Below are 144,179 nucleotides of genomic sequence, written 5' to 3' on the forward strand. Positions count from 1 at the left end.
GGCTAAATCAAAAAAGGTGAACCTATGACTAAGGGATAACTCCCGAAACGCGTCAGGTCTTTCCAGCAGGAACTCCAATAAACCCCAATTTCAGAAGTGCCGTCTGCCTTTCGATTCTTTGTTAAATCAAAAAAGGCCCACACTGTGGCAGAGCAATTAATACTTCCTGCCTGCAAAGCCATTGTAAATGAGATGCTCGGACCCGAAGCGGCTAAAGAAATAGCCAAAATCCCTCTCTCAGATAACACGATTTCCAGACGTATTGATGAGATGTCTGCAGACATCGAAAGTTTGGTTTTGGACAAGATCCGTATCAGTAATAAATTTGCGTTGCAACTTGATGAGTCTACTGATATAAGTGGACATGCTCAACTCTTGGCCAATGTGCGTTTTGTGGATGGAGACGCAATCAGAGAAAACTTTCTATTTTGCAAGGTTTTGCCAGAAAAAACAACAGGAGAGGAAATTTTTCGGGTCACATCAGAATATCTGGAAAAAGGAGGACTTAAGTGGGAAAACTGCACGAGTGTCTGCACTGATGGAGCTGCAGCCATGGTCGGGCGCACCAAAGGCTTTGTAAGCAGAGTGAAGGAAAAAAATCCAGATGTGATCATTACGCACTGTTTTTTACACCGCGAAGCCCTCGTAGCCAAGACTTTACCAGCAGACCTCGTTCCTGTGTTGGATAATGCTGTGCGCATGGTAAACTTTGTGAAGTCACGACCTCTGAAAAGTCGCATATTTGCGGCTTTGTGTGAGGAAATGGGAGCGGAGCATAAAGCCTTGCTGTTTCATACGGAGGTCCGATGGTTGTCGCGCGGCAAGGTGCTGGCCCGTGTGTATGAGCTGCGAGAGGAACTTAAAGTGTTTCTGACAAATGAGGGGCCCGATTACGCAAAGCTGCTTGCAAGTGATGAGTGGTGTGCAAGGCTGGCATACCTGGCAGATATTTTTCATCATCTGAATGAGCTGAACACACGAATACAAGGCCGAAATGAAAACCTGCTTACAAGTACAGATAAAATAAATGGATTCCGTTCAAAGGTGCAACTCTGGCAGCAACATGTGGAAAGTGGCAATCTTGAAATGTTCCCACTCACCGATAAATGGAAAGATGTTAATACTGCTGTACTGTGTGAGCTAATAGCTAAACATTTGAAAACTCTTCAGGAGAAGATGTCATTTTATTTCTCTTCAGCCTCCACGGAGTGCCTTGACTGGGTTAGGGACCCATTCAGCTCAGCATCAGCTGTTGGAAAGGACATGACTTTACAGGAGCAGGAGGAACTAACTGAACTGAGACAAGATCGTGGTCTCAAGCTAAACTTTGCTGATCTACCTTTGGACAGTTTTTGGTTGGCAGCTGTCAAGGAGTTCCCCATGCTGGCCAACAAAGCTATTTTGACATTGCTCCCATTTTCCACAACATATCTGTGTGAGGTGAGCTTTTCAAGCCTGACTGCTGTAAAATCTAAAAACAGAGAAAGACTGAGAGCTGTGGAGGAAGATCTTCGTGTGTGTCTTTCATCGATTCCTGCCAGGATATCAGCTCTGTGTTCATCCAAACAGGCCCAGGGTTCACACTGAGTGAGTATAAATATCAAAGATTATAAAATACTTTTTTCTTTGTGTTTATTTGATTCCTATTAAGGATGTTATAAATATAACCGTCATTCTTCAATGTTTAAAAAAAAGCTTATATTAACAATAGCACTTATATTGTTAATATAAGCTTTTTTTTCACATTTTCAGCTGGTGGTGTGCCGCGGGATTTTTTCAATGAAAGAAATGTGCCTTGGCTCAAAAAAGGTTGAAAAACACTGCTTTAGGGGTGTGTTAACTTAAACTAGTAATGCCAGCTTTTTGGCATAAATTGTTCTGATAGATCAGTCTGAAATAAAATGGCACACGTATTCGAAACAAGTGGTATGTTGGAAACAACAATTTAATACTAAAGTGTAAAAATGCTGTATTCACAAAAGGTATTAAGGTTTTTATGAATTTGCCATTATTTTACCTTAAATAATATTTCTTACTCAAATTTCAGTATGCCCTTCTTTTGTGACCCCCAGTCATATCATGAAAGAAAAGGAGTAAGGGGCCTTGCCACAAATGCTTTTAAGAATAATCTCCCTCTTCCACCTTCATTTTCAAGGCAAAAGAAAACAAAGCACAGTATGTAAAATAAAACCAAAACATTCACAATACACCCTTACAAATGTGCCAGAGCTGATGCAATGCATAATTCAGTACCACCGAAATTCAGTATACATAAGTTAAGGTGTGTCATATACATGCAATCAAGGGAAATAAGAGAGTGGGTGTGAATTGGTTTAAATATTTTTAAACATGTACCTGTCTCAAGAATGATGCCATTAAGTCAGCCATTATCTGCTGAAATTAGTGTTAAGTCTTACATAATATTGAGTCAGCAACTTATTTGCCCATATGTGGCAGAGATGTCCAGGGCCCACAGGGTCTGCCACCTCTGGGGCCCCCACACCCCCTCAGGGGCCCCAGGAGGGCCTGTGCATTCTTCTACAGGCTTTCCCCCCTCACCATGCACGTACATTGTACTGGTGCATAAACAAGAAGTTGGCATGGTACAAAGCTTGCCTTAATAACAGTGTTCACTGCTGGCTGTGATTGTGTAATTGCAAGACTGCAGGGAACGAGATTTAAATAATTTATATAGTGTAAGTATATATATTTTTGCTTCCCTAACCTAATAGAAAATAATTTGGAATTATTTCTTAGTATGACAGGTCCCCTTTAAATACTATCAGTGATAAAAGAAGCAAATAATACAAGGTACAAATAGCATTTTTTTGGACATTATCATTAGCCTAATTCCCCTCTATCTAAATTCTTAATCTGTCGTTATATTACCCTGACGGTGTCTATGTAGCCAGTAAAGCTATCCACACACGTGCCAACTTTTTCAATACTCAGCCAAACGGCCTGCAAGCTGAGTGTCACATAGAAGTGAGAGTGAGTACAAAATATGGTCATCAGCTGCACTGTTTTTGCTTTTAAGGTTATCAAAAGCAAAGTATGGGCCAAACTAAGAATAATCACACAGTTAGGTCAGGGAATTACATTTTTGGAAAAATTGTCTTGTATGTGGACATCTTGGTTCAGCAATTTTAAATGAAGATCACACATACAGCCTATCATTACCCTTTACCTAATCTTTCAATTCATGCAGAATTGGACAGTGCAGTTTTCAATTTGTGTTAGGTCAACAGAGTTTCAACTCCTTCTCAGTACCTGGAACTTCTCCAGATTCAGCCAGGACATACTGTATAAATCCCTAAGAAAAATAATATGACTATTGCATAACACCTGGAAAGGCAACATAAATTATTGTATAACTAGCTGTGCAAATGAGACAAAATGTTCTATGTCCAGTTTCACTTCTTAAATAAACCACTGCAGCAGGTAAGATAAGTGAAGGGGAATGTAACTTGGGGTGGTGTTTTCCTAGTTAATTATAAACAAGGGTGTCTGGGAAATGTTGTTCTGCTCTGAATGCACAAAAAGTGTACAGAAATGCTAATGCACTTATAATGTGTGGGGCATGCATTTAGTCGGATTGGGGTACCCGGAGTCCATCAGGTACCCAACTCAAGGGCCCACAACCCAGCCACAGCAGCTCTCACTCCACTACTTGCATTCCTGTTAAAAATTCCACAGTGGAATGCACAGCTATGGAGTGGGAAGTGGTGAAGGCTTTGGGTGGCTGGCATGCAAGTAAGTGGCAGGGCCCAACAGGATTTTTATGGGTTTCCCAGTGGGCCAGTTCTACCTTGCATTTACTGTTTTGTTTTGCTGTGTGTCCAAACCTGAAAGGTAAATATATTTATAAAATACTAATTGTTGATTACAAACACATTTTATTGCAGGTCAAATACTTGTACTTGTGTTCTTATCTTTTATGAAGATTATTACAGCAACACTGCTGTCTCTCACCCACAGGTTGAAGGCACACACTGTATGTATGTATTTATGTATATTTTTATTTTTATAGCTATACTTATGTACGCAGCAATGTAAAGCAGAACAAAAATAAATAGAACAAATTGGTCACTCCAATAGTAAATACAAATAAATACAATGTACAATAATAAATGCAAATAACAGAATAAAGATTAACCCTTTAAGTGCCAGCAGAATTTCACATTTTGGTTACGCGAAATGCCAGCCGTTTTTAAACATTTTGTGCTCTCTCACTTTAGGGGCATTTTCTGAGGGGAAACCTATAGTTTACCAAGGAAAACTATACATTGTTTTTTTCGGTAGAAACTGAGCTTTCTAAATCTGCCTGAGTTTTTATGTATTTCCACCTGTGCAAAAAAAATTTATAGTGCTAAATACCAAAAAAAAATGAAAAATTACCATTTTTCATAGTATATCAATTTATACCAGAAAAATATTTCATTTTACGGATGAAAATCCAACTGATTTGGAAAGCCTTATGTCTCTCGAATGTGCCAATACCAGATATTTATAGTTTTAGGGAGATTTAGGACTTCTGTACAGCAAAAACTCCCTGCAGTATATTACCAAATTTTGAAAGCACTAAGGCAGAAAACGGCATGCTTTAGATTCCAAGGCAAAAAATCCTGAAACCGTAGGTTTACCCCAGAAAACCATACATTTTTGAAAAGTACACATTCTGCTGATTCCAAAATGGGTAACTATGTCTCTCTACTCCCAACTACCAAACATAAAAGCTTGTCTGAACATAGCGTTTTTTCTAGAAAAATCTCAAAATTCTGAAAAATCACTTCAAAGGTTTTATTTTGCTGCTACGCATATCCCAAACTATATTAGGTACCAAGAAAAAGCACCTGAAATATGATTGCCAGGGGACCACTGAACAGTTTGATGCCCATTATGCATAGGTTTACCATAGTATTTGGCATTTAGAGACACCAATATGAAGTTAGCGCATCCAAATTGTTCAGGACTTTACTTCAGCTACTGAAAAATCAACACATTGACTGCAATTTTTGTGGGGTAAAAACACGGAAATATATGTTTACCCCCCAAACCCATATATTTTTGGAAAGTACACATTCTACAGAATCTAAAATGGGTACCCATGCCTTTCTACTCCAAACTACTGAGTCACAAGGCTTTCCCAAAATTGTCGGTTTTGGTGAAATATCTGAAAATTGCCTCAAAGCTTCAACTTCCCAGCACCATGTCACCCATGTATCATTACGCACCAAGAAAAAGCACCCTAAATATGATTGCCAGGGTTCCTCCAAACAGTTTGGTGGCCATTGTTCATAGGTTTACCAAAGTATCTGGCATTTAGAGGCCCCAAAATGAAGTTAGCGCATACAAATAGTCCTGTGGGTAACTTCAGCTAATGAAAAATCAACATACTGGGTAATGGGTACCCATGCCTTTCTGCTCCAAACTACTAAGTCGCGAGGCTTTGCCAAATTTGGCGGTTTTGATGAAATATCTGAAAATTGCTTCAAAGCTTCAACTTTCCAGCATCGTGTTGTCCATGTATCATTACCAGCATAAAACATCCTAAATATGAACGTCAGGGGTCTACTGAACACTTTGATGCCCAATATGCATAGATATACCAAACTATGTGGCGCACAGAGACCCCCAAATGACAATAGTGTATATACATTTTCACGGCTGACGCGTTGGCTGCTGCAATATAAGCACCTGGTGTGTGTATTATTTGACATTAGACCCTCCTAACAGTACAGAGACCCCAGAAAACCATATATTTTCAGAAAGTACACATTCTGACGAATCCAATATGGGTAAATATGTGTTTCTACTGCAAACTGCCAAACTGCAAAGCAATGCTGAACGTAACTGTTTTTATCAAATGTTTGAAAATCGTCACAAAGCTTGAATTTTACCCCATTATATGCCCCACATTTCGTAACTTATTAGCATAAAACATCCTAAATATGAATGCCAGGGGTCTACTTAACACTTTGATGCCCAATATGCATAGATATACCAAACTATGTGGTGCACAGAGACCCCCAAATGACAATAGTGTATATACATTTTTCACAGCTGACGCGCTGGCCGCTGCAATATAAGCACCTGGTGTGTGTATTACGCAATATTAGACCCCCCTAACAGTACAGAGACCCCAGAAAACCATATATTTTCAGAAAATACACATTCTGACGAATTCAATATGGGTAAATATGTGTTTCTACTGCAAACTGCCAAACTGCAAAGCAATGCTGAACCTAACGGTTTTTATCAAATTTCTGAAAATCGTCACAAAGCTTGAATTTTACCCCATTATATGCCCCACATTTCGTAACGTATCAACATAAAACATCCTAAATATGAATGCCAGGGGTCTACTGAACACTTTGATGCCCAATATGCATAGATATACCAAACTATGTGGCGCACAGAGACCCCCAAATGACAATAGTGTATATACATTTTCACGGCTGATGCGCTGGCTGCTGCAATATAAGCACCTGGTGTGTGTATTATGCGACATTAGACCCCCTAACAGTACAGAGACCCCAAAAAACCATATATTTTCAGAAAGCACACATTCTGACGAATCCAATATGGGTAAATATGTGTTTCTACTGCAAACTGCCAAACTGCAAAGTACTGCTGAACGTAACGGTTTTTATCAAATTTCTGAAAATCGTCACAAAGCTTGACTTTTACCACATTATATGCCCCACATTTCGTAGTGTATCAGCATAAAACATCCGAAATATGAACCCCAGGGGTCTACTGAACACTTTGATGCCCAATATGTATAGATATACCAAACTATGTGGCGCACAGAGACCCCCAAATGACAATAGTGTATATACATTTTCACGGCTGACGCGCTGGCTGCTGCAATATAAGCGCCTGGTGTGTGTATTATGCGACATTAGACCCCCCTAACAGTACAGAGACCCCAAAAAAACATATATTTTCAGAAAGCACACATTCTGACGAATCCTATATGGGTAAATATGTGTTTCTACTGCAAACTGCCAAACTGCAAAGCAATGCTAAACATAACGGTTTTTAGCAAATTTGTGAAAATCGTCTCAAAGCTTGAAATCTACCCCATTATATGCCCCACATTTTGTAAAGTATCCACATAAACCATCCTAAATATGAACGACAGGGGTCTACTGAACACTTTGATGCCCAATATTCACAGATTTACCAAACTATGTGGCGCACAGAGACGCCCAATTGGATATATAGTAGATAAAATTTACAAGACATAACAAAATAATACAGAAAGTGTGAAATTCAAATAAATTACTAAAATCCAATAAAACCACAAAAATCTATGCTTTTTTTTTTCAGACTAGTGTAATCAGACATCAGAATTACAGTTTGAATATTTTAGCTTGGCAAAATAGGTTTTACGGACAGAATAAAGCAAGCAACAGTTATGCAGAGCTGAAAATGCAATAAAATGGCTAACAATGCACCAAAATCCCCAAAATTTCAAAATAATCACCGAAATAACATTCAAAAGGTATTGCACAGTACGGTTAGCGAATACGCTATTCGCAAAGGCAATAAAACATTTTTTTCAGCCAAAAACACATGATGCAATATGGAAAAAAAAAAGCTACACAACAGCGTATGTGCATGTGTACAATTGGTAAATTGCATGTTATGTGCGTGTGTTTGTGTGTGCAAGTGTATGTACCCCCCCAAGTTTGTGTGACCCCCCCTGATCCCCCAAAAAATTTATGTGAGTGTGTGTAAGTGTAAATCTAAGCATGTATTAGTGTATAAAGTGTGTGTAAGTGTATTTTGTGTGTGTGTTACACTAACCTGGGGTGTGTAGCTGCAGATCTGTGTCCATGATGGCAGGAGGAGTGGAGGAGCAGGAGGGAGTCGCCAGATCCGTTGATCCGATGCGTGGGCGTCGCTGGAGGAACACGGAAGTGAGTGCAGCAACAGCAGCGCGCAGACACGTGCGTCTGTTGCGTCTATGGGGCCCCTGGACGATCGCGCCCCAGGAGCCCCTTTCCCACCCGCTCCGCTTGTTGCCTAGGGGGTTCTGAGCGAGCGGGGAAGGAGCGAGCAGCATTTAAAGCCGCTCCTGAGCTCCCCCGCACGCATGTGCTGCAGAACGTAGAATCTACGTTCTGTGGCATTTCAAGATACTTTTCCACAGAACGTAGATTCTACGTTCCGTGGCACTTAAAGGGTTAAAAGCTTATTGTCAAAGAGACAAGTGGATGGAGGTCTCTGCTCCATAGAGCTTACAATCTAAGTGGGGCTTCTAGAGTGGTGATGGTGCTTCTAGCAAGAGGATCAATGCTTTTTTGTAATCTGAGGGTCTGAGAACAAGAGGTTTTATTGTAGAAGCCTTACAGTAAAAATAATGCATGTCTATATTACAAAATAGCTTGATTTGTTCTATACTACTAATACACACTTTTTTCACACCGTGGGGCACATTTACTTAGTTCGAGTGAAGGAATAGAATAAAAAAAAACTTTGAATTTCGAATTATTTTTTTGGCTACTTCGACCATTGAATTGGCTACTTCGACCTTCGACTACAACTTTGAATCGAACGATTCGAAATAAAAATCATTCGACTATTCGACCATTCGATAGTCGAAGTACTGTCTCTTTAAAAAAAACTTTCGACCCCCTACTTCGCCACCTAAAACCTACCGAACCTCAATGTTAGCCTATGGGGAAGGTCCCCATAGGCTTTCCTAGCTTTTTTTTGATCAAAGGAAAATCGTTTGATCGGTCGATCAAACTAATTGCGGTAAATCCTTTGACTTCGATATTCGAAGTCGAAGGATTTAGCTTTGGCAGTCAAATATCGAGGGTTAATTAACCCTCGATATTCGACCCTATGTAAATCTGCCCCCATGTGTTGTATATAGAATTACTGAGGTGATGTTTCAGTTACTCTGCTAATTAATCCTATAATAATAAGGCCATGATTTCTGGGGGGGTTTGCACATGTGAGTTTAAGTAGCTCATAGGAGGTTCCAGATCACCCCCCCCATTTACTGCTATGCCAATCACCTAAAAGAGCTTGTGCAAGCATTTGTCCACTTTTACCAACTGACAGTCACCTGAAAAAAATAACTTGTGTGCTTTCAGTCAGCTGCCATAGCAGTGAGCCAAATGGTTTTTAGATAGCACCTGCTGTAATAATTGCTACAATCTCACCAAAAAGGCCAATGAAAGATCTTCTGTTTGGAGTTTCATCCAATCATCTGCCAAAAGTCATGGCTCATAATACTTGCACAAGTGACCTAATGTTCTAGCTAACAGTTTGTTCCAGTCTCTCTTACCTTATGTTTAACTCTGATCCTGTTCAATACAACCCCTGTGGAATCATGCATATAACTCCCACCCCTTAACAAGCACTACTGTATATGACAGAGCTTCTGTAACTCATTGAAAAGAACTAACTATTGCTTTGCCAGGGTCCAAGAGTCCAACCACTTCACAGAAGAAAAATAAAGTAGCTGAAGAGTTTATCATATTGAGTAGAGTAGAGACAATAGAAACAGAAGGACAATAGAAATAGAAGGCAAATCCTCGACTTATTTCATGTCCCTACTCTGCCATTATATGCCAGAAATAGCTTTAGCCTACTTGCAGGCCAGTGCCAAGCACTTTCATTGACCTCAATAAGGATAGCAGTAGCGTGGCATACATATTGTAGATGGGTTTATCATTAGGTAAGAATGCGTAGGGCAGGTAAGAAATGTGTAATCCCAGAAAACAGCACAATTTAAAAAGAAAACTATATTTAAAAAGCCTATATTTCATTATAGGCTTGGTTTCACCAAAAGCATTACAAACAGGTGTTGGACCCTATTATTAGAATTGTCTAGAACAGGACTGTCCAACTGACCCCCCCTTATGTGACCCCCACCTACCTGCTGTGTTTGCTTACCATGTGTAAAATTTAAATGATATCACTATAGAGATTAACTGGCCCCTGAATTGGTTCAACCTCAAATTTATACTAATCCCCTGTATTGTTCACATATGTAATCCCCCCTGCATTGTTCACACTTGTGACACCTCTATTGTTCACACCCTAAAGCGCTGTTATGTTCACATCTGAGACCCAGACTGAAACTGCCCATATTGTTCACTTGTTCACACTTTATAGTACATGTATGTAATACATATTAGAGTGGTCCTGATAGGTTTCCCTGTCTCTTGCTCTATTCTCCCTTCCATATGCTCCATGTGTGTGCCATACTCTGTCTGTGTGTGCCATGCTCTGCCTGCCCTATGCTCCCTGTGAGTGCCCTGCTCTGCCTGTGTGTGCCCTGCTCTGCCTGCATGTGCCCTGCTCTGCCTGTGGAACATAAGCCTGGTACTTGTTCTGGGGGTTTGTTAGCATTTGAAAATAAATTATTGTTTTTTCACATATGAGTGATAAGTGATATCCCTGCAGTGAGCACCAACCATTAGGTTTTTTGGTGTGCTACCACCATTAATGTTGACATTGTCTTGTGGTAACATGGGTGTTGTTTAAAGTTGGTGTAGTTTAAAAAAGGGAGTGGTCAACACTTGCTTCCATTATCGGCCCTCCACTATGTAGGCCGGAAAAATTTGGGCCCTCTTTACCACAGAATTTGGACAACACTGGTCTAGAATATTATTAGAATTAGACTAGAATTGTGAGATCTTTCCAATAGTCAGCAATTAGACAAACAGGGCCCTGTCACTTTTAGCATGTGATCTTCCACATAAGTCATGGTCGAGATTGACTGATGGTTTTAAAGAGTGACCAGCTTGCTCCAAAATGTTGAAGTAAGGCTACACAAACACATAATGATTGCCATCCATCCAGCTCTGTGAATGTCCAATGTTGGCCCCAATCAACATTCTAATGCAAAACATTAATTAAAATGTGTTGCTGATTGCATTATGATACAGTTCTCTCTCTTTTGCTTTACTTAATTACAGGAGTAGGTTTCAGAAGCATAACTTTTACCAATTTTTTTACTGCTATCTCAGCAGGGGTCTGTTCAGATAGATCAATTAATGACAAACCAGTCTTATATATAAATAGTCTTATAGCTTGCACTATTGTGGCTAATCTGTTGGCAATACATTTCTTCAATAGCTTTCCTTCTCCTTTAAGCAGGTAAATATTTATTGCTTTTTTGTTTTTTTTCTGTGTGTTGATTGTAAATTTTTTTTTCTCACAACAGTCCTTTTACCATTTCTGTGTGCACTCTTGTTAAACCCTGTTTGAATAAACTATTGTGTATCATGCCTGATTAGTAAACCACGAGGCAGGCAGTAAGAGAGAAATATTTGTGCACCTGCTAAGTATCAAGTATACAAGTTTAAATTCACATATTCAGTTCTTTGTTCTCATATAATAGAGAGGGAGAAGATGTAGAAAAATCATCTACATCTTATTGAGAATCTAACCAGGATTATAAAGGCTGTTCAAGGTGAGCCTTCATGCTTTAAAGGAGAACTGTACCACTGAACACTGTCAGGTTCTCTAAAATATATCACATAAACAATTCATATATATATATATATATATATATATATATATATATATATATATATATATATATATATATATATATATATATTGACTGTTTTATAGACATCAAGTTTCATAAATAATCAGTGAGTGACACTCAACATCACAAAAGTAAAAGATGTAAAAGGGAAATAATTACTGATATGCCAGTTTGATAACTTTATAAGATATACATTATCTGTTGGGTACATTTTCATTCACAATGCATAGCTCTCTGTGTAGGATTAACAGGTACAAAGTAACCAATAAGCTATAAGTATTTGTCGGTCTACTGGGTTTAAAATAATGTCATTAAAGATACGATTGCTAGAAGTAGAAGACCTGCAACAAACATGTTACTACATCCCCTCTATAACTTTGATTAAATAAAGAGAGACGGATCTTCCACTTCTCATTATATACAAGATGATCACATGTTATTCAGGGGAGGCAAGGTCTATTAATGACACTCTAGAAATAACTGATTGAATAACACATCTCTAAGTAGATCAATGCTAGGTAAGGAATTGCCTAATTTTCTGTTATTGTGCTAGATTTTGAGATTTTCATTTAGATTGCAATTACTTCCTCAGTTAAATTAAACCCTGACGAGTAGCAGGTTAAATGCAACCTGTTGCCTAGAGTGGTAACTTTTTAATATGATGTGGTATTCAATTTACAACTGGCCCTTATTTTTTCATTTTGTCTTTTTTCCCCTCAGCAGTTCTGCAACTTCGACATTGGGTCACCTGGTTTTTAAGGTTTCATTCACCCTAGCAACCAAGCCACCACTGTTAGAATTAGAAAATTGGAAGAATTGCAGAACTGAATAAGTATTAATATAGGAACAATAAAAATCAAGCCTTTTTGGTTGCTAGGTTCAGAGACATTTAAAATTTCAAGCTTGGGTAGAAGTACATTGATTTCATTATACTTTGTAGCCTCCTATTAGTGTCTATTTCATAGTTACCTGTAGAACAGCACAGTGAAGAGCTAAGGTAAGTAACTTAGCTGATACCATAAATAAAGTACACAATACAGCTGGCAGGAAGGTTTTTCAGGAAGATTAGTCACCCGAAGAAGAGGAGATTTGTCGGCGGGCGTCTAAATCTCCCCGAATCTCCACGTGTGTCTCTGCCCTTAAGGCACAATGCTAGCGATCCCTTCCCACAGACTTCAGTGAGAAGAACTTTGGATCATCCCAGATTCATAGTTATTACCCAACAATTCAGCAGTGTGTGTTGCTTGACATACTTGCCTGTAGGCTTATGTTATGCAATCTATTTTATACCACTGTTGTCATAATTTGCTATATTTTAAAAGTTTTTCCCAAGCTACACTGCCACAGAGGAGATTATATCATGTGAAGAGGCTAGTTCTTTGACTCCTGGCCTGTGTTGATTAAAGTTAGTCATACAGGAGCCAATAAAACCTGCAGAATCAGCCCCTCCAGCTGTATATATGGGCAAATAGACTGGCCTGTCCAACCATTATCTGTCTAAAAATTAACCAACCATGCATCAATCAGAAAGGTTTGAAACTTAAAACTAGGAAGACATCTGTGCATTAATTGTCCTTGTCCAATAAGCCAATTTAGACCCAAGACCCCAGTGTATGATTCAATTCAATGTGTGGGTGAATAAACGGGGCCCAGATCTGTTTGGTCACCTTGCCAAAATAGTAGATCTGGCAGTGTTTGGCCAGGTTTATTCTCATTAATATCTGCCCTGGCATTTGCCTGAACATTTTTTACCACATTAAAGGACTTTGCTGGTGCTGAATTTTACACTCTACCTACTTCCTGCTACCCAGTTCCTTCATAACCACCAAGTCCAGGGGTGTGTCCAGGTGTGTATCCACACTCTGACTTGATCAAATGTAGTTAAATAACGATTAAGAAGATAAGCACTCCAATATTTCTTATTAGTGATGATTTATTCCAACGTTTCGGTTCACATTTGGACCTTTATCAAGGATTCTGTGCAATTGATACATGTGAGTTTAAATACCCAACATTGAAAAACTGTGCTGTTGTGACATCATTATTTGCATACATCAATTAGCCAATAACATTATAGTTTCAATCAACATCTTCCTCATTATATCACTTAATGTGCATTACATATGCATATTGTAGACTTCTATTTTCAACCAATGTGTCAAAATGGCCAGTGCTAAAATATAATGATTTTGAGCAAATCCCATACATACTTTTCACATGAGTTAAGGCATCCTTTTTTTCCTATCCTACTGGGCTAGGGTTATGCAGAGCTCTTACCTTGACTGCCCCATTTGCAGTACAGCAGACAAGTAGTCAGCACAACGATTTTCACTTGATTATAGGGGTAGTGCACGTTCTTCAATGGCCACTTTCCATTGGCATCACAAGTCAACAAATATTTTTGAACAGCACCACCAAACTCTTCATCTTTCAAAAGCCTTTATTTGTGCTTTTAAGGGCATCACAGCAACATTTCAGGCTTGATAAAAGGCCGCATGGCCTGAAACGTTGCTGTGATGCCCCTTAAAAGCAAAATAAAAAGATGAAGAGTTTGGTGGTGCTGTTGAAAAATATTTGCAGTGCAGTGCAATGTTGGTGGAAGCATTAGCAGGTGCTGCTTTAACAGCAAGGAACTACAGTAGGTAAATTGGTTGGTGCAAAGCTGGTAACCTGCTCTGCAGTTTCAGTGCAATGTATGCATTTATGCTGTGCTGACATCCGAAAGTCTTGTCTGTCAGTGCTATACAGACGGGAAAAGAAAGTGGTTATGTTTTCTCTGCTGGTGTAGACACCACACTGCGTGCCCCTGATCAAAGGTAAGAGTGGGTAACTGAAGACAAGCCAGTCTGCTAGTGCCTCCACTCATGTCCTTGAGTCAAGGACTAATTCACATCAATAGCCTGTATTTTTATGTATTACAACATGTTTCAAGGTCTACTTCTATTTAAAGCCATCTGCACAATCGCTGACCTTCCTACTTCCACGAGGAGTGACATAAGCTGTAGAGTGAGATTATTTACAATATTTATTATCCTTATATAATACTGTCATATTACACAGCGCTTTACAGAGTTTATACATTGTTCACAAGTCTTTGTCCCAGTAAGCATACAATATTCAAGCACACTATGGTCAATTTTATCTAAATCCTATTATGTGTTCTTAATAAACAGATTAGAATGACCAATTCTAAGCAACTTTTCAATTGGCCTCCATTATTTATCTTTTAGCAACTTTTCAATTGGCCTCCATTATTTATTTTTTTTTCTAGGTTTTTAATTATTTGACTACTTCTCCAGACTCTTTTCAGATTTCAAAATGGGGGTCACTGACCCCATCCAATAACTATTTCTCTATAAAGCTACACATTTATTGTCATTGCTACTGTTTATTATTCATCTTTCTATTCAGACCTTGTCATATTCATATTCCAGTCTCTTATTCAAATCAGATTGCTGAAATTACAAATTTGAGAGATTTGGGGAAAAAAAAGCTAAATATCTCAAATAACTCAACCACAACCACTCAACCACAAATAATAAAAAAGTGAAAAGCAATTGCAAATTGTCTCAGGATATCACTCACTACATCAAACTAAAAGTTAACTCAAAGGCCCACCAGGTTTTATTCCCGTGTCCCAGTACAACCCTGGGATAACACAAAAACATAGAAGATTTACAGACCTCTTGTCGGGTAACAGACTTCTATACGTTTGGTTCGTAAACTTTGGGCTTTCCCTCACATTCTCCCATTATTTTTCTGACTCATAGGGAGGAATTCACAAAAGTAGTGATATTGAGACAAAATAAAAGTGGAGATAAGAATGTCGGATTTCCCACCAAATTCACAAACCTCTATCTCTACTTTTGTTTTGTCTTTTAAACAGACACGTTTCAGATTTTGTCTTTTGCACGACATTGTAACAAAATTTTTTCTGAATTTGTCTTTAACTCTTACTAGCAATCAAATTGGAATTGGTAATATGGATCCCCTTTCCAGATTAAGTGATGCAAACAATTGCCATCATTACATGCCATTAAGACACAGAAAGACTTTGAACGTGACTGAATTGGTATAGGAAAGTGAAGATAGAAACTGTCATACAAAGAACCTCTCTAACTTGACAAAATAATGGAGTGTGATTTATAAGATGATGGGTTGGGATGATGTATTGATACATCAACACTGCACTCATAGGAACACTCACTGCACATGAACAATAAGAATTCAGTGATGTTTTGCCACGCATTGCATGCATGGTGACATCACTGGGGCTTACACCCACAATCTCCCGGCACTGCAGCAGTCAAAGTTGACTGAAAGTATGACCCAAATAGTAAGGGGGTTATTTTTCAAAGTCTCAATTTATCTCAATATTTTCTGAAAAAAACACCGACCATATCCACATGATTTTGTAGGATTTTTCACCCGAAAACTCAGAATTTTGCCCGAAAAAAATCGGGATATTGCCAAAAACCCAGTGCACATCAAAAAATCATTGTACTTCTCCCATTGACTTATATGTAACCTTGAATAGTCTGAGATGCCAGATTTTCAGATTCTCACTTTGCCATCCTCGGGGTTTAAAAAATTCGTGATTTTTTTTAAAGTCCGATTTTATAAAAAGAATCACCAAACCTATAATGTTAGGGTTTGTGCCAATGCCAAAAAAAATATATAAATAGGTACTACTCCAATAATTAATAATTCAAAAACAAATATTAAGTAAATCTTGGAGGATATACTCACAATTCACCCCAGTCCCAGGGTGCAAGTCCAAGACAACATTTCAAAAGAGAGATGTGAGTACCTCCAACAATGAGTCAATCAGTTAAAAAACTGAAAAATGTATTAGGACATAAGAGACAAGACCTAACGAGTAGCCTATGAGTAAGTGCCCCAGCAGGCACGAAACATGTTAGGTCTTGTTTCTTATGTCCTAATACATTTTTCAGTTTTTTAACTGATTGACTGATTATTGTTGGAGGTACTCACATCTCTCTTTTGAAATTTTGTAAATAACCCCCTAAGTTCAAAAGTAAATACAATACATTGGTCAAAGATGCCCTAGATACTAGTCTCCTCACCAATACAGAATACAAAGCACCCAAGAATACAGTCTCCACCACACCTAATCATGATGGCTAAATTCTGGAGCTGCAGGCTGGATAGAAAAATAAAATAGGAAACAGGAAAAAAGGTGAGGAGAGGGCACACAAAGAAAGAGAAGGGAAATGGGGTGGGGTAGAATAGAAAGGAGAAGAAGAAGATAAGGGAAGAAGAAGACAATGGATAATAAGTAGGAGATACAATAAGACTGAAGTTTAGAAGGAACGAGAGAAGGTGAATCATAGGATGGATTAGTCACTCATATGTCTTAAGCTGGCCATAGACACAAAGATCAGATCGTATGAATCGAGGATTCGTACGATTTTCGGACTGTGTGTGGAGAGTCCCGACATTTTTCGTCCGGCGGAGATCGGACAGGTTAAAAGATTTCTGTTGGCTGCGGGTAACATCTCTGCATGTATTGCCGATCGTACGATTTTCAGAGGGAGACTGTCACTAGCTTTTGTCACACATAACTTTCGTACGATTGCTGTCACGGGCAGAACATCGGCTGATCTGTTATTTTTCTACTTTATTTGATCTGAATGGTTAGTGGCAGGTCGGGAGATGGGGAAGCCTGATCGTACGATAAGTCGTAAGAACGGATCTTTTCGCCTATGGCCAGCTTTAGACTACCTGGGGAGTCACCACCTACCCTGTCTGACACTGATTGTAAACTCCTTAAATATTAGCACTGTACTGAATCCTAGATTCATCCTTTTCTGCAGGTTAGAGGGCTTGACCAAACACAATCTGAAACCTAATATTTATTATGGTATGAAAATTATGCGTCTATCGTGTTCAACCCTGACTTAATTGAAGATGAATTTCTTTTTCATTTGCTTGCATTTTGGAATCATTTGCATATGTAAATTAGGCTTTGGATTCAGTTCAAGATTCCACCAAATATTTTGTGGGGATCAGTATTCGACCTAGTGCTAAAAATGTGGATTAGATGTACCTCTGATAATATATACATCACTGAATATTTCACTTGATGTGGTACATTTTAAAAATACTAAATCGCCCCCTAGTGTTACTAGCTATTGATGTACTCCTAACTAACAGTTGTGTATGTAAGATATTCATAAAGATTGTCTCATCTATTGGATACACTATGTCTGCTCCTGTACACAACAAAAACAACCAATAGCTCTAAGTATGAATAAAACAGTTATCAGTTTGTTGGGACATTGTCAATAGGACAGCAATTATTCCAAATGCATGTTCACACTAACAGCAGACTACATTATTCTATGAATGTGTGTGATTCCAATGAATCGCCAGACTCCTCGGATACAGAGATGTTTATGTTGCTTTAAAAGAAGAGTTTATTGATTGCACCTATGTGGAGAAATGATCACGGCTAGGCTCCTGTATCCAAACCTGGGAAGATGGAGTTGAGTTTTTATACCCTTTATGACATTGAAAATGGGGCACCTACCCTGCACCTTGAGTAAAATGAGAGGCAGTTTTTATTCTTGCCTGGGCAGGATTTATAGCTCCCCTTTGTATTAACCAGGGATTAACTATCTCTTATATGGTCAGTTTCAGAATTTATGACAGAATTTATACTTTGTGTTTTAGTTACTAAAGGCATAGTGCATTTGTACATTAAATAGACTATACATGCAATATAGGATTATACAAACAAAATTATTCTGGAAAATCCTTATCAATATCAATTGCCACTAACTTTCTGTATTTACTGACAGCAGTCTCATACCTCATGTTCAACATGATAGGAAGCTTATAGAAGCCAATAAATAAATATTTGTTTCATCATTGATCTTATGGAGTAATATGCACAAATGTATTGTGCTACTTTCTAAGAAAAGTTTACCCAAGATTTGCTCCACATCCCAACCAAGGGCCAACAGCAAACCCAGGATTTCAGTATCCAGTGGTACAGTATCCACCATATTGCACTAAACACTCTTGTCAGCTGTATCTCAACTCACTTGCTTTTGGAACATCACTCAAGGCTTGGAAACTAATATCATCTAGGGTGTGTAACAAAATGTGATACAAATATATAAAATAAGGTGAAATCAGATGTACCCTTTTCACATTGGTTCTGGTTATATTGCAGACTATTTTCAGAGGTATTAGCAACTTTCTTGGTTTGAATGTCCTTGATTTTTGAATATTCAGTGCATCTTCAGAAATGTCCTTTAAGGCCTTAGTACCTAACTTTAGGTTTTAGATTCCTTTAAAACTTTCACTTTTTTGGCTTCCATGACAAACCTGTTGTGGCAATTTACTGGCCACTGTTCAGTTTGGAGATATGTCATTTCTGTTCTGGAATTTCATTTCAACAATGAGGATACAAAAAATAATATATGAAGGTATCAGATTTTTTTTTTTTTTTGGGGGGGGGATAGTATTTAACTTGAAATGGAAAACCACAGTTATAAGAACCGATGAATAACTAGCAACTACTTCTTAATATTCTAAATGGGTACCTGTATTTGTTATAGGCAGCTCAAGTACATGTGCCACAGTGTGGTTCCCTGAGAAATCCAAGTCTGTATCAAAAAGGTTTCACCATAACTCACCCACAAGAACCTCTAAACTCATCAAACTCCAGTCAGTATATTAATAGACTCCATCCCTTAACATGACAAAATACACAAAATGCGAAAAGGTTTATTTCAGGTCTAGGTTTATGACAAGAATTAGACTTGTAGCCTAACTTTGAAAAAGATGACAGGTGGAGGATACACTGCTTGTGTGTTCTCCAGCCATCACCATAGAAACGGTGATTAGGATTTCCAGTTCTGGGCAATACAGTATAGCTGCATTCTGTAGATCATGGTTTCTGGCAGTGTATAAGTAGGATGTGCTCTCACTCAGGGGCACTCGACTTGTTGCTTCATTTCTACTTCTGTTACTAATTTTGCTTTTGGAATTTTTGGTGGACGACTCGGAGTGTTGTGAAAAAATTCCCCAAGAAGTGGACAAGGAAGGGGAGGCCGCACATTATCACCTGAAAAGAATAACAGTTAGATATAATAATATATTCTTCAACAGGAAAGTGTGCTATTAGCATCAATTACTGGTTTTCTTGGCTTGACTTGTTTAGTATTTTCAATGCTTTTTTTATCCAAGCATCCACTTTGAAGACTACAATTTTTGACCCCCCCATCACTAATAACAGATAAAACATATGGAAATACTTTTTTATGAACCACTCAACCATAGTTCCAAGAATATCTATGACAGCAAAAACACATTCACCCCAAATCTTACGCTCAGTGACATTCAGGCTGGGCTTTTATTCTATCGTAACATAAATAAGAAATCAAAGTTTATAGCTATTTCTTTTCTTTATATATTGTGATCACATTCACCTTCAAGCTCCTTGTCTACAAGAGACGAGAATGACAAGAAGCCTGCCTAAAACTAAACGAAGCAATAAACTACAATAATTGTAACCCTTAAATGTCAGCCACAGTGGCAACTAGAAAACCACTTAAAGGAGAAACAAACTCTTTTAAAAAAAAAAAAAACCCTACCCCCCAGCCCCGTAGACCCCCTCCCTACTTCCCTCCTCCCCATAGCCTAGCTGCCACCCGGGTAAATGCCCCTAACTTTTTACTTTCCCCTCGGTGCAGAGTCACAGCATCAGAGTTCACTGCAACCATCTTCTGGGTCTTCGTGTCTTCTTCTGGCCCTTCGGCGTATGCTCCAAAATTGCTCCAACTGCGCAGCTTCACCCATCTCCGTCTCAGCTTACCGAAGACTTGGAAGATGGCTGCGGTGAAGTCTTGGCCATTATTGTTTATTATTGTTATTCACAAGCAATTTACCTGCCATTCCTTGCACTCTGGGTGTCTAGCCAGTTTGAAGAGGGTGATAGCATTATAAAGTTGCCAAAACTAAAAGAAAACAGAAGCAGTGAGTTAAACCTCCTCTGTAATAGCTTGTCTTGGGTCTAAATGTGGGTTTCACATTGCATTACTAGTCAGGTTACCAGTAACCACATAGATCTAAATGTGACTGAGAACTGCAGAATCTAAGGCAGGTGGAACCTAAAAAGTTGGGGTTTAGAGGGGGTTCCAGGAATGCAATATTGATACAATTTTAAGATACAGTACACAAGCTGTCCATCAGTTCTAATGTATCAAAACCTGTCCAATATATGTTATAATGTGTATTTCAGAAACAGTAGTTTAATTCAGCTTCTTAATGTTACTATGCACTTTTTTTTTTTTATTGACCAGTGGGGGGGGGGGGGTAGACAAACTGTACATCCAAGTCAGTTAAAATCTGTACAGCAGGGGATATCCACCTTTTTGTAGATCTTTGTAAAAAAAAAAAAAAAAAAAAAAAAAAACAGTTTCCCCAATACAAAAGTATTTTTAAAAAAAATAATGTGTGTGTTGTGTAAAATGTAAAAAAAATGTGTGTGTTATGTAAATTACAATTATGCACATACCTGATTCTTTAGTTATTAGTACATAGCTTACACAAAGATTGGCAGCAGTGAGAGAAGGAGCAAGAATACAGTGATCAGCATGGGGGTTACTGCATATGCACCCACTCCTCATTCATTTGCATAGTGTTAATATGACTGGCTGTCACTGGGCAAATGCAATGTTTTGGAGGCTTACTGATGAAACATAATTTCTCTCGGCTGCTGAATTTATGCATCTGCTCAGATGAGAAGAGGGTTGGTGACACCCTTTTCCAGAGGTGCAGCTCAATTCCTCTGTATGGGTAGGCACATATTTACTTATTAAGGAATATAAGTTACCCTGGTGGTCCAGTGGTTCTCCCTGGTGGTCTAGTGTCTGGCGGGGGTGCCCGCCGCATATCTTGTGCTGGGTTTCCTATGGCGCGCACTTCTGGGTTATATGCGCACATTGACGCCGGCATGATGATTTCACTGCGCATGGCGCAAAAGGCAAATAGTGTTTAAAGGGATTTCAGCATACAGCACATTGCCCGTTCTTAGGTTCAATTCAGCTTGTTCCTTGTGCCTAGTCCTGTGAATCCTGCCTGCAATTACTGGTTTTGACACTTGCCTGCCTGTGACTACTCTGATCTCTCCTACCCTGACCCTTGCCTGCCGGATTACTCCAACCTCTTCTAATCTGACCTTTTGCCTGCTGACTATTCTACGCTCTCCAATCCTGACACCGGCCTGACTATTCTCTACTCTGCTTGTGCTGGCCCACCTGTTCCACGCTGAGTTGTCTAGTCTGCCTTCAAAGTGGTGTTATTCCATCCAGTATCCTTGGTGAGATGATTGTGCCCCTTTGCACGTAGAGAACCTGTAGCTTTGCTCCTCTCTTAATAAGACCTGGCAGCATCCAATTAGCCGAGGGCTCCTTCCGAGGTGAAAGGCGGCTGTTAAAGGCAGAAACAAGAGCCGAGACCAGGGAGCTTGGCACTGGTTCTGGATTTAGGGTGCCGTTCGTGACAGATACATTGAGAAAAGTGTTTGCCTTACAACTTTGGTAGGGCTTTTCAAAAAGGATGGACATTTCTTATTTTATTGATACTGTTCCTTTAGGACAATGAGAGACTGGGTGCTTTGTTGCCTGCAGATTGACTATCGCTTTTAATTGTAAAGAATTGAGGAAAATTTGCAAGAAGGCATCTCCCTTGATCGGAGCATGTAAAATATTTTCATGAAAGGAGAAACAGGTGAGAATATGTACTGCAAGCACACAGTACTCTAATATTGTAGAATAGACATGCTTAATAATTAGTATGTGTACAATTTTACCATATATGGTTTAGTTAGTGATTTTCGTTGTTCAAGTATGCCATAAACATGTAGCAATTCTTGCCAGCACAGATTTTTATTATAGGCTTAATATCGGATTATTGGAATTTATCGTATTGGGGTCTTGGGTTCAATTCTAGCCTGGAAAAGAAGGAGTATGTGAGAGAAAGTGTGTGAAAGTGAAAAAAAGTGAGTGAGAGTGTATAATAAAGGATAATCATCATCAGATGACAAAATTAAAACCGAGAAAGAAAAGCCTGTTTTTTAACTGGATATACATTCAGATAATACACAATAAAAGTGACACATAGGGACATCTGGCCAGTGAGTATCTCATTAGAGAAAAGCAAGTCCTACTACTGTTACTATAACAGGTCCAGAGTAGGTTTAATAGCAAATCCCAAATTTACCTGACCAAAGAAGAGAAACGGCAGGAGGAAGGTCAGACCTCTCCACATCCAGGACTGAAAACCCTCTGCAAAGACACAGAAACACAATATAAAGAAGAGTGGCCACTAAAGCCTGTGTGTAGCTTATTCTGTCTCTAGGCTGATATAAAGGTCACCTTTTTTAAGTAATTCATTTTGTTTAGTTGTCTAATTTGGAATAACAGTTATCCAATTGTGAGTATATCCCTCACAATAGTAACCACTATTATTATGACTACATTGTTTTACGAAGCACCAACATATTCCACAGAGCTGTACATAATGAATACATAACCAAAATACAAACTGATACAGTAGTGATTGGGTCCCTACTAAGGGCTTAAGATCTAACTGTATGAAGATATTGGGCACAATATTAGCTAACCACTTAAAATCAGCTAATATTTTCAAGGGATTTTTAAATCCCCTACCCAGTTGGGCGAATAAAGGACATTCTACAGTGGTGGAAAGGCTTTGTTTGAATTTCCCATATACCATGAGCAACCAAAGCTTTAGAATATATATATATATATATATATATATATATATATATATATATATATATATATATATATATATATATATATATATATATATATATATAAAAAATTTCATTCAGAACCTCTAGTCACTTATATGGCACAATGAAGAAAGTAAACTGAATGTTACATAACACAGAAAGAATGGAAACAAATATGGTAAAGCATAGCAAAAAATACTAGAAATGTATTGACACAAGAATCAGTTGTTGAGAGAGGCACAATGTTACATGCTTGGTGGCAATGCAAAGAAACAATATTTTGATCAAGAGTCTATACATTAAAGTCACTGGTATTCACCTAAGCAAAGACACACAACAAGTTCTTCTTAACAAAAATATTCCTGGTATAAATAAAATTATATTTATTGCATCAAAGTAAACAATTGCAGATTCAATATATCAATGATATCTATTCTGAAAGTTATAGCAGATGAACTAGATAATGAAAATGAGAAACTTACCAGCTTTTCCAATGATATGTTTCTAGATATGGAACCACTGGTTTATATATGTCAGATTAAATAGCTTCCTCAACTAGTGCTTCCATCTCCATATAATTACAACTATGTATGTTACAGGTATAAGATCTATTACCAAGATTGATTGGGACACCTTAAAGGAACAAACATTTCATCACCCTGAATAGGTTTTATGCACCTTTTTAATACATGTCCAGTAGAAATGAGTTGTATACTGTTATTTGAAAAACGTATCTGTCTTTCTCTACTCACCAACTGTCAGGTCCATGTTATGCCTCTCCCCTAGAGCTCGAAGTCTATAGAGACAGCCACTTTGATAGTAATATTGCAGAAACTGAACAAAACCTACAGCAGATGAAATACACGTTTATTAACAATACATGTACAGGGACACTATGGCCTTCTCTGTTTCATATATTATTTCTATTGGGCCAAGGTCCCGGGTATGAGATATTTTCCAAAAACATTAGTAAATCCTTAAGATCAGGGGTTCTGTTATTTTGGGTACAAACAGATCTTTGTCACTAAAATGGACAGGCAACATGGCCAGTAGTGGTTCAGATCCAGTCAGATAAAAAGACCAAAAAACTTTACTACTCAACTGCTGCAGTCTATATAGGCCTGTCAAAAAGGGCCAAGTGCTGGAATATAGCCCCCAACTCCAAAGGGCACTCAATTCAAAAAATCAAAGATATATTTCCAGTCAATTCTCAAAGTTAAAAAGTCACTTTTTATTCATCATAAATATTAAAAAAGTAGGCATACAGACCAACCGATACTCCGCCCTACGCGTTTCGCACCCACAGGCACTTATTCATAGGCATGAATTTTAGATAAAAAGACCAGTTCAATATCAGCCTTTATGTAGCCTATATAGTACAGCAAATGTGCCATTTACATAGTTTCTTCTGTACATAGAGTAATGCCTCATATACACTGTGTTTCAGCTAGGGGTCTAGGTGAGAACTCTTACAGGGGTGGCAAACAGCTGCCAATAGAAGGAAGCAATTAAAGGGAGAAATGTGTCTCATACTACTGTCTGAAAGCAAAACACGCTTTCTTCAGTAACAAACAATGGCCTCCTGCCTAACCCCAGTCTGTCCACAAACATGGGGTGACCACTTGAGGTGGCAGAATGGCCTGGACCACCCCTGCATTTATCCAGCCCTTGACTGATGGATATTTGTATGCTAGCAATTTCTTATACATGCATAATTATCAGAAGGCACAGGAGTGATTTGTATGTCTCAAGCCTCAGCTCTAATGGTGCAGTGCAGCCTTCATAGGAAGAGACAAGTGAATATCAATGTGTCTGTTGTATTTAGCTTAGGTGCCACTTTACTACTCCCACAATAGAAACACATTGTGCAGCTCAATATTTAAGCTCCTTCACTTTCACCAATAGCCATTCAGTTTTCTGCAAAATAGGCTCAATATAAGAAAATCTCACGGGACTCTCATGCATACAGTTCCTTGGGTGGCAGCTTTATTCTGCCAAGTGCTGTATAATTAACCACTTGTGTGTCTAGTACTGACTTCCTTTCTGAAAAAGGTTATTTTATATTAATTATAATGCAGGATAAGATAAAAAAACAAAAAAAAAACACTTACTTTGGTACATGGAAAAAGACAAAAATTGATTCCTGAACATCTGGTACATTAAACCATCAGGCCTGAAACATAGTATTTATTGCAATTACATTCAGTAGTAAATTAAAGGTCTAGTTCAACTTTGAATTAACTTTAGTAAGCTGTGGACAGTGATATTCTGGGACAGTTTGCAACTGGTTTTCATTTTTTTTTTTGTTATATGAAATATTCAGCTTTTTATTCAGCAGCTCTCCAGTTTTACCCAATTTACCAACAATGAAGTCGTTTGAACGATAGACTCAGGGTCTGAATAGAATAAGTAATACATAGTTACTATAACCAAGGTTGTATTTTCATCCATTGCCACCCTAGGCATGGACTTAATTTGCGTGATGTCACATCTGCCAGTGCATGATGTCGCCTTCATCAAACCAGGGCCAGGTAACCCCAGTCTGCCACCGGATTTACACAGGAATTTACGGCTGCGGCCGGGGAAATTATATATTTTTCTTTCTAGAAAAAAAATGTAATTGAACATTTTGGCACCCGAAATTTTAGGGATGCACCGAATCTAGGATTTACTTCAGTATTTGACTTTTTTCAGCAGGATTCGGATTCAGCTGAATCCTGGTGCCTGGCCGAACCAAATCCTTGAAATCATGTGATTTTTCATCATAAAACAAGGAAGTAAAAAAATTATTCAGGCAAATCTTTCACAAAGGATTCGGGGGTTTGGTCGAATCCAAATACACCCCTGACTAAAACAATAAAACTGGAGCTTCCCAGGGCAATAGTTGTTTGGCTGCCAGGCACAGTAACACCTACCTGAAAGCAAGAAAAAAGCAGAAGAAGGAGGCAACTAATCACAAAACTATAAAAAAAAAATGAAGAACAATAGAAACACATTGTGCAGCTCAATATTTAAGCTCCTTCACTTTCACCAATAGCCAAAAATTGCTATGAACAGAATTAACATACTAAAAGTTAACTTAAAGGGATACTGTCATGGGAAAAAAATTTTTTTCAAAATGAATCAGTTAATAGTGCTTATCCAGCAGAATTCAGCACTGAAATCCATTTCTCAAAAAAGCAAACAGATTTTTCTATATTCAATTTTGAAATGTGACATGGGGCTAGACATTTTGTCAATTTCCCAGCTGCCCCTGGTCATGTGACTTGTGCCTGCACTTTAGGAGAGAAATGCTTTCTGGCAGGCTGCTGTTTTTCCTTCTCAATGTAACTGAATGTGTCTCAGTGGGACATGGGTTTTAACTATTGAGTGTTGTTCTTATATCTACCAGGCTGCTGTTATCTTGTGTTAGGGAGCTGCTATCTGGTTACCTTCCCATTGTTCTTTTGTTTGGCTGCTGGGGGGGAAAAGGGAGGGGGGTGATATCACTCTGACTTGCAGTACAGCAGTAAAGAGTGATTGAAGTTTATCAGAGCACAAGTCACATGACTTGGGGCAGCTGGGAAATTGACAAAATGTCTAGCCCCATGTCAGATTTCAAAATTGAATATAAAAAAAATCTGCTCTTTTGAGAAATGGGTTTCAGTGCAGAATTCTGCTGGAGCAGCACTGTTAACTGATTCATTTTGAATTTTTTTTTTCCCCATGACAGTATCCCTTTAAAGGAAAACAAACTCTTTAAGATATAACAAGATAAGTTACAGCAAATACCTAACCATTTAACATGCATGGGAGTGGGGGACATTTATGAATGGCTATCGCCCTCATGTGTCAATCAAAACTTGTACACACTGCTCATATTGAAATCCTATATTAGTCCAATACACTGGGGTTGGATTCTCTAAAAAGAATACTGCATCTCAGGCCTTAAAGGGCACCTGTTTGCGGAAAATATTTTCCCCCACCAACACTCCCGTTGAGAGTAACAGTAGTTTATTTTTTTTTAAAAAAAATTGCCCCCCGCCAGCGCTAGCAACTTGCTCAGTATGCACTTACGCGCAATGTTAGAAGCACGTTATGCACATGTGCTCTGCACGACATGACTGCTTGCACTGGGAGAGAGGCAAGAGTGCACTGGCCATGGAGTTAAAGGAATCTGCTCAGGAAGGCTGGCAGTTACAGGGCTCCTTGTTAGTTTTTTTTGCTAAAAATAGCACTACATCAAGTCTTATAAGGGGTAGCTTTTACCATCAAGCAAACTGCAAACCATTGATATAAATCTAATTATCCTCTAACAAGCATTTTAACTTTTGGTTTATTTCAAATATAACCAAGCTCAGTGAAAAAGATCCCTTGTCACAGCAGCCCATGCTAAACTACATGAAGAGTTGTTGGAGGATGCTGGGCGTTATAGTCTGGCAACAGATGGAGCAACAAGGTATTGTTTATCATTCTGCCAAGAGGAGAAGAGCATTATTTCATAAACTTGCAGTTTATATATACCAACAATGCATTGTGAGAACTGCACAAGGATAAAGGTACAAATGATATGTTACACAAGGAAGAATCTGTGGCAGAGCTGATAATGAATGCAATGACATATATACATTTCATGTTTCTCTTCTTGCTGGTATAGGACAGTGACTGTAAGCTCACCATGTCAGCATGACTCCAGACAGAAATGTGGAAATATAATGGTTTAGAACCCACCAGCCTTTAATTCTGTAGGGACATAGAACAACAGAACAATATGCGTTACTCATGCGTCAATGCCACAATACGATCACATTAAAAAATGTCACAAAAAAAGGAAGAATAATTCAAGGGAAAGTAAATTCAAATATACTAGGAACCCCCTGGAGATTCAAGTTGCATTTTTTCTTACCACAAGCATGGTTTCAGTTTAGCAAGCAGTGGAGTACAGTGGAATAGTGGAGAAAGCACTACTGCACTCTGTTCCAAGACATGGCAAAAATACAGGTTGGGACTAATGGGTCCCTATCTAACTACACCAGGTGCAATGTAAGTCTGACAATGCCAAAGTGGGGTTCCACAACAGCACTCAAGCAGCTTTGGGAAACACCCCTAGAAGGCTCTTACAAACAAGACATGTGACTTGCTAAATTTTCCATCGGTTTGCATGCTATGTAAGTTATTTTGTGATAACTATTTTGTAATGCTTTATGAAATGGAGGTCTGTTAATGGTGAATGTAGATATGCCTGTTTGCTCCTGTTCCATACTTATGTTTTACATACTAGAATGCTACATGAAATAATTCCTAATAGCTTTGCTACATTTTGTTTCAAGGAATGAGTAAAACACAAACACCTTTTACCTTTGATAAACCCTGTAACTACAATTGAAGAATACAATTTAAAAAAAAAACTGGTAACTTTACTAACCTGGATCCGTTGTTGATTAAAATACTTTCACGGATAGTCAGCGTGCAGTAATACCACACTAGTAGGAAGTTAAACACTGCATCTGTAACCCTTAAATAGAAATACACGTTTAGACACCATGTTTATTCATATTGGCTTACATTGTGGCAGTATAACCCCTCGTTCAACATGTTGTGCTGAACATCCTGTTTGTCTACTGTTTTAATCACGAAAAAAATCAGTGGGTTTTATATATTTTGAGCTATACAATACAAACAAGCAAATTCAAGCTACTCCATGTTTGATCCTTGCGCGGATCAAATTATCAGAGGACATATAACCCCCTTTGTATAAAGGACTCCTGCTATCAAAACGATAATGGGGGGAGAGGAGGTATACAGGTAATGTAACCTGCTGAAATGGGGAAATACTCCCCCTTTAAGTCTGGCTGAAGTTCTACTATCACAGGAGAACATTCTCCAAGGCCTAAAGTAGTGAGTTAAAAAACATTCTGTAATCTTATAAACAAGTTCTTGTAGTTAAGATAAACCCACCTGGAGTTTAAGAGAAAGCGACATATGAAGGAGAGTACCATAAGGATTATGGTAAGGTACAGCTTGAACTTCTCATACTCATCTTTGTATGCAAACCTGCCAAACAAATATACATCTACATGAGCTCTGTGTCTGTGGTTACATTCACTATGTCAATTAATCACAGAACCTTACAGAAACAAAATGAATTAAGATTACATATGAGTGTCCTATTAAATAATATACAGTAAGTGTTACTGTGTAGTTTCCTAGTAAAGCTGAAGGAATGACGAACTGTTTCAGAAAGTATTGCTTGGGCCTACTTTTGGCTGCCATATTGATCAGTTTGTTTATGGCCACATTGTGGCTGCAATTAAGATCAGCAGTGGAATTCAGTGCAAATCAAAGGACAGATGCCTACTTGGATGAGCACTACCTTGGTTTTGCATGCCTCTGACATTATCACTAATCTCAACTGAAGTAGCCCCTACATTCCACTCATAAATGGTCCACTTTTTTTTTATTTAGCTTTATTTACCAAAAAGAAAACAATAGTAGTGTTTGGAAGTGTAAAATAAGAAGAATCTTTACTTTGCCTGTTTGCTTAGGAGAGTCACATTCACGTTTCCCAGTACTAGACTGAGGTACAATCTAAAACAAACCCAGAAGAAAGGAAAAAATGTCAGTACATAATTGGTAACTGCAAAAAACATACAGGTGATGTACAAAGCTGGGTTTAACAGGGTAATCCTCTTGGGAACGTTCACTAAAAAGAATATATAATATATACATTATCATACAGATATTAAAAAACTTCGAAATATAATAAATATTAACCATTTCCATTTTGTTCTCTCTTAAAAGTCAGGTGTCTGATTTTGATTGACAGTTAGTTCTACTATATCTTTTGGGGGGCGTTAGAGCTCAAAATACTCAAATTATCAAAAATCAGACTTCAGACTCCTGCATGAAGAGAGAATGAAGAGATACTAATGCTGAAATGACCATGTATTGGCATTTCTTCTTTTAACTGATGTAACCAATAAAGGATGAATTTTTAATCAACAATCTATTTGAGCGATCCTTTTTGACCTTGGAGTGCGCTGCACCGACTTGGATGTGAATATTTGGAAACGTCTCCCTTAGCGACAGACTTGGGGCGGCTGCACCCGGGTCACCCCATGGAGAGGGTAAGCTGATCCTTTTATATATTTACTCGTGAATACAAACAACTGTTGGAAAGAACGTGGGAAGGATTGTGTAATAAACGCAGGGCTCGGGGCAGGTGCACCCGGGCCAAGTATTACCAACGGTGAGCGGATTCTTAACTGCTGTGATATAAAGGATCAAGCAGATAAAAATTATTTGTATCAAATTCGAATCTCAGAATTGGTATTGGGATATATGTTTTGGACTGTTAATGCTGAAATGGGGACTGTAAAGCGTAATGGTTATTTCAGAAACGGTCAAAACATTTAATGACTATAGTTAGAAAGTTTCTTATTTCAGCACAAAGAAGCTTACATTAAATTTTTAGTAGTTCCACGTTAAAAATAAACTTGTATCATAAAGCACGGGAAGGCAGAACTACCCCATCAATGTTTTCTTGTTTAGCTGCCCATCTCCATTTCTAGGAATTGGCCAAATTTATTAATATGACCGACCACAATAATTTTACTGCTGACTATGAAAATGATCCTAGCTGTGGCATCTGATTGGTAGTGGAATTTGACATACATGAGCTATGTTTGTGTCAGTAATACAAGCCCCATATTCATATATATAATATCAAATTATTGTGATTATCATGTGCTGGGTCAGTTATGTGCAAAACAGTTAAAGGTTAACTGTAAAATAATATTACTCTCCCAGTTAAAAATATGTTGTCTATGTGCAGTCTGGACCCTCTGCCAACCCTAACTGCAATACAGGTGAGATTTATGTGTAATTAAAATGTGCCTGACCCATGGGTCAATTTGTGGTCCAGCTACTAACAACAGAGTCTAGTCTAGTAACTCAGGGAAACTTACCCGTTTTTCTTTGGCAGAAAAGACTCCATCTCAAAGAATGTTTTTTCCCGTGCTCTGATTTGATTATTCAAGTCTCTAATTTGTTCTTCTTCTTCTTCCACATTTTTTGCCTTGGATTTACATCTGTAAAAAGGATCATCATTGTTTATTTAGTAGAAATGCCCAGTGTTCCCTAGTAATATCTTTTTGTGCATATGTGCACAAAACCTGTGTTTTGTGTGCACTTTTCGGTTGTTGGATCTGAATAAATAGTAATATTATATTTTCACACAAATTTGTCTGTGCCCTGTACAGTTTGTTGTGTGTGCTTGGCTGCAAAATCCATATGTCATATGTATATTTTGCTACTTTTATGGTGCAAGTGATTTATGGTCCCATTGGCTGATTTTTGAACTAGTATAAATGAATGGATTGCATGAATGCATGAATAAATTGATTTTTATGCAGACAGGATCCATGAAATCAACAGTATGAGTACATAAGCACACTCACACTTACTTCTTTAATTCCACAGATAATTCTCGAAGCTTCTTTTTCTGACGAGAAATGGTACCTGAGCAGCGCGTCTGTAGCTTTGATAGTTCCTCTAGCTTCTGCTTGTATAATCGATGTGTTTCCTGCCAATTTAATCATAACAAAACAAAAATTGGTTTTGTTGCTTTTCAATTTTAAAATACTAAAGCCCTATGCGGACACTCTTGGGGGTTATTTACTAAAACTTGGTTGGGCTTTTTGCTGTAAAAACTAAAATTTTTCTTAATTTGTTATACCCGGATGCTGAAAAAAGCCAGAATCCAAAAATCTGCCATCTCAAACCTGTCAAAGTCATGTATACGTCAATGGCAGATGTCCCTATTCTAATTTGAAGATATTAAGGTTTGCAGTGGGTTTAGCCCAATAATCCAAAACATTTTTGGTTTTTCGGCAATAACTCCGAAAAAGTTCAGTGATTCGGGAGAAAAATCTGGAAAAAAAATTTCACTCACTTTATCAAGTTTTTTCCCCGATCTGATTTATCATTTTAATGATAAATAAGGCAAAATTGTGCATGGGAGTTTGGTCAAACTTTGTTTAATAAAAAAAGTAGATAAATTCAGATTTTAGTAAATGCTCTGAAAAGTATTCCTTAAAATAGGAGTAAAATACATCATATCCTTAAAAGTAGATGTCAGTTGTTATGGAGAGCAACCTAAGAAAATAAGTGACTTAACACACTGCAGCATTTTAATATATGAGGAAGACAGAATATTGAATACTTTAAACAAATGGTTTTCTTAGACTTCAGAAGTGAGTTGGGCATGAAAATGTGCCCAAACCCTGGCAAACCGGGTCTTGAGGATCACTTGGTTGAGTTTTTTCCTTTTAATACATGTCAGCATCCCATGAAAATAAGGCCCTTTCCAACACAAGTTAGCCTATATTCACTCCTCTTTACAAAATGTTGCAGACTGTATTCTTGGGTATGTGGTTACTATGGGCCCTTTTTTCTGTGTGATCCCACATTACAATAGCATATAAAAATAATGACATGACACACAGGGTGGTTAATTGCACCCTCTCAGACAGGAACACAGGGATTAAAATACCCTTTTAATTTAACAGACACCTTCTATCCAGTTGAGTGGGCTGTTACCATGTATGAATTCCAGGTTTGCCAGTGTGCCAATGCCAAAAGAACACCTACACTCACAAGAGGCGAGACAGCTAAGGATTCTAAGGGAGGTAGCACAATTATTAATACGCCAGCAATTAAGGTGAGAACAGCACATGATAATTTACTTATATTATTGGGCAGCACAAGGTAATCATTTTATTGTGGCAAACACCTTTCAACTGCCCTTCATTTGTGGCTTCTGGACGGATTTATCTAATTATGAACAGAGAACTTGTTCCAACTATGTTACGGGAAGAATGCCAGAAAAGGATGTTGCAATATACATGTCACAAGACAAATTTAATCCAAGCAGGAACAAGAATAGATGTGCACAAAATGTATAACATGCACAATAGAGTAACAAAAACAAGAGCACCTTCTTACATTCTGTTGATATTCCTAATGAAATGACTCATGGGCAGAAATACAAGTCTGCCAAGTTTTTACTATTAGCACTCACCCAGCTAATGTTTGCAGGTGGGTGGGTCAGGGGGTAAAAGTGTACCAGACTACAAAATCATTTATTTTAAAAAATAGTTTGCATGTGTTGTTAAAGGGACACTATAACATCCTTTTCAACGCTGGTTTAATGAACACGGCCTGTGCCCACAAAAAGATTTGGACAAATACTGAACTTAATCTAAACCCTAGTTTTAGAAACCCGTTAGTTGAGAAAATTTTAAAAAATCATCTTTGAACTAAAAATTTCAACACTCAGAAATATTCAGATATGGCATTTTTATGTTACTGATCCTTTAGTGCATCACTATTATGTTATCCAAATGAAATACGACTGGCATGTTTCCAGGCACTGACTCAAGTTGCCTTTGGCAGGGAGGGTACATGGACTAATTACATAATTTAGGTTAAAGTGCACTTGTATCAAAGGTATCAGTGAGTATGTCCTGGACTTTGAAACATGACAGATCTGAGGGGTTTAAGCACCAGCAAGGCTTGGAATAGTATTTTAATGTTCTTAACAGTGTGGTTAAAACTTCAGTTACAATGTTACCTCTGGCTGAGGAACAATGGCCAATTTATTTTGTAGTAATTCCATATTAAATGAATAGTGGAATCATTCTCTATTATAAGTTACATTTATTGGCTGTTGTCCCAAAGGAAGATGCTGCGGGTCTGGTCGAGATTTTGTAAGGAGGTGCCAGGAAATGTGCACTGTTCCATAGGGTTTCGCAGTTGATCTATTCCATGCCCTCTTGCTCCAGGTATGATGTCTGGTGCAGTTATATTAACCAGTGCAGCAGGTCTACACAGGACACTCACAGGTTGGGCACAGCTCCATAAATATTAAACCTGTGCATCACTACGGCTACATCTCCTTCCCTTTACAATCATAAGCAGCTACATAATTTTCCCTACAGTCACACAAGGCAGAGTTTGCCACAATAATGCATATACTTTAAACACGTTTAAGCTTACAATTGATATTACAGCAGTGAGCTGAATGCAACAGCTTAGTCATGCTTTAGCAAATATTTGTTTATTCTCTTGTGTTCTAGCCAGAATGTTATCCCTTTACAATGGCTTGCTTAGTATGTGACTTACTGTATTAGGAACTTGAAATTTTCAGCTGAAAACTCAACCCCCCAATTAAGAAAGTCCCTACCTAGAAAGTCCACCTTCCTGCTCCCTCCTGCATACTTCAATAGCCCTGAAAATGTCCCTAAAATATTTCTCATCTATCAGTGCAGAGTAAGCGCAGTGGAGCTCATGGGTGTCATCTTCCGGATCTTCTGATTTCTTCGAGTCCTCTTCTGCAATTTCCAGCACTTTTGCTGCATGCGCATTTAGTACGATCCAAATGACTACGCCAACGGGGCATGTGCCAATACGGGGCTTTTCTTAACTGGGGGGTTGCGTTCTCCTTTAAGGGCCTTTTCTATTGCATACTCCCACATTTTCATTACTCACATTCAAGGCCCTTAACAACAAACCCCTTCTCTATATCTCAGCTCTGATCTGAAAATGCACCCCTCATACAGCCTAAGCTCTGCTTCTGACCTTCACCTCTTGTCTTCTCTCATCACTTCATCCCATTCCCAACTGCAATGCACATATTCAGTGTATCTTGATCAGACATCAACTTATCATAAATTATCAATAGCGATGCGTATCTTGTCGGCGCTATATAAATAAATGATGATGATGATCAATTGTTTCATATTCCTTATCTTTGAAATGTACCCTAACCCTTTACAATGTAAGCCTTTGCAAGTAGGACCCTCTGATCCAATTTTTTTTGTTTTGTTGTGACTTATGATTTATTGGGTTTTATCAGTTTTTGTCATATAGTTACATAGTTAGTTACATAGTTAAATTGGGTTGAAAAAAGACAAAGTCCATCAAGTTCAACCCCTCCAAATGAAAACCCAGCATCCATACATACACCCCTCCCTACTTTTAATTAAATTCTATATACCCATACCTATACTAACTATAGAGCTTAGTATCACAATAGCCTTTGATATTATGTCTGTCCAAAAAATCATCCATATAATGCATCTTTTTGCAGTTACAGAGTAATATGATGTTAAGGCATAAAGTTACAAAGATACGGACAATTTAAATGGAAGAAAGTGGAAGAAAAAAAAACATCAGGATGTTGTACGAGTTAACAAAATATTAGAATGCGGTCTTATAATATCTTTTATATATATATGCATAATTGTACATTGTGTATATTTATATCAGCTCTATGAGCTGTGTGGGCTAGGCTTTTCCGCTTTATTATCAAATAAAATATAGTGGCTTCCGTGGTTAATAAATGAGGAGACAGTGTCAAGTCCCACTTATGCAGTATCCTCCCCTGACCCTATTTTTCACTCTGTAACCCTTGTTTGTTAAATTATTGTAAGAGCCCTGTCAGTTTTAATTTCTTTGTAAAGCACTGCATGACTTGATAGCACTATATAAATAAATGATGATGATGAGAAAGGGGGTGCCCAAGACTTGTATTGTCATCCATTAGTAGTTCTTAAACTGGAAAATTGCAGTACAGCATGGTATCATCTTTCTGGTCACGTTACACCTTATCCAAGATTTTAAATAAAATGGCTTTGAAAAATCAGTTTCTATGCCAGCGCAACATGAGGTGGTAACCCAGACCCACACCATTAAAGCCTAGCGTCCCTGATTTAGTATCTTTACATCATATATGATCCTAACAAGTGTAATATTTTTTGCCATAAATCTGGCAAAGTATAACACTAGAACAGTGCTGTTGTATGTGGTCACCTGTGGTTAAAACAAGGCTGGCAAGATTATATTCTTCAATATTTGAAGGTGTCTAAGGCAAATTGTGACTATATGGGGGTCATGTAATAAATACTAGTCTCAAGTAACTTCAATTTGTAGGATGAGTGAATCAAGAAAAAGGTGAAAAGCAGAATACCTGCTATTTAGGGGCACATTTACTAAGGGTCGAATATCGAGGGTTAATTAACCCTCGATATTCGACCAGGAACTAAAATCGTTCGACTTCGAATATCGAAGTCGAACGATTTAGCGCTAATCGTATGATCGAAGGATTATTTGTTCGATCGAACGATTAAATCCTTCGAATCGAACGATTCGAAGGATTTTAATCCAACGATCGAAGGAATATCCTTCAATCAAAAAAACACAGGCAAGCCTATGGGGACCTTCCCCATAGGCTAACATTGAGTTCGGTAGCTTTTAGCTGCCGAACTAGGGGGTCGAAGTTTTTCTTAAAGAGACAGTACTTCGATTATCGAATGGTCGAATAGTCGAACAATTTTTAGTTCGAATCGTTCGATTCGAAGTCGAAGTAGTAGTCGAAGGTCGAAGTAGCCCATTCGATGGTCGAAGTAGCCAAAAAAACACTTCGAAATTCGAAGTTTTTTTAATTCGAATCCTTCACTCGAGCTTTGTAAATGTGCCCCTTAGTGTTTATTGTGCATCCACACAACATGTTTCAAGCAGCAAGGCCCCTTTTTTCAGTGTAAAACACCTTGTGCCCACACAGGGGATATTTCATCTGTAAGCCACAGGTAATAATCATCTGCCCTACGGTTTCCATAGAGACAAGCCCCACATTAGGCCAGCAAAACATTAGGACGTCACAGCTCCGCCAATAAGCGTGTCCCTGGGTGGAGCTGGAATCACAGGCGACCTGAAACTGACCTGTATGTCCTGGTAGTTCTCTTGAATCTCCCCCCACTCCCGCACACAGTCCTGCAGCACCGGAGAATTCATGGCGGTGCTGGAACAAAAACCTCTATTGTTCAGTTCTGCAGCAGCCAGACTTCCCGATTGATTTCGGGCAGCCAATGATAATTTGGAGGCTCGTCCCCTTATCCCTGTCCAATCAGATGCTCAGAGGGTGTGTCCATATTGGCCATATGACACGATGGGACTCTTTACGATTAGACAGGCGACAGCTTTGTGACGGTCAGAGACGGGCTGAGTGTAAGAAAACCCTATGGTACAGGTGGAACTAAGGGAAGTCATAATAATTCCAGTATGTACAAAATGGAATGGCAAAAGTAAACGCACGTATTCTTATATTTCATTAAACGCACAGGAAACCTTTTTCTGAGTTCTCTTATGTATCCCACCCCTCACAAGCGCCGAGCCACAGCCCCTGCGCATCCTTACACTGGGTGGGTAACTGGATTTACCAGCAGTAAAGATGGCAGCCAGGAGTTCAAGCGCATTTGAATGACGTCACAGTCGTGGTTACCGTTCCAGCGTGTCTAGCAACCACTTCCAGCACGGATTAAGCAAGAGTAAAGTAGCTGCGCGGCTTCTTAGGAGCCAATCCCCGGTCTCAGCGTATCCTCGGGAACAGCTGGGTTGTATACGCCATTCTGCCTTATTGCACGCAGTGTATTCTTGCTGCGACTGCTCATCGGTAAGCAGCATTTTGTGTTTGTGCCCAGCTCTTTGTACACTGCAATTTACACCAATTATGTTTTTATACAGGTCATGGAACTCCGAGGTAACTTCTCATATCCTCATATTTTTCAACTGGGGGTACTTTATTTATTATAATACACAAGTTTTAGGGAGTCATGTGACATCAGAACTCACCGTTTATAACTGATGACATCAGAACTCACCGTTTATAAGGATATAATTTACAAGATATTCATGGCTTTTGTGTATTATATAATGTATCATGTGTTTGTTGTACAGTAATTATTTGTAGGCTGTTTACCTTCTGAATATACTGTTTACCACACAGAACAGTCAGTGAAGTGCGTAATATCTGGGAATGGTTGCTAGAAGGGAAGATGTACTGTATTAATAATGAACATTCCCTCTAATTTATCTTTGGCTGCTTTCACAAAAATGATCATTTGAGCACATAACTGAAACAAGTACAAACAGTGGGGTAACTAGAAGTTACTATGCCCCAGTCCTGGATTCAGATCCAAACTGATGATCTGTGGGTTCTGGCAAATGCTAGAGGGCTGCTTTAAGTTGCCAGTAGACAGTCACTATTTATTGGGCTGGTGGGGGGCTGTTTTGTCCTCTGTGTACCGAAATGCGAGGAATCAGTGCCAGAACTAGGGGTAGGCAGAAGAGGCATCTGCCTAGGGCGCAATTATGTGGGGGCGCTGGCAGGGACCTGTTCAAGATTCTTCTGCCTACCCCTAGTTCGGATTCACTCCCGTCTGCAGCTCTCACCTACCCCTGTTGCTCGCCCTTCTGTCCCGCCCCACTCCTCCATCCCCCCCTGCCCTTACGTTTCCCCTTTCATTGCCCTCCCTGATGTTATGGCGCGTACGCACGTGTGTGTGGGAGTGGGGCTTGCCTAGGACGCCCGGTCGGCTTGGTCCTGCCAGGAATGTCAACAAAATTAGTGTTCCACTGGGCCACTGGGTCTGCTACTTGTATATTTACAGCCCTGAATAAAAGTATATAATCCATTATCCTGAATCCCTTCAAATTACAGAAAAAGCCATCTAACATAGATTCCATTTTATCTAAATAATCCACATTTTTCCTTTTTTCTTTGCAATAATAAAACAGTGCCTTGTACTTGATCAAAACTAAGATATAATTAATCCTTACGTTTCCCTTTTCATTGCCCTCCCTGATGTTATGGCGCGTACGCACGTGTGTGTGTGGGGGGGTGGGGCTTGCCTAGGATGCCGGTCGGCTTGGTCCTGCCAGGAATGTCAACAAAATTAGTGTTCCACTGGGTCTGCTACTTATATATTTACAGCCCTGAATAAAAGTATGTAATCCATTATCCTGAATCCCTTCAAATTACGGAAAGGCCATCTACCATAGATTCCATTTTATCTAAATAATCCAAATTTTTCATTTTTTCTCTGCAATAATAAAACAGTGCCTTGTACTTGATCAAAACTAAGATATAATTAATCCTTATTGGAGGAAAAAAAACAGCCGATTGGGTTTGTTTAATGTTTCACATGATTTTTTAAAAGACTTACGGTATGGAGATCCAAATTATGGAAAGATCCGTTATCTGGAAAAACATACCCGTACTCAATTATTTGTTTTCACTGTGCACAATATAATTTGTTGCGTGAAATGACCTCAAAACTTTGTGCACGCACAGTTGCATGACTTCCCAAACGTAGTTACTGCACCCTTAGGCAGACCTACTGGGAGGCCAATTAAGGAGACTAACCTGATCACCAATTAGGGTGAAATTTGCCAAGAATGCTCTCTATAGATATTCCTCAAAGCCAAGCTTAAAGGGGATGTTCACCTTTGAGATAACTTTTAGTAAGACAGAGAGAGTGATATTCGGAGACAATTTGCAATTGGTTTTCATTTTTTATTATTTACGGTTTTTGAGTTATTTAGCTTTTTATTCAGCAGCTCTTCAATCTGCATTTTAAGCATTCTGGTAACTAGGGTCCAAATTACCCTAGCAACCATGCATCGATTTGAATAAGAGACTGGAATATGAATAGGAGAGGGCCTGAATTGAAAGAGGAGTAATAAAAAGTAGCAATAACAATATATTTGTAGCCTTACAGAGCATTTGTTTTTGTAGAAGGGGACAGCAACGCCCATTTGAAAGCTGCAAAGAATCAGAAGAAAAAGATAAATAATTATAAAACTATAAAAAATAAATAATGAAAACCAATTGAAAAGTTGCTTAGAATTGGTCATTCTATAACATACTAAAAGTTACTTTAAAGATGAACCACCCCTTTAAGTTATAGTTAAATTACAATTGAATTATTAGGGATGCATTGAATCCACTATTTTGGATTCGATCGAACCCCCGAATCCTTTGTGAAAGATTCGGCCGAATACCAAACCAAATCCTAATTTGCATATGCAAATTAGGGTGGGGAAGGGGAAAACATTGTTTACTTCCTTGTTTTGTGACAAAAAGTAATGAGATTTCCCTCCCCTAATTTGCATATGAAAATTAGGATTCACATTCGGTTCGGCTGAATCTGAATACTGCTGAAAAAGGCTGAATCCTGCCTGAATCCTGAACCGAATCCTGGATTCGATGCATCCCTATGAATTATAGATATATAAGCTGATACAGCAATATTTTATGTCTCAAATCTTATCACATAAATGTGGGCCCTGCCTAGATGTCTACCTGAAAATTCCAAAGAAGCAGTATTGTACCCAATGTGGGTTGTCTACTTGTCAAGGGGTAACATTTAGTTAAGAATGGCCTTGACTACACATAGTAGTAGCTGTTTAGCAGCTTGAGTGTCAAATGTCTTTCCTTTAATACTTCAATTGAAATACTTTCTCTTTTTTTTAAGGATACTGATATGGCTCACTTAGTTTTATGCAAGCCAACAGAGCTCTACAACATTTTAAACCAGTCGACAGTGTTCTCCAGGCTGGCAGAGCCCAATTATTTGTGTCTTTTAGGTAACTATTTTCATTACAATAATTTATTGGAAAGCAAATGAAAACAGCTATGTCATAATAAGAGTTATTGTTCCCTCCATGCTGTTTTACATATAAAAATAACATTTAAAATATATATTAAACAACTTATCTTTTTTTGCTGTTGCCATTGTCCTGGGGAAATCTGCAGTGATCAAAACTCCCTGCCCACTGGTATCCTCTTCTAATTAATTTGAATGGGAAATGTGCTTTATATGGCAGATGCTAAGTATTATAAGGCAGTTATAATTTGAGAATGCTCATTCCATATTATGGAACAAAGCAGGACTTTTTGCAAGAAAATGGATGCCTAAATTTCAGGAGAAAGGTACAGGGGATAAGAAGCCCCTTTCAGGAGTCTGGGTGATGCTGTTGTGGAGTATGCCCTGTGCAGGGACCCTAAAGGAGGAACATTCCTACTTAGATAACATCACACAATTCTTCACCATCTCCACTAAAAAAGTTTATTAAATTTTCTTGCTAAATAATTTTTATAGATTGCTTACATAGTAGCGTAGCATGGCAAATAATTTGCCTAAAGGAAGAGATTACCAGGATTCTGGTGAAGCAAGGTTCAAAGTGATACAAAGTGGTTTGCCCTTTGTCACATGTTCTGGTCTGCACCCAGCCTAGAGTTTAATTTGAAGCAATTAATGATTTTGCTTCAGCAAGAGAACTGCATACTTTCATAGTCCCCACAAATTCAGTGTAGCATAAGACGAAGCATCTTTACAAAAATATTTAATTCATATTGATATCTTTATCTTCACACCATTTGGCTTATGTTCTTCCAGATGCTCGTTCCAAGAGAGAGTACAACGAAAGTCACATTGTAACTGCCAGAAGGGCAAAGCAGGTAAAACAGAGCTGTTTGATTGTCTTCATGGCAAATAGGAAATATAATGTGGTACTTTTTTTTTTTCAGTTACTGTAACCACCCATGAGTTCCTGAACTTGGCTTGTTGCCGAGCAGGGTATTTTTTCCAAGCGGGCTTTTGAAACAAATTAAAAGTTCGGCAGGTTTTAAGTGCCAAATTTTTTATTTTTTTCAAACGGCCACTTGGTGGAAAAAAAACACTGCCACTGCAGAAACCATTAATGAGTTCAAGAACGTGTGGTTTCAGTAACTGATTGCTAAAGCACAAAAGCTCCTAAAGGTGCCATACACAGGATGATAAAGCTGCAGACAGACCGCGTCAGCAGCTCATCGGCCCGTGCTTGGGGCCCTCCGACGGGCTTCCCTGATTGATATCTGGCTGAAAGTCGGCCAGATGTTGATTGTGCAGGGTTAAAAATCCCGTTGGATCGCGGCCACATCTGTTCGTTTATGCGTTCCCGCGATCTGACCGCCCATTTTACTTACATTATGATCCAATTGTTGGGCCCTAGAGCCCACGATCGGATCGGCCCGATATCGCCCACCTCAATGTGGGCTTATCGGAGAGAGATCCGCTCGTTTGGCGAAATCGCCAAAGGCTTTTTTTTTTGTGCATACAAAAACAGTTTATAGCAGACATATCTGAAAATGTTTATTTGAATGACTATTTATTTAATGATTAGGGGCTGTCCACACTTCAGTTTATTATCCCCGAACCCTGGAAATAGCTTTAATCCTGAAAATACACCATCTATAACCTGTCAAGGTCATGTAGGAGTCAATGACGGAGGTCCCTTGTATTTGAGTTTTTTTCAGAAGATTTTGCACGAAAATTCGATCAATCGAGTTTTTTTTCATGGAAACTTGATTAATTAAAATTTTCAGGTTGTTAATCCCAAACTCACTAAATCAAGTTTTTTCTTAAAGGACAAGGAAAGTCTAAAATAGAATAAGGCTAGAAATGCTGTATTTTGTATACTACACAAAAGCATGAACTTATTGCACCACAAAGCCTAATCAAACAAATGATTTATACTTTCAAAGTTGGCCAGAGGGGGCTGTCATCTTGTAACTTTGTTAAACATTGTTGCCTGATGCTGACCCTGCACATGCTCCGTGTGGTCTGGGCTGCTAAGGGATCATCATAAACAAAGCTGCTCGAATTCTGCATGGCTGGGAAGTAAGGCAGGGGCTCCCCCTGCTGTTCATAAGTATGATTGTTTCCCTGCTCAGCAGTTAGGGACCGTCTGACAATTTCTATCCACAGCTGTAAATGAAGGGAGAATTTCACTGCATACAGTCAGGTTTCTTATAAAAACTGTACACATTTTTTAATTAAAGTATATTGGAGATAGGTTTCTTTTTCTTTAAAGAAAGTAAAAATGGGATTTTATTTTTTTGCCTTTCCTTGTCCTTTAAATAAGAAACCATTCGAGTTCTGAGTTCATTCAAGGTATAAAAAACTCTTAAAATATGACCTTTGATAAATAACTCACTTAATGTTCCTGACCATTCAGTGTAGCCACTGTACAATGTATCAATTCAGACATATGGGGACATTTGGATAATTAATAAACAGAGTTATAGCTCTTCCAGTGAGCAGCAAGAATAGCCAGCAAGGCAATGCCTTGTATTAAAAAGATATATATTCATGGGAACAGCAGGTAATACTTATCCTTCCCAAAGCACTGGTAAGGCCCAATGCAGAATATGTATGAAAATGTTGTCCTCATAACGGACATTGTTGAAATATAGAGTAGAGTTTTGTAGAGAAGTAGCGCCTGGGAATAGTTAGCATGTATGCACTTGTGGGAGAGACAAATTGCAACCAGTGTTGTAAGGTTTTATTTTCCTTTATACAGATTTAATTTGCAGGCACAAAGAAATAATAATCTTCATTTCAGTTTTAGCTTGCTTTAACTAATTTCTGGTGGATTCTAAAACTGACTATTTTTTTCTCTAGGATAAAGATGAAAACTTTTTGTTACCTGAATCTGTAGAACTGGAATGTGTTCGGTACTGTGTGGTGTATGATGGAAATACTTCATCTTTGAATGAAACTGGTAAGGAAAGAGTACTATGACATATTCCCTTAGTACAGCTTCCAGCATTCCATAATGTAGAAATCAAGACATTTTGCCCATGTTTTAGATGTGTTAGGATCAGCTCAAATCACACAGGGCTCCTCACAGAATCTGCCGCAAATCCTACCCATTTTGCATTTCGTTTAAGATTAGGTTGGTGGTATGCATTAAGCCGATATGTTTAAAAATTCAAAAATCAATATATATTTTACATTTTCTTGTTGCATTGAGCTACATACAGTTAGGTCCATAAATATTTGGACAGACAACAATCTGCTCAAATCCAGCTAAATGCAGTCAAATTTATTAGGAGGCGTTTCATAATACAGATGGATAATGACCCAAAACTTACAGCCAAAGCAACCCAGGAGTTTATTAAAGCAAAGAAGTGGACTATTCTTGAATGGCCACGTCAGTCACTGATCTGAACCCAATTGAGCATGCATTTCACTAGATGAAGACTAAACTTCGGACAGAAAGGCCCATAAACAAACAGCAACTGAAAGCCAATGCAGTAAAGGACTGGCAGAGCATTACAAAGGAGGAAACCCAGAATCTGGTGATGCCCATGAGTTCAAGACTTTAGGCTGCCATTGCCAGCAAAAGGTTTTCAACCAAGTATTAGAAATGAACATTTTATTTTCAGTTTTATAATTTGTCCAATTACTTTTGAGCCCCTGAAATAAAGTGATTGTTTAAAAAAAGACTTTAGTTCCTCACATTTTTATGCAATCTTTTTGTTTAACCCACTGAATTAAAGCTGAAAGTCTACGGTTCAACTGCATCTGAGTTGTTTCATTTAAAATTCATTGTGGTAATGTACAGAACCAAAATTAGAAAAAAAAATTGTCTGTCCAAATATTTATGGACCTAACTGTATATAGGAGTGACAAAGCTACTAGATCATAATCCCATGGAAGCTAAGCCATTGCTTCTGTTTTTATGGTAGGACATTATAAAGTGATTAATGCCATCCACCCACAGTAGTGACTGGTTGCAGGATGTTTTGGTGCCACTGCTTTTTATCCATATGCTCTATTCTGTTCTAGGTAATATTAAAATGTATGTACTTGTAGAAACAATAAAATGATTGGTACAACATGGGCCAGAATATGTGCATTGTTATTTCCGTGCTCTTGGGAGCAAACAAAATTTGTATGTAGTCTTTATGTTTAGTTTATACATCTGTTGAACAGCGCTGCAGTATATGTTGCCACTTAAATAAAAATAATGATAGTAGTAGTTTGCTATACAATATTGTGAAAGACCTTATATAAAGGCAAATTACACACAATTATATTAAAAAGTATATACATTCTAAATTAACAGGGGAATTATTAGTGTTAAAGATTGCAAAAAAAAAAATTCCCAAGATAACTTGCGGAAGGAGAAACTGAGTGAATTCAGGAAATCACTTGTTTTTTGTACAGTCAGATGCCTGTAATACGGCTAGGTAAATGTAATAATCATTCATTATATCATCTTTTCCTAGGTCCAGCTATTAAATGTGCCAGGGTTATGGCACAGGTGTGTCGTTACACTGTCTTAGTGCTGGAAGGAGGCTATGAGAGATTCTCCGCCTACTACCACTTCTTTAGGTCTCAGAAGGTGTTTTGGATGCCCCAGGTAATTTTATATTTTTAAATGATTCTGCAATATTCATAATTAAAATATAAAATGTGTGTGGGGAGAGAAGGAAGCAACCGATTGTACCCTGAAACCCTGTGCTGCAGTGCCCGGCAGCTTCCTTGCAAAGGCCTACACCACAGCCGAAAAGTTATACAACAATGTCTGCAAAAGAAGAAACGCGCACATAGGGCATGACTGAGAATAAAATTTGATAGAGAGTAATAAAATGGGACCATTCTCAGCTCAAGTTGAGGTGAATAATAAAGTTAGGACAGTAGTAGAGAAGTAGAGGTACCTGTTAAGGGCGTATAGCCACATGCATTAATACATTAATATGCTCATCAATAATACAGGTATTGTAGCAGGTCCTGAATGCTTCAAAGTGTAATCCGATATTAAAAACAGAAAAAGTGAAAGGAGAATAGTATAACTCCATTATAATACATAAAACTGCTGAAGGTTGTGTACTCATAAGAATCTCCCAATAATAAGTACTGCAATTACCATGTGACGAAGGTCTGGACTCTTCCAGGGCAGTTGGCGTTAGGTGAGCCCTTCATACTGCTAGCGAGCAGCATGTACCACAACTGTCCTTTGCATTTCATGGGCTCTCCGATCCATTTCCATAAAGCATACCGCATAATGTGTACGTTTTCTCCTGCTACAGACATTTTATAAAATATATAGTTTGCCTTTGTAACATCATACTAAAAGTAAGATAATCAATGCAAAATACAAGTTAGACAAGTTAGCTCATTTTATATAGCAGGCTGGTAACTTAAAAAAGAATTGCAATTAAACATCTTTTTGAATGCATTCAGCAATGTTCATGTTCATGTGTGCTTTGCAATGCAAAAAAGGTTTTGATCAAAGATAGTTACTGGATGTTGTTTTTTATCACAAGGAAATAGAGGAATTTCTGTCTTATCCTATTGAAATATTACCTGGTTTGCTGTACTTGGGTGATCAAAGACAAGCTAATGACCGTCATATTCAAAAGGATTTGAAAATTAAGGCTCAAATCAATGTGTCTCTAGATCCAGATAAAAGGTTAGTAAAGAGCATAAATGCAATTTATTTCTCTTTGTTCAGTTTGATATACATTTTAACATACTACAAAACAAATTGCTGATAAGCAGTGGATACTGTTTGGGGTGGGGGGGGGCAGCCTGAATGTCATTCATGATAGGATTTAGGGTAAATGGCTACATTATGGTATTGTAGATACAATTTGAAAAGTAGAGCAGGGTAAAAGTCATTCATATTTTGTATATTTGTAACATTGTTATGAGCTAAGAGTCTGAAAATCCTGTCATGGATAAAGGGATGTCAATTATAATTATAATGACTTGTAATCCACAATGCACTTATGTTTATACAAGGAATGATTTTTCCTGGTGGCAGTATTAAAGCGCATTGTGATATGTTAGAAAATGGGTTCCAATTTAGACTAAAATCTAGTCCATAATAGTTAATACCCACGGGGGCATATTTAATAATATGTGAAAATTGTAATTAAACAAACACACATAACGACCCAACAAAACATCAATTATAGTTATTATATGGTATAAATAGAGCTAAAAACACCACTATAAGTTGGGCTGTGTAAATTCCATCATAACAGCGTCCTTTTTCTTGCATCCGTATTTGTAATTGACCAGAAATCTCTTTTTTTAGAGGGGACACATAATCTGCTGTAGCACTGTGCAAGGGGGAGGCAGGGAGGGGGGCCAGTGGAGACTTTTGCCTAAAGGGGGGTTTAGTTCTCCTTTAAGTCTGGGTTTTCGTGAAAGGTGCATTTTATGACATCATTCATTTTATTTTAGAACTAATAGCCTGTGATGTCAATGCAGCCTGAATATTATGAATATTCTAAAAATATTATTTAGTATAAAGGTTTAACTACACTATAAAATATCTAGATTCTTTGAAATCCATATACAGTATTGTAAATGGCATCAGGGAACTAAGGGAGAGATATTTCTATGTTTGTAGAAAATACACCATTATTGAATAAAACTCATGGAGAACTCATCGTATAGTGTAAGGCACATTGGTCTTTATATACTTCTAAAGTGATAGCCACCAAACCACATTACTCACAGTCATGAGTCCATTGCCCAAATAGCTGATATTTTTCAGTTAAATATTTGTCTGTTGTGCTGTTCTCTTTTTCAGTCTTTCATCTGCAGTGCACAATGAACTGCATATTCCAGTCATGGATTCCTGTGAGTCAGATCTTTTTCAGTTTTTCTCTAGAGCTTGTGAATTTATAGGTAAGTGGATATCGCTGCCAGCCCTAGAGAATAATTAAACTGATGCCACCTACCTATCTAGGTTTATTCATATCTGAATTTAATCTTTCAAGCAACATGATAACGTTTACCCTTCCACAGTCCTATCTTAAGCAATTAAATGCCATGGGTAAACATATTCCTACCTATATTTTAACCATAAACCCCTATTAAAATCCTGCACAAACGAGAAAAAAAAACATGTACGTGTTGAAAGACACATACCTATTTATCTATTCTGCTGAGGATGTTTTAATCCTTAGTTTGCATGCAGGAACCGCATGTATCTGTGTCTAGCCTACATGCATGCTTCTTCTGTGATTCTTTTGTCTCTTTGGAGTAAACAAATCCAGAGATAATGTAGGTGCTTCCAGATTAGAGTATTTTTTTTCTTTTCTCTAGATATGTACATGGGACCAAATTCTGCAGTTCTTGTCTTTTCCAAGCTTGGGATCAGCCGCAGTAGCACGGTAGTGATAGCCTATCTGATATACTGCAAACAGTACTCCTTAAAGGTAATCGTCACGTTGTTTTTTTTTTTTATATGTACACTCAAGCCCTTACACTCAAATACACATGTGTTTTAGTTCCAACATTTAACTTTTCTCCTGCAGGTGAAGCAGTTGAGCAGCATATCAAATGATATGTAGAAATACAATATGTAAAGGGGTGTTGAAACTACAACGTTTGACATTTATTAAAAATATTTATTATTTAAGGTAATATTTTACAGCCGTGTGGTGCCTGGTGCCATCTCTTTCTTTTTCTGCAATTGGACTACCCAATGTCAGGCTTAGTGATGTGACAAACTCAGGGACTCTCCCACAGAAACTCTGCTCCCTAGCTGACCCTCTGTTCCTAGATAACAAGGAGGCTGTTTTAAATGAATCCTCTTCCCCATAGCTCCATCTGCATCTGCAGTTCTACTTTATCTATAGGATTTACAGAATTGTATATATTGGTCTCTTGTGTGGTTCAGAATTATAATAAGACCGGAATTATGCAAAGCCATACTGGTTAGTGTTCTATAAGTAAAGATCATGGTGCAGAGGATCTAGTTTTTATGTAATAAACAAATTGAATGTAATAAACAAGTGTTTCATTTGTTCAAATTAAATGTGTGTTTTAAAGAGGAATTATCATGGAATTTTTACACATTTTGTTAAATCTGTGTGGCAAAGTTTTCTTATTCTAAATGGTTTAGGGGTGTTGTGTCAACTCCTAGTAGTATTATTCTAAATGACAGAAGGTGCTAAGGGTTATAGTTGAATGACAGATGGAATCTTACAGGGTTAACTTCTATAGCACTGTAAAGGAACACCAATTAACACAAAACTGGGCCTTTAAGCTCCAGGCATTGCGGTGACTGGTAATTAACTAACCTATTCACATTATACATTCAAAATGAACTATTCATTGGTAAAATAAACCCTTTTGACACTGTGCAGAACTACTGACACAAAATTTGGATAGACTGATTAAAATGAGAGCCCAGAAGGACATAGGGCTGCTGAGGATATGGTTGTACCTAAAATAATGAACAGTGTACAGTAGCCGTGTGCACACAAGGGAGCACACACATTTTAATTTATGGTTTTAGATGTCCTGTATGGCTAGTTTAATTCTATGCAACATGTTTTTGAAAATGTTATTGGAGTTTATTATTCTGTGCAGGAACATTCCTAAAATATCCTTTTCATTGCCATATTTTCTAGGAGGCATGGACCCACATTCTTAAATGCAAACCCAACATGAGGCCTAACAGAGGGTTTGTCAAGCAGCTGTCTGAGTGGGAGAACAGAATTCTGGGAGAGCAGAGAACAGACATAGCTGATCCTCATTACTGATTTATGGATATTTTTTATCATTAATCACTGACGATTTAGTCCTAGGATTAAAAAATAGTCATGAACCAATTCTATTTTCATACAACTGTCTTTATTTCAATATTTTGTTTTCCACCTGTCAAAATGCAAACAGTTCTTCATGCCTTGAATGTATCAGAGGTAACAGAACAGCAATAAAATGCAAGTAAAATATGCCTTTGTGGCCATTTGTGCAAGTGATTATTTCCCAATGCAGCTTGTTTCTCTTAGTGTGAGAGGTCAATCCTTTTATAAAACATTAAGCCACTAGCACATAAAGAGATTAGTTGCCCGAGTTAAATCTCCTATTTTGTGGGTGACTAATCTCCTCCAAATATTTCCATAAATATTCCCTAAATATTTCCCAATGATTTAAATCGCACCTTGCAACTTCAGGTGGAAGAATGAAGAGCTGCATATGTTTTCACATCTGTAATTTACATTATTGCATATACCCAGTTATTGACTGGAAAGGAAACAGACCCTGATCTGCAACAGTGTGTTAGATAGCCTTGATGTAGGGTTGCCACCTGGTCAGTAATAATTATGTTACATGCCAATGTTATTAATATGAACAAAGATAAAAATATAGGAAGGCTGTAGTAATGTGCAGGTTCAACTGAAACCCGAGGTGATCCATAGGTTTACAACCGATTGAGTGGGTTTAGGTTAAAATTTGGCCAACTACTGTGGGTTAGGGTTGGGTGTGGTTCAGACTTTTAACCAGCGGTGCGCACAGAAGTAGCATACAGAGCGAGAAAACGTGGGTATGGGTTGGTACAATTGTAACATTTTGTGGGTTAGGGTCACACCCATGGATAGGAGTCAGCCTCTTCTCTAACCTGGCCCTAAAACTAACTGCAGTTTTTAATTGACTGTTCTTGTACAGTGAAGGTCATATGTAGGTCAGCCATCAGAGATTATGAAGCATAATACTACTTGTACTACTGCCACTTCTCCAATCCACTCAAATCATGGCTGTTTATGCACAGAACACACCAATGATCAACCAAAACAAAGTCCAATCATCCTGCGTGACCCCTCCCCTCAAAGCAGTCCTGGTCACAGGTCTCCTGTTTCCTTTTCTTTGCTTGCCCCATACATCAGTTTAAAACTTAGAATTCCCTGAGGCAATATTTCAAATATTCATTTGGAACTTTACTAGGTCAAACATTAAACCACTATTGTTAAGTTAACTCCATTGTTCATCTTAAATTTGATGTAAACTCATTTTTCAAAAGTGTATGTATAGAATCTTAGCTCTAAATAAAACAACTTTGTAATATATGTCTGTTAAAACTTTTGTACTTACAGACGATAGTTTCTGCAGCCTCCTCTCCCTTGATCATGATCCCCCTTAAAATTCTGCTGCGAGTTTATGGGCTTCCCCTCTGTTGCTCCAATGCCAATAATTACTGAAAGGGGTCATGGTTGGCCTAACCTTCACATATACACATACTTGTTGAGGAACTGCTGACCCTAAGAGCACCAGGGAGTAGGATGGTCAGGCGGCGGCCGCTGAACTTCAAGAGGGACAGTGATCAAGGAAATGAAGAAAAAGTAGTAATAACAATAAACTTGTAGTCTTATAAAGCATTTGTTTTTAGACCCCCGTTTGAAAGCTGGAAAGAGTCTGAAGAAGAAGGCAAATACATGTAATTCAAAAACTATAAAAAAAGAAAAAATAATTGAAAATACTAAAATTAACTTAAAGGTGGACCACCCCTTTAACCTACACCTGACCTTAACCCACAAAATGTAGGACCTGATCTTTTGTTCTGTATAATACGTCTGTACGGGCCTCCGGTTAAATGACCGGGAATTTTTAAGGAGCAGATGTGTGCTTCCCTAGTCTGACACACAACGTAGCCTGCAATAGTTGGCCACATTTCAACCCAAACCCACCTTACTGGCGGTAAACCCGCAGGTCACCACGGGTTTTGGGTCACCGGCACATTAGTAATGTACATTACAACTGGAAAATGGTATCCTGTGCAATGGAGTGTTGCTGTAGTGATGAATTGCATAATACTGAGCTATTTTGTTCCCCCGAAAATGGTTTGATAAAGTTAAGAAATGTAGATATTGATATAATATCAAAAAATGCGGAATCAGCATCTCTACTACCCACTTACTGTGCTGCCCATTGCATACCGGCAGACTACAACACCTGCATTTTTATTGAATAATATTACAAGGTATAGTAACCCTCTACAAGTAACTTCTTTTAAGGCTTGGTCAGCAACATTCTCGGATACTTCTCATAGTCCTCACTAAAGCTTTGAATTTTGGCTCTATGACAAAAGTTATATTGACAGTGCTCTTTCATCATACATGAGCTGCTGTTTTTGATTCAGAGAAACTGGCAATAAACTATTTGGATAGAAATTTGGCTGTGCACTGTCCATTTACAGGATCTGAGCAATGATGTTGCCTATACTTTTGCAGGCTTCCCTAAAATCTGTCATTCTTGAAAAAAAGGGGGGGAGGGAGAACTCCTGCTTTACTAGAGACCCTCCAGTCCTCATGGCCTGATTCAACAGTTGCTTGTGAATTTCTGGACATTTTCTTAATTATCATCTCATCAGCATGTTTTATAAAATTCAGGACAAGGGCATGTTTTCCACTGGGTTGCATCACCTCTTATTTAACAATAAAGAGTTTTTGTGAGGTTAAGGGAAAGAGACAGCACATTATTTTGCCTAGAGACAGCACATTATTTTCCTAGACTGGCCCATGCAAAAAAACAATGTTCCTGCACTACTGTGCTGTATGTATATATCTTAGATCTGTATCTTGGAATACCTTCCTTGGAAAGGGTGCCAAATCTCTGTGGTTGTTTCCATTGTTGCATGTAGGATATGTGGAGAAACAGTGCACAAAGTCAATGGAAGGTAAGTATGGACTGTGAAACTATAGAGATTTTACTTTTCTTAATGGCTGCTGGAAAAGGGGAGTTAGACCCTAGTAGGTGGATGTATTGATTTGATTCTACAATTTCTGACCCCTTCCTTAACACTAAAACCTCCATCATACCTGTATGTGGCCATTGGTGAACCTGGTAATCGAACTAGGTTATTGCTGAGGGTTTCAAATGGGGAACCTCAACAGCTAAAAAAAATAGTGTTTTGTAAGAAAAGAACTTTTATTGCTACTTTTTATTGCTAATCTCTCTATTAACACCCTTCTATAGACATATTCCTGTCTCATTTTTAAACCACTAGCTAGGTTTAACTGGACCCTAGCAACCAGATAGCTGTCACTATTCCAAAATGGAGAGCAGCAGAACAAAAAAGTGAAAATTATTAAAAAAAACAAATAAAAAAGAAAGCAATCACAAACTGACTTAGAATAGCACTCAAGTACATCATACTAAAAGTCAAGTTAAAGGTGTACCTTTAAGATAGATACCTTTAAGATCTCTTTTTATAGAGACCTACATTGTTGGGGGAGGTATAATTTTCTATTCCCCCCTAACAATGTAGGTCTCTATAAAAAGGTATTGCATAAAACAGCTCATATGTAAAACCCTGCTTCATGTAAATAAACCATTTTCATAATAATGTACTTTTTTGTAGTATGTGCCATTGGGTAATCATAAATAGAAAATTGCCATTTTAAAAAATAAGGGCCACCCCCTGGGATCCTACAATTCACGGTGCACACAAACAAACCATACATGTTAGGTCACATGAGCCAATTAGCAGACAGAGTTCTGTCCTGTGCTTCCACCCTTCTTCTTGTTACAGTTAGAGCTGCAGTATTTCTGGTCAGATGATCTCTGAGGCAGCACACAGACCATCACAAAATGGTGGTTCAAGGCAAGAGATGTAAAAGGGCAATATTTACTTAAGTTTGGTAAGATTCTTTAATATGTCACTTAATTTTAAATAAACTATCTGTTGCTTAAGTATTAATTTTTGGAGTATAGTTTTCCTTTAAGACTGGCTAGATTTACAGTTCCATAGTGCTTGCCAAATCATATCTCCTGCAGGTAAGGTTGGCAACATCAGTCATTAAAAGGGGAATTGCTGGTGGTTATTTGTAACCCAACTTGCCATTTTCCTTTATGGACATTTGAGCTGTTTGCCTTAATGTCCCTCTACATCCACTGACTGAGGGGAGGCAAGTCCAAAACCTTTTAGTCGGTGAATGTACAGAGGGAAGGTCACTATGGCAAGGATAATGTTAGGAGATGCTTTGTTTACATGAGACATCACTGGCTTTTACTAGCAAGCATCCTCTACTTCCTTCTGAAGCAGCACAGAAACCCCCAACTCTGCATATTCTGTGAATACCCACAAAGCGGCATGTGAACAAGTTAGTGGATGGGCAATGGTGAATAATCTACCTGTATGCCATTAAAGGAATTGTTCAGTGTAAAAATAAAAACTGGGTAAATAGATAAGCTATGCAAAATAAAAAATCTCTTTCTAAAATGTAATCTATAAAGGCTGGAGTGACTGGATGTGTAACATAACAGCCAGAACACTACTTCCTCTTGCAGTAGGGTTTCTCCCACAGTGAATCCATTAACTCTTTCCTTCTCTTGAGTTATACAGGGAACTCTGAGTATCACTCATGTAATATAAGGCATAATGTACCTCCTACTGTAAATGATAAGGATATTAGGAGTCACTGAGGGGTTGTTCTGAGACTGTATAAAGGCACAAGGCACATAATGGTTAATTATAACTGTAATAGTTTTCATTAATTACAGTTAAGCGAGAAAGGCAGCTCTTTATGCACATCATTTTTGCCGTTTTACCCCAATATATGTGTGGATGAGTTCAAAACCATTGTGTGTTTATATGTGGGCTACTTTGATTTTTTTGCCCAGGCTGCTTTTTGCTCCCAGTCCGGCCCTGCACTACATAATGTTACATGTGTGCACCCGAACAAGGACTCTTTGAGGTCTGAAACATGTGGTTTCATGTTACTTAAATAAAAAATCCGCTGATTTCAATATTAAAGGTTCCCTGGTTTATTTGCATATTTAGCCTGTGGCCTACAGCCATTCGACAAGCCTGTGCGGGCTGAAATGAAATAACAGGCACTCAGTTCAAATAACCTGTGGCACCAGCAGGCAGCATTTCCTAATTGGTTTCTAGTTGCTTTCAAGAAACCTAGGGCTACATACCGCCCATCTGTACCGTTTTTCGCGGGACAGTCATGATTTTGACAGGTCAACCCACAGTCCCGGACCGTTACTGAAACGTTCTGACTTTCTCTTTGATCTCCTGCACTGAACAGCCAGAAAAAGATACAAAGTTTCTAAAACTTAATTGGCTTTTGGCAGAGAGCCCAGAACACTGCGCAGCTGCACTTCACTACATTTGTAACAATTTAAGATAAACAAAGAAACAAATTCAAAGTAAACTTTATTGTCATCTCAGCAGTATACGAATACACAGTGAGACAAGACGACGTGGCTCTAGCTAGTACAGATATCAGAGTGTCTCTGAGGTAGTCCAGGTGTGTAAAGAAAAGTTCAGTTAAGAGTTCAGGTGTGTCTGGAATGTAGCGGGAGGGAAAGCAGTGAGTTGAGGAGTCTGATCGCTTGTGGAAAAAAGCTTTCACGTAGCCTGTTTGATCGGGCTTTAATACTGCGAAAGCATCTGCCGGATGGGAGCAGCTTGATCAGTCCGTGTGAGGGATGTGTGGAGTCCAGTGCAATGCAGGAGGCCTTTCTTGCACAGCGCTTGTGGAAGATGTCCTGCAGTGATGGAAGAGCTGCTCCAATGATGTTGCCAACTGCTCTGACAGTCCGCTGTAGACTTTTCCGGTCAGCAGCGATGGCACTACTGTACCAGACGGAGATACAGCTCGTCAGGACTCTCTTTATGGTGCCCCTTTAGAACACTGTGAGAAGGTGGAATGTTGGCCAATTTCAGTCGTCTCAGGAAGTGAAGATGCTGCTGAACCTTTTTGGTGATGGAGGCGGTGTTGGTGGTCCAGGTGAGGTCATCTGAGATGTGGACTCCCAGGAATTTGGTGTTCTTTACTGTCTCTAATGTGGAGCCGTTGATGTTGAGTGGTGTGTGAGCAGGGCGAGTTCTCCTGAAGTCGACTATCATCTCTTTCGTTTTATCCACATTCAGTGACAGGTTGTTCTCACTGCACCAGACCATCAGCTGCTGAACCTGATCTCTGTACGCCGACTCGTCTTTGTGTTTAATGAGCCCCAACACAGTCGTGTCATCTGCAAACTTAATGATGTGGTTTGAGCTGTGTCTAGCTGTGCAGTCATGTGTCAGCAATATGTACAACAATGGGCTGAGAGCACATCCTTGAGGAGCTCCTGTGCTCAATCTGATGGTGCTGGAAACGTTGTCGCCTATACGAACAGACTGAGGCCTCTCTGACAGAAAGTCCAAAATCCAGTTGCACAAAGAGGTGCTCAATCCCAGCTCGCTCAGTTTCCCGCTCAGCTTTTGGGGGATGATGGTATTGAATGCTGAACTAAAGTCTATGAACAGCATTCTCACATAACTGTCTTTCCTGTCCAGATGAGTTCGTGAGAGGTGGAGTACAGAGGATATGGCATCCTCAGTTGACCTGTTTGGCCGGTATGCAAATTGTAGTGGGTCCAGCGAGCGGGGGAGGGTACTCTTGATGTGTGCCATCACAAGTCTCTCAAAGCATTTCATGATGACCGGGATTAGTGCAACAGGGCGGTAGTCATTCAGGCAGGTTACTGAAGATTTCTTTGGCACTGGTGGACTGGAAGCATGTGGGGATGATCATCTGGCTTAGTGATGTGTTGAAGATGTCAGTCAGCAAAATGTGTGGTCATAAAATGGGCATGGTCAAAAATGTTCGCCGTGCCTGGCAAAACTTTTTGTCCCTCTTTCTATTTTCAAAATGTTGGGAGGTATAAGGTTTTAGAAATAAGGTCAAGATGGCTGACTGGGGTCAGGACAGTCCTGCCATTGGCGCTGCCCCTCGACCTCCCTCCCAGACCCTGGTTGTGGCAGCAAACAGGAAAAAAGGTTAAGTGCGGGGAGCTGGAGGGAGGTTGCAGCTGCGGAGGGGGGGAGGGCCTGGCCAAAGTGTCTTCACCGATGGGACGGGGCCCAGGGGCGGTGTGGGTGCCCCAAAGCAGCAGCCCCCGTGGGCCTCGGGCCCCCCAGTCCGACCCTGTCAGAGGTGCAGCCCGCTGGGAATCATAAGTAATTCCTTGGTAAAAAAACAAAACTTCTGTGAGGGACACAAAAGGAAGCAGACCTTTCCTGATCTGCCTTTCCAAAGCACCACATGCCCACATAGCTATAGGGGTAGCAGACATTCTCATTTCTTGCTTCCAAAGGCTGGGAACTTATAAAGAGAAACTGGCAATATCCTCTATAACAGGCCTGGAATGGGAGTCTGTATAGGCACTAGAATTCCAAGTACACAGGGGCCCCACCAGCCCACTAAATAGTAACTTGCATCTTACGGCAGCCCCTCTGGCATTTGCCAGACCTAGGGTTGCCACCTGGCCGGGAAAAATGATGGCTGATCCCAATGTTATTAAAAGGGAAAAAAGATAAATATATAGGAAGGACGGTATTTTTTTCCAGAAAAAGTGGCAACCCTAGCCAGACCCCACCGATTGCCAGTCTTGGCCTTCTCTGTAACATCACTGAGAGTCTTACATTAAACTTCCGCCACATGTCCCTACTATCTTGCCATAAGGCTGCAAATAAAGCAACCAATAGGCTGCTTTTTTTTTCTCACCCGTCTCATTTTCTGTTCTCTCTCTTGCCATCTGGAAGAAGGTTCCGCAGCATTCAAACTAGAACTGCAAAAGCTTCTGCCCACAAGCAATTAGAGTCCTTAACACATAATATCATAAAACGAACTGTTCCCTGCACCTGTTACTCAAATGCTCTTTCTTTATGTAAATGCACCATGGGGGGGGTCGTCAGTGAAACGTGATTTCTATACGCTGTATAACTCAATATGGTCTGTATTGACAAATAAAGGAATGTTGAATCTTTCGCATATTTGAATTTACCTCTCAATACTAGCTAATCAGCAATGGAGCAGTCACGTGGTAGGACCACATGATCGTGATGGCATCCTTTCCGAGGATAGGAACTAGCCGCTACCATGAATAAATCCTCCTTGGCAGCTAAGGAGAAAATGGCGCATGCGCATGTTTATAGCCGTAACGTCTGGGGCGCGTGAGACAAAGGTCAAAGTGAACGTCAGGAGGCTGCTCGTTTATCAGCGCATGCGCGTTCCTTTCCTGTATTTGCACTTGGAGGTCGTTCGAGTCACTGGTATCTCCGGCACTGAGTTTGTGCTTCCCTATCAGCTTCATCATGTTCTCTCGCATCGCCAGACCAGCTGCTCATGGGCTCATCCGGGGTCTTTCCACCACTGCACAGGTACCATGAGGATAAAATAGAGTAATGGTGCCAAAGACAGAGGTGGACGTGACCGCTGTAGGACCAAAGGTTTAGGAAGTAGGCATGGAGGCTTAAGTACTACCCGCTAGGTTGGAGTACGGAATATACGTCCACTAGTTAGACAGACAGTGTGTGTAAGGTACTACTGCCCAGTATCCATTGTGTGGCTACTAATGGAACAGAGGACGTCACGTGTGATGGTTGAATGGTGCTGGGTCTCCGCTGGGACAGCCCTGATAGCATCGCCATTATCGATAAAGGGTTGTGTTTTAAATAGTGCTCTCGCTTAATTTATGATTTGTAGAAATTGGAGACCATCCGGCCATAGTCATTTACAGAGCAAAAGCTGAGGAGGCGGTAGTTCCTTTTTCTCTTCTAGGCCTGTAACAAATCTCAATAAATAGCTAACTCTGGGATGCCTTGTGTTTAGCCCCATGTATCTGCCACCCTCCAGCCTTGGCAAGTGCCAGCTATTGTATTTACAGCGTGCTTTTTTTCCACTAAATATCTTATTCCTAACAATAGATTTTAATTCTAAAACCCTGTAGAGCCATAACTGTTTGACCAAGTGGAAGAGCCTAAAATGAACACCTTCCCAAAAGTAGACTAGTCTGGCTACCTCCAAATAGTAGGCTTGTTCTATAAGTGTTTTCTCAATGGAACTATAATGCTTAATCACAAAGATCTGTGACATACATTAACAAACTACAGTGTGTCCTTCCTGTACATTACTACAATTAGCATTATTTAAAGGGTTCTTCCCCCTTAACGGTAACTTTTAGTATCTTCTAGAATGGCGAATTCGAAGCAATTTTCCAATTGGCCTTCATTTTTCTTTTTATAGTTTCCAGCTTTTAAATAAGGGTCACTGACCCCCATTTGAAAGTCCAAAAAACAAATGCTCTGTAAAGCTACAAATGTGCTGCTATTTCTACTTTGTGTTGCTCATTTTTCCATTCAGGCCCTCTCCTATTCATATGCCAGTCTTATTCAAATCACTGCATGGTTGCTAGGGTAATTCGGGCCCTGGCAACCAGATTGCTGAAATTGCGAACTGGAGAGCTGCTGAATAAAAAGCTAAATAACACAAAAAAAATCACATGTAGCAGAAAAGGAAGACCAACTACAAATTGTCTCATAATTTCACTCTTTAAATTAACTTTTAGTATGATGTATAGGCAAACAACCCCTTTAAAGGAACACCAAAAAATGAGTGTATTAAAGGAGTGACCATATAATGTACTGTTGCCCTGCCCTGCCCTGGTAAAACAGGTGTGTTTGCTATAGAAACACAACTATACTTTATATAAACAAGCTGCTGTGTAGCCATGGGGGCATCCATACAAGCATAGGATACACCGTAGATAAGGTATGTTCTAAAAAATCCTGTTGTATACTACAGAACTTATCTGATATATTTTTCAGCATTGAATGGCTACCACCATGGCTACACAGCAGCTATAGTAGAGTTTCTGAAGTAAACACACCAGTTGTACTAGTGCAACACAACAGTACATTAGGTTTTCGTTACTTTATTCATTCGGAACAGGAACACTAAAAAATTAAATAGACATTGCAACAAAGTAATCGGTATGGCATTCCTAAGGGTGTATAAAATCAAACACGCAATGAACACATGTGTTCACATTAGAAAATACATATGTTTGTACAATTACAGCACAGTGTGGTGCTCATTCATATATATTTTTACACAACTATATTTCAACTCAAGCCTGCTAGTAGTGGAGCTGGAATGACCTCAATTTAACTGCCTTCCTTATTACTATAGGAAATGTGATCTAGTTTACTTTCCACATCAATGTCCCCTTTGTTATATCTGAGGGTTTGGGGAGTACAGAGAGGGAAAAGCTTATTTTTCCTTTGCACTGTAGGCAGCTTCTTGTATTCCTTGGGCAAAGTCTACAGTTACTGTTTTATTGATTTTTTTTTTTTAAGCAAGCTATCAGTAAACCATGGATACAATGAGTTTTATCATAGGGTTGCATACAGTAAAGTTGGCATGCAAAGTATAAAACCTGTTATTTTCCATTCTATTCTTTTTTTTGCCGTCCTGCAGTTATCTTTACCTTTATAATGGCTAGATTAGGTCTAAGTGCTGATCAATAAATGCAATTTATGCATGATAAATTACCAGTTTTTTATTGCACCTATGTATGCTCATGGAAAGCTTGGCAGTACATGGCTGAAACTAATAAGTTGTTGATAAGCCATTTAAGACTGTATGACAAGCTGTATATTGATGTACAAACAATGCCTCCTGCCTATCCAAAGCCTGGAACTGCTAATGAGTAACGTACAGATGAAAACCTTTTTACTTATCTAGAAGTGGGAAAGCGGGCTGCAGGAAAGGTGTGGTGAGACACATGTTTATCATTGGGTTCAATCCTGTGTGCAGCTCTATCTTACCCTCTAGGAAAAGTAGTCTGTATATCCTGTGCACTTTAGTATAAAATATATAGAGAAAATAATATATATAGAAAATATTTAGTGTGTGTCTATATAGATCGAGAGACATGGGACTGATGTGGATGCTGTATAATAACTGCTATGTTTGTGCCCCTGGAAGCCGCTATAGTAAGCATTAACTAGGCAAAGGGCAATAGCAATCTCAAAATCACAGACTGTCCTTCCCAGTGTACCAATCACCTTGACATTTATGTGGGCAGTGTTTGTTCCATGGCTACTCATTTTGAAGACTGACATGTTTGTGAGCACTCATAATAAAGCCTACTTTTTAGTCTATGCTTTAAGTGCTTAAGATGATATCAAGATTTGCCATAACTACACAAGTCTTTAGCTATAAATAAGTCCAGTGCTTAGATTTAATTTTGTAATCATACATTTTCTCTATGCTTTACCCAGCACTTTGATTTCTTTAAGGACGGGGGACAAAACTGCACTGCAAGGGGAGGCCTTGCCAAGCACCTATAAAGAAGCAAAATTAAGTTTTCAACCCTCTAGTTAATGCCTTTGCTTATGCCTAGAATTATACAGCTTGTTGCCCACAAACCCCCCAGATCCTTCAGTTAGCGGTACCCCCATCACACTGCCATTTAATGTCTAATTTGAATTTATTTCTATCAAAGTACTTGAACCTCGTTTGCTGGGCAAGGGCAGACCCGTGCAGTACTCCACTTACAATGCATTCAGTCAGTTCTCTATCCAAGTACAAATATATTCCAGGCAATTTTCCTTAATTTAATCTGTAGCCTTCTGTGTGGTACTGTATCAAATGTTTTTGCAAAATCTATTTAAGATCTTGTATACAGCCACCATAGTGTCTAGACTACTGCTCGCTTATAAAAGGCAAATGTTTCTGGCAATATGTATTGTGCATAAAACCACGCTGCCCCAAACTCTGAATATAATTTGACATGTCTTTAATGCCTCTTAGGCCATGGTCAGATGTGGCTGACACAGCCTGTCTGCTCATCTCCACTCCATGATTTTTCTGCACCTGCAGACACATGAAGAGAATATTGGCACGTTTATTCACAGGCTGACAAACTGCCAGGTCTGGCTATAGCCTTAAAGGAGAAGGAAAGTCTTTTTACTTGGGGGTGCCAGCAAGCACCATGGAGCAATCATCTTCATTATTTCTACATTCTTCAAATTTCCTAAGGCAGACAAATCCACAGTATTCTAAGATATGTATTAGATGTGGTAAAAACTAGAGCCCTCTTTGGGAGGCTGATGAATATGTTGGTTTGTGAAATCTGTACCCCCCACACACTGCTGCTTGTAGCTCTGGCAGTATTTAGTGTAAATAGCATACCATTTGCAAGTTTCTGTTGTTGGTAGTTTGGAAGTTGCCTTCATATGTCTAATATATTAATAGGGTTGCCCTTCAGGTTACCGTTTGCAATATATCTTCTTATAGCCCATCTGCTCTTAAGTCACTAATCACTTTAGACTCCTTACTGAAATCTCTTACAGGGACAAAAGAAAAAGGATTGGATATTTGTGAAATGTTATAGTTACTATATTAGTGTATTTTCTACTGATGTTTTCTCACTAAATGAGAAGGAACATTTTGTTACATGCTTGTCAGACTTGACCTTGCAAGCTGAATGTCTGGTATGCACCACTAATGTTACAGCGTGTTACTGATATTTAAAAATGTTGGAATACGTCTCCTTCCAATACGTTAAGTAATATACAACACTTGCATCTAAATCTCTTCAATTGGCCTCCGGATTTTTTAAAGGAGACATAGGATAAATTAAAAAAACCCTAATTTTGTAGGCAATTATGAATAATATATGGTGTTGCTTTTACATGGTGCTAAAAATTAATATTGTCTTTAAAAATAGCCCCTTTATTAGAGCTCCCTATAGATGTTCACTGGTCCTAAAGGTCCCTGCCAGAAGCAATGTAGGAGGGGGGCAGCCAATCAAAGCCCTGCAGTCACACAAGCAAAGACAGGCTTCAGTTCCCTATCAGGTTCTCCTAGCTGCTGATTGGTTCCTGTCCTACAGTGCAGTGAGCTGAGAGCCGCTGGCTCCCCTGCACAGCCTGGGAATTTAGGGAGCAGGAATTGGAAGGGAAGGGAGGGTTTTTGCAGCAATATTCAATAAATCAGCCTGAAACTATTTTTCCTTTTTTTTTTTTATTTTTTTTTTAAGCACAATTCTTCTATATCTAAATGAGTATAACGCACTGGTACGTTCTTACTTTTTTTTTTTTTTTTCAGAAAAGTCTCCTTTAACTTAAGCAGTGTATTGTCACCCTGAGATGGGCCAACCCTACAGTTCACAAAACTCCACTTCAAAAGATATATGGTCTTCAAAATAAATTGTGTTTTTGGTTTAAACCAATGAGAATCCCCTTTACTTGTAGCTACCTTATTCCATTCTGGCAAAAAAACATATTTTTATTCTTTGGATTCTGTGTTATTGGTAACCGTAATACTTTTGGGCTTCTTGGAATGATCCCTAATATGACTTCAAAGTACTACGCTAGCTAGTCAGTCTGCATGATGCCTTGTCTGCTATGGAGACTCTTGGCCTATGTAGATGGTATAAGAGGTATGTTATATTGGGCTTTTTGATCATTGCTGTTCGAGATTACAGAAATCTTCACAAGTTGTTAACGTCAATAGGAAGTAAGGATTTGAGAATCCCAGCATTCTAATTAGCCATCAAATTACACCTTATACTTTATATAATCAATCCTGAAAGGACAGTTGATGATAACATTCTTGTTTCCTTAGGCCAATGCCAGGGTGACAGTGCTTGGTGCTTCAGGAGGAATTGGGCAGCCATTATCCCTGCTGCTTAAGAACAGTCCATTGATTAGCAACCTTGCTTTGTATGATATTGCCCACACACCAGGTGTCGCAGCTGATCTGAGCCACATTGAGACTAGAGCAAAGGTTACAGGTAAAGTTGCAGTAGGTTTTTTTTTTTTTCTTTTTGTGTTCTTAAAACGCCTTGTATTTCAATTGATGTACAAAGTTGACTGTCCAGCTCAGTTGCAAGACTAATATAATGTTAATGTTCTGACATTAATGCCTTCATATATGGCGTTTCAGCCTGGAAGTAGGAAAGCTGTGCTATCCATTATTCAACAAGAATCAACAGAGCGTTTTGTCACACCAACATCTTATCACTGAGGTTATTCTTGAAGAAAGGCTTTTCTAAATGTAAGCCTGTTGTGCTATGGATATGCAATGCAGATGCTTTTTAAGACTATTTTCTGTTGTATCACTTTTTACAACTTACTTTTATGACCATGTGACATGAAGAATTTTAATCGCTTCTGCATCAGCCAGCAAAAGGCGTTCGAGATTTTTCAGTTACTAATGTGCATTTTATTATCATTGAAGATTAAACTCTCATGTAAGCTACCTTTTTACATATGTGTTTTAAGTTTGTAGTAAGATCATCAACAGAACAAACATTTAAGGTTTTGTGTGTTCCAGGTTATCTTGGAGCAGAACAGCTTCCTGAAAGTCTCAAGAGTGCTGATGTTGTTGTTATTCCAGCCGGTGTGCCAAGGAAACCAGGTAATGCTTTATTGACCATATATATGGGGAAAGAATATGGTGGGCTGCGGTAGATTAATGCTAGAATTGCACCTCAAATGTGTAACCACTCCTGAGTTTGTACCCTAAAGCAATATAATGCAGCAGAAACATGAGTCATGACCGTGAATGTACCATTCTTTTTATGTTCTGGACATAAGGAAATAGCAAAGTTTTACAGCAAAAATTTATGGAGGGAATTCTGTTCCAAAATTTTTTTATATAATATCATTTGTTAGTATGTTTCCCAATAAAAAAAATTCTCCAGCCACCTTTGTTATGTAAAAGGAATAATTTTAGGCAAAAAGTGGAAAGATTAAATCTTATGAAGCAATTATGCTTCTCTATTAAACTGCTCCTTCTCAGTATAACTCTTTGTTGCCACACTCCTAGGCAAGTTCCCCAGTCCACTTTTTTTCTGTTTCTGCGTGTCCCTTGTGGCAGCGTGTGCTGAGCTAATGCCCAGAAAATAGTGTACTGCACTTGTGCCTACTTAAATCTGCCCTACGGGATAGCTAGGAGTTGAGTTTTTATCTCCCCCCCCCCCCATGCACCAGCTCACTGTAAAAGATTGCTGGTTGTGGATAGTCCTATGTTTTTAACTTGTCATTTAAGATAAAGTTGTGTAAATTGCCTTTTTTATGTTTTTTAAACAGGTATGACCCGTGATGATCTGTTTAACACTAATGCTTCCATTGTGGCCACCCTGACTGATGCATGTGCAAAGCATTGCCCAGAAGCAATGATCTGTATCATTTCCAACCCTGTGAGTTATTCCATCATATTAATTTCTTTTATTTTTTTTTATTTTTTTTCCAAGTTTCAATTTTATCCTTTAAAGGGCTGAGCTATTTACAGAGCACTGTAAAATGACCTACCAATAAATATTTCATTCTGTGAACATATCATAAAGCAGTCGAAGGTCTCTGATTTTTATGTTTTAATTTGGTTCAAGGTACACTTTGTTAGTAAGTAACGGTGGTCAAAAACATGTAGACCTGGCACGGTTTCTGACCAATCTTTTCTTTTAATGCAGTATGCTTTTGTATTGTTCCCAAAAGGCCTGATTGGCCCCAAATAACTAGGGAAGATGGAAGCTTCTCTTCACTTACTAATCTGCTCATTCACCATACACTTCAGATATAATGCATTGACAAATTAGATTTTCAAACACTCTCCTACAAACCGGTCAGCAGACTGCCATACATATACCAACGTTATTTAGAACTCCTGTATGGCCATCTTATTGTCTGTACAGTAAAGTAAAAGATGCACAGTTGAAACATATCAAAATGATCTAAGCAATGTACATTGCCCATTTTAAATTGCTCAGGGTGCTCTTCTAAACTATTATTTTTTTTATTAGTTTTCAGAGCTTTTTTTATTTTTTTTTTAGCTCTTAATAAACTATTTATAAACTGCTATAGTACTGCTGGTCAGTACTTCCAACTGTATGGTTGAGGAGAATACGTGTGAAGTATATGTTCTAAAGGGAAAAAAATAACTCTTACGGTGGTTCTGCTCAGAAAGATGAAAAGTCTGAGGTTTCCAATCTCTCTTTCCAGAGCAGAGCCAAATTAGAAGATTTCTGTTTCTCGTATTTTCTCAGTTAGGAAAACTCACCAGCAGGTGGTGCTGCTTTAAAAGCCAATATTAGTTTAGTTTTCTGTTTGGTATAAATTGCAGAAGTAATAGGAATTCTTCCAACTATGCTGGTTACTACCAAGTGTGTGGTTTTTATTTATACAATTGTGCTTCAGCAGCTTTACTTCTTGAATAATGCCCAATTTGCTTGACGATGGCTTGTACTTTGCTTTATAAATGTCACTAAACTGTAAACCTAGGAGCAGAGTCATTCTTTACAGTAGTATTTACATTGTGACTGACACTATTTTTTTTTTTTTTTTTTTTTTTTTTTGCAGGTAAATTCAACTATCCCAATCACATCAGAAGTGTTTAAAAAACATGGTGTTTACAACCCCAACCGCATTTTTGGTGTAACCACATTGGATATTGTTAGAGCCAATACCTTTGTTGCTGAGCTCAAGGTATGTATGAATATGGAACTAAAAGAAATCATGAGAGCTCAGTCTAACCCATGCTGTAGAGCTGCTATTTTTTCAGCACTTGAACTAATCGACATTCTGGAGTTTACCAACTGCTACAAAATATATATAGCCATTATTTGCACACACAAAAGGAAAGATCTTGCCAGCACTCAAATTCATACCCTTTAGATATCTTTTAGGGGGGGAAAAAATTACGTGTTGGTACAGGCATAGGATCCGTTATCCAGAAAACTCCAAATTATGGAAGGTCATAAAATATATAAATATTTCCCTCTCCCTCTCATAGAGTGGCAGGCTCATTTGCAGGTGTGTTATAGATGTGCAAAAATTTAAGGTGATGTCACGAGTGGGGAAGTTTGGTTTGTTTGACGTTTGCCTAACTAACCCCTGTAGGTAGTAACGTGATAATTGCACATTCCCAAACTGGGGAGAGCACTTGATTAGTAAATTTAGGGAAAAACACCTTTTTCTTTGTTAAATACCTACTATAGCTTAATAACTAGTGTAGTTGTTGTGACATACACTAATCAGTGTTCTGCTTACTGGTGAGAAGGGGAATTATTAATGTGGCTGGATAGTAAAGGATTTAGCAATAACTAAATACATCTCAACAGTTAAACTGGCCGTTCACATACCAATAATATTGTACAAAGTAGTACTGTGTTGCCCATAGTCTTCAGTTTAAGAACTGGACAGTTCTGAAATCTTGATCTGCTGATGTGCCATATAATACAGTACATAGTGCATTGGCAGATGAAGTAGTTAAAGGAACCTCCATGTCCTACTGTTTGTGCTATTTGCACTAATGATTGAAACAATAGAAGGGTGCCCATGTTATATTTGGTATCCAAAATACAGTTATATTTTGATTTCTGTTCTAGTTCATGTTTGGATATCACTGGTAGACAGACAGGCTACATAGGCAACACCACCCAAACAGTGTAAATGGGACACTTTGTGTGCCACTTGAATTAGACAATCCAAAGGTGGGAGATAATGTGTTTTGGTTACAGTCAAACTAGCTTTAGCAGTAAGTTTGCAGAATGCTTTCTGAATGGTAATCTGTGCCAATCACTTTATCTTTTAATTATCTTGTATAGGGCTTGGACCCAGCACGTGTGAATGTGCCTGTGATTGGTGGACATGCTGGCAAAACAATTATTCCTCTTATTTCTCAGGTAAGTACCTGGATCTCTCTGGAATGTAGTCTAAAATGCTACATTAATTGATACCCATTAACTTGTACTACATCAAAAATAACATGGGTCTACACCATTGGTGTATAAACTGTTGGGTTCCTTAGCAGGGTTCTACAGCATTACTGTTTTAAGATGAAATTTGTACTTGTTGAAAACTTTACCCAATATGAATGTCCGAAATGAAAACTTTGATTGAAATTGTTGCTCTGCTGGCTCAGGATGGGCTTAAAGGGGAAGGAAACCTCCTCGGCGCTAAGCCCCCACCCCCCTCCCGTGTATTGCCCCTCCTCCCCCCTGGCCTACCCCTCCCGCTTGGCAAATGCCCCTAACTTGTTACTTACCCTTCTGCGCAGGTCCAATCCAGGGAGTTCACAGGCGACATCTTCTTCCACACGATCTTCTTCCTCCTTTGACCGGCGTTTTGGCGCATGCGCAGTAGGAGCATTTCGCCGGTACGGATCTACTGCGCATGCGCCAAAAGTCACGCGCATGCGCAGTAGATCGTACCTGCGAAATGATCCTACTGCGCATGCGCCTGTCAAAGGAAGAAGAAGATCGCGTGGAAGAAGATGTCGTCTGTGAACTCCCTGGACTGGACCTGCGCAGAAGGGTAAGTAACAAGTTAGGGGCATTTGCCCAGCGGGAGGGGTAGGCCAGGGGGGAGGAGGGAGGGGGGGCAATACACGGGAGGGGGGGTGGGGGGTTAGCGCCGAGGAGGTTTCCTTCCCCTTTAAGGACATTAACAGAGAGAGAGAGTGTCTAGTATAAACTGCCAAGTGTTAACCAGGACTGTGAAGTTCATGCATAAATCCTTCCACTCCTCCGTTTATGGTAACTGTGACTCCAGACGTTTGTTTTTAAAATACTAAAGTATTTTCCATGTTGATTAAATGGAACACCACATCCAAGGCATTTCAGCACTGCCAAAGCTCAGCAATATGAAGATATCTGCTTCACTAATCGAATCTAACAAACCGAAGAACTACTGGCTAGGAAGTTGGTGCAATACCCAAAGGTATCCACTGCCAACTTGAATGAGGGTACTGTTTGAGTCTGAATCTATAACTTAAGCCTACATCGATTTTAACTAGCTAGGACTTCACACTAGTGCAACTACGCACTGGACTTTATTATTACAGCAGAGAAGTATTTGACTATTCTCTGAAGTAGGACATTGTAACAAATTGTTTTTTTTTTTTTCATATGCATTTAAATGAATTAGTACAGGTATGCGATCTGTTATCCTGAAACCCGTTATCCAGAAAGTTCCGAATTATGGAATGACAGTCTCCCATAGACTCCATTATAATCGAATAATCCAAATTTTTAAAAATGTATTTCCTTTTTCTCTGTAATAATAAAACAGGACCTTGTACTTGATCCAAACTAAGATATAATTAATCCTTATTGGAAGAAAAACCAGCCTATTGGGTATGTTTAACGTTTGCATGATTTTCTAGTAGTCTTAAGGTATGAAGATCCAAATTATGGAAAGACCCAGGTCCCGAGCATTCTGGATAATAGGTCCTGTACCTGTAGCCTGTAGTACCTTTTTTTTATACTCTGATTTAACAGCTCTGGTGTTCATTTACAGCGTTGCTTGTGCTGGGCAAGCTGTTAGTGTTCAATAGGTCATTTGCCCCTGGCACATGTTGATCTATGTGAGTGTGGCATGTAAGTGTCTGTGGCCTTCTCAGCACATTAGTACTGGCGCTATATTTAATGGGTTGCGACAAGTGTTTTTAACTAGATGATTGTCTATTTTCTGTATCTATTTTAAAGTATTTATAAAATCTGTGCGTTCTTTACACTGGTCTAGAAAAACATTTTCATCTTGTTTCCTAGAGCACACCAAAAGTAGAGTTTCCCCAAGACCAGCTGGAAGTACTGATTGGCCGAATTCAAGAGGCTGGTACAGAGGTTGTCAAGGCTAAAGCAGGAGCAGGTCAGCTACAAATGGAATACTATAAAAATAAATTCTTAATGTAGGGAAACATTTTAAAGGAGAAATATGTTATGAACTAAAACTGAAAGGTGATCACTACACAAAACTTCTTGGTTGCATGAAACAAAGTAACTTTCCAGTTTACATTAATTATATTTACTTTTGAGTAAATGTAATTGCAGTCAGTTATAATCTGTTTATCCCTTTCTTGTCTCTGGATCTAAATCTAACTCTAGCAAAAGTCATGTCCTCTCCAGGTCTGTTAATCCGGAGGCTTTGGCTACATTGTTTTAAGCGGCAGAACCAGCATTGTAGAGAATATAAACAGTATATTGTTACAGATACTGAATAACATAAATCTACTCAATGACACATCTACAAATAACAGGATAAATTTAACATTTCAGTGGTTTTCAAGTTGTTTAGAATTTCATTTAATTATGTAAGTTTTTGTGTGGAGGAAACTTGTCAGATTTGTATCTTAAGTTACTGAATTGTTTCTTATCCGTAAATATTGCAGCTCTTGTGATGTTCTTCTTGTAACTGATCAGGACAGAAAAAAATCCAAATTTTAAATAGGGGTAAAAAAACGAATTCTAACACTTTCTTGGCTATGTAAGCAGTCTTCGCATGTAGCCCTTCTGCTTGAGTCACCGGGACAAATTTTAGTAACTTAAAGGGGTCGTTCTCCTTCCAACACTTTTTTTTTTTTTTTTTTTTTCAGTTCAGCAAGTTCACCATAAAAAAAGTTTCCAATTACTTTCTGATTGACTGTTTTTGTAATATTGAATTTAAAGTTAACTATTTAACTTATGTCTTTCTGAAGCAGTTTAGGGGGGGGGTACATACTCTGCAAACTGTTCTAAATTGGTACCTTTTTTTTATACACTTCTTATCTTTGACCCTGCTGAGCAGAATCCCTGTGTTTCATTTACATTTTATAATTGATACAATAGTTGTTAATATTCAACAGATGCTGCTGAGAAATGTATAAACAAAGGGGCAGATCTATCAAAATATTTTAGTGCTTAATGAATTAAAACTCACCCACGTTCTATTCATTCCTATGTGTTTTAAAACCCGTATTTATCAAATGGTGAGTTCTAATCTTTACCCATTGATAAATACAATTCTAAAAATCCCATTTTAGAATTGTATCTACTAAGATCTAAACTCGCATTTTGATAAATCAGCCCCTAAATGTAGCAAATTGTAACCGTTCTGAATCAGTACCTGGATTACTCCGCTGCCAGACTAAAACCCCAGAACATTATGCTCTAAACGTAAATTTTGGAAAAACTGCAAAAAAAAAAAAGTGAAAAAAATTTGAAAGCAATTGAAAAATCGGTGAACAATTTGAAAACCACTGAACTGAAAAGTGTTTGGCATGTGAACCCTTTTAATATAGTCCATATGGGATTGTCTAATTGAACATACTAGTAGAGTTTTTCCCTATAATTGCCATGTGATGTTAGTAGACCATGTTCAATGTTTAAATCATTCTTTATCGTATAGTTTAGTTGGTACTTGAGAGAATGCATGCATATACTTAAGCAAGTATAGAAGTCCTGTTTTATGTATTTGGACACCTAATCCTATTTTCTTTGGTGTACGTTCTCTCCCCCCCCCCCACCCCCATTATACACAAGCTCTTGAAGCCTTCTGTGACATTTTCTTCATATCATATGGCAGGCTTACAGTCTATGCTCCAGATGTCATGTTTGTGTGTGTCTCTTCCAGGATCAGCCACTCTTTCCATGGCATATGCTGGAGCCCGATTTGTCTTTTCCCTCCTGGATGCTATGAATGGAAAGGAAGGTGTGATTGAGTGCTCATTTGTCAGGTCTGAGGAAACTGAGAGCCCTTACTTCTCAACTCCTCTGCTGCTGGGGGTATGTACCACTTCCTTCCTATATGTACATTCCACTATTCCACTTCCCCCTAATGTAGGCAAGCTACTTATAACTTGCAAAAGATTTTAACAAACTGTTATTGATAAATGTTGGTGTGACCTTAATTGGATGTAGTAGGGCATTCCAGGGCTAATTAACAAATAGTGAGTGCAACATTGGAAAAAAAATGACTAATGCTTTTGGAGAACATGATGATCTTAATGTGGCTTATTTATTTATGGGTGAAAACTGCTTTTGCCACAGTTCACCACAGGAATAGTTCCAAGTGTGTTTACAATTTTTAGACCTGTATTTATTCATATTTTGTTTATATTTTTCTTCATAATAAATATGCCCCCAAAAATCCTATAAGTTAATGACCGGTGAAACTTTCTGTGTCAACTTATATCTTCACCTTTGATAAATGTTCACTCCATTCATGCATTTGCCAAAAGACATTTATGTATAAACTGTAATATAAATGTAAATGTAATCTATAATATCCAAGTCCAATTGCTGTATGAGATGACATTTTGGGATGTTTTGTCACAGAAAAATGGCATTGAGAAGAATCTGGGACTAGGCAAGCTGACTGCTTATGAGGAGAAACTGGTTTCAGAAGCCATGGCAGAACTAAAAGGCTCCATTAAAAAGGGTGAAGAATTCATCAAGAGCCGGAAGTGAAAAGTGTAACCCAGATGAAGACTTTGCTTCCCTAATTTATTGAAGCATTATGACACTTTAGAAAGATTGTATTTGTTATATGCTGTGCAGCTGTCTGTTGTGGTGAAGGAGGGAGCAGCATCATTACGATGACCTGGTTCTCTCCTCCACTGATTGAAAGACTTCTCCATAGCATACAATACAGAAATGCTTGATAGCACTTAATGTGTTCACAACATCGCAAAGCCCACCTTGGTTCTTTACAAGAATTAAATGCCATATTTTTCTTTATGCCTCTGGAATTTTATTTTACTTTTCTTTGCTCATAACTTTTAAAACCTGTGTGTTAAGTTAACCAAAACCATAAACCCGTCCTAACATTGATATGAATTCTTTAATTTAATAACGCCACCTACACTAAATCCTTTTTTTGAAAGTATTTTCCTTTTAGAATTTTGAAGCGATCAATAAAATACATATTTTGAAGCACTGAAACCCAAAGTAAACAAAATTTAAGTATAAAATGAGCGCATTGGTCAAGGATACTTGGGACAATTTTCTTACTTAAAATAAATTGGGCCTAGCTGTCTATCTGGAGGCAAATTGCAAAAACTTCAGTGTGCCATTACCCTGAGTGGTATCTGCAGTCTCTGAATATTTACTCTGCAGAAAGCAAAATCTGTTAAATATTAAAGTGTATAAGTAATTGGTTAAGCTAAAATCTGACTAGAGTAATGCTTGATTAGAAGAATAAGTGATAGTGTCCCTTTAAGCACAAATGGGCAGTGTGGTAAAAACATTGTCACACATATCCGTCAGATTGCTGTGCAACTGCTTTCGTTATTCTAAGTGTATGAAAGTAATAATAGCTGGTATTTGTAGGGTGGTGGAAGAAATGTACCGTATATACTCGTGTATAAGCCGACCCGAGTATAAGCCGAGGTACCTAATTTTACCTACAAAAACTGGGAAAGCTTATTGACTCAAGTATAAGCCTAGGGTGCATTCCAGTACACACTGTGTTGGGATATCTGTACATACACACGAGATGCAATGCAAGAGAGAGAGAGGAATTCTTAGCTGAAACTAAAGCACTTGACATTCCATACTCTTATTGGGAGTATATGCTTTTGAACAATGACCAGATAGGGTTATAAGTCACTAGGAGGACAATATAAACCTGAAACTCGGCAGCTATTGCAACTACAACTCCCAGAATCCTTTAGTGACTCAGACTGGCAAAGGCTTCTGGGAAATGCAGTTTGTAGTTAAAAGTTATCTGTCTGAGCCATGCAGCAAGGGTCCTTGTGCTGTTCTTGGCCACAGGTAGGGCTAATTACAGGTGACTTGTTGCCCTGTGGCTACTACCCCCTCCCCCCCAGCAAGGCCTGTAGCAGCTACTCACATAGCTCTAGTGGCTTGGCCAGCTGCATGCTGGGGGCATCCACATTCTGTGTCGGCGGGTTTGGGGGCGTGGAGGAGCCACTGTCTCACCAGTGTTGCCATGCGGCTGCTCCTCATTCTCCGTGCTGCTGAAAACAGCCGGAGGACATTGCATCATAACGCAGTTCCATTAAGATCCCAGCCCCCGCCCCTTTCTCAAACCCATGATTGCTCCTGTCACTTAGCCCAGCCCACACAAACAAATCTCCGGCTTGCCACTCACCTGCCAGTTCCCAAATATCTTCAGAGACCCGCCCTGACAGCGTCAGGCCCGACCACTCGAAACCATCAGGCCTGTGCGATCTGTCCCACGTGTAGCTGCTAGTAGCGACTTCATCCAGAGATGGCGGAGATCGGTAAGTGATCCTGTTGCGATAGTGGAACTTGTGGGGCGGAATCAGTAGCGGGTGTGCTGGACCATGTTAGCAGCTTCTGACCATTTTAGTCCATTGCAGTGAGTTAGCGTTCCCGTTACTAACGCCTGTGCTAGCTAGTGTCACTTCAGGTCATTGCATGAGCTCGCTTCAGCACATTGACTTGAGTATAAGCCGAGGTACACTTTTCCAGCACATTTTGGATGCTGAAAAACTCGGCTTATACTCGAGTATATACGGTATATGCTCAGAAAGATAGAAAGGCAGCACTCCGGTTAAAAAGAAACGAGAAAATCAATTCATACTTACCGAGATTTTCTTTTCCTGGACTGTAACATGGCAGTGGGCACACTATGGGTTAATCCCCCCTGCCTCGTGATTGGACAGGTTTTCCTCTATAAAAGCTTACTTCCGCCCCCTGGCCGCCATCTTTGACGTACTGGAGTCTCCCCCAAACAGGGTGGGAAGCTGTGCCCACTGCCATGTTACAGTCCAGGAAAAGAAAATCTCGGTAAGTATGAATTGATTTTCTCGTTTCCTGTTCCTTCCACATGGCAGTGGGCACACTATGGGATGTACAAAAGATCAACACAATTGCTGGGAGGGAAAATTTAATTATCAAGTAGAGCAGACTGCAGAACGGCTGAACCGAAAGCCGAGCATTTTTTCATGAAAACATCGAAATGATAGTGTTTAGCAAACGTATGAAGGGAGGACCAGACTGCCGCCTTGCAGATGTCTTCCGCCGAAGCCCTGGAATGGAATGCCCTCGTGGAGTGCGCTTTTACATTAGAGGGTACACTGTCTTGTTGAGAGTTATAAGCCAGATGTATGCATTGCTTGATCCAATTGGCTATTGTCGACTTGGAAGGCTGAGTTCCTGCTTTGTTCCCAGAGGGGATCACCAGGAGGGATTCGGTCTTCCTGACGGTCTTGACTCTATCTAAATAGATAGACAGGCATCTAATGACATCCAGAGTGTGTAGACGTATTTCCTCATCCGACTTCGGATCTTGGAAGAAGGATGGCAGTATGATATCTTGGGATGTATGAAAGTCGGAGAGTCTTTTAGGGCGAAACTCGTCTGCTGTTTTTAAGATAACTCTGTCTTTGTAAGAAAGAAAGTTTGCCTTCTTGTATTGACAGGGCTTGCAGCTCGCACACTCGCCTTGCTGAAGTAATCGCTAGAAGGAAGCACATCTTGAGTGTCAGAAACTTGAGGGGTACTGTGTCCAAAGGTTCGAAAGGTTCCTTAGTTAAGGAGTTTAGGACTAAGTTGAGGTCCCAAGGGGAACGATTGAGCGGACTCTAGGTCTGAGTCTTCTTAACCCTTGGAAAAATCTTTTCACCAGGGCATGTTGAGCCCAAGGAGTTTCGGAGAAATGAGATATAGCCGAAACCTGGCCTTTAAGAGTGGAATTGCTGAGGCCTCTATCAACCCCTTGCTGAAGGAACTCTATTAGCTTGATTTCTGATAGGTTTTGGTGATTCAAGTCATTAGATTTTCCCCAGTCCAGAAATTTCTCCCATACCGTGAAATACTTTTGGATGGTGGAAGATTTCCTTGCTGCTAAAAGTGTGGAAATGGAGTTAGCAGATAACCCAGATGATCTCAGGTTCCTCCTTTCAAGAGCCATGCCGTCAAGTGTAGTCTCTCGGGATGAGGATGGGAAAATTACCCCCTGGCTGAGGAGATCCGGGAGGACCGGAAGGGTGAGAGGTTGTTCGACTGCTAGTCGTAGGAGGAGAGGAAACCATGGTCTCCTTGGCCAGAGTGGGGCTACTAACACCACCTCCGTTCGATCCTCTTTGATCTTGTCTAAGATCCGGGGAATCAGGGGAAATGGAGGGAAGAGGTATGGTCTGTGGAAGTTCCATGTTATTGAAAATGCATCTTTGAATGCTGCCCCTTTGTCCAGGCCCCAAGACACAAAGGTTGCCAGTTTCGTGTTTCTGCTCGTTGCCATTAGGTCTAGGGCAAAAGGACCCCATTTTGATTGGATGAGGAGGAATGCTTTTTGGTTTAGTTCCCATTCTCCCGGAATCGCATGTGAGCGGCTCAATTTGTCTGCTAGAGAGTTCTGACAGCCTGGGACATGTACTGCTTTTAGGTCTGTCAGGTGGAGTTCCACCCATGAGTACATATGAGTGGTCAAGGTTAATAGCTCTCGTGATTTTGTTCCACCTTGTTTGTTGACGTAAGTCACCGCCGTCATGTTGTCTGACCTGATCCGTACAGCTTTCCCTTGGACTAGGTGTTGGAATTTGAGGAGACTTAGGAAGATGGCTTTCAATTCCTTCCAGTTGGACGATTTGCGTTTCTCTTCCTTGTTCCAGTTCCCCAATACCCTGTGATTCTCTAGGTGTGCCCCCCATCCTGTCTTGCTGGCATCCGTTGTGGATGGTTATCCAATTTTTTGGAAGAAGACAAATGGGTTGTAGGAGATTCCCTTCCTGTAGCCACCAGTTGAGAGATGCCATGGTAGCTGGGCTTAAACTGATGAGTTGATTGGGGTTCATATGGTCGTGGTCCCAATTCGAGAGAAACTCCCTCTGGAGTGCTCTGGTGTGCATTCTGGCCCACTTGACGCATTCTGATGTGGATCCTAGTTTCCCCAAGATTTGTTGGCATATTCGTGCTGTTGTCATGGGGAATCGAGTGAGGGCTAGGACCGCTTCTCTGATCTCTGGAATCTTCCTTGTTGGGAGGCTTAAGGATAGAGTCCGAGTGTTTATCAGGACTCCCAGAAATTCAAAATTTTGAGTAGGTTGAGTGTGGCTCTTTTCCCAGTTGATCAACCAGCCCAGACTCTGAAGATATGCAGAGGTTGTAAGAAGGTGGGCCCTCAGAAGATCCCTGTTGGGGCATATGATTAGGAGATCGTCGAGGTAGGCGAAAATTTGTATTCCTGCTAGTCTCAGATTGGCTATCACTGGTGCCAGGATCTTGGTGAATATTCTTGGGGCCGTCGCGAGTCCAAAAGGTAGGGCACGGTATTGAAAGTGTCGGTTTAGTATGTTGAACTTCAGGTATTTCCTGTGGCGCTTTGTTACTGGGATGTGCAAGTAAGCGTCTTTCAGGTCCAGCTTTACTAGCCAGTCCCCTTGTTCTATGCAATGGGATATTGACTTTAGGGTCTCCATTCTGAAGGAGGGAATGTGAAGATTGCGGTTGAGCAATTGTAGGTTCAGGATTACTCTGAATTCTCCGTTTGCTTTTCTCCGGAGAAACAAGTGGGAGTACAGACCTTGGTGCCTTTGGTCCCTGGGAACTACAGATATTATCTTTTTTTCTAGTAGTTCTCGTATGATGAAGGTTAGTACTTTCCTTCCTTCTGGGGACATGCGTCTGTCTGAAGACATAAAATTGGTAGGTGGGAAGCTTTTGAATTCCAAGTTGTATCCGTCTGATACTATGTCTGTTACCCAAGTGTCTTTTATTTCCCGAGCCCACTCCGTCTTGAAAAGAGAGAGTCTGCCTCCTACAATGGACTGAGGGGCTCCAAGACCTTCATGCCCTTTTTTCCTGTTTTTGGACACTCTTCCCCGGAAAGGACTGGTCTTTAGGTTTCCACTGTCTGGAAAAAGGTTTGCCTGGTTTGTATTGTTTGGCATCTTTGAAATTGGGTCTAGAGATGAATCTGCCTCTGACCTGTCTCCCATCTTGTCTATCCTGAGGGAGAAAGGGTGATTTCCCTGCGGACATTTTGGATATAATTTGATCCAATTCTGGTCCGAACAGTAGGTTACCCCTAAAAGGTAGGGAGCAAAGGTTGTGTTTGGATTGCGGGTCCGCGTTCCAGTGTCTTAACCAAAGACCTCTCCTCGCGGTTACTGACAGACTCATGGATTTCCCTGCCAGTTTGACCACATCCATGGATGCTTCGGCTACAAAATCGTTCGCCACCTTGATATCTTGTAGCATGTGGGCCAGTTTGCTCCCGTCTTCGCCTTTTTTAATAGCTTCTTCCAGTTCCTGTAGCCAGATATTGTTGGCTCTGGTGACAGAGGTAATGGCCACCGCAGCTTTGCAAGTAGCTCCTCCTGCTACGTAAGCTCTTTTGAGTGAGGCATCTTGCCTCCTTTCCATGGGGTCTCGAAGTGAGACACCTTCGTCCACTGGAAGTGTGGTTCTTCTGGCCACGCGAGTGATCGCTGCGTCCACTTTGGGAGCGAATTCCCAGGCTTTGGATTGGTCTGATGGAAAGGGGAACATCTTTCTGAATCTTCTTGAAACAGTGAATTTTCTATCTGGATTTTCCCATTCAGAGTCTACTGTCTTCTTAATAAATTCATGGATAGGAAACAAATGGTTTTTCTTTGCTATGGATTTGAACATTTTGTCTTTTTTGGTTGGAGATTGTAATTTATCTTCCAAATCCAAGGTTTTCCTTAAAGCTTTGATTAAGGGCTCTACTAGATCTGTGTTGAAAGCTGAATCCTCTATGGTGGAACTGGTGGTTGATAGCTCTCCATCTGATTCTGGGCTATCCCTCCTTAGTTCGACACTTCGGCCTTCCAGACTGCTGCCTTGCAGATGTCCCTCCGCCGATGAATGCTGCACCTTCTGGAGCTTCAATAGCAATAGGTGTTGGTTGGTCTAAACCGCTGAGATGGGGGCTGATATTTTTAAGCACGTTATCCGTCACTTGTGTAACCATATCAGCCATGGATTTGTTAAATGACTCCTTCATCCAAGACATGAACTCATTGAATTGAGCCGGATTCCCTTCCGGATTCTGTATGCATTTGGCACAGGAATTGCTGTCTGGCAAAGCTGGATCGTTGCAGGAAGCACATTGTCTCCTATTGGATTTTCTTCTCTGACTTCCAGGAGAGCTCCTGTCAAGAGAAGAATACAATTAGCACTGTTTAAGTTAAGTAATGTATATTCCCATGTGAAAAGACATCCAATCTTCGCCTCTCGTAATAACTCACCCCCTTGAGCCCGAATGAGAGCGTCTGGAACTCATTGAGAATAATCCTAATTCTGACCCTGGAAGGAGAGGAACATATGTACCAGGGTGTCCTGCTCATTCATGTGGGCTTAACGTAATAAACGGAGGTGTACTTACAGTTGTACCCTCTGAACCGCACAAAGGCACTTCAGGCAAACAGTTGTCTTACCAGTCTGGCAGCTTGAGGGGGAGATGGCGCCCAGAATTTAAATTTTTTTCGCGCCAATCTGCTTCCATGCGTCATTTCCGCTCGTTTTCGCGCCCTGGCGTCAATATCGAGCGTGCGTCAGCGTAGATGCGCCCGCGTCCATGCGTTCGCGCGCCCGCGAAACACGCTGGCGTCCGTCGCCATGTTGGCTGTGGAAGCAACGGTGTCTTATTGCGCATGCGCCGTTTGCACGGCATTGCGTCTGACCGCACCGGGGGCACAATTTGGCCATAAGCCCGTCGGCTTCTCCAGGAGCTCACACAAGGATAAAAACCTCGGCTCAGGAGCTTCAGCAGGAGAGAGGCAGTCTGCTGGACATCAGGGGGGAGCGACAGGAGGAAAAAAGATGGCGGCCAGGGGGCGGAAGTAAGCTTTTATAGAGGAAAACCTGTCCAATCACGAGGCAGGGGGGATTAACCCATAGTGTGCCCACTGCCATGTGGAAGGAACAGGAAAGGTGGTTTATTGCAACAGGTCACAAATCAACATCACCTGACACGTTTCGGGAGCAACTCCCTTAATCATAGGCTTACAGGTACATTTGTGTAACTTCCTTAAATAGGCCGTTCAACAGCGGCATCTACAGGAATTGCATGAGAATACAGTGTAAACAAATTCTTTCCAATATGTCTTTTATTAAATTAACAATGTAAGTACCTAAATATAAAACACTCTTTTTATTAATCCTTTTTAAAACCAAATAGTACTGATTAAAATAGCCACAATACACTCCAAAAGGAGCTATCGTTGCAATAAGCAGAGAAAAGTGCCTATGGTCCGCCTCAGTAAATTTTAAGTTTCTGCTGGGTTAGGCATAGGGGCAGTATATTAAATACATAATAGAAAAGGGTAGCATAAAATGTGCCATTATTAATACATATAAATATCTGTGAACTACTATGAGTTAACCTAGCTGCAAGACCATTATGTTAATGTTCATATTGTCAAATGTTTTTAGGGTGGGGGCTTACTCTAGCTTCTATCCCCTTTATCACTATAAATACATGAGGTCATGTCTCGTTTAGACCTTTTGGTGTTCTGATATTAAGTTCCAGAATGCTTCTCTTAAATTTAAAGGGTGCAGAGTGTCACCTGCTCTGTGACCTTCATATCCCAGATCTTGAATGCCCCATAGTAGAAAATGTTTACCTATAGGTGACTTGTCATCTTTCTTTTCAATTGCCCTAAGAAATGTATAACCAAATCTGCTATGGGGAAAAAACTGAAACACAGCTTTTTGCTGTGGATAAAAATGTGAATGCTTTCTAGTGCAAATATTTTATGCTCTTTCTACAAAGCTGTAGAAAGAGCATAAAATATATAATAAACACAAATTGTGCCATGAAATTGCATTAGCCATATTGCAGTATGGGTCACATTGCTATGTATGTTTTTTTTTTCTGTAGTGCTCATCATGGGTACTGCCACAGCTGTATGCTGGCTTGATTATATATAAGCAGATCAAGCTTTGTATCTTAAATACCACTTACGTAGGATCTCTACCTATTAAAAAATATTTACTGATGGTCATATAGGAGAACGGACATAGGGATTAATCAGGCATGTGACCAAGGAGGAGCTATGATGAAGGGTAGCAGACTTGGTTGAACAGGTGTGTAATTAGGAGGATCCGAAGCATACATATATGGATTGGGTGCAATCAGGTAAGTCTAAATATACAGGTAAGTACAGTTTTAATACCGCCCTGGTATTTTACCGGCTAGTCCTGTAATGTCCAAATGTCAACCATACCTCAAGTATTCAGGTGCAAGAAACTGCTTTACTGAGGTAGAAAATGTGTTTGGTCTTGCCGTTATACACAGTACCCTAATCAGATGATGTGCTGGTAACAGACATTCACTGTTGTGGGGAATATTCCTGTACAATGGGTGATATTGCAACTCTATAGTTCAATACAATTTTACACATAAAGAGCCTCTTTGTCTAAAATATTTAGACACATGCAGTCATTCAGATGGACCAGATTATTGTCAGGTTTCTGTGCTGTCTGTGTTTGATTTTAAAGCATGGCATTTCATGACATTTCCAGCTGTAAGCCACCAGCTGTAAACAATAAGCTTATTTTCTGGTTAATACTTTGCCTTGTATTTACAACGGCAGGTCCTTCGAGAAAGACCAAGCTGCCTTACAGGGAGTTGGTAAATTTAAATTAATGCAATGATTTTGCTTTGTGTATAAATCTTTCTTATAAGCAGCCTGTTTTCTGCAGTAAATGGATTTTCCTTGTTACTTCGTAAGCCGCAAGGAACAGTAGCTTTCTGCCTGAAAGCCATGCTCTTATTTTATGTAGCCACGTTTAATGCAACTGTGCTTGTGTAACGAAGGGCTATCAATGCTCATGAATGACACAAGTTACTAAGATATTTGTTTAGCCAATTAACCATGGCAGTGCCCTGCCTATAAGCTACATGTTGACTTATTGTAATCACTTATTAACAAATTTGCGCTGATGTAGTAATGTGATCGGTCTGAGAACTGCTTATATTTAGCTTTTGGAAGTCTGAAATTAACAGCTGATTGTTGCTGTTTTTCCTGCACTGAAGCAAATTTGCCTCGTGCTAGTAGCAGTTTTGAACCTCATCTATAATGGCTGGTGTAGGTTTCCATGTGAGTGTCTTTAGATGTTATGGCTGAGATTATCTGATTAGTTGGTTTTGATATTGTATCTCCTGTAGTGCCCCATTTATGGCATATGACAATAATTCACATTTAGTATGATATTGTTGTTGGATATTTTACACACATGGATTCCTAAATCCCCATTTCTGCTAAATGCCTCCCTGGGCTCCACTGCACAGTGGACAGTTTTGCAAATGTTCCACCCTGCAATTGCAGATAAGCACATATATGCACACATAATCATGTCTATGAATACACTTACTGTATGCAAAGACCTTGCCACATACAGTGAATTAATTTATTCCTTAATATTATACTATGGAGTTGGCAAGTGAATCCCTATTGTGTCTCCCTTCTCACCTGTTGATTGGTGTTCTTGGTCTGCTCTTTGGAAAGAACTTGAGTCTTTTTTTCCTTCCACTGAAGATTTCATTCACCCTTCTTCAGGATTGTATGAACTGGCACATAGCAGTTCTGATTGACTTCCCTTCTTCCACCAATACCCCCAAAAACTGACGGAACTGTGTAAAAGGCCATTGGGGTCAGACATTGCTTACACTGTGCAAACAAAATAAAATGCTTTCATAGAAAGTAATTGAAGATTTATTAGTGGCAGTATTAGTTTGCAGCCACAAGCCTCGGCAAAAAATGCCTCTTACATAATGAACTGCTTTCGCAGGCAAGGTTTGTTCTTTGAGAAGAGCAATCTTCTTGCTTTCACACTTCTGTAACCATATCATTCCAAGTAAGATGCTGCTGCCTTGTGAGGCTACATTAGTCTTGCTCTGAATAGATAGCATAACTAAACCTTCAAGAATATATTTTTATACTAGTGGCCTTCCAGGACAAACCCCTCCACCCCCCTTGAAGCTGGTTGAGAGTTTTAGGTTCCATTTACTGACCCAACAGCTGTTCCTATGCTGTGTTGGTCCTTTATTTTATTGCCCTGATCACTGTTCTAAGAAAGCATGATGGTTGAAATGTTATGGAGAGACAATATGGCTATATTTCAGTTAATTGTATGTTTCTAAAAGCAATAAAATATGACCTACTTCATTTCCAAACCTTTTGGTTCTTTACTACTGGACATTCCATTACGAAGCCAACTGACGGAACTGTGTGAAATGACACTGAAGGATTCTGAGACATTCCTTTTTTTGTGCCTATGCAGCTATGAAGTAACATATTAAATCTCACTGGAAAAGGGAAGAAGCTAATGGATGCAAAGTGGGAGTAGACGTTTTGTTTAAAAAAAAAAAAAAAAATATCTGGGACGGTCACGTGTGACAAAGAAATGTATATTGCATTGAAAGAAGGGGTTGTGTGGCTGCAGTAACATCTTGCAGAGTTCAGGTTTTCTCCATTAGGACCCTGTGATTACATATTAATGGAACGCTGCCTGTACAGAGCAAGATGCAGAAGGGAAAGATAATGACGATTGTCCTAAACAGGATTCTGACTAAAGCTGCCGTGAATGATATAAGAATATAATGATATACTGATATAAGAATATTGCAGTATGGCAATATATAGGCTAGCTCTTAAAGGAACAGTAACTCCAAAATATGAACATTTCTAAAGTAATGAAACGTGCTGTTGTGCTACACTGGTACAACTGGCGTGTTTGTTTCAGAAACCCAATACATTTATTTAAAAATGCTGCGCTTGAATGGCTGCTCCCATGGCTATACAGCAGCTGGTTAATATAAACTACAGTCATATGAAAAAGTCTGGGAACCTCTCTTAATTCTTTGGAGTTTTGTTTATCATTGGCTGAGCTTTCAAATAAGCAACTTCCTTTCAATATATAACATGCCTTATGGAAAAAGTAGTATTTCAGCAGTGATATAAAGTTAATTGGATTAACAGAAAATATTCAATATGCTTAATAACAAAATTAGGTGCATACATTTGGGAACCCCAACAGGGATATTACATCAATACTTAGTTGAGCCTCCTTTTGCAAATGTAACAGCCTCTAGACGCCTCCTATAGCCTTTGATGAATGTCTGGGTGGCTGTATTTTTGACCATTCGTCCATACAAAATCTCTCCAGTTCAGTTAAATTTGATGGCTGCTGAGCATGGACTCTCATAGATTTTCGATGATGTTCAAGTCGGGGGACTGTGATGTCCATTCCAGAATATTGTACTTCTCCTTCTGCTTAAATGCCTTTGTAGATTTCGAAGTGTGTTTAGGGTCATTGTCTTGTTGGAATATCCAACCCCTGCATAACTTCAACTTTGTGACTGATGCTTGAACATTATCCTGAAGAATTTGTTGATATTGGGTTGAATTCATCCGACCCTCGACTTTAACAAGGACCCCAGTCCCTGAACTAGCCACACAGCCCCACAGCATGATGGAACCTCCACTAATTTGGACAGTAGGTAGCAGGTGCTTTTCTTGGAATGCGGTGTTCTTCTTCTGCCATGCAAAGCGCTTTTTGTTTTATGACCAAATAATTAAATTTTTGTCTCATCAGTCCAAAGCACTTTGTTCCAAAATGTCTGTGGCTTGTCTAAATGAGCTTTTGCATACAACAAGCAACTCTTGTTTGTGGCATGAGTACAGAAAAGGCTTCTTTCTCATCACCCTGCCATACAGATGTTCTTTGTGCAAATTGCGCTGAATTGTAGAACGATGTACAGATACACCATCTGCAGCAAGATGTTCCTACAGGTCTTTGGAGGTGATCTTTGGGTTGTCTGTAACCATTCTCACAATCCTCCGCATATGCCGCTCCTGTATTTTTCTTGGCCTGCCAGACCTGGGTTTTACAGCAACTATGCCTGTGGCCTTCCATTTCCTGATTACATTCCTTACAGTTGAAACTGACAGTGTAAACCTCTGAGATAGCTTTTTGTAGCCTTCCCCTAAACCATAATACTGAACAATCTTTGCTTTCAGATCTTTTGAGAGTTGCTTTGAGGATCTCATGCTGTCACTCTTCAGAGGAGAGTCAAACAGAAGCACAACTTGTAATTGGCCACCTTAAAACCTTTTCACCTGCCTATAAAGTTCAAGGCTTAACGAGCTAATCCAACCAATTTGGTGTTGCCAGTAATCAGTATTGAATGGCCGTCACAGTCCCCCGACTTGAATATTATTGAAAATCAATGGGATGATTTGAAGCAGGCTGTCCATGCTCTGCAGCTATCAAATTTAACTTAACTGGAGAGATTTTGTATGGACAAATGGTAAAAAATACCGCCATCCAGAATCCAGAGTCATCAGAGGCTATAGAAGGTGTCTAGAGGCTGTAACATTTGCAAAAGGAGGCTCAACTAAGTATTGATGGAATATCTCTGTTTTGGTGCCCAAATTTATGCACCTGTCTAATTTTGTTATGACGCATATTGCATATTTTCTGTTAATCCAATAAACTGTGTCACGCTGAAATACTACTGTTTCCATAAGGCATGTTATATATTGAAAGGAAGTTGCTTATTTGAAAGCTCAGCCAAAGATAAACAAAACTCCAAAGAATTAAGAGGGGTTCCCAAACTTTTTCATACTGTATGTGGACTGACTGTATGTGGGCTGGCAGCCTATGGGATGCTCTTTTTGGCATTACACCTGGTTTTGCCTCCAATCCAGGATTTCAAAAATAAGCACCTGCTTTGAAGCCAATGGGAGCAACATCCAAGGGGTTGGTGAGCAACATGTTGCTCATGAGCCATGGGTTAGGGATCTCTGAACTAGTGGAACGAACATTTTGACTACCAATCTCACTGTGCAATAATACATTTTTTTTCAATTTGATCAGAGGTGCCATGGGATTGGGGGGGTATAATAGGCAGGACTCCTCAGAGGTCCAGGCAAAGTGAGGCTCTGACTTCCAGGAAATTTAGTAAATGGACAGAGTTTGGAAAGGTCAGGGTGTATCCCGATGGTTACATGGGACCCCAAAAAAAAAAATCCTTACTGCAACCTGGTTGACTGAATGATGTGTCATTGCACTCTACAATGTCAAGTGTTTTAACCTGAAAAATTTTGGTGTACAATATTTTGGAGGTTTCTATATGCTACAGGTAGTCTCATGCATGTTGATCAAAGACCCTTGCCTATATATCTTAGTACCTAAAGCAATGTGGGAAATAATATGCTATAAAATGCAAGCTTTGAGGCGATTTCTTAGAAATTAAAAAACACAAAATATAGCAAAAGTCTTAATGTGTGCAGTAATCCATTTTTTTTAACTGGTGATTTAGGTTGTCTACGTAAAAGGTGCAATTTGCACTAGCAATGGCCTGATGGGAGCAAAGAAAAGGGGTAAGGGGTTGGGGAAAGAAGCAGAATTGGGTTGGTGTCTTCAGACTGCATGTGGTTTAGAAATTCCCCTTGTAACAGTGGGTAGTTCATTAACTACAGAAGGCATAGTGCATAAATGTATTGCCCCATTTAACTACTTATTATCTGTGCGTTGCATTTGATAGCTGCTTATAGCATAGAATAGGTTAATGCTCTGTGTGTAGAAAATCCACTAACTCCTTATTTCATGGAATGGTTTTGTGCTATGAGTTCAGAACATTCAGTAACTGCTTATGGCAAGGGAGGGGTTAACGCTTCCAGCCTACAGAGATCAGGCCATTGAGTACACTGCAGTACTGATTCAGCACTTTCCTGTGAACACGAAACCTTCCTAAGGTTAACAGTGACAGGAGGAGGGGCATGGGCTGTTATTTATTGAGTGCTGTCCTGCGCTTTCTGAGAAATAATATCTTACACACCAGTGAGAATTAATATCTGAAGCAGAGAAGAATCCACATGGTTCTATGTAAAGTCAGAGCGTGTCAAGTAAGTACTAAACAGGAATCCTACAAAGAAACTGTGATTTAGGGAACTGGGTGGTTAAGGGGATAACGCCTGAAGCAGGAGGAGGAGTCACTTTTAACTTCTTCTAGTCTGCTGTCTAGTTGCATGTTCTTTCCCAATAGTGCCTGTGTCCCAAGAATAAGGATAAATCACACAGGGTTATGTGGTGCATAATAATGGTGCAAGAACGAATATATTTATGTAAAAATGCAGTAGCAAAGCTTCTTGCGTCAGTGTTGTGCAAGTCAGAAGGTTTTTCTAGTTCAGTCATATGACCTGCCCAACCTATTGGAGCAGCCCAGTTTCCATTGCAGATGTTTCCTGGTGTAGTGGTGTCTGAAAGAAAAGTGTGTCCGGCATAAAAATGTCTTGTGATCTCCACAATGTTACTGTTAGTCATTGTATATGATTTTATGTATTGTCTATAAAATTCAGTGTATGGAGGCGCTGTTGTTTTTTGTGTCAGGTGCCGCAATTTGAGTTCAGGATGGTGGCTACGGGGGGAAGATTAGTCACCCTTTCCCGCCGGCTAGAATGTAAATCGCTGGCGAGATGGCACTCGGAATGCTTCATTTTCCAAAGTTACCTCACGAGGCATTCTAGCAGGCGGGAAGGCATTTAGGGGAGATCAGTCGCCTGAAGAAGAGATCTGGAAAAGGATCTGGCTTTTCCAGATAGAGGGTCTTTCCATAATCTGGACCTCCATACCTTAAGTCTAGTAAAAAAAACATTTAAATATCCGATAAACCCAGTAGGATTGATTTGCCACTAGGGTTGCCAGCTTTCCACCCGACTAACTCCGTGTTCTAAAGAAACAGGAAGTGAAGGAGAAATCGCAGGTGATTACATTTATCCGAATGTCGGATGAAAACGCAGCGTGCTAACTACCCTTAGGGTCTGACTGGGCCCTCAATCTCAGTAAAACACCCCTGCTCCAGGTGTAGAAACTTAAACCAATCGATAGTAGGAGCTGAGAGAGCAATCAAAGCAGAGTTTACTGTGAATAAACACTTATTAGCACTAAGCTCTGCTTTGATTGCTCTCTCTCAGTTCTTACAATCGATTGGCAACCCTATTTGCCACCAATAAGGATTTATTTGAGATCAAGTACAAGGTGCTGTTTTATGATTACCTAGAAAAAGGAAGTTATTTTCTTTTAAATGGAAGGGAAGGGAGATGGGCTTCCCGTAATTCAGAGATTTCTGGATAACTGTTTTCTGGATAATGGATCCTATACTTATATAAAATACGAACCTTCCTGGCTCTGTTACTTTTATAGTTAATATTTGCACCAAGTTCCATTCTTATGTCAGATCAGTAATCAGGTGACAAGCTTTACCACACTGTAGTATAAGATGAGATCCTTTTTTGCGTTTCTGTGGGCCCCTTTAGGCCCAGAGGATCCACTGTAGTAACTACCCCTGCATAGTTAATGCTCTATCACATACTTTTTAAGTTTACTGTACTGGCACATCAGTACGACTATTGCACCTTCAGCCCTAAAGGAAGTATGCGAGAGTGTCGCATCACTACCAGGACCGGAACTAGGGGTAGGCAGAGTAGGCACATGCCTAGAGCGCAAAGCTTGGGGGGCACCAGGCACGTACCTTTCACTACTGCCTACCCCAGTCTGGGCTTCAGAATCCGGTTCATTGCTGTGTGCCTACGAGGGTGGGGTAATGCAGTGGTTTAAAGCACATGCATGCGCAAAGGTAGTGGCGTGCAGTGGAGTGGCGATGTGGCCGCTGGGTTGCCTGGGGCGCCCAGCTGGCCTGGCCCAGCCCTGATCACTACATGCCAGTACGTGTCTATTGCTAACACCTTCAGCACACAGGCAGCAGTATACACCAAGTGGCAGATCATTTCACTAATGTGCCCAAATATTACTGCTATGGGATTCCTGATTACACTATGCTGGTGGGCCACATTATTATTATATAAAATTTCATGATGGAGGCTGAGGGCCGGTGTAAATTTGAAAACGGGCTGCAATTGGCCCCCGGGCCGGTTTTTGGACATGCCTGCTTTAATGCATCAGCTAACTGATTCCATTACTGTATATTCTGTCTGATTTTACTCAAGAGCATTCAGCATTGCATTTTTTTGCATTTGCCCATCATGTTTTTTAAATACACATGCTGCATTTTCTCGTACTTGACACTTGTTCAAAATATAGGCTTGCGAATTCATAAAACGCATATTAACACAATATATGCATTTTCAAAACTCCAATGTGTAGGAGCAGATAAGCAAAAGTACTGACAAGGAAATACCATATGTACAACATTAGTGGGGCTCATTTATCAACACAGGGCAAATTTGCCCATGGGCAGTTACTGATAGCAACCAATAAGTAATTAGCTTTTTAAAGCCAACTGCAAGTAGAACAATGAATGCAGCAATTTGATTGGTTGCCATGGATTATTGCCCAGGTGCAAATTTTCCCAGTGTTGTTAAATGACCCCTACTTGAATAGCGCTAAATGTCTCTGTCACTTTAGTACCCACAATGCCACAGTTTTTATTCTTGACATTTTACCAAACAGTATGTTGTGAAACGATGGATATCAGTATGTATTATGCTACTGATATCTGTTGTTTAGGTTTGCTTTTAAAATTTCATCTACTAATGTACTGTCCTGGTGAGTGCATGGTATATTTGTAGATACCAGTTGGGATCAGACTGTCTTCCTGTATAGCTGCCTTAACTCTGCTTCTATTACTCAATACAGTTGGACTCCTAACATTTCAAGTCTGCAGTTACTTTTTTACAGGCTTATAGATTATTTGGCAACTGACATCAAGTCTGAATGTTTTGGATCATTTTAAATGTAATAATATATGTTGTAAGTGACTGTGGTTAACTATTTCTATAATGTGTATTTTATCTTCCTAGACATAGTCATTAGTTTTGTCCCTTCATTTGGCTAAGGTCAGTCAAGTTGGACATTGTTGGGTTAAATACAAAAGACCTACTCATTATTTTCTTTTGAATTGGATGGGGTCAAAAGGGCCTAATTGTCCAGCCACAATTCAGACAACTCTCATTTTAAATGGAGAGGAAAATGTACAGTAGTGGAAAATGAAGTACTACTGTACAATGACTTTTGTTTCCTGACCCTGAAAAAGATAACCATTCAGTTCCTACTAAAATCTTGCTCTGTGGACTTGAATGAGAGGTTTAAAACATGGCAATTCCATTCCATGCACACACTAGACACAAAAAACGTATCTTGATTATGGATTGCACTGCAACAGTGCAGGAGATTAAGTAATATATGGGGCCATTTTACTAATACTTGCTTTTTTTCTATTTCCCCGAATTAAACTTTTTAGAACTAAAAATCATGTATTTAACTAATTACTGTAAACCACAAAAATTTATATTTATTAAGCTTAAAACCACAAAAACCTCTAAACTTCTCCATCTAAAAGTTATGGGAGCTGTCCTTTGCAAATTGTAAAATCTTTTTCGGGGGGGTTGTTTATAATTGCATGAAAATTCTTATAAAAATGAGGATTTCAAGGTTGTCTTATTCTGATTGTATTGTCTTATTTGGATTCATTACCCGTTTTTATTTCTTCTTGCTTTTTAGATTTGGATTTTTTAATGAATAAGTAGACATTTTTGCATTTTTAAAATGTGAGTTTATTTGTAGTTGAGAAAACCTATAACACTACTCAAAATTGAAATTCGATAAACAGGCCTCTCATGTATCAAGAAGTGGAATCATTTTTCTATTGACCTTTCTTTATTTTTTTGTCTAAAATGATTTCATTCTTTGGAACCTATCAAGGTTCCTGCTTAACATCGGTATTAAATGTATTTTTACTCCAGTTTTAACTAATTTAATGTTTAGTTAATGTAAAATTTCCATGGCAGAAATTAGGGGGTAATGTAAGAAATGCACATTTTAAAATTTACAGGAATTTAAAGGGCAAATTTCTAATTAACATTTTCAGCTTTTATTTTTTTTTTTAGGGCATGTAGGGCAGCAGATGGCCCTTTAGTTGGAATTTCAATAGAAATAACAAAGCAGTGGGTGCGGTTACATCATTTTGCCTCAGGCATTTTTTCTGGATTTTACCTGAGTGAAAACGAATATGGTAATTGCTTCAGCTTCTTGAAACTGGATTTTCCAGGATATGACCCTCTTTTGTTCTGCTACACCTCCCAGTAACATTTATTCAGAATCTGTAGTTGGGGAAAGGTGTTAGCTGGAATTAGCTGGAACTGGAACAACTTTTTGTAAACTGTTTTGTTCAGATTAACATTTGCAGTTCTTTTTGCTGACAGTCTTGTTATATATAGATATATTGTAAGAGTATTGTTTCTGTTCAGTTGTAGCATGCCAACATGAGCCCCCCTGTGTCCCAAGTGGTGGTTGTTGGCGGAACACACGGCAATGAGATGTCGGGAGTCTGTCTGGCTAAACACTGGCTTCAGGACCCTTCAGAACTACGTAGAAAATCCTTTACAGCTGATATATTGTTAGCAAATCCTATTGCAGTGGAACGCTGTGTACGTTATATAGACAGGGACCTCAATCGTTCCTTTTCACATGAACTCCTAAGGTAAGGGTCAGGCTGTATTTCCCCTGGTTTATCTTCTATATTTATATTTATTCTTGGGGGGGGGGAAAGAAAGTAATTTTATGGCATTAACTGTTTACCTTGAGAAGATGTTTTATCCATTTCTCCCTATGATATTGTACAGTAGAGTCCTGCATCTGGTTGGGCACTTCTAGGTTGCAGGTTGGGTCTCAAGTTTTATTGCTTTAAAACTTTTTCTTTTTCTCTCTGCTCACTTCTGATGATGTCATTTCTGGTTTGCAGTAACGTAGCGGGTCTGGTTGTGGGTAAGGCAGTTACGTGTTGTGTAGAAGAAGGTAAAAAAATGGGTTGCTGGTCTGCAGTTCTGGGTCAGTTTAAGGTTTTTAAAAATTGGACACATGCAGAACTCTATTGTACAGTATTATTTTAAATGTTCATTTCCATGTATAGTATGTACAGTATAGCACCACTCAATTTTCCCCATGCTTTTAGAAGGTAGACACATACTCCAGAGATTGCATGGGAATAATTTATTGGGATTGTATTAACTGTTAACAACTAAATTCCATATGCTAGGTTAAGTGCAACCCACAAAACTATTTTTTTCTGGGAAATACAAATCTGATATGGGGTCACATCACTTTAGGTCTTCTGTCGGGTACAGCCAATAATAATAACAATGTTTTCCAATATTACAGAGGCATAGATACAGAGGTCTTGAAGCAAACTTATTAAATAGTGAAGCATCCTGAAAATGTAAATTGAAGAGAATTTGTATAAGATGAAGTAGTGTACATAGTGTTTTATTGTTCCAAGAGTATCCAGATTGATAAACATTGAAGTCACTGCTTTGGGCCACCAAGGGGGCAACCAATTTGTTTGCCTCTATCATATACACCATTCTCTCACCCACTTTCTTCTCTTTCCAGCCAGAAGCTACCCCCCCCCCGCTTCATTCTCACATCACAGCACAGTGCATATTCCTTAGGAACATGGGTGTAATGCAATAAAAAGCTCAACATTTGCTATTTAAAAACAGTGTCAGACTGGGGTGTCTGGGCAACCATGGGCAACACTGGGGAGGGGAGCAGATGCTAATAATTGAGCATTTTTGTGCATTCTACCGCACAGCAATGCAGGAGTTAGCTGACACCATTCTCTTACTCTTCTATGGTAGATCTGCGCTAGGGAATCAGGCAGGCAAAATTTAAAGTTATATACCCTTTCTCTATGGGCAACATTTCCCATTTTATTGATTATGTTCTACTCTGACTTTAGTGCCTCAGCTTCGGAAAGTGATTCTTATGAGGTAAAACGGGCGAGGGAGATATATCAGAAGTATGGACCAAAGCAATCTTCTTTAAATTTTGTTATTGACCTTCACAACACAACCTCCAATATGGGTACAACGATACTACTCTTTAAGGGAGACAATTTTGCATTGCACTTGGCAAACTACTTGAAGGTGAGCACAAGCATAAAAGTGATACAAAATGATTATTACAATTTTAGCCTATAAGGTCCAAGCATTTTAGTCTCTGATTTGCAAGAAAAATGTTGTCAGTTAAAGATAACATATTTTATAGTACTGGTTCTTAATGAAATGTGAGAGTTATGTAGTGACTTTTCCCTAACATTTCCCCCTTAATACTAATTTATCCATTCTTGATTTTGAGTACAGCTTTGTCCCATGACTAGTAACCCACAGTGACCAGAAGGTAGCATTTAGTGATCTGCTATTTCAATGCAGACATGATTTAATTGGTTTCTTTGATTTGCTAGACCTAAGACATGTCTTCCCATGCCTATTCTATAGACTTTTAATGAGGGCATTTTAAGACCCCTTAGCAATTTTGCACGTATTGTAAACATGGTTGAATAAGGGCTGTTTTGCACTGCTCTGTTTTATTTTCTTGTTTTAGACTAAATGTGTTGATCCTTCTTTCCCATGTCACATCCTCCTCATTGACATACCAGAACAAGGGCATGTTCATCTGCAGAGCATGGGAAAGCATTCGATAAGTAAGTCATCTTTAAGCTTACACTATTGAAATGATTTTAATAAAACATGACCATATACCTGAAGATCTGCTTGGTTGGTGAGGGTTCTAAACAAGGGGATCTTTCCCTGATATGGCCACCTTGTGCTGGGGCTACAGTCAGACAGTCAGCAGAGGACTACATTAATGAGCCAATTCACTCCTCACCCCAGTGGGATCACCTAACAATATTAATATGTTAAAAGGTTAAAAACATGATCCTAAGTAACAAATGCTAATCTTAATTGCCACTTCCTGTTTCCTTAGCTGCAGCTATTCCCTATGCTGCTCATGTTACAAATAGTATCCATATATGAGATAAGATGGAAGGTCTGTCTTGAAGTTCCCTCACTCGCAATTACATTCTTTAACTCTATATTATATTGAGGTTAAGTAAGTATGGCCGGGCCAGGAGCCTACAGTGTGCAAAACCTTTATGCCACATTACCCCACTCCATCAGTAAATTTCAATTAACTCTAGTCCTAACCCTTACATTATGGACCGGATCAGCACTCGTTGGGGTATAATCCTCCACATCTAGATGTGCACAATATATATCCATATTGTGACTATTTAGAAAAAGTATTCACCATGCCACTGATCACTTCCTCCTGTTCTTAGGTGCTGTAATTTTAGTGTCTTGAAGTGTATACGTTACAAATTACCCCCAAAATGAGGGATTATAATTAACTATCCCCTTGCCAATCGGCATAAACAAATAATAAATGCTCACACAGTGCCATTATGTGTCTATACGCACCCACCAAAAAACAAAAATCAAACAACCCTACACTGAATAAAAATAAATAAAAAATATATCCCAAAGACACTGTAGTGTTAGAGATTGTCCCCATATCTTGCACAATTCAAAAAAAGTCAGTTCGAGAAGACACTGAGCCTTCACCTTACAGCGCACCCACCTGGGCATTCCCATTGTGCATGTCTGTGCATGTCAGTGCTCCTAAGCACTGTGAAGTGTGAAAAATAAAATCACTTGATTTACTAAGGGAAGTGCTGGCCTATGGCCTAGGCTTTATTCCAAATTGCGAGAGTGCTGGATATATATATATATATATATATATATATATATATATATATATATATATATATATATATATATATATATATATATATATATATATATATATATATATATATAGTAACTCACAGTATCAGCACTCTCCAATTGAGGAAAAAATTTGTGGTGCACAGTCTTTAGGGGGATTGCCGGATCTCTCCTCCTCCTCATACAAAAAAACACACAGGTAAGGCAGCACTCACTTGATCAGAAAACGTGTATTAAATATAAAACATCAGGCTACGTTTCGGGCATGCATCATGCCCTTTATCAAGCCAAAGGTTACACATGGTTTACATGGTTCTGATCAATAGGGATGTAGCGAACGTCGGAAAAAATGTTCGCGAACATGTTCGCGAACTTCCGGGCAAAAATGCGAACGGTTCGCGAACGTCGCAAACCCCATAGACTTCAATGGGAAGGCGAATTTTAAAAGCTAGAAAAGACATTTCTGGCCAGAAAAATTATTTTAAAGTTGTTTAAAGGGTGCAACGACCTGGACAGTGGCATGCCAGAGGGGGATCAAGGGCAAAAATGTTTCTGAAAAATACATTGTTGACACAGCGCTGCGTTTTGTGCTGTAAAGGGCAGAAATCACACTACGTCACTCAGGTGATGTTTCTGGACACGGAATGTGAAAAAGCTCACACAGCTAGGTGGCACTTGGTTAAAGACTGGGCAAACAATGCCTGCAAGGGCAACGTATACAGTAGTGGATACGGAATATATTATTGCTGCTGTAAAAACATCACTCAGGTGATGTTTACGGACACGGAATTATTATTGTTATTATTTAGACAGAATGTGAAAAAGCTCACACAGCTAGGTGGCACTTGCATACCTCCCAACTGTCCACTCAACCCCCTGTCCCTCTTTTGTACTGGAAAGTCCCTCTTTTCTCTGCACTGAACAGCCAGAAAAAACCCAGTTTCTAACTTAATTAGCTTTTGGCAGAGAGCTCAGAACAGCTAACAGGTGCAAATAAGATACTTTGTAACAATTTTGACTCTGGTTGGTGCTGGTAGTGGTGAACTACTAGGAGGAGCAGCACACCAGTCCCTCTTTTCTCTGAACTGAACAGCCAGAAAAAAAACAGTTTCTAACTTAATTAGCTTTTGGCAGAGAGCTCAGAACAACTAACAGGTGCAAATAAGATACTTTGTAACAATTTTGACTCTGGTTGGTGCTGGTGGTGGTGAACTACTAGGAGGAGCAGCACACCAGTCCCACTCCCCAACACAGCTAGACTAATAGCACTGGGCTCTTACAGTAGCAAAGTAAAAAAAACAAAAAAGAAAATAAAAGCAGTCCTTACAAGGACTATTGGGTTATTACAGCAGTCAGCAGATGAGATCAGAAGAGATCAGTGCCCACAGCAGCTACATACAGAGCACTGCAGTAGAAGGTAGATTACTAGTCAGCAAAGCTAACTAACCTAAACTCACTGTCCCTCAAATCCCTGCAGAGTTCTGTCCCTACAATACAGAGCAGTATCAAGTAGATTACTAGCCAGCAAAGTTACTATCAACTGTCCCTCAAATCACTAAACAGCTCTCTCCCTACACTAGCTCTTCCAAGCACACACAGGCAGAATGAAAAAACGCTGCAGGGCTTCAGTTTTTTATATGGAAGGGGAGTGGTCCAGGGAGTGTGGGGGTGGTCCAGGAGGGAGAGCTTCCTGATTGGCTGCCATGTATCTGCTGGTCTGGGGGAGAAATGGCAAAAATAAGCGCCAGCTAAGGCGAACCCAAATTGGCGAACGTCGCGCGACGTTCGCGAACATTCGGTGGACGCGAACAGTCGATGTTCGCGCGAACTAGTTCGCGGGCGAACAGTCCGCGGGCGAACAGTCCGCGGGCGAACAGTCCGCGGGCGAACAGTCCGCGACATCCCTACTGATCAAGTGAGTGCTGTCTTACCTGTGTGTTTTTTTTTATATATATATCTATATATATCTATATATATCTATATATATATATATATATATATATATATATATATATATATATATATATATATATATATATATATATATATATATATATATATATATATATATATATATATATATATATATATATATATATATATATATATATATAGTAAGCTTAGACACAGTGCACATGGACAAAGCAATGCCTGTGTGCTGGTTAAAGACATCATTAGTAATAAGCAAAAAGAAAACCGCACCATCAGGACTTCATACAAAAATAAAAAAGTTTTATTAATCAACGTTTCGACTCAACCGCTGGAGCCATCTTCAGGAACATATATATATACAGCTTCACAGATGTGACTACCTTTTTGCTAGCAAATGTCCTTGATATGAAATTCAGATTCATTTAGGTGTCATAAAACTTTTTGAGTAGCAATAATTTTACTACTTTAGTCTGTTTGTAATGGTGACTTCAGTAAGAAGTAAATCGCCTGTTTGGAAAGCTCTTTTGACTGGCCATATATAAATTAGCAATATGTTACTCTTTCCAATAGCCCTTTGCACAAGGGCGTGGCCAGATGTGATAGTTACCTACAGTTTTGGTCCTCCTTGTAGGACAGAATGCTTTGCTTATATTTAAGTCCCATGAGTGCTCCTGTCTTTTGCTATAAAAGCTTCTTAGAAAGAAACTTTTTCTATTTATTCTATTTATTTTTGTGAGTGTGTCACATGGACTAGACTTTATGTACATACATATATTTTTATATATACACAGTACAAGTACTGGCACTTATGTATACAGATGAAGTGCAAGCATGGGTGTGAACCTCATGAAGGACAGGTGATAACGGTAAACAGAAGAGAATCCACACTCATCTGTTTTAAGTGGAACAGAGGTGAACATTCACTTGTACAAACTGGCATTTTTTTCAAAAAGTATCCAAGCAAAGTATCGTATTACTTTTGCTCCGTGCACCCAGTATGTGGTGCTTAGGCTAATGTCACATGGGGCTGAAACTCAACCAGCTGAAAAAAGCAGGCAGAGAATCACCCACTACACTGGCATATGCCTTACCTGCATCTGCAGCTCTCCAGATTTTTTTTTAGCAGCTATTTGGTTGCTAGGGTCTCTACTGGACCCTATTCCTATATCATATTGGAATATGAATAGGTGAGATACTCAATAGGAAGTTAAGTAATAATTATGAATAACAAGACAATTGTAGCCTCACAGAGCAATTGTTTTTTTGCTGCCAGGTCAGTGACCCCCATTTGAAAGTTGGAAGGAGTCAGAAGACTAAGACAAATAATTCAAAAACGATATAAAAATAGAACAATTGTAAAGTTACCAGGAATAGGACATACTTAACATAAGGACAAGAGCTCATAGGGTAATTGCCAGCATTTTTCTGGGTGTAGAGTCTATATGATTACCATTCAAGTGAATGAAGGGGCAGTTCAGAGCGTTTTGCTACTTGTTTAATCTTAGAATTGCCCAGTGTGCCATTGTTCAGTGGTCTAATTTATCTACAATGGACACATTTGTACTCTAATGGTAACATCTAATTTTGCAAGTTTTCTTCCTCACCTCATATTCTCATCCTGTTTGACCACTTGCCTTCATAACTAGCACATCTTTTGCTCATAGAAGTATTATGCCATTGGTCCCTTGCTCCTAAAGGCATTTGTCAACGCCTTTAAAAAAGAGCATGGTCTTCAGCTTGTAAATACCATGTAAAATACTGAGACTAAGATATGGCTAAATATTTAATTGTGCAATAAAAAGAACATTAATTAAATGAAAAAGAGAATCACAAAGACAGCATGCTGCACAGTTTTTAATTTTGTTTGTCTCTTTAAATATGAAAAATATATAAACTTTAGACAAGGACAATTATTAATTTATAGTTTGCAGTGTTTATTGGCATTGGGTGAGTTGAAAGAATAACCCATCCATCAAAGCACTCTTTTCTCTTAATTTCAGGCCAAAAAAAGTTGTCAATGACATTGGGTATCATGTATTATTGCTCAATCAATTGTTACTGTATGTATACTGCACATAAATGTTGTGTTATGTTCCCTGCTTAGGTCTGGAGCTAGGCCCACAGCCTCAAGGAGTAGTAAGAACAGATGTTCTTGCAAGAATGAAGGTGCTTGTGAACAGCAGCTTGGATTTTCTTGACCTGTTTAACCAGGGTAAGTACATCATTGTCATAAAACAGACAAATACTGAATATTATTCAGAGCAAAGTACGAATAGAAGACAATTTATGCACAATATGTGTGTCTTTTTGCACAAGGTTTGAGTCTGAGGGAGCAAAATACATTTTAGCCAGCGCAAGAGTGAGGGAAGGTGTTCGGGGAGATTGGTCACCGCAAAGAGGAGGCTATTAGTCGCCAGGCTATCTTCCCGAAACGCTCAGTGTGAGCTTACCCTTAAGGACAGTGAGTTTATTTTGCTAGAAAAACATATTGTCTTCCTCAGCATGTCAGAATATACTAGTATTTTGCTCCCTCAGATTCAAACATTGTGCAAAAAGACACACATATGTGTGACCTTACCCTAAATTGTCTGTATAATATCTTGCTGCTTTTAGAATAAAATATTTACCCCATAGATGTGTTTTCTTTATAACTAGCCGAATACTGACTTGTATATGTTCTCATGAAAAAATCTGTTTAAATATAGTACAGGTATGGGACCTGTTATCCAGAGTGCTCGGGTCCTGGATTTTTCCGGATAACGGATCTTTCTGTAATTTGGGTCTTCATACCTTAAGTCTACTAGACAGTCATGTAAACATTAAAATCCAATAGGCTGGTTTTGCTTCCAATGATGATTAATTATGTCTTAGTTGGGATCAAGTACAAGCTACTGTTTTATTATTACAGAGAGAAAAAGGAAATCATTTTTTAAAATTTTGATTATTTGGATAAAATGGAGTCTATGGAAGGTGACCTCCATAATTCGAAGCTTTCTGGAAAACAGATTTCTGGATAACGGATCCCATACCTGTACATGAAAGTTTGAGAATTTCCTCAGTTTGCCAACAGGATTATTACCATCTTTTATGGCAATAGCATGCAGGCCTCCGTTTGTTTACTGGGATAAACTTCATAAATTGTAACACATCTCTTCCCATTATTGTTGATGGGAAGAGCACAACTTACGGCACACAAGAGGGGTGATCTTGAAATAAAGAGGATATCCTAGCCAGATTTCTAGGAATGGTATTTCTGTGCAGTGTTTTGTATAGAAAACTTCTATACACATGTTGTTTTCTTTTGTGGTTACCACATTAGGCACAGAGTTTCCCAGTTTTGAAGCAGAAGTGCACCAAGTTTTGCACAAGGCTGATTTCCCTCGCGGTGCAGATGGTGAAATACAGGCCTTTATCCACTCAGAGTTGCAGGTGAGCTTCATTTTCTTTAAACGTAATGTATAAAATAGGCTTTAAAGTTATAAACATGTGATTGATGAAGTGCAGGTCATTTGTATAGCAAGTGTCTGAAGGGAAGGAGACATTGGTCCTTTATCACAGGACATACAAACATGAAAAATCATTTATCTCCTGACACAAGTGGAAATCACAACACATAAATTATACTGCAGTGATTAGTAGGAAAAAGTTGTTACCAAATGTTATACCTGGTTATATTTTTACGAAGAAGAAATGTGCTATCTTCCCTAAAAAAATAACCATAGTATTCCATTCATTGAGTGGGAGCATTCTTTAATTTATTCCAACCAAGGGGCAATTCTTTCTATACTTCTTCTTCGCTACCAACATTTTGTGTTAGACCCACTATACTCAATATTTTCTATTTATAAAACCAAAACCTTAAAGTTGTGCTAATTTTAACACTACTCACCCCCTGAGGAATCTGCTGCCCCTGCAATCCCTACTCATTATAAGGCACAAATAGCACTTTTTTAAAGTATAAAGTGCCCCAAATCACATTCCACAGCCCCCCTTTTGCTGTCCATGGGTGTTTTTATATGATTTTTTATGTGCTTCTACAAGTTTTCACACAGCAGACAAAGAAGTGCCAATATAATCTGGTGGGCAATACCTGAAAAGGAGTTGTTCTTCAGGAATTCCCAAAACGCAGGAACTGCATGGGATATGGAATTGAACTACACGGTTGACATTCTTTAAAGAAAGGCCCATGAAGTTCTCTGAAAATTCGACATACATTTTGGAACGTATATTTATAAGCTACAGCAAGGCAGGGCATACACGACAGCTTGATCAGCAATATTTAAATGTACATAAAATCAAATCGGGATATTACAAATAAAAAGTGTTTGCAACAAGTGTTGCCAACTGCAGGCTCAGAGGACAGACATTGCAAAGTAGTCCCAAATTAGTTACAATTTATTGGAAAGCACTGTGTAACTTGTTGGCACTAAAAAAAAACTTTCCTAAAACAAAGTAGGACTGTAGATATGCTTCTTCAAAAGAGCATAATGTGGGCTGCAAGTGGGCACTCTCTGTGATCTTCCATGTATTACATGGTTACAGACTAGCAACATGGGGATCTTGGCAGCCACTTTGGAAGCTAAAGTCATAAAATGCATAAAAAAAGCTTTTAAAAAAAAAGCAGCTTCTCGTGTCATCATGTGACATTCCAGGTGGGACATCATAGGGCCAATCTGGTCCTGACTTGTGATGGTGCCAATCATAAGAGAGAATAATAAGGTTTAGGGGAGGCTCACCCTCCCCCAAAAGAGACAAACTGCTATGCATATTGTTTATACAGTTATAGGTTTTTCAATGAAAAGCCTTTGCTAGAGCTAAACTACAGGGGGATCCTACAAAATCTGATCCCCCCCCTACTGTAATGGCAATCAGATCAGAGAAAGTCAGATGATATGTTTTGATCCTGTGTCTACATCCAACATTCAATGTATTTCAATAATAATAATATGTCTTTCAAACACCAGACGCAACATGCAGTGTTCCCTTCCAACAGGCTGTGTCGAATGGCAACACTTCCATGCACATCAGATACAGTATTTCTATCAGTCCTTTTATTTTTTTGACCCATGCAACTGCATCCAACTTGTTGGGTGTGTTCTGTTGATTCAACACCATCCTACAAAATCTTCCATCCAGTTTAACTCTTCACCCTCCTTCTCTGGTGCCAATCACAGCTAATACTGCTGGGCCAATGGGGTGCCATTGGATCCAGACAATGCATAGTGCAGTGCAGGAATTGGGGCTAACAATGTCTGTTTCGGAAGTCAAAACTCACAAAGGGCCTGGCTTTGTTCATCCTCACAGCAGGGGTCAGTATTGGGGAAGGAGGGGTGAATGCAGACTGGCTACGCTAACATTACACAGAAATAAACAAAAGGTGGGATTACTGTACCTTTTGGTACAGTTGGGAGAGAAGAGTTAATGTTTTTCTTCAGAGTAAAAAAGTTGTTTTGTGATTGTGCTGACTTGTTTTTATTTCAGGACAAAGACTATCTTCCTCTAAAGCCAGGTGATCCCATTTTCCAAAGGCTGAATGGAGATGACATATTGTACAATGGAGAGAAACTAATCTATCCTGTGTTTATAAATGAATCAGCATATTATGAAAAAAAAGTTGCTTTCATTGCAACTGAAAAAAAGCACTGCTTTGTCCCGGCTCTCAAGCTCCAGAATTAGGTTGTTCAAGATATTATATGCTTCATTTCCAAAGAGGCCTTTCTGATAGGTGTAGTTGTATAAGGTTGACAAATTATGTCCATCACCTTCAACCTTTTGTCCAAGAGAAACCTGCATAATTTCAGTTTGAAGCACCTGCAATGCAGTTATGACTACACTTACATTTCTCAGGAAGCAATTACCTATGCAACAGAGGATTGGCAACAGGGCCCCAAACATGACACAATGCCAGCCTGATGCCCTTTAAACATATAGTAGCATATTACAGTTCATAATTATAATTTTAATTTCTTATATATTTTACTCCATTCTGAGGCCTTAATGGTAAAAAAATCCACCCCCTTTTTATTACTTAAGCTCATTCAGTTGGGGTTATGTAAAAAACTTGCATAAACAATATCTGAAGTGCTAGAAATTAATATATATATATATATATATATATATATATATATATATATATATATATATATATATATATATATATATATATATATATTTTTTTTTTACAAAGAAATACCTGATTCTGGTCGCAGGCATTAGTGTTCCCCTATGGGCTCACAGTGTATTGCAATTCCTCCAGTGTGAATGATGTGTTCTGAAGGTGGCCATACACAGGCCGATAAAAGCTCCTGACAGTTGATGCGGTCCTTGATCCGCCCGTCTGCTCATATTCTCCTTGTTGTGATCCAATCGTTGGGTCCTAGGGCCCATGATCGGATCAGGCCGATATCTCCCAACCTCACGGTGAGCAAATAATGGGAAAATCTGTGCATTTGGTGACCTCACCAAACTAGCAGATCTCCGTATGTATGGCCAGCTTTAGACTTGTCTGCTTTTTATAGTGGGTGCGGCACAGATTCTCTGGAAAGCAGAGAGACCTCAAATCCCAGAATCAAGCACTTCACAATGAAAGAAGGTAAGGGAGGGAGTTGTATTAAACTCTGAGTTTAAGGACTGAACTCCACGGAGCGATTCGTCATGTGGTGACGAAACACAGGTGAAAAGTCAGAGTGGCGCCGAATATAATGGGAGTAATAGAAAGGTCGCAGGTACAAACTACATAGAACACGACTGTCCGATGAAGATGCAGCGTGCAGCATTTACATTTGATAGTCGTGTCGGATACATGTGATTTGTACCTGTGATGTTTCTATCACTCCCATTATATTCGGCCCTTTCCGACTTGTGGTCTGTTTTTCGTTGCCGCTTGACGAATCGTTCAGAATCGTTTGGTGAAGTTCAGCCCTAAAGAGGGTGGGGAACCAGTCCTAGAGACTACACAGGCAGACTATCATGGTTTCATTAAATCTATATATTTTATGAGCATTGATAAATCAAAGCATGGCCAGTTCCCGCGCTGAACTAGAGAGAACACAACATTCATAGTCCCTCTAATTGTTATTGTTGAGTGTAAAACATCTAATTTAGATAAGTACTGAAGGCTTTTATTTATCAAAATGTGAAAAGGAATGATAATAATAATAAAAAAACATATAGTTATGGGTATTTATTCCCCTAACTCATTTTTTGTGTGTGTGTCTGTGTCTGTCTGTGCGTGACTATGAAATGTTTCCTTTTTTTAAAAAAAATGTGCTGAAATGTGTTTAAATAGTCTGTCAAAATGTGTGCCTGAACAGTCAAGTTGAACTTTTAGTAAAACTGAATTAAAAGTAACTCTATGAAAATGGAAGCTGGTGAGAAGGATAAAAAAAATTCATGCATGGATAAATACAGCCCACAGAGTAGGAATTCATGAATTTGGGTAAAATATATTTCAGATATTACAGCAGGGGTCCCCAATCTTTTTTACCCGTGTACCACATTCAAATGAAAAAAGAGTTGGGGAACAACACAAGCATGCAAAAAGTTCCTGGGGGTGCCAAATATGCACTGTGATTGGCTATTCGTTAGCGCTAGTGTGGACTGGAAGACTACAGGAGACTCTGTTTTGTAGTACATCTGGTTTTTATGCATCCAAAACTTGCCTCCAAGCCATGAATTGAAATATAAGCAACTGCTTTGAGGCCATTGGGAGCAACATGTTGCTTGTTAGCCACTGGTTGGGGATCACTGTATTATGGACAACCCTAATAAATCCTGAGCCTGTAGGTCAGCCTGAAAAAATAACACTTCTTTCATGTAAGCTGTTATGAGCATGCTGATAGATAGCAGTAACATACCAGTTGGCATACATGTGTACTATGCCCTTGCCTACACAGGCTGCACCACTAAGAATTTTTGGGAAGTTATTGAAGTGAACTTGCCTGCTCATCTTGAGATTCATTTTCAGATGCAGCCTACCACTGTTATTTTCCCATAGACTTTTCAAATACATTCAGGTAGCAGCTGCATATAATAAAGCTTGGTGCATAAATCATGACCAGTGAACATGGCATTGTAGTTGTTGGCACCAGAGGCTGGGTTAGCAAGCAAACATGGCTTGTGCTATACTTACAAGAGCTTTGTGCTGGAAGCTTATTAGAAGCTTATTATTAAAGCTCTACAATTGCAAACTGTTTCTGGTTTTAGATGGTAGTTATAGGGCTCTCTACTGGAAGCTGTAAGAGCAAGTGCTGTATTACCAGACCATGTTCAGAATTTAATAACTAAGCAAAAAATAAGATGGAACACATATGCAGTGATCAAGCACACAAGATGCCCATAGTCTTTCCCTACTACTTTGCACCACCAAAAAGTGAAATAAGCTTAGGGCCGGAGTGCCTAAAAGCAAGGGCATCCACAGAAAATTTTTCAGGGTGGGGCAAGTAGCTAAAAGCATCACAAGCAAAATGTCTAGAAATATTTTCATGGCAAAGACACAAATCTAGAAATGGAATTGTTAATACACGCTTGGCCAGCTAAAATTTTAAATAGCCCGGTGGTGAAAAAAAATGTGGTGCAGAGGAAATAATATACGAGTCATAACTCTGAGCCAATGTGGCCATCTTTATCCACTTTACAAGCAAATTATGTCTTGGGCACACACATATTGGCAGGTGCATCAGATGCAATGGTCAGTAACCATAGTTTTTCTTACTTACACACTTGCATTGACTCACACACTTGCACTAACAGTATCAGACTAGTGAGAAACAACTGATCTGCTGGAACCCACTCACCTTTGCCTCTTCTTTGGCAGGCACAGTGTTGGCCTGTCCAGTCCTGGTCCTGCCAGCTGTGTACATGGACTCTACTCAATCAGGGACTCAGGCAGGTGCACAAACACACTCATACACACACACATATAAGCTTATAGAGGCAACAAAAGCACATGTAACAGGCACAGTTGCACAAGTAGAGAAATTGTGACAATACTTAGCAAACACACACAATAATACACAACTCATTAGGCAGCAGCACAAAGATATCTAGTTCAGATCCAAACACACAAATGATACACTAAGTAAAACACACACATGTACATAGCAGACACACACATACGCAAGACATTAGAAGATTAGGAGAAATCTTGAGCTTTCACTGACAATAAACTTTAGTACTATTACCTTATTCCAAGCCTGCTGCTGCCTGCATAAACTGCTTATTTTCTAGTGATGTGTGGATCGAGAATTTCATGATCTTACCCTAACCCGCCCTCTCCCAATCCGCACCGCCTGACCCGCCCCGTCGTGACATCCCAAACGGGGCGGGGCAGGCGGAAGTCTATAAATTTCGGTGCCGGAACCAGAACTGCTAGGTCGGAGGTTTTGTGCAGGAGTCGGCCCGAACCAACCCACCTGGTTTCGCGCCGGCCCACACATCACTATTATCTTCCCCTCAGTCTAAGTCCCAGTACAACTGCACAGGGATTGGCTAGGATGCAGATTGAATCCTTCCAGTCTATCCGATTGTGTTCAGCTGCACAGTGATTGGCTATACTGCTGGGTCAATCCCTCTAGGCTACCCAATAGGTGTTCAGTTGTACCGGTACTTAGACACTGAGATCATATCTACAGGCTGTGGCTTGAAGCAGCTTCAGGTCAGAGACTCCAGGGGAGGGGGGGCAAATGCAATCCATTGCCCCTATTTGTGGACGCCCATGCCTATAAGGTAGATCATGACCTATGTGTTCATTTTGATACCACAGCAGCTCAGCAATGCCTGAAAATGGCTACATTAAATCATCCTATTTGGTACTTCCTATCATTCTGATTTTAGATTGGCTGCAGAAGTGGATGTTTTATTTAATTAGCACACCCTGTTTTTGATTTGTGTAATGTTATTAAGATTACACATTCCATGGCTGTGGTAGATACAATCACTAAAATATACTCCTTATCAATAAAGCCTGGTCCACCATCGGTTAAAAGGTGCCTAATCTTTTAGAAGTGAGCCAGACTACAAGCAAATGCACATTGTACTGCCAAGGATCAATTCTGTAAAACATCTCTTTAGATATTTATTTCACAAGAAAGGTTGCCCTGTGCCACTGTGTTTAAGGACTATGGTATGTTGAGTGTTTTATAGCTGCTGCATTCACTCACAGAATTGGATATCTCCAACAAAACATAAACTATCCCTTAGCGGCACAGCAACATCTCAGTCATGAAGAAGAGGCCATAAATTACCCGCAAACAAGGCTGTCTTTTATCTGTAAATCTGCAATGAATCCTTTCTCAAGGACAATTTGAGTTCCATTACACGTGAAATGGGATGAAATTGCTTACCCTCTGTTCTGGTGCAGGTTTAGCTACCAATTGTTTTAGGGCTTTTTCGAGTTACTGGTAGTCATGGCAACGGATAACCCTCTAGCACTTTAATATCATGATTTGTTCCTTTTCTAGGCTTTGAATTTAAATCAATAAATAAATGCTTGCATATATATCAGTTGAGTTCAGTAGCCATTCAAGTAACAGACAACCTAAACAATGCACCTGCAGAACAAGAACACAGGAAATCTTTGATATATCCTTGAGCTTTTACTTTGTTTAATCTTTCCATTGTCCTATGTTTAAAGAAACTAGCGATAAAAAATCAAACAGTCATGGTTTGAAGTAGTGTAGACTGAATAATAATAATAATAATAAACATAAAAATTTACAATAACAAGGAAGAAAGAAAAGAGATGGAGGAAAGGAGTGAGGGAGGAAAGAAAAGAGAGTGAGGCAAGCATATCATTTATATAATAACAAGGTAGAATTCATGTACAGTCAAATATTTTGCAGATCCAGCCAGGTCCCCCATATGGCTTCAAATTTCTCTAGGCAATCTCTCACTAGGTAAGCGAGTTTCTGATGTAGGAGGCAGGGTCAGACTGGATGACCCACCGGGCTGCTGTCCCAGGGCCCCCCTCTGCCCCCTGCTGCTCCATCCCGCTGCACTGCCGCAAGTGTGCGCACTATGTTTTTGCCGCGACCGCCCGAAAAAGGGAGGTTGCGGCAGGAAGAAGCCTTCAGATGTGGGATCTGGGTGTGGAATGGGCTGGCGGGGGTCCGCAAGATCCAGGTGGCCCATCAGGTTTTTTCCTGGTGTCCCACCGGCCCAGTCCGATCCTGGTGGGAGGAAATCCTTCACCAATTTCTGCCAAAATTGTAGAGAAGGGGGCTCCAGGGATTTCTAATACAATAGAATTGCCTTTGTTTGCATAGAATAGCAACTGAAGGTAGCACATGCTGGAATATGACCACAGCTGTAGGTCCCCTGTTAAACTCAACAGGCAGAGCTCTGGGGAGCGGGTATTTGGGAGAGCAAGCTTCTCATTCATGTCAAGGTGGGCTCTTTTTTTCATGTATTTTGGAAGGGCCCAATAATAGAGATTTTGGAGTGGCATTCTCGAGAACTCCAATCCAAAATCTCTATTATTGGGCCCTTCCAAATTATTATTGAGGAGGGGTGGTGTCGGGAAAACCCCTAGTAATTCCATCATAGAACCTATGGAAAGCAAAGTAAGGTGGAAATAACTATAAAATCACTTCTAAACATTTAAAACAAATACAAACAGAACATCATTTAACAATTATTATAGAGTTGCCTTTTCTACAAAAAAAAATGTTAAATTTAAAATAATCGCAAGAAATGGCAACAAATATCTTAGCAGTTAACAAATGGCTTCTGTAGTTAGTTTTTGCTGCCAGTAGATGACACCCTTGCTCCTTTCTCAGCAGCTTCTGCAACATTATTTTTAACACAGCATCTGCATTCTGCATTTCGTTTTTCAGCCAGGTACAGAATGAGCCATATACTTGACCTCAATATTTCAAAATGAAGCAATCTCTTTTCCCTCATGCCTTTTCAGTGCCGCAGTGCTCCTATTAGAGCCAAAAAAACAAACAAAATTGATATGAACCTAATACATCAACATTTATCTATTAGAGTTTAGAAACAAAAACAAGTTTAGAAAAAACACTAATGTACCTTCATACTAATGTAAGAAGGTAAAGTGTTTATAAAATCTACTTTAGGATGAGGCTTAGTACTGCAGATCACCATCCTTTTTGAGGCAAATAATATTGGTTGTGTGTGGTGCAGTGTCCAGCTATTTATATTCTTAGGGGAGAACCTTTGTTGAGATGAGAGTATTTGCAAGGGTGGTTAATTCTTAAGTGATTAGTTTATAAGTGATATAGAGGAGTTTAACAAGTAGTTCGACAAGGAGATATATTACAGAGGGCCCGGGGATCATTCTATATAAGTAAGCATTTGTTTATAATTGGAACCAGAGCTTCTGAATGAAAAGGATTCTTATTAAATAAGGTATACATGTGCTGCTGCTGTTATTTACTCTGCTCTTTATTGTGTTTATTTGGGGGTCTTACATCTTTACGTTAACCTTCCCAAATCTGTATTTTATATTACAGGAACATCAAAGATAGGCACGAATGCAAGCAGCAGGTGCTCAAAGCTTGTTTACTCATTTTATTTTCTGGCTGCTGAGCAAGGTATCCAAGGGGTTAAAGGAGGGGCTAACCCAATGCTAAACATGGCATATCTTCTGTATAAATACATTGAAACAGAAATTTGACAGGGTTTAGCATAGTGTGTGCCCTGACCTTAATGTTTTCTTGTTTCTTGCATTTTTCTAGCACTCAGGGTGGATCTCGTCTGATCTTGACATCTTTGAGATCAGGTATTTTGAGGATCCACTGGCGGGCCCTTATCTCGAGTGCATCAGGGACATGATCACCAATGACATCAGGTTTGTACTCTACGATCTATGGATGGCCAAGGACTGTGTGAAGATTACCAAATGGTGGAAATTTAATTTTAAGAATGAGTTCTGGCAGGACTACAGATACCAATTGAATTCAATTTAGGTCACACTCACTTGTCTGCAACTTTGTTCACGGGTGCACTTTTCCCACGTGTCCTTCCACACGAATACGATATTTGTTAGGAATTCAAACGGGCAGCACTCCATTGAAATAAAAGCCTTTATTTTTCACATGCAGGGCAACAGCAGAGCAACGTTTCATCAAGGGTCTCCTCCTGTTCCAAATACATATGGACTGCCTCCACACCCCCATCATGCGGGATGGAGGTGTAGAGGCTCTCCACATCCAATGTGACCAACCAGATCTCATCACTAGGCAATTCAATTAATGCCAATTTCTTCAAAAAATCACTGGTATCCTGTATATATGAGGTCTGCGAGGTCACATATGATCTGATGACTGTATCCACAAATCTAGCTAAAGGGGTGAAAATAGAATCTATGCCGGCCACTATTGGTCTACCTGGTGGCCGGTTCAAATTTTTATGAAACACAGGAGTCACAGGTTTATCCTGTATTAAATATCCTGCCAATTCTCCATCAATTACTTCACATTGCCTAGCATCAGTTTTTATCTCGATACAATTTGGCCACATAGAGAATTGAACATTATAACAAGATAAGTGAAGCCTTGTATCGTTTTTGTGATATATTGTTTCTTTATGTACCAATGTTAAAGCAACACTAGATGGTGCTATGCTGCACTAGGATAAAAGGAGGAAATGTACATATGTTAATTAGCTTGATAAAGAGCCAGGTGGCTCGAAATGTTGCTCTGCTGTTGCCCTGCATGTGAAAAATAAAGGTTTTTATTTTAATGGAGTGCTGCCCGTTTGAATTCCTAACAGGACTACAGATACATCAAGGCCCACCTGAAACACCTCTACAAAGACCTAGAGAAGATCAACAAGGCCATACTGATTAAAAACAACGAGAGATATTCAGGTGCAGTATATAATCCATTCTTTTCTCTCCCACAATTGGTCAATCATTTCATTTTGCTCAATCACCTGATTTGTGCTTAATGTGCTCCTAATTTGCTCCTAAATATTACAGGTGTGGGATCTGTTATCCAGAAACCGATTAGCCAGGAAGCTCCGAATTACGGAAAGTCCATCTCCCATATTCCCTTCTCTTTCCCATCCTTTTACCACAGTGCCACCAGCGGTACCTTCCCTTAATCCAAAATATGGTTCTATACTCAGGAGCACCCTGAATTCCTTTTCACTCCATCCTTCAGACTGCAAAAGCCAGGATCTGCAGGCTGCCTGGGGTCTAATGGATAGAAAGGAATGCAGCGTTCACCTAGCGGCTTAAAGGAGTTCATATGTATGCTGCCATGTTCCTTTACCTTACCATATTCCCCCCTCCGCTTCCCTTGATTCAATATGGCGCATTGAACGTGGGATCAAATCTGATCACTGTTAAGGGGTCAGGAAGGAATTTCCCCTCTAGTGAAGCAAATTGGCCTAAGCTTTTCAGAGTTTTTTTTCCTTCTTTGCGATCAAAAAGTGCAGTTTTATAATTATTAATAATTATTAATAAAGCTGTGTCTTACACAGATTAAGCACAAAGTTGTTGTGTGAATCTTTATAATGGGTATTGGGCTAGGGATTTGGCAGGGATAACATATAGAGAGGGAGGGAGAGAAGTTATAACAAGGCTCTTATAGAGCAGGAAATGGTCGCATTGGTTATGGTTTCTAACAATGAAACTGAAACAACATATCACTGGTGTGTCAGTCCTACTTCCAAGAATAGAAAGGACAATATACTGATAACCAGCTTAAGGTGGACTTAAAGGAACCTATGTAATACTGATAGCCAATAAACATCCTCCCCAAATCTCACCCTAATTGGTCTTCGGACAGTTTAGAAGGGCTCTGATGGTCTGTGTTGGTTTAAGGAAGCCATGGAAATGGAATATTTAGAAAAAATAAAAACTGTTACATGAAGATTTTGCAACCAAATTCTGTTTTAGAATCATCATCTCATATTCTTTTACCTTGGTTGCCAAAAAATTCCCTAGAATCTACACTTTCTGCAATAGGGAGGAATCTGCTAATTTAGCCTCTTCAGTAGATGATAACAAAGGCAAGTTATACTGGGTTGCAGCTGGATTAGGTGGGATATTTACTGCATATAGACTTAACACTGCCCAGCCCTTATCACACCCATTTATTAGTGTAAGAAGGTATAATCTATAGAGGTTTTATGAAGCAGATGTTGAGAATCAGACTCCTGGAATAAACACAGGGTTGAACATAGAAAGTATATTACACAATCCCCTCTGTAAACAGCTAATAAATAATCAGGATAATACTGAAACTGTGGGTTGTTAAATGGCAGCAAGACCAGCAGTTTAGACATATGAATGAGGGTATTATAGATAAAGGGATCGGGCTGGCAGTTGGTTGATGGAAGTGATGTCAGCATCACAGTGTAGGGGGTGTGTTTAGGTCCAGTGCCTAGGGTGGCATTGAACCTAAATACAGCCCTGCTGTAGCACTATATAAATAAAAAATATACATACATACATTAATTTGCTTTTAAAAGAAAAAAGGGATTAACTGGAAGAATGGTAAAAGTAGCATCACTTATCTCTGTCTAAAGTACTGCTAGGGGTCTTGGGAGAAAGACAGTTCCTTTCCACCATTACTAAGAACTTATGTAAGATTTCTACTGGACTTGTCTTTTTGTCTTACCAATTGCAGTTGTAGGATACAGTTAAGTAAGGGCTCACAAAGCTGAAAGTGGCCCTGAAGTGCTCTGCTGCCACCTAAACTGTGACCAAGCCATCAACTGTTATGGGTGGTTTAACATAGATATTTTTTCTTTACCTAGTCAAATGCTGACTATGCAGCAGGACCGGAACAAGGGATAGGCAGAAGAGGCATCTGCCTAGGGCATAACGAAAGAGGGGCCCCCATGTTTGCTGATCTCCCCTCCCTTCCAATGCTCTCTCTTTCCTTCCTTCTGAGGCCTTCTCCCCTCCCCGGCTCCCTCCCCTCCAGCGATCTGCGCATTCATGTGCAGTCAGTTGATGGGGAGCACGTTGGCTAGTCCCTGGATCAACTTATACTATGAGCTATCTTCCATAACCCTGTATTCCCTCAGTTACTAAAAAGCCACCCAACCCTTCCTAAAGCATAATCTAATGTATCAGCCTGTACAAATGATTCCCGGAGAGAATTCTACATCTCTCACTGTAAAAAACCCCTTCCCAATATTTAGGCGGAACCTCCTTTCTTTTAATCAGAATGGGTGACTTTGTGTCAGCTGGAAGGACCAACTGGTTGTCAGTACCGCTCAGCGCGGTCTCTCCATCCAGTGCCTCCATCGGCGCATTCAAGATGGTGGCACCCATTGAAGACACGTGGGGATGCCAGCATCTGACACTGGCGCGATGACGTCATGCGCATGGTGCGAAATTCAAAGTTTAAAACCCTTCTGGGTCATGGCTTCAATGTCCGAGTATAGCATTTGTTTTGAACATTCCTGGGTGTGCTAAAATTCCTGTTGAACTGTTCTCTGGACTTTGACCCTGCCTGGTTATCTACTTTGCTGTTTATCTGCCTGCCTTTTGAACTCTTGCCTGGAGTTAGATACGATTTTGCCTGAACCCTTTTTGTACTTGGATTTTAGACTTTAACCCTATAGATTCCTCCTTGGTCCTGACTACTCCCAGTTGGGAGCCGATAGGCCCCCTGACACTGGTAAAAAAAGCATTAGAGAGATTATTATAATGTGATACCCTTATATTTTTATACATAGTTACCACATCAGCTTAGTTGCCCTTCTCTAGATCCTCTCCAATTCAATAAAGTCCATTTGAGCACTGGAGATTACTTTCTGACTAATTACTAACCAATTAATTATCTAAAAGCAGTTCCATTGTGAAGTGCTGGCACAGGATCAGGCACAATGACCTGAGATGGTTGTCTTTACACCAATATTACAACTAAAAAAATACACCTGTTGGTTTAGGAATAAAATTTTATAAAGTACAGTGAATTATTTGAAATTTAAATAGTGTAATTTAGAAATACAAACTACACCATAACAATCATGACAGAATTATTAAAGGGATACTGTCATGGGAAAAAAATATTTTTTCAAAATGAATCAGTTAATAGTGCTGCTCCACTGAAATCCATTTCTCAAAAGAGCAAACAGATTTTTTTATATTCAATTTTAAAATCTGACATGGGGCTAGATATTTTGTCAATTTCCCAGCTGCCCCCAGTCATGTGACTTGTGCCTTCACTTTAGGAGAGAAATGCTTTCCGGCAGGCTGCTGTTTTTCCTTCTCAATGTAACTGAATGTGTCTCAGTGGGACATGGGTTTTTACTATTGAGTGTTGTTCTTAGATCTACCAGGCAGCTGTTATCTTGTGTTAGGGAGCTGCTATCTGGTTACCTTCCCATTGTTCTTTTGTTTGGCTGCTGGGGGAAAAAAGGGAGGGGTCGATATCACTCTAACTTGCAGTACAGCAGTAAAGAGTGATTACAGTTTATCAGAGCACAAGTCACATGACTTGGGGCAGCTGGGAAATTGACAATATGTCTAGCCCCATGTCAGATTTCAAAATTGAATATAAAAAAATCTGTTTGCTCTTTTGAGAAATGGATTTCAGTGCAGAATTCTGCTGGAGCAGCACTATTAACTGATTCATCTTGGAATTTATTTTTTTCCCCATGACAGTATCCCTTTGCCTTATTTACTACTGAATTGAGCCATACAGGGTGGGACTGAACACTTTACATTTACTTGTTAAGAGAATAAATTGAGAACAGTTCTGATTTGATATAATTTTAAATGACAACCATTTCTACTCGGGGTGTCCAGCAGAAAACATAATGCTCCAATCCATGCTCTTAAGTCCTGTCCTTATGGCGCTAAAACTAGCTTTTCTGCAATTCTGAGTCTTCGCTGCCCCAGTGAATATTTGCTCTTTGAACCAAGCAAGTGAGCACTAAGGGGCACACTTGGGATGTAGCTTTGCACCCCAGGGTATAGTTAATGATCCCTTAGGTCTCTAAAATAGGCATCTGATGCGTAATTACAGAAGAAAGAGTATTTTCTCATTTGTGCTCTCTGATTTTCCAAGGCAAACATCCCAAATTTGATTACAGATGCAAGAGGATTTTCCATTGAGAGACCTGTCCACTAGTGTACATCAATCATCTTGCTCTTATCTAATAACAGAAGATATTATACTATAATTATACATATAATTAGCATAATGTTGTTTTGATGTTGTGTGCTGCAAACTGTGCTTCCAGCAATAGTCACATGAACAAATGACATGGAGAAAGCTGTACACAGAGGAGGCAAACTTTTCCTTAAAGGACCCCCTTATAGGGAGTTGTAGTTTAGAATCACTTAGGAGAAGTTACACTGCTGTGGAAGCCTGTTCAGTGTGATTGTCCAAACTCCTGACAACAGCAATGAATGAAAAGATGGATTTAATTTTGAGAGAGAACTCAGGAGAGATTTGAGCTGAACTGAAGAATACAAAGCTGAAGGCTGGTATAGTAGTAGAAGGGAGCCAATGTGGCGCCATGGTGTAGGCCCTGCTTCTACACTGAAAAGAAATAATGCCAGCAGAAGAATGCATACCCAGCAACTGTGAGTAAGCTAAATCAACAGAGCAGCAAATTGGCCACAGAAGACAGAAAAGTAGTAAAGCAATATCAGATTTGGGAAATAGTACTCAGGTTTAAGGGCTACAAGAAGATGTCGTCTAGGATTGCGAAATACATGGGCATCTATCTCTGTATGTATGAGCCCACCTAACTACTCCCACATAAAGGAAATCTCATAAGTGTGCATATAACTGCATTCTTTCCATGGGGATCTGGGGATGGAGCATATGTATGATTTGGCATTCAGGGGCTCTGTCACATCAAAAAGTCCATTACAAATTAAACATGAATCCAAAATTGATTGTTTTAAACACCTGTTATTTCATTATCTTGGCTGTCAGTAATATATTGTCATCTCAGCCTATTCACAACAATGCAGATAACCTAATTGAGGCTTGCGTTGGGTTGGGAAGTATGCCCCTCTTACCCCCTTCTGAGGACACCCATGACTACTACATACCTTAGCATTTTGATCCTTCTCAGACTCTATCTGAGTGCTGCCTGTCTACTTTATTCTTGGGCTCTGTTCCTTATTAACCCTTGCTGTACTGTACTTGGACTCTTGCCTGCTTGTTATCTGGTATGTGCCAATATATACAGCCTGTCTTCCTCTATTACGTTCACTGCAAGAAAGTCGGCTCTCGCACACCCAAAGTTAAATTAAATCAGAGATACCTGGTGCGCTGAGGTAGAGGTTCGGCCACCTTACATATGATGCTCATAAAAGAAATATCCAGAGGCACACAGAACTAATTGCAAGCAAAATTGCTTTGCTTGTTTAATGCGAAGTACACTCCGCATTAAACACGCAAAGCAATATTTCTTGCAATTAGTTCTGTGTGCCTCTGGATTTTCCATTTATTCCTCTATTACCTGCCACTGTCACAACAATGTGTGTCTTTATTTTGGCTGCAAGTTAACTCTATCTATTCCAGTGCCTGTCCTTTTTTGTCTTACTACACTAAAGCTTATTTGTGTTCACAAGCACCTGTCCAGCCTGTTTCCCAATCTGCTTTCTCCTTGATTCTCACTCAACCCTTGAGGTCAGAGGTCCCATCTCTCAATCTATCTAATCCATCATATATCTATTTTATGATTACATTTTAAATCAGTCAGGCTCAAGATGGTGCATTCTCCCGATGAGACTAAAATAAGAATGTGCACAAATGAATGCCTAACATAAATCATGCCAATGATGATGGTGCTCAAAACATGGTATTTACTATGATCCAGCAAACTTTAAAGTGAACGCATTTCTAAAGAGAATTTAGTGAGAGTGTAAATATATATTCTGGGGTGACCAATCCATTTTAATGTTCAAGCGACTGACTCAGTTTGGCAAGTTTGTGATTTCAGGTTCTAGCCCTGTCTTGATGAGAAAACAGTGTGAGACAGATTGGAAACCTCTTGTTTCATAGGCTGCAAATCATTAGAAATGGCAGGGCCACCAGTGAGCACAGTGTCAGATGATGTTAGTTTTCATGAGCAGTATAAGAAAGACAAACTTCTGGGTAAAACTAAAGGGAAAGATTTGTATTCTCACAAGTGTGTGTGTGTAAGGAAGCAAGTAAGGTTTTCTGCACCTTATTCTAGTGTGGTCAGACTCAAGGACTTTAGGTGAATGAGATGGATAGGATAGTGGAGCTGAATTAAGGAACCCAAGGTTACATTAAGCTCTGATGTAGCTCATTTATCACACAGAGAACATTACATTGCCTCTTGTGAATCCATAGTGCAACTATAAGTGTTAATATTCATTTGGAGGCTGGTATTTTTTTCTTTTGTGGTGTAAGAAGATTTAACTCTTTATTGTCATATCTCTAACTTTCATTGTTAGGGATTAAGCAGGCACATGCGTTGGTTTTGATATAGGGGACTGCAGGTTAATGTAAATTAGGCTTGTGATGCATTTAGCATAGATTTATAGTTAAAAAACCCCATTTTTAACCTTAGAAGGGGTTAAAATAGCAAAGGAAAACGTTTTTCTTTCTTTCTCACACTTGTAGTTATCTCAAGGTTAGGAATGTTAGGAGGTAGCATTCCCCTGGAGGGGGCAACACTTCCCAAGCAAGAAATGTACAAAACATTAATTTGTTAACCTTGCTAATTTCCCCCTGGACTTTGTATGTATTTCTTTTTAGAGTTCTTTGAATTGACACCCCATATGAGGGTATAACACTCCAGGCAAGGGGGAATTTCTTTGGATGTCTCTTCACATTGCTACATGTTCGTGGTATGGTTTTGAACCATTTAAGCCCGCTCATACCCAGTAACTGACATTCCCTGGGGTGAAAAGCAGTAAGAAAACATAAATTGCAATTTGATGTCCCTGTCTCCCTTCTGCCACTTGTCTACTGCATGGTTTATTGAGTGAAAATGTTAGGTACAGACAGAAATGATCACCATGATATAATTTCTAGCTCAGCTACTATTTCCTGTCCTACAAATCTTCCATGTTGGCAGAATTTTTCCATCTACTTAATTATTAGACCTCATTTTGTGAAAAGTAGTTATAAGAAGGGATTAAAGCACTAGTAGTTTACCCACCATAGAGACGGCTTTTCATTGTCCACCCCAGGAGAAGCCCAAGAGCAGAAGTTCAGCTGGGCTTTCAGCACCTTGGAGAGAACCATATAGCAGTCACATGCCTGACCATGCTTAGCAGTGACTGGACTACTCCGCTATTTCCTATTTCACTAACTTACAAATTCCAAGAGGTGTGTACACTATGTGGAAGAATAAAGGATTTATTAAGTTAGCCATGCACATAGGGAACTGATCATTTTAAGCTCTAGTAATTTTTTTATTGAGGATGCAAATAGGCAACTAACCATCAGCATTAAGACCAAAACACAGGCAAGATTATTTATACTATACTGCAGTCCATACAACTTGGCTTTTAATCAGAATACCACCTGGTAGAACAGAAAACATATGTAGTTCTGAGCATATATTCACACATCAATCTGACACAAACTACAAACACATATGAATCATGTGGATATTTCATTTTACATTTTTTTTTGTATCCTTTTCACAAACAGAAGGAATTTTTCCAAATAGACTATTTCAAGTAATAAGCATTTACTTTACAAGGATTTTATTCATATACTCAGCAATACAGATCCCACACCCTCCTCTCTGCTTTGGGCATATTTGTTGAACAACTATACTGTTAAGTTCACTGACCGAGCAACCAGAAAACAGTAAGACTAAAATGTAATTTTTTATGGCTTATCTTTCTATACAAGCCCAATACACCTTGCCTTCGGACGTCCAAATTGCTGGCTAGTTATTAGGGTACTGAAGCCCGAGCAACCACAGAGCAGTTAAAATTCCAAGCCTGAAAGATACACAACAAAATTTGCAAAGTAGGGGTATGGGATCCATTATCTGGAAACACTTTATCCAGAAAGCTCCGAATTATAGAAAGGCTGTCTCCCATAGATAGTTTTATCCAAATGGTTAAAATATTTAAACACTATTTTCTTTTTCTCTGTAATAATAAAACACTACCATGTACATGGAGGCAAAACAATCCTGTTGGGTTTAATGAATGTTTAAATTATTTTTAGTAGTCTTAAGGCATGAAGATTCAAATAACGGAAAGATCCGTTATCCAGAAAACCCCAGATCCAAAGCATTCTGGATATTAGGTCCCAAACCTGTATTCAAAAGCCATAAAAATATAGAAATGACGCAAATTGTCTTAAAATAATGCTGCCTCCATCATACTATAAGTTATTTTGAAGGTAAAATACCCTTTTGATAACTGCTGTCTTATTCAGTCTAAAACCTTTCCTGTGCTTCCCTTTCACAATGTTCTTGTCTATTTTTATCCACTCTGTTCAGCATTGCAGGTACTTCAAAACAGCAAACAAACGGACCATTGAACAGAAAATACATCCTATCTGTATTCTTTTAGATTTGCGCAGACAATAAACAGAATCAGTATAACCCATTTAACTGTACTATTCTACCATGAGTACCCAGGCTATTAATACATGTACTCTCTATTCTTTACATTACTACTTTTTGTTCATGAAGCTTACAGACCCTCCCTATGCAGTTTAGGCTACAAATGCCAATAAATTATAGTCAATGTTATTATTTATTATTATTGGCTTAGTGACTTACACAAGTATGGAACCTGTTATCCAGAATTAGGGATGCACCGAATCCAGGATTTGGCCTTTTTCAGCAGGATTCAGATTCGGCCGAACCAAATCCGAATTCTAATTTGCAAATGCAAATTAGGGACGGGGACGGAAATTACGTGACTTTTTGTCACAAAACAAGGGACTAAAACATGTTTCCCCCTTCTAACCCCTAATTTGCATATGCAAATTAGGATTTGGTACAGTATTCAGCCGAATCTTTGCGAAACATTCGGGGGTTTGGCCGAATCCAAAATAGTGGGTTTGGTGCATCCCTATCCAGAATGCATGGGACCTGGGGGTTTCCGGATAATTATCTTCCCGTAATTTGGGTCTTCATCCCTTAAATCTACAAGAAAATCATGTAAACATTAAATAAACCCAATAGGATGATTTTGCTTTCAATAAGGATTAATTATATCTTAGTTTGGATTAAGTACAAGGTCCAACCCTCAAATCATGGAAAAAATTCTAATTTGAATGTTGATAGACAGCCCCATAGTATGTTGTGAAAACCAGTAGTAAAGTGATGGACTTAGCATATGCATGGGTTTTTAAAAACATCTGTTCTTATCTTTATGATTAATAATTATCATTATTATTATTAACAAGTCTCTATGAAGCACCAACATATTCTGCAGTGCTGTACAATAATTACTGAGCATACATATTTCATGCAAAAACTAATAATGATACAAGAGGTAAGGGGGCCCTGCACAAATAAGCTTGAAGTTACAATTTATAAATACAAATCTAAATGGGTTATCATTAGTGATGAGCGGATCTGTCCCATATTGCTTCTCAAACAAATTTGAGAAACTGTGAAAAAATTTGTAAAACTGAGACAAATTTGTGAAGCGCATTGAAGTTAATGGGTATAAAATTTGTTTTTACGAGCGACAATTTTTTATGCGTGCGACAATTTTTCTTGCGCCAAATGCATTAAAGGAGAACCAAACCCTTTATATTAAAATCCCCTACCCTACATAGACCCCCCCTGCTCCCCCACAGCCTAGGTGTTACCCTCTGTAAATGCCCCTAACTCTTTACTTACCCGTCGTCGCAGATTCACGGAGTTCACGAGCGCCATCTTCTTCTCTTCGGTAATCTTTGTGAAGTAAGCAAAATATTTTGTCAGTTTTTGACAACTGCGCATGTGTTGAAAGTGCCGGAAATTGTCAAAGCGCAGGAAGAAGACCCGAAGATAACCGAAGAGAAGAAGATGGCGCCTGTGAACTCCGATGCCCTGAATCTACAACTAGGGGTAAGTAAAGAGTTAGGGGCATTTACCCAGGGTAACACCTTGGCTGAGGGGGAGCAGGGGGGGGGTCTATGTAGGGAAGAGGATTTTAATATAAAGGTTTTGGTTCTCCTTTAAAGTCAATGGGCATTTTTTCTTGTGTCAACTTTTTTGCCTCTGTGACTTTTTTGTAGAAATGCATTAAAGTCAATGGGCATTTTTCTTATGGCGACTTTCTTGTACGAATACATTAAAGTCAATGGGCAGTTTTTCCTATGGCGACTTTTTTGTCCAAATGCATTAAAGTCAATGGGCAATTTTTCTAATGGTGTCAGAGAACCATAAAACAATGCCTAAGCTGAAATTTGTAAAACAAAAAAAAAAAAAAAAATAAAACTTTACCATTTTATTGCTTGTAGGCATATTTTCTTGTAGGTAAAGTGGGACTTTAAAATATTAAAGAGGACCTGTCACCTGAAAAAAATATTTCAAATCCTATTTTATCACATTAGTCAAGCAAAATTAACTTTAATTACACTGTATAAATTATTTGAATCTTGTTTCCATCAGTCTGGGAATTCATAATTATAACAAGCAGGAAGCAGCCATTTTGTGGATACTGTTATTAAGACAAGCCTTGCATCATCTCAGAATCTTGTTTGTGCACCAGAATGGGGGACCTGATGTCCATCCCCATACACTGGCTACACAATTAAACAGTGAAGAGAACGGGGGAATGTGGGGAGAGCAGTGACATCTAATAAGTGCTGAATGGAAAGTGAAAGTAATTGTCTGCCCCGCCCCTATATCTAAGGCATAGAGATGGGGCAGGCAATATTTGATTGAGATTTTTAAATGAGTATACAACAGCTATGAATGGTTTAATAAAAAAAGAGTTTGAATTTCATGTTTAATTTGAAAAGGCCTTTTATGATACAGCATTTTATGTTTGGGTGACAGGTCCACTTTAAGCGGGTTATTTACTAAACTCCGAATGCAAAAATCACGAAAAATTTAGATTTTTTAATATAAAATTGGACTTTTAAAAAATCACTAATTTTCCAGAATTTATTAAACCCCCCCTAGGATGGAAAAGTCAGAATCTGAAAATCCAGCATCTCAGACCTGTCGAGGTTACATATAAGTCAATGGGAGAAGTCCCACTGATTTTTTGATGTGCGCTGGGTTTTGTGCAATACCCTGAAGTTTTCGAAAAAATTGTGAAAACGGGATGGAAAAATCCGAAAAAATCGTGAAAATCTATTTTTTTCCCCCGCAAATTTTCAGCAAAATTTAATTATAAATAAGAGTAAAAAACCCGAGCAGATTTGACCGGAGTTCATAGCAGAAAATATTGAGATAAATTAGGACTTGGATAAATAACCCCCTAAGAGTTAGGTACAAAAAAAACAAGTGGTGGCAACAGTGGGTTAATGTTGTTTGTAATATCATGGCTGCCTAGTCTAAAAAAAGAAAGTCATTAAATGAATACCCTGTGTGCATCACAGTATGCAAATGCTTCACCCAGGGGACTGGCTTTCCAGCTAATGCCAGATAATGAAATACATCTGTCAGGGAAGGAGACTACCTACCAGTGTGAAAGGAAGCGCATCTAAGACACCAATTTGCAGATACTGTTTTCAGCTCCCTTACTTTTTATTATTCGTAAGGCAAGCAACTTATTTTAGCTCACTTTGTCACCTACCCATGCACAGACAAAATCCATGCTGCATCTCATTACTTCATTAGATCCTGTCATTTCAGTGCGTGAGTCAAACAGCTGTACATTAAGTACACTTAAGTACACTCACATACATACAGAACACAAAATATTGCTATTATATATAGTGCATATCATTGTCCTGTATTGAAACTATGGGGCAAATTCACTAACCTGCAAAAATTCGCCAGCGCTGGCTTCACGCACATTGCAACACTTCGCCAGGCATAAATTCGCCTGGACAACGCTAATTCACGAAGATCCAAAGTTGCGCACAGGGTACCGAACGCTGGTGAAATTACACCAGCGAAATTACGCTCAGCAGTTCGAAGTTACGCTAACGTTGGCTGATTAGCATATGGCGTGCAGTTAAAGTACAATGGCCGTATATACTGCAGCAAATACATTACACTACACAAGGCCAGGGAACCTTAACAAAATTATATACAGTTATTATAATGCCCTACACATGTGCCCACAGTATAGTTTAGGTGCCATATGTTAGCAAATGTAGGGAGGAAGGAGGGTACCTCAAAAAAAAATTTACAAACTTTTTCAGTCTATCATCCTTTAAATAGGTAAAAAAGTTGAATTTTCAACTTTTTTTTGAGGAAATCCTATCAACTCTATTGCACTTCGACTGGTCTGAGGTGGTGAAGGCAAGTCTGGCGATAGAGGTAACGGTCAGTAAAATCAAAAACGTAGTGAATTTACGTAGTAACGCTCTTTCGCCCAGACTGAAAATTCGCCTGGCGTTAGAGTGCGAAGTTGGGCCAGAGTCTATCTCCATGGCGAAATTACGCCAGCGAATTTACGCCAGCTACCTTTAGTAAATTTCCCCCTATATGTGGTTTATTATAAAAGTCACAAGCAGAATCCAAATTTGCAAGAGTACATTATCACATCTCAGATTTCGACTGCGCCTTGTGGATTTTAAAGGCCAACTTGAAGGAGGGGTAAATATTTTTGTACAAAATAATTGCTCTTATGGTAAGATATTTTATTAAATACACAGTGACCCAAACACCAATAAAGCAGTTGAGTTTCTATGTGATTATATATTATGCAAAAGGAAGAATTATTCCCGTTTTTTAATGGCATTTATTATGTTTTTCCATAAATCTAATCTGAAAGAAGTGGCATACACAACACTAGTGGTTGTAGTGGACATTCATACTAACATTTGGTAAATCATGAATGGAGTTCAAACACTTTCTTTTGGTTTATCTGTTCTGGGCATTGCATTAATTAACATGTTGGGTGAGCCGTCTTGCGTAGACATACTGGGTCAGTTGCCTAGCATACTAGAATGCTGGGGCCTCCTACATTTCTTCTTCTTATTGTTTAATGTACATCATAGAGTCACTTCACTTTGGTGGTGGAGGGGAGGGCTTGATAAAGGGGCGGAAACGTTGCACTTACGGACAAAAAATAAAAGCAAGGGTTTCCCTGCAAGCAAATGCCTTGAGTGCCGGTAACTTTGTTCTGTACGCTATATGGGAGGTTGCCGAATCCTCCATTACTGAGCACCAGGCAGCACTTTTCAAGGGTTGTTGTGGGAGTGCGTTCGCTCCTACCTGCTCTTTGGGGAGACCAGAGGGCCCAGGGGGCTGTGTGGCCCTTGATGCGGTAGCCTCTGTGGGCCAGGACATTTTCACATCTACAATATTAAGGAACCAAAAAGAATGGCCTTCTATGGTCCAGTTTTCATGGGATAGTCCATGGTCCCCATGACCAAAGGTTAATGGTTTATTTTAGCGTATAAGGAAATGTAGAAAGGGTGTGGCAATTATTGCATAAAAGTTTTAAAGACAAAAAGAAATACAGAGATAAAGATTGATGTTGAGATTCTCCAAAGGGCTACATCCATTTTAATATACTGTTAGAATCATAATACTCTGTAAGCATATACAGCAGCTTCACGTTGTTGAATGATATGAATATATTTCCCAGTGGTTATTTCCAGATTATGATCTATACCCAGGAACTAAACAGAGCAGTCGCTACCAGTCATAAGCTTTTTTTCTATTAGATCTGTGGCCATTAGACCATGAAGGAAATTGAATAGGTTGAAAATGGCAATCAAAATCATACATGCATTAGTGTCTGTTGTTGGAATTTCAGTATGAAACAAAAAGCCAAAAAAAAAAAAAAAATGAAATGATCAAGGAAGGGTAACTTGAATATAAATATATTCTGAAATGTTTACAGAAATGGAAATATGGTCCTTTGTGATTTATCCTTAATCAGTCAAACTTCTGCCTTCAATTCCCTGGAAAGGCAAGGAAAATGAAATATAATGGTCTCTCACAGCCTTGGGTACCAACAACAGATTCAGATTTACAAACCACAACCTTTCCCCTTCCTGCCATAGGTTAAATCTGTATTTTACTGCTCACTTACCCAAGCATTCCTGATGACACTTTAAGACTTCTCAAAGTATTTAATCTTAATTACTCTGATAATTTCAGTTTGCACTTTGCATGTTGATGCTGGGTTTTCTTGTTTCTTTTTGGACTTTTAATGGTTTACTTGGAATTGCAAAATCGCTTAAGGACATAACCTGCCATAGATTCAATTTGTTTGAGTACACAGACTAATTCAATGTGACAGTTGTTAAAGCACGGTGATCTAATTAGTTAATTAAATAACATTGATTGTATTCCAATAGAAACACAATTACTGTTTTCAGGAGAATATATTTTCAGTTTTAAGAGATGAATGCTTTTTTATCTACCAAGACCCATCTTTCCTAAAGAGCAATTAGGGGAATGGAATGTTCCAGCAAACAAATATCAAAACTGCAAGAGGCAGCATTTAAACTCTGTAACAATGAACAATTGAGCAGCATAGTTACATAGTTAAATTGGTTTAAAAAAAGACTAAAGTCCATCAAGTTCAACCCTCCATATAAAACCATTTAGCCTAGGTGGAAGGCAGAAAACATTAGGGTTCATTTATTTACTTCAGATGCAATGTGCACTTTTAAATGCAATTGCCATGTTTTTTTACCCACAAAGCAGTGATTTACCCATAATTCCAGCATCATTATGGTTGATAGGTATAATTGTTACTGAGTTAATATTGACGAATTGCTTGATTCAGGATATTAAGGGGGCAGTGGCACCAAGCATACCAGTACATAAGTACAAGGAGCTCACATTGATGTTAATACCTTTAATAAATAGATATTTCACACAAGTGTTTGACCCCTATTGCATTTTTAAAAAGACAGAGAACTACAGTATATACACAGATTTCTATAGTTAATTATGTTCTCCCTGGTTCACTATTATCCTCTCTGAACACTTATTCAACAGGCTTAGGTATTTAAAAACAAGCAAAATCTGCAAAATCAAGAGCAAAATTTTGTAATTCCTCAATTTTTGGTGTTTTTCTTTTCTCCTGAAACTTAAGAAATAAGCTATAGAGTTGGGGCATACAAACACAAATGTGTTAGGGGTAAGTGGAGTGCAGTAAAAAAGGTTCATAATTCATTGCAGAACCTTTATATTGACAGTGAATCTTCGATTTCTCTGTGGTTGACTGCAATTTAAAATACCCATTGAAGCTAGAATCAACATGTTATTAAACCCTCCTCTAGAAAATATTATAACATTGCTCTTTAATTAAACAATAAAAGTGAACCTGTATCACTGTTAAGGTGAAAGATACTAGAAACATGTAATTCATGCCTCCAGCATTAAACACACAGACAAAGAATAGGGAAATAAACAGAGAAGAAGTAGATCACATATTGGAGTGTTCTCTTGAACTAACTGGTCAGTGCTAGTAATTGCCGGCGTTGCTTAACAGATGCCCATTGACTTTAATGGACACCGGCGTCAACTTTGACGCAGGTGCCCATTTTAATGCCGGTGAATTGTCGCTGGCGTCAAAATCCGTGTTTCACAAATTTTCCACCCGTTTCCCGAATTTTCTTGGAAATTTGCAAAATTCGTGTCAAAGCGAAACGGGACAAATTCGCCTATCACTAGTCATTGCTGCTTGAAGGATCCAGCTCAGATGCTTCTGGACTACAGGTTCCGGCACTCATTAGGTCCTGCGATATACTTAAGGGTAACTGGGAATTGTACTCCAGCAACATTTTAACAATAGCTTGCCTTTAAACAACATTGCGTATTTTGTGAGTCATTGTGTGTATTATGTGAGTCATTGATAGTATTTTGAGCGATCAAAAATCAGAACCATATTTGATCATCCTATACCCTCTGAATGAGGGCTTTTAAGACTAGAATATTAAGATATGGTGGTCATTCAAAAGAAGCATATGAAGCCCATGGGTCTGGGGTATAAATATTCTTTGGAGGGTTCCATCTGGTCCACAAGCCAACATGGAGTATTGTATAATATTACCCTTATGCTTAATAAATGTCTCCGTTGACATGCTGCGATGCAACCTTCATTTACTGTGTAAAACTGGAATGTCCAGTTGGAGTTATGATTTAATAATAATCTTCCCCAAACATGAAATAGCTGATACATTATACACTGAATGAAAAATCATGGTCAGCACTCATCTAAGGCAATCTGCTCTCCTAGATATGTGTGTGTATTTTACAGTGTAAGATTGCAAAGATACCCACACTCTCTCCAAGTTCTGTTTGCCAAAGTCACCTTAACATTAACATACCCACATAGCAGCTGAAAAATGTGCAGTGTATTCTAATTAAATGTTTACTCATATACTGTAGTGGACTTCAACTATGATTTTATTACAGTTCCTATATCCACCAGAATCTGCCAGACTGAGGTCACAACCCTCATTATTATGTATATTCTCTGCCTCACCATTGATTTGAGATGCTTACAAATCTGACTGATCTATCATATTAACATCATAATTACAATGGCAAAAACTGATTTTTAGTTTGAAGATGGCGTGTCAAGTTAATGACCTCAACCTCAAACACACAGGCATGTTGATCAACTGATGGTTTTTAGGCAAGTGACAGTATTAGGAAAATAAGGATAGATTCTGATGGGTGCCATAACTTGTGTGTAGAATAGTGATTGCACAGAATAGAATAGTCCACAGAAAGATTATGGTAGTGGGCATGCTAAGGAGGAGCAACAGTATAAAACAGGGGTCCCCAACCTTTTTAACCCGTGAGCCACACTCAAATGTAAAAAAGAGTTGGGGAGCAACACAAGCATGAAAAAGTGCCTGAAGATGCCAAATAAGGGCTGTGATTGGCTATGGGGTAGCCCCTATGTGAACTAGCAGCCTACAGGAGGCTCTTTTTTGCATTACACGTGGTTCTTATGCAACAGAAACTTGCCTGCAAGTCAGGAATTCAAAAATAAGCACCTGCTTTGAGGTCACTGGGAGCGACATCCAAGGGGTTGGTGAGCAACATCTTGCTCGCGAGCCTCTGGTTGGGCATCACTGGTAGAAAACCTGTAAAAACAGTATATTAAAGGGCTCAGTGTTAAACAACTGTCTTGATGCTGCTTGTTTGTGGCATACTTCTTTAGTAAGTTTGTAGTAATGCTTTAGCTATTGTGTATGCGTAATGCAAGGCATTGATGCCTAGAAAATTATCTAGATGAGTGCCTTGCATTCTCTAAGCTAGTGTTCCCCAACCAGTGCCTCATGAGCAACATGTTGCTCACCGACCCCTTGGATGTTGCTCCCAGAAGCCTCAAAGCAGGTGCTTATATTGGAATTTCTGGCTTGAAGTCAAGTTTTGGTTGTATAAAAACCAGATGTACTGCCAGATAGGTCCTCCTGTAGGCTACCAGTCCACATAGGGCTACCAAATAGCCAATCACCGTCCTTATTTGTCACCCCCTTGGAACTATTTTTATTCTTGTGTTGCTCTCCACTAGTGATGTGTGGGTCTAAATTTTTTGGACCTGCAACCAACCCTAACCCACCCTCACACAACTGGCCCAACCCAGCTCGGCTCCTCCATTTAAAGACCCGCACCTCATCCGACCCAAAGTGACATCACGAAAGGGGCAGGAGCAAATCTATAAATGGAGGAGACAGAAGCTAACAGTGTTAGTTTGTGGGCTGGAGGAGCGGAAGGAACCACTCAATCGGAACCCCCGCGACCCAAATATTTGATGCGACAGACCGTCCCACAGGTTTCGGTTTCACATCACTACTCTCCAACTCTTTTACATTTGAAAGTGGCTCATGGGTAAAAAGGGTTGGGGACCCCCAACAGAAACTATTCTGCTGCCGCTTGCTCCTTATTCATCTCATAATGCATTGAATTGTTTTCTGCTACTTTTTCCTGCTGATCCTTAGCATAATGTATGGAATTGTTTTTCCCTGTTTTCCCTGCAAATGACGTGGGATTGTTAGATGCCAACTCTTGATCCTCTGCATCTGGCATTGAATTGCATGATCTCGGTTCATCAAAAGTATTGGCTTACTCCTAGCTCCAGCGAGGATATCTTCCCTCCTCTCCAGCTGTTGCTAGACCATGTAAATAGAAAAACAAATATTAATATTAATATGAATGTCTTTAATATTAATAATATGAATTCCTTAGGCAATTCCATGTTTAAGTGTTTATAGATTTCTACTCCTAATACCTCCAGCCACCAGGTGATAGTTCTAGATAGTATATACAAGTATTTAGCTTTTTCAGTATAGGATATGTTTATTGTGCAGGATGCAGAAGGGTACAACTGGGCAGGTATCAGTTATTATTTGGGGCTTTAATGTTTAATATTTAAGAGTCCTTCTTTAAGGGCAGCCTCAGTACTTTTGGTGTACTGAGCCCCAGTAGGTTATATGGGTGGCCCTGTTCATGTCCATACCAAATCCCTAATGTTGTAACAATCAGCGGTGACAAAATTAATTTGAAAAAAGTTCTTAACTCTCAGTTAATTTACTTCTGCTATATTCTGAATAATATAATTGTACATGCTTTTTTTTAGCAATAAATGCCAATTAATTAGGGAACTGTTAATCAAAACATCTTCCAAAAAATGGAGAGCAAATGTCTGAAGGATTATAAGGTCACCAAATCCACTACCAACCCAATTAGGCACAGAGAGTGAATAAATCCTTTCTACCAACTCTGCAGATACACAGCACATGAAACCACTTGAATGATAATGAAGCTAATTAATGTTCCAGAAATTGAATAGGAACAGATTAAGATACATTCAAAGGCATTTCATAGTGGTAGCTGACAACCCTGACAATCTCATTAAACTTTCAGTCAGCTGAAAAACCTTTCTTGGGCGCATTACTTGCAGCAGTGGTCATCACACACAGCTTCATAGCTTATGGTGACACAAGATATCAAAGTATAATAATAGTGTATTATGTTTGTAGCTTAAAAAGAGCCTGTGCTAAACCAGCAGATTTTGTTTAAATAAGTTTACACAGAGCCAGTCCCACTCTGAACATGTCTGCAAAGCATCCGTATAAGTTTAGTGAATTTGTTCAAGGACAAGGAAAGTCAAAATCAACAACATGTTAGTGCCAATCAGTTGTGTAGTTAGGTGCTTTTCTTCAAAGCACAGCGGCACTATATATTCTACATTTCTTCCAATGTGTTGCAAAGGATGGTGAGAATTAAAAAGAAATTAATAGATGTTCTTATTCTGGAGAGGGGGGGGGCGGAGATTAGTGACTTTGGTCACCAGTGTTTTTGAAAAAAAGTGACAGTGATTTAAAAATTAATATTAACATCCTATGATGCCAAAATGAATAATAACCAGACCACATATATGCCATACTACATTAACTGCCTTTACAAAATGATGCATAGATGGAGAAATCGGTTTATTATCAACCTGCCAACAGAATGATACAAAAATAATAGATACCATACTCTTACAGTACCACTGTGATGGGCAGACTGTGACACAACTTATTGATACATAAGTGAATTCTACCAGCCCATGTTTTTTAAGTATTGTGCTGATTATTATGTTACAAAGACATAGGATAAGAAGCAGGGAACCATTTTTCTTTTGCTCATTTTATAACACTAACCCTCTCCAATACTGGAAATTGCAGGAATTGTGAAAGACCCTCCTACATGAAATTTTGCCAGAAAAAGGGGCGCAAAAATGGTCTAAAAAGGGCCATCTAAAACAAGCTGACACGAGTGATGACATTGCCACGTCAGTTAACACAAGCTTAGGTTTTATAAACATTTAGCTGTGCAGGTGAGTCTAGATTCCCACTATTTTTTAAATTTTTTTCATTCCAACTGCTTATTCCATGATGTTACTCTCGGATTTGCATCTGAAAAATTGCCACACACGGCTCAGTAGTCAGAAGTTTGGGTTGTAAGTGGCAGGTTGGGGCTGGGATACTGATTCTGTCTTTTCCAACCAATCATTGCGGCCTCCTTGTCAGGGGTCCTATCGGCTCCCAGTGGGGGAGTCAGGACCTCGGAGGAAGCCCTTAGGGTAAAAGTTCAGGCACAAGTACAGGCAAAGGTTCAATGGCAGGCAGAAGGATAAAGAATCCAAAGTCCAGGCAGGGGTCAAAGTCCAAGATAAACAATAATACAGCACCCAGGAACACTAAATAACAGATCCTATAATTGGGCAGCGTCTGGATGGCTAGGGCACCCTTTTAGTTACAAATTTGGCGCCATCGATGACGTCACTGCATCAGCGTCGATGCGTCGGCGTCCACGTCGACGTGCTGATGTCATTGCGCAGGTGCCGCTACCCACATGGCGGCCATGAGTGCAGCCATTTTGGGAGCGACGCCGGTGAAGAAGGATGCTCAGGGCGGCGTTCCTGACACTCCTATTTCTTCTACTAAAATTGTTATAAGAATAGGTTTTCTACTTTCTTGTTGTAGTATATCCTGTCTTGAAATATAAATTGGTTTGATTCACACAAACTAGTTCAGGTGCTATTTATATTGTTATAATACACAAAAGCTATGAATATCTTGTAAATTATATCCTTATAAACGGTGAGTTCTGATGTCATCAGTTATAAACGGTGAGTTCTGATGTCATTTCTGTCACATGACTCACTGAAATTTGTGTATTATAATAAATAAAGTACCCCCAGTTGCAAAATATGAGGATATTAGAAGTTACCTCGGAGTTCCATGACCTGTATAAAAGCACTCGACCTTCGTCCTCGTGTTTTTATATGGTCATGAAACTCCTCGGTAACTTATAATATCCTTATATTTTACAAGAGGGGGTACTTTATTCACTATATATATGGAACCTTAACTGGTGAACATATTATTTGCAGCATGAGAAATGAGAACAACATATATCTAGGTAATATATACAATAAACTTGTTGTTCATTAGTGTAGTGATCACAGTGGGTGATTGTTTACACCATGTGTTGTAATGCCTACAGAGTATCTAGGACATATTATTGCTGTTCCGAGACTGTAATGAAGTGTTGCATTTTGCATTTATTCTTCATATATCTTCAAGCAGCTGGGTTTGCTGCTACTTTTGCCACTAATGAGCCATCTGCCTTGGAAACAAGCCTTTACTCTACATGTATTTCCTAATCTACGTATTCGTTAATCATGTTATTACTCTGAAGAGTAGGTATTAATGAGGTGGCATTTTGTGGGTTAAAAGTACCCTTCTGGAATAAAACAACAAAGCACAAAATGAGTGTTTCTGTGTGCTTTTTTATAACATACAGCAATAACCAAAGCCGCATCGCAATTGGATGGTAACGTTCTGTAACATTCATGAGAAAATATAAATGCAGATAATGAAATTTTCATGGCAAACAATTTGCTCATTTCCAATCATTCTGTAATCTTCGCAAGTAAGATCACACATTTAAGGGTCTATTTTTTAAACCTCTGGTCAAAAAACTCAAATTTTAAGTGAAAATGTTTTTATACCCCCAGGCTGATAAAATAAAGTTATTTGATTCAAAGTGTTACGCATCAACTTTTTTTATCTGATTTTTTGATAAATTAGGTAAATTCATGGATGGGAGTTAGGTAGACTTTGTTTTAATAAACAAATGGGAAAATTTAATACATACCTTTTTAGTGTACAGACCATTATAGGTGAACAAATAATATTGGTCTGTATTTTGGCACCTATTTAGTTTGCTTGTAGTTATAGAGGATCAGCATACTCACAGACAGCACAAGCCACAAGATTCTTGGATTAAAACGCCTTTATTAGGACATGGGTTTTGACCCAAAAAATCAGCTACGTTTTTAGACTGCCATTAGTGTTTTTTCAAGCTAGCTTGATAAACGACTCATGGCAGTCTGAAACGTTGCTGATTAAGCAGTGGGCATATAGGTTCCCCACACTAAATTCCAGAAAGTAGAACAAGATGCCGGTATTTGTAAAATAACTGTAACTTCATTCTTTCCAGAGACCAAAGTTTTAACACACACACCACCAGCCATTAAATATTTCTCACACAGTTTTTCACAGGCATTCACAGTTGAATGCGTACTTTCAAAAGTTGAAGTTTTAGATTTGAGGTTGTCTTTTGTTTGAGAGAAAACTGGAAACCAGTAAAGATATTTGCATATGAAAGTAGCTGATGGAAATGTGAATTAATTTAGGTAGGAAATAATTAAGGGGTAGATACTAGTGATGTACGGGTCGAGAATTTCTCGACCCACACCCAACCCTAACCCGCCCCCTCCCAATCTGCACCCGTCCTGGCCTGCTGCTGCCCCTCTATTTATAGACCTGCTCCTGCCCCGCCCCACAGTGATGTTACAAAAGGGGTGGGCGGGTGCAAGTCTATAAATCTGGTGCTGGAAGTGCTAAGTCACGGGCAGGGAGAGCAGGAGAAGTATGCGACCCTTAGATTTTGTGCAGGAGTTGGCCCGACCCGTGGGTAAACCCGCGGGCCAGCCCCACTAGTAGATACATGTTTTGATTCCTACATGCTGTATCCTATGAGTCCTACACTTGTTGTTATCTAGGCACAGACAAGACACAAGGCTGTAAAGATTGCATTAAGGGGCACATTTATTAAGGGTCGAATTTGAATTTTCTAATTTTTTTTATGGTCAAAACTGTCAAATTCGACTAGAGAATTATCCAAACTCGATTCTAGCTTTTTTAAAAAAAATTCAAATTAAATGTATCCTACTTTGGCCCTTTAAGAATTAAAATTTGACTATTTACAGCCTAAAACCTGCCAAATTACTGTTTAAGTCAATGGGAGAGGTCCAAGGATCAATTTGGAGATGTTAGCAACCACTTCCTGACATTCACGTTTTTTTCAGAGAAAAAACTCAAATTGAGTTTGCTCGAATTTGAATCAAATATGATTTGAGTTTTTGGGGAGTTTAAAATTGTCAGAGTTTTAATAATTGTATTAATAAATAAATTTGAATTTAAGGGAGTTTAAAAAAACTCACATGAATTTGAATTTCGACCCTTGATAAATGTGCCTCCCCATCTTGATTTCCATCATCAGTAACACCAGTAGTGCCACAATCAGGACATCTGTATTACAGCTTATTAATACTAATCAAACTAAGGACAGTTTGTAGTGCTATATCAGACCTAGAAGCAAGAGCCCACCAGTGGTCCCTTACAGAATACAGTCTGCATTAAACAAAAATAAGGAATTTGTTTGCACCTGGGCAAAATTCTAAACTTTCCATCTATTGCCCAACCCCCCTCACATCACTTGGCAGACAATTAAAAATTTTTAAGACTATACATGTTACAAAATAATGTATTCTAAGTACTATCTACTGTTTATTAGTGCTCGTCTGAATCATCTCTATTCTACTAGCAGCTAGTGGTTGCAGTCTCCTGTCCAAACACAATTATCTTGTTTTTAGTCAGACTAAAGATTTCCAGATTGAAATCCCATTTCCTAACGCTAATGCTTTTCCCATCCACAACCTGCTTGCTTTTCCAATTATTGTGTTCCAATGGTTACTCTGTTTTGTCATCTAAGACAGCAGCACCAAATTCCCTTCCCTATTTTTATATTTACCATGTAATCAAATGTAGACTCACATGTCTTAATTGTATTACAATACAATGAAATGCTTTACAAATACTATATATATTATACATTGATGGGCATTTTTATCATTTACAAAGAGTCAAGACCATCAGCACCATACCATCTGTATCTCATTAATAGACTAATTCAATTAAATACAGCTTAACATAGGCCTCTGCATTGTCCAGAGGCACCATTCTCTTTCAACTTTCATGCATGCTTTTTCATTCCTTAATGTCTTCATTCTCATACAGGGCTATGAGTATTATTCATTCAGGAAGATTAAGTAAAGTGTCCTTGACGACTAAGTATATGCAATGCATAAACAACACATTGTATGATGCAGTAAAAGTACCTTCACCTGTGGCACTAAAACTAGAAAGATAAGACTTTATTGATTTAACAGGATGTTGCCAAATAATGCTGTATTTTTTAAAATAAATAATTTGCCATATTTACTGTCTTAAGTAGTCAAATGTAGCCTTTTGTAACATTAAAGATCTAGGGGGTAATGTAAAAACAGGTGACATATTAGCTCCAGGGCTAGTCACCCATACCAAATAAGTTATTTGCTTTCAATCTGCAGGCCAGCCCCTGGACACTACTCTGTGCAAAGAGAGGCAAGCCAGAGGGTACAAATACTGTGTAAATGATTACTAAAGGGCACATGTTTGCACTCACACCCCCAGGGCCACAAATGACCCTTCTTCTGTGCTGCTCTGATCTGCATTGGAAAGTATCAATTTCCTGCCTCCACTGGGAGTACAAATTTGAGATGTGGAGGTTTGTCAACAAACGTCTAGAAGAATGATACAGATTAGGTCAGAGATAGACAATTAGTCACATAAAGGAAAGTTATGATATGTCCCCTTTAACAAGTAACAGTTGAGGCAATTTTTCTGGACACAAGTTTTTTTTAAATCTTTATTAAAACCTTCATTACGTGAAAATGTTGAGCCTACTACTGTACAATGTCATTCTACTCTGCCAGTGTATCCCATACTCTGCCTGTGTGCACTATACTCTGCCTGTGTGTGCCATACTCTGCCTATGTGCACTATACTCTGCCTGTGTGTGCCATACTCTGCCTGCCCTGTGCTGCCTGTGTGTATGCCATACTCTATCTGCTCAACGCTACCAATGCATGTGATACTCTGCCATCACTATGATACCTGTGTGTGCCATACTCAGTCTGCACTACTCTGCCAGTGTATCCCATACTCTGCCTACCCTAGGTTCCTTGTGTGTTTCATACTCTGCCTGTCCTATGCTGCCATACTCTGCCTGCCCTACACTGTCTGTATGTGCCATACTCTGCCTGTTCCAACTCTGTGGGAGGTGAGCCTGGTAGGGGCTTGTTGGCATTTGGAAATAGTTTTATGGGATCCCTAGGATTTTTAATTATGAGCTGGCGTTTGCTGTGTTATCCACAGGGGAGGAGGAGGCATAGGATTTAAGGGTATGTCTTAATACAAACTTTTTTCACATATGGTTTGTGGGTAATATCTCAGCAATGAGTACCAACCATTTTTTTAAGGTGGATATAGTAGAAAAAGTTCTTGTAATGGGTGTGGTTTAAATTAAATGTGATTTAAAAACTGTCAGTGTTATTATTCCTCCACCAAGTAGGCCATAAAAATTCCAACCCTCAGAACCACAGAAGTTGAACAGCTCTGTACTAGTATATAGAAAGAGAAACAGAAACATGCATTTCAAATGGATCCAAAGAAATTATTTTATATTACCTCCCATCCCAAATTCCAAGAAAAGAATAAAGGGGGACTGCAAAATAGCAAGTAGATTTTGGCTTTCAATATCATTACAGGATTAAAGGAAATATGAGTTTATTAAAAAATGAAATTCTGCATTGCTGAAATAAATACATTTGTTATAAGTATACAATTGTCCAAGTAATTATGTGATATCACCATTATGTAAGGTTCCTAATCTGTAAAGACACAGATTTAATTGACATTAAAACATCCAGATAATAAGATCTACTTACTCCTGACTATGGAATATGACTATCCAATATGGGGTAAAGGGGGGTAAGGTCTCTAGATTACACAGAGGCCATTCTGCTATGGCAGGGGATGACTGTCAGTGCCACCAAAGTTAGTACACACATAGGGAACCCTTGAGATTTATTTTTATTACCCCCCCATCCCGAATGGCAAGGAACATTGGAAAATAATTGATAACACATAGCCATTACCTTTCTATATCTGTCTTGGCTAGTGATGAGCGAATCTGTTGGCAAAAAATTTGAGTAATGTATTGAAGTCAATGGGAGTTTTTTCTTGTGGTAACTTTTTTGTCCAAATGCATTAAAGTCAATGGCTGTCTTTTGTTATGGCGACTTTTTAGTCTCTGCAACATTTTTGTCTCTGTGACTTTTTGTTGCCTTACTGTTGCAAAACACCGTCATTTTGATAAAGCAGGTAGGCACACTGGACTACATAGTTAAAATGAATACAGAAATTTACAAATTACATCTCCAAAAAAGCTGAACACATGCTTGGATATTGGCACTTGATCATAGGCTAAGGGCACAAAACGAATAAGGCTATTTGTTATTAAATGTAATTTCTAAATAAATCATTCTACTTTTCTTTTAACCATGTGATTCAGTGTGCCTGTCTGCTACACTGAAATTTTAATCCGAGACCTAAACTGTCCAGCTAAAGGTCCAGCTAGAGCACCTGGACCTCAGTATTTACTGTAGTGAGTTTCACTCCTTTTTTTGGATATAGTGAAACTACAGCACACACCATAGAAGTAGTTGAAGCCATTGTAGCCCCAAATGGTCCAATTTAGGTTTCAATGCAATGCAGGAATTCAGTGCTATTTTCAACGTTACATTTCCTAACATATGGCACCTAAACTATACAGTGGGCACATGTATAGGGCAAAATAACAACTCTATTTTATTTTATGATGCTTTCCCAGCCGTGTGTAGTGTAATGTTTTTGCTGCTACATATACGTCCATTGTACTTTAACTTGGCGCCGTATACAAATTAGGCATCGCTAGCGTAACTTCGCTTTGCTTGACGAATTAACGCTAGTGCAACTTTGCTACCTTTCTCCTCCCTGAGCGCAACTTCAGATTTTAGTGAATTAGTGGCGCCCTGGCGAAACTTCGTCTGGTGAGGTGCGGTGAAGGTGTTGCTAGCGCATTTTCGGCGACCCTTGCTATTAACATAAATGAAATAATGTAGTACAATAACAATACCCATTGCCCACTATAGCAAAGAAATCCTTAATCATGATACAGTAGAAGCTTGCGATTATTAAACATAGTAAGAGTCATTTATGAGCACAAGTGCAGCATGCAAAGTGCAACTTTGGATGTAACACTAGTACATTGAATAGGAATATCTAAAATTGGAATTTATTGTTTATGGTAATAAGATCCCTTCAAGTGACCACTTTAATATCCTATTCCACACAGTATTGAAGTGCTCTACCTCTGTATGCTTTCTTTCGAAATCAGGTGCTCAGCAGTAAAATATCCCACCTGCCATGGGTTAGAAAATACACATGCAAAGTCCAAAGCACTGCGGCACACTGACAAGATGACTGTGTTTGTATTCGTGGTATTTATTGGCTCCAATTCAAGTAGACAAAGGGCCCTTTGTCTACTTGAATTGGAGCCAATAAATACCACGAATACAAACACAGTCATCTTGTCAGTGTGTCGTAGTGCTTTGGACTTTGCACTTTAATATCCTAGGGAAAAGAGTTTTCCAAAACTCTGCCGAGCCTTACTTTTAAATTTCATAAAGCATTCCGTACGGATAAGCTCCTCGAAAAGAAATACGATGTGACAAACCGGAATGGATTTTTATTTTAAAAACATTTTGCAGAATTCCCCCCTCCCCCCGTTGAATTATTCTTTACAAATTTCACCTTTGAAATAAATATTCTTCTGAACTTACAAAGCAGAAGGTTGTATTTGAAGCCAAGCACAGCAGTGCCGCATAAATTGTGCAGTTCCTTCAGTGAGGCCTGTACCCTGTGGATTTTGTTCTTTTCTGTGCGGATGAGTCACGTCCTTGTTCATATTATGCATACAGGTGGCGCACTGCTGAGAATGCTCCCTGATCACCATTGCATTGTGCAATATGATCCGCCAAAAAGTAACAGCACATTCACTTCAAAGATGATTTTGAGAAGAATGGAAATATGAATACAATAGGACAGTAAGGCAATACATCTTTTAAACACACAATTTTCTTTCTATGATGTAAATTGACAATGTAATCCTAACCTTGTCTAGAGCAATAGTTATAGTATAATCCCTTTATACTTTTGGGGTTAGAAAGAACGGAAGAATTAAAAACAACTCAAATCTCCTGTACGTCCCCAGTGCTTCAGACCCAATTTATATGCGGCTGGGCAGCATGCTGCCCTGGGCTCAGACCTTTGTGGCAGTCCCACAAATCCAAGCCACCCCTCTTGTGTCCAACATTGATAAGGCTATTACTTAGAAAAAGGTTACAGATATAGAGAAATATTGTTGAATTAGCCACCTTAAGATAGTTCCAAGAATATCTAGGACAGCAAGTTGGTGTTTATGCCAAACTTCACCCTACTGAGCTTGCATATAAGTGCAATTACATATTTACTCAAAATCTGAACTATAACTTTCCTTTATTTTGGTACTGGAGTCTCCATAGTAGGGCAGGCCCATACTTTTGAAACCAATAATGGGTTGTTTGCCTTAATTGGGAAATGGCTCTCCATAGAAATGGCACATGGAGAGGTTTTGGACCCTTTATTTTTAAGCAACCTGAAACCACACCGTCATTGATTTTCTTTTCTATTGGCTGCAAATACTTCCACAATTTCTTGTCAAGTGATAGTTGCCTGGAATCGTAGCAGTTCATAGTCAATGAGGGCAGTTTAAGGTGCTTTGGCACCGTGTGCTACTTCAAAAAACAGAGGCCCATTTATTGAAGGTCGAATTTTAGTGGTATTAGGGCTTTTTGAATCCACAATAAAATACATTTTCTGTAAAACCATGAATGCCTTGAAAGTTATTAAAAAATCCAATTATAAAGGGTCAAACAGGAAAAACCCTGAACAATGCGCTAAAAATATAAACCTTTTAAATTTTTTTTAGGGAAAAAATATTATTTGTGAAAAAAAAATCAGAATTTTAGTAAATCGGCCCCATTGCTCATAAGTCCAAAACAGTATTGGAGGGTAGTGGGTGGAAGTATGGTTTGGGAAGGCTACCAATAAAGAGCTTTCCACTGGAGAACTTATACATATATATGGGTATGTAGCTGGTTGTCTCTTTTTGGGGAGACCTAATCCCTGAATCATCATTATTTCCCCCTATGGGCTGAAAGAGAAGAATAGAAGAAAATAATTTTTGTTACCAGAATAATTACTTTTTTAGTAATTATTACCGAACCAGTAACAGGTTGTCTCTTTTTGGGGAGACTTAATCCCTCAATCTTCATTATTTCCCCCCTATGGCCTGAAAGAGAAGAATAGAAGAAAATAATTTTTGTTACCAGAATAATTACTTTTTTTAGTAAGAAACACTATTACATTTGAAGTGTACTTGTAGAGTCTATAAAACATACAATATATTATCCACTGCAAGACAGGTAGATAAATACACCCAAAGGAAAAATTGTTTACACAAAGGAAAACATTTCACCTTGCACATTTTTAATTAAAGACTGTTATTTCTACCTTTATTTAATTTTATTTTAACCATCAAAATAAAGAGAAAAGAGCAAGAAAAAAAAGAACAAATGGAGCAAAAAGCATGAAAGGTAGGAAAGGTATCTGTCGCAGAACAAGAGATTAGTGTATTTTATTGTATTTCCATGTAAGTGTTTTAAACTGGACTTACACAAGTTTGTCTGCTGAGTTGGCAGCTTATTCTGATGTCATTGAATCAGATTTATAGAAATAATTAATAGAATTAATCTTTTTTAATATGGGAGAAATGCATTGCACCATATTTTCCTCAGTTCCACCTGTCATCAACTGTATGGAGAGTGTTTACGCAATAGCCAACCTCACTGGCATTTAAAGATCTACCTTGATTTTATGTTTGGACTAGATCTAATAAACCATAGAAGCTGTTCAGCAAGCAGCATTTAATGGCCATCTGTTTGAATTCAAACATCTGATTGTTTTCTATGGGTTACTAGACCTGGTAAAACATTTTCATTTATTATGGGTTGGGTGCAAGTGCAGGAGCTTTAAGGTTTCTTTTGGAACCCCATGCACAAAACATCTAAACCTGGTCCTTCCAGTGTCGCTATTGACACATAGCACCAGAGCATGGTTTACTTTGTAACTTATTTAAACCATCAAACCCCAAATGCCTTTTGGAATGTTGTAGTAGTGGATGACACATTCTTTCAGGTATTTAGTGATGTGAAAAACTCTAGGTAACCTACAATGTTCTGTCTAATACTCTTTAAAGGTTAGCATTCTGTTTTATTCAGCTTAGGCGTAACCACATACATACAGATAATAAGTTCTCTTGAATATTTAAAAGATCCGGGGAAGAGAGAGCAATAACAAAGCTGAATAAAACAAGTTCAAGGCAGTAACAGAAGGAATGAGAAAAATTTGATTTAAATCTATGGTACAATAAGAATTGGAAAAACAATGATGCAGTTGTGATGGGAGATAGAAATTAACACAAAAAAGGGAAGAAAGGGAAGAAAGGGAGCAGTGAAAAAGAATGAAAGCAAGAAACTGAGAAGATGGAAAGTTAATGGGTGAAAAAAATTAAAGATATGCATCAAAAGTACAGATGTGGGATCTGGTATCCGTTTACCCATTATCCAGAAAGCTCCTAATTATGGAAAGGCTGTCTCCCATAGACTCCATTTTATACAAATAATCCAAATATTTAAAAATTATTTGTAACGTTCACAGTGGGAAGCCACTGTAACTGGAGTTAGTCTCACACTTGGAAGTGTGTATGATGGAAGCCCAGGGGGATAGCCATAAACAATTGAAGATGACATAGTGAATTGCAGGTTTAATGGCAACAGAAGATAACAGGAACAGGCCAAAAATCAAATACAAGGTCTAGACAAGTCATTACCAGGAAATCAGGAGGGTAAGGAATGCTGGAACAAGGAACGCAGGTCATCCAGGAACAAACAAAATACATTCAATGACTCAGCCCTGAGCAAAGCTCAGGCCGGGGTTTATAAAGGGCAGATGATGGGGAATAGAAAACAAATGAGGGAAACGAGGTGGGTGGAGAACAGGGAGGAGACATACTGAGAACAGGCAGATATACAGGAACAACAATAACAAGGTCAGGACGAGCCCCAAAAGCCTCCAGTGACTCACTCTGCAAGTGCAAGAGTCCTGGACAGTGTAAACCAGAGTTCGAGTCCCGGCTATTCCTGACATTACTCCTCCTTGAGGATCGACCACCTGGTGATCCCAAAATCGAATGGCCCCCTGTCCTTTTTAATTACTGGGGGCATCAACAGGGACAGAAGCCACTTTGCCAGAGTCAGGAACCCCCTCATCAGGATCAGGGACCAGAGCAGAAACATTGCCAGGATTGGAAACCAGGAAAGGAGCCAGAGCAGAAACATCACAGGCACCCATTACAGGTGGCAGACCAGGAGCACAGATGGCACCCATTACAGGTGGCGGACCAGGAGCAGAGGAGGCACCCATCACAGGTGGCAGATCAGGAGCACAGGAGTCACCCATTACTGGTGGCGGACCAGGAGCACAGGAGGCACCCATTACAGGTGGTGGACCAGGAGCACAGGAGGCACCCATTATAGATGGAGGACCAGAAGCACAGACACCCATTACAGGTGGCGGACCAGGAGCAGAAAGGTCCTCAGGGCCGGAGGCCAGGGCAGAAAGGTCCTCAGGCCCAGAGGCCAGGGCAGAAAGGTCCTCAGGCCCAGAGGCCAGGGCAGAAAGGTCCTCAGGCCCAGAGGCCAGGGCAGAAAGGTCCTCAGGCCCAGAGGCCAGGGCAGAAAGGTCCTCAGGCCCAGAGGCCAGGGCAGAAAGGTCCTCAGGCCCAGAGGCCAGGGCAGAAAGGTCCTCAGGCCCAGAGGCCAGGGCAGAAAGGTCCTCAGGCCCAGAGGCCAGGGCAGAAAGGTCCTCAGGCCCGGAGGCCAGGGCAGACAGTGGCTGGGAAGCCGGCACAGGAACAGACACTGGCTGAGAAGCCAGAACCAAAACAGACACTGGCTGGGAAGCCGACATGGGAACAGACATTGGCTGGGATGCCAGCAACGAGGCAGGAGACTGGAGAGCCAGCACAGGGACTGCAGCAGAGTTTTGCTGAACTGCATCTAGCTTGTCGGAGAAAGAATGCAGACTTTGAATGATGTAGTCCTGCTTCCCCTCACATACCTCTAGGTGATGAAGGAGGGTAGAGATTAGCATCTCAGTGGTCAGAGGAACAGTGGTAACTTGACCTTCGGCCTCATCTTCCCCATCCCAAGGAAGCTGCAATTCAACAACAGAACCAAAAGGCATGGAGGGCTTTCCAAACAGCTTCCTGCAGTTAGGCTGAGTCATTCTGTAATTTTCACAGCGGGAAGCCACTGTAACTGGAGTTAGTCTCACACTTGGAAGGGGGGTAGCCATAAACAATTGGAGATGACATAGTGAATTGCAAGTTTAATGGCAACAGAAAATAACAGGAACAGGCCAAAAATCAAATACAAGGTCTAGACAAAGTCATTACCAGGAAATCAGGAGGGCAAGGAATGCTGGAACAAGAACACTGGAACAAGAACACTGGAACAAGAATTTCAGGAATACAGGAACAAGGAACGCAGGACATCCAGGAACAAACAAAATACATTCAATGATTCCACTCTGAGCAAAGCTCAGGGCGGAGTTTATAAGGGCAGACGATGGGGAATAGAAAACACATGAGGGAAACGAGGTGGGTGGAGAGCAGGAAGGAGACATACTGGGAACAGGCAGATATACAGGAACAGTAATAACAAGGTCAGGACCAGTGGCTCACTCGGTAAGTGCAAGAGTCCTGGACAGTATAAACTAGAGTTCGAGTCCTGGCTGATCCTGACATTATTTCCCTTTTCTCTGTAATAATAAAACAGTAATACTTAATCCAAACTAAGATATCATTGATCCCTATTGGAAGCAAAACCAGCCTATTGGGTTTATTTAATATTTAGAAGATTTTATAGTAGACTTAAGGTATGAATATCCAAATTACAGAAAGATCCCTTATCTGAAAAACCCCAGATCATGAGAATTCTGGATAACAGGTCCCATACCTGTATGTGACATATCAATTGGTCAGTACTAATTTACACATTAAGAAGTTGTTTCTGTTTATTTCTGAGAATTTCTTTTTAATGTAACCGTCAGAGGACAAACACACCACTTATGCTCTTTCATTAGGTTAAACAATGACCAATGAAGAATGCATCCTCTAACAAACACTTAGGGGCACATTTACTAAGCTCAAGTGAAGGATTAGAATAAAAAATACTTTGAATTTCGAAGTTTTTTTTTGGCTACTTCGACCATCGAATTGGCTACTTCGACCTTCGACTATGACTTTGAATCGAACGATTCGAACTAAAAATCGTTCGACTATTCGACCATTCGATAGTCGAAGTACTGTCTCTTTAAATAAAACTTCGACTACCTACTTCGCCACCTAAAACCTACCAAGCACCAATGTTAGCCTATGGGGAAGGTCCCCATAAGCTTTCTAAGGTTTTTTTGATTGAAGGAAAATCGTTCGATCGATGGATTAAAATCCTTCGAATCGTTCGATTCGAAGGATTTAATTCTTCGATCGAACGATTTTTCCTTCGATCGTTTGATCGAACTAAATGTGGTAAATCCTTCAACTTCGATATTCAAGTCGAAGGATTTTACTTCGATAGTCGAATATCGAGGGTTAATTAACCCTCGATATTCGACCAATAGTAAATTTGCCCCATAGATTTGCACAATTCATAATTGAAATTACAACTTTTCCATGTTGGATGGTAGCACAGCCCTTAGACTTACCTGATGCAAAGTCTTTAGGATTAATATATTGGATACACAAGGGCATAATGATCTAGATTAAAACTGAAACTCATATATGTTTCTGCAAGGAAAATGAGGTTTTACCCGTTACGTGTAAAGGCTATACCACTGTGTAATGAAAATATTTGCTGTTATTCATAGGATATCTTCAGCCTCATTGGACCAATCCAGTACAAGATAATTGCTTATGCATTACTGGGCCAAGCTAATCTTTCAGTCTTTCATTAGGTAACTACTTCCATCTTTATGTTACAGGACCACCATGTTTTTTTTATCAATTAATTTCCCCTGTACTTTATGTGTAATATTACCCTGAATTATATAATTATATATAACTTTTAAGTATCCAGGGGAGCAATTGAAAATATGCTCATACAGTAGTATTTAAAAAAAACAAAAAAACATTTTAGCAGAATATCAAGCTGGGAGCCAATTATTTTGCCCACTTTTATAGAGCTAGGGACAAATGTGCCTTGTATTATTTCTACAGGGACATCATAGCAAAGCCTAAGTAGCATGGTGCTAGAGTAATGTATTTCAGGTATGGGATCCGTTATTTGGAAACCAATGTCCAGAAGGCTCTGAATTACAGAAATGCCATCTTTCACAGACTCCATTTAATCCAAATAATGTAATTTAAAAAAAAATTCCCAGTTTCTTGCACTTGATTCAAATTAAGATATAATTAATCCTTATTGGGTTTAATTAATGTCTAAATGATTTTCTAGTAGGCTCAAGGTATGG

General features: G+C 39.2%; 5 protein-coding genes across 9 annotated transcripts in view; 4 read left to right on the top strand and 1 right to left on the bottom strand.

Annotated features, from left to right (window-relative positions):
- The window catches only part of LOC121400002 (zinc finger BED domain-containing protein 5-like), a 3,062-nt gene extending 1,243 nt beyond the window's left edge, over positions 1-1,819 (top strand). The window contains exons 1-2 of the mRNA XM_041582233.1: positions 1-16; positions 136-1,819. The exon at positions 1-16 is cut by the window's left edge and continues 1,243 nt beyond it. Of these exons, the coding sequence (XP_041438167.1) occupies positions 1-16; positions 136-1,587 (1,468 nt within the window). The 3' untranslated portion in view covers positions 1,588-1,819. The remainder of the gene's footprint in view (positions 17-135) is intronic.
- Positions 1,820-19,281: 17,462 nt separating this feature from the next.
- Positions 19,282-37,172, bottom strand: tmem120a.L (transmembrane protein 120A L homeolog). Its single transcript, NM_001097701.1, is given in 12 exon segments — positions 19,282-19,622; positions 20,446-20,514; positions 22,781-22,845; positions 24,071-24,163; positions 25,430-25,491; positions 27,975-28,040; positions 28,723-28,812; positions 29,256-29,351; positions 29,826-29,885; positions 31,265-31,387; positions 31,763-31,881; positions 37,080-37,172. Coding segments are annotated over 12 exon segments (1,011 nt in total). The 5' UTR covers positions 37,152-37,172; the 3' UTR covers positions 19,282-19,526.
- A 481-nt stretch (positions 37,173-37,653) lies between these two features.
- Positions 37,654-49,730, top strand: styxl1.L (serine/threonine/tyrosine interacting-like 1 L homeolog). 2 transcript variants are annotated; one of them, XM_018244964.2, is made up of 10 exons: positions 37,669-37,809; positions 37,881-37,896; positions 40,673-40,784; positions 41,597-41,658; positions 43,643-43,742; positions 45,256-45,389; positions 46,297-46,442; positions 47,574-47,671; positions 48,092-48,204; positions 49,405-49,730. In XM_018244964.2, the coding sequence occupies exons 3-10, from the start codon at positions 40,682-40,684 to the stop codon at positions 49,534-49,536; spliced, it is 888 nt and encodes a 295-aa protein (XP_018100453.1). In that variant the 5' UTR covers positions 37,669-37,809; positions 37,881-37,896; positions 40,673-40,681; the 3' UTR covers positions 49,537-49,730.
- Positions 49,731-57,767: 8,037 nt separating this feature from the next.
- Positions 57,768-72,055, top strand: mdh2.L (malate dehydrogenase 2 L homeolog). The gene is given in 9 exon segments (NM_001092983.1): positions 57,768-57,929; positions 63,184-63,352; positions 63,895-63,978; positions 64,653-64,762; positions 65,919-66,044; positions 67,166-67,243; positions 69,110-69,209; positions 70,950-71,101; positions 71,654-72,055. Coding segments are annotated over 9 exon segments (1,017 nt in total). The 5' UTR covers positions 57,768-57,863; the 3' UTR covers positions 71,786-72,055.
- Positions 72,056-80,393: 8,338 nt separating this feature from the next.
- On the top strand, positions 80,394-102,978 carry acy3.L (aminoacylase 3 L homeolog). Of its 4 annotated transcripts, none has more exons than XM_041581135.1 (7): positions 80,394-80,411; positions 90,547-90,779; positions 92,037-92,223; positions 92,681-92,780; positions 97,901-98,008; positions 99,116-99,225; positions 101,278-101,904. In XM_041581135.1, the coding sequence occupies exons 2-7, from the start codon at positions 90,562-90,564 to the stop codon at positions 101,470-101,472; spliced, it is 918 nt and encodes a 305-aa protein (XP_041437069.1). In that variant the 5' UTR covers positions 80,394-80,411; positions 90,547-90,561; the 3' UTR covers positions 101,473-101,904.
- Positions 102,979-144,179: the final 41,201 nt, after the last annotated feature.

The sequence above is a fragment of the Xenopus laevis genome, chromosome 2L (genome assembly GCF_017654675.1).
Source record: "Xenopus laevis strain J_2021 chromosome 2L, Xenopus_laevis_v10.1, whole genome shotgun sequence".
Lineage (NCBI taxonomy): Eukaryota > Metazoa > Chordata > Amphibia > Anura > Pipidae > Xenopus > Xenopus laevis.

What these genes read in the sequence shown, in the direction of transcription:
- acy3.L (XM_041581135.1), top strand. Translation starts at nt 90,562, where the DNA reads ATGAGCCCCCCTGTGTCCCAAGTGGTGGTTGTTGGCGGAACACACGGC. An exon ending in CATGGGAAAGCATTCGATAA is followed by an intron (nt 92,781 to 97,900) that starts GTAAGTCATCTT and finishes TTCCCTGCTTAG; the next exon opens with GTCTGGAGCTAGGCCCACAG. An exon ending in TCTTGACCTGTTTAACCAGG is followed by an intron (nt 98,009 to 99,115) that starts GTAAGTACATCA and finishes TTACCACATTAG; the next exon opens with GCACAGAGTTTCCCAGTTTT.
- styxl1.L (XM_018244964.2), top strand. Translation starts at nt 40,682, where the DNA reads ATGGCTCACTTAGTTTTATGCAAGCCAACAGAGCTCTACAACATTTTA. An exon ending in TTCATCTTTGAATGAAACTG is followed by an intron (nt 43,743 to 45,255) that starts GTAAGGAAAGAG and finishes ATCTTTTCCTAG; the next exon opens with GTCCAGCTATTAAATGTGCC. An exon ending in TAGAGCTTGTGAATTTATAG is followed by an intron (nt 47,672 to 48,091) that starts GTAAGTGGATAT and finishes TCTTTTCTCTAG; the next exon opens with ATATGTACATGGGACCAAAT.